The sequence below is a fragment of the Crinia signifera genome, chromosome 12 (genome assembly GCF_055691185.1).
Source record: "Crinia signifera chromosome 12, ASM5569118v1, whole genome shotgun sequence".
Classification (NCBI taxonomy): Eukaryota; Metazoa; Chordata; class Amphibia; order Anura; family Myobatrachidae; genus Crinia; species Crinia signifera.
The window spans coordinates 68,061,849-68,195,923 of record NC_139228.1 but is presented as its reverse complement, the minus strand read 5'-3'; the positions used below and the strand labels follow the sequence as shown (position 1 = coordinate 68,195,923).

General features: G+C 47.2%; 1 protein-coding gene across 4 annotated transcripts; it reads left to right on the top strand.

Moving 5' to 3' along the window:
• Positions 1 to 22,276: 22,276 nt before the first annotated feature.
• Positions 22,277 to 96,071, top strand: SAMD4A (sterile alpha motif domain containing 4A). 4 transcript variants are annotated; one of them, XM_083167083.1, is made up of 13 exons: positions 22,277 to 22,788; positions 24,165 to 24,690; positions 56,825 to 57,346; positions 68,545 to 68,805; positions 74,651 to 74,760; positions 75,721 to 75,807; positions 76,182 to 76,470; positions 78,810 to 78,895; positions 79,800 to 79,918; positions 89,270 to 89,501; positions 91,675 to 91,801; positions 92,445 to 92,528; positions 94,211 to 96,071. In XM_083167083.1, exons 2-13 carry the CDS (start codon positions 24,495 to 24,497, stop codon positions 94,237 to 94,239), a joined length of 2,142 nt encoding a protein of 713 aa, XP_083023209.1. In that variant the 5' UTR covers positions 22,277 to 22,788; positions 24,165 to 24,494; the 3' UTR covers positions 94,240 to 96,071. The 4 variants fall into 4 exon arrangements, with proteins under 4 accessions (XP_083023209.1, XP_083023208.1, XP_083023211.1 ...); XM_083167082.1 differs by lacking the exon at positions 22,277 to 22,788 and adding an exon at positions 22,789 to 22,927; XM_083167084.1 differs by lacking the exon at positions 22,277 to 22,788 and adding an exon at positions 23,718 to 23,867.
• The last annotated feature ends 38,004 nt before the right edge of the window (positions 96,072 to 134,075 follow it).

Genomic DNA, 134,075 nt, shown 5'->3' with positions numbered 1-134,075 from the left:
GCATCGCACGCAAAATTGCATGCATTCACATACGATTTTACGTGCAATGCGATTTAGTACAACACGCCAGTGTGCATGTCTATGTGACGCAATGGTATTTAGCACACCCGCACTATCCACGTCACCCCGAAGCGTGGCAAGCGCAGTGAGCCCCGCGAGGGGATGCAGAACGCATCCTTCCGACCTTTACATACCCCCACTATCCACGTCAGTGTGGAGTTGATTTTATAAAGTGTGGTGAGCGCAGTGAGCCCCACGAGGGGACACGAATCACATGTAAAGTAATGCGCGTCCGCTCGCCACGCTTGTAAGATCAACTCCACGCCGACGTGGATAGTGGGGGTATGAAAAGGTCCGGAGGACGCATTCCGCCGACGCTCGCCACACTTCGGAGTGACGTGGATAGTAGGGGTGTTTTAGGAACACATTCGCGTAGCAGCAGGGTCCCTTAGGCGGATGGGAAGTCAGCGGCGGAGTCCCTGCGGCGGTTGGGAACTAATAGCGGCACTACTAGTTCACATCCGCTGCAGGGACTCCGCCGCTGACTTCCCACCCGCCTCAGGGACCCCACTGTAAGTTGGGATCCTGGCTGTTGAGCAGTTTAACAGCCCTCGTAGTGTAATCGCATTGCACGCATCGCACGGCACGAAAACGATGCGATTTCACTACGCCTGCGTACATAAGCTAATTGGGCGCCCTGCAAATACACAAGTACCGAGAAATCATTTGGTGGTCTCTCACCATCGAATGAGTTCTCTTCCCTTCACTAATAAAAGTCAGTCTAGACCAACTTTTATTTTGGCCGGAGATGGGCAAATTCGGGGCGGGCACTGACGTCTCTAGAAAGTGGGAGGGGTGCATATAAATATTCCTGATATGCCAGCTGCTATATGCCACCCCAACCTACACGGTATGCCAGCAGCAGAGCACCAGTTGGCGGTACAGGGGTACCCGATGATGCGGTTTGTGCTGAATCGCGCTAATGTAGCCACGCCGCCAGGCTATACAATGTTTTCTCTGCACTGCATAGCGGGGACCTCCAGGTAACTGCGCAATAACATCAGGCACAAGTCACCTGGCATCAGGGAACGGCACCGACGGCCGCAACAAACGATCGCTCCAGGAGAACGGAGGATCGCAGGGTGAGATAGGGACAGGAGCACTGGAACTCCTCATCACTATAAATCTTTCCCCAAAAGGATGTACACATTTATACCAACCGTTAATCTTTTTTACAGGTACCACTCTTAGTAATATCCTTAACATTTAATCAATATATCATTAACATCATTTAGCGCTCTTTTTACGGGATGCGGTCATTTGGTCTACAGCATGATGGTCGACAGTCATTAGGTCGACATGGGAAAAGGTTGACATGGGTCTAGGTCGACATGGTTCTTGGTCGAAAGGTCATTAGTTTGACAGGTCGGTAGTTCGACAGGTCATTAATTCGACAGTGTCTAGGTCTACAGTGAAAAGGTCGACATGGGTTTTTTTGTGCCGACAGGCGCTATTTCATGCCCTACCATCCAATAGGGCGTGGTGGGAGAATAACATAGTGTGCCGAGCGTTGCGAGGCACCGTGCCCGACGCATCGCGACCGCAGCAAGCGATGCGAGGGGATGCGGTGCACTTTAAACTGCGTCCATGTTGACTGTGTTGACATTCAGATAAAAAAAACAGTGAAAACCTCCATGTAGACCTTTATACTGTCGACCTAGACATTGTCGAACTAATGATCTGTCGAACTAACGACCTGTCGAACTAATGACCTTTCGGCCTAGAACCATGTTGACCTTTTCCCATGTCAACCTAGACCACTGACGACCTTTTTTCCATGTCGACCTAATGGTGTCAACCTAATGACTGTCGACCATCATGCTGTAGACCAAATGATCCCAACCCCTTTTTACATATTTCTAACAAGCATTGGGTTGACAGTCAAAAGGTCCCCATGATTTTTTCACGTTTTTTGTGTCGGCACACTTTTATATTCTCCCACCACGCCCTAGTGGATGGAAGGGCATGAAATACTGCCTGTCGGCACGTCGGCTCAAACCAAAAGTGAAAAACTCACATCAACCTTTTGACTGTCGACCTTAGCAGCGTCCACCTATTTCAGGTGTCCCGCAAGAAAACTGTAATTAATGTATGGGGGAGCAGGAAATTTTTGGGCAGTGGGTGCAAAATTCTATTTATGCCACTGTGTGTGTGTGTGTGTTGTGTTTAGTTACATTGCATTCTCAGAAGGGTCACACTGTACTTTAGACTCGGCGGTCTCCTAAAAGGCGGAGAGATGGCGCCATGGCTGATTGCTCAGGTCAAGCAAATATTTCTTTCTATAGGTCGGGATACTCTGCAATAACACAGATCTATCCTCGCTCTGCAATCTATGGCCTGTGGAAATGTCTGCTCAACAACACACATGAGTGGAACAGGTTGATGTTCGGAATGCGAACTCGTTCCAAGTGCTGGCTGTTCCACTGACGTCACAGGTCCTGACCGATGCGAACAGCAACCGAGTAGCCAGCTGCCTGCTTTCCGGCCCAGTCCCGGGATCCCCTGAGTCACATCTCTATATTGTGCCTCTAATCTCCTGCATGAGCCATTCGTTTACTGGAAAAGCCGATCGCGGAACATTTCTCCTGCTCACATGATAATAGCGATAATAAGGACATGGCCCGGGCATGGTGCTATAAATACGTCCCGAGATCCTAACTTAGGCACAATCTGGCAGTGCATGCTGGGACTTATGGTTCCACAGGCGGCCTCTCTGTGCACTGAGTCGAGGTCGCTGTGCGTCCAGGGCGTTTTCCTTCATTCCTTCGCTTGGAAAGACTCACAAAGAGTAAAATGAATTTCAGCTGCACTCTGTGATATCATATTTCTACACAGAAACACTGGGAATGTTTATAGAAGAAATTCTAGTGTGTGCGGAGCTAAGAGGGCTGCTCGGGGCCTCATTTTTCCAGGGGTCTCCCTAAAAATAATGGTTTGGCCATTAGGTGCGATGTTTACAGCTCATATTTCACTGTACGGGGTTTGACACTTGGAAGCTCGCTGCGGAAAGAGACCTGGGGCCTGATTCGGCATCGCTCGTTGTTGAGCGGATTCGGTCAGTGGACCGATGGTGCGGCCCGGGTCTGCGCATGCGTTTCAGTGAAAGTACGCATGTGCAGACCAGCTGTGCGAGCGTTTGGGTAGGGGAGGGAGGGCGTCATCAGGCGTCATTTACTAAGACGTGAATTAGACCTCACATGTGCTGTTGCTATGGGCAACCAATCAGATCCTGTCTACTAATTTTCTGGTTTTATGGGCGTCCCCATGAAAACGCTAGGCGTTCCCCAGGGAACGCAGGCGTGGCATTCCCTGCTCGGGGCGGGTGGCAGACGTCACATGACTTCAGCGCCCATCCCATCTTTGGCCAGGACGTTCGTAATTAAAAGTCAGCCAAGACTGACTTTTATTTGCAAACATGGAAAAAATCATTCGATGGTCTGCGACCATTTTCTGCATCCACCTAGGCCCTGAGACAGACCTGATCGAAGGACAAATTTGTTCTCAAAATGCAAGACCATGCTGCACTGCAGGTGGGGCAAATGTAACAGGTGCAGAGTTAGATTTGGGGGAGTGATTTTGTTTCTGTGCAGGGTTAATACTGGCTGCTTTATTCTCACACTGCAATTTAGATTTGAGTTTGAACACACCCCCCCCCCCCACCCAAATCTTACTCTCTCTGTACATGTTACATCTGCCTCACCTGCAACGCAGCATGGTTTTTACCATTTTGAGAACAAGTGATCGGGTCTGAATTAGGCCCATAGTGCATGTTGACCTTTTGGTGTCAACATATTGACTGTAAATCTAGACGCTGTCAACCTTTTGATTCACACCCACAAGCCTGTGCTCAGGGGGTATATAAAAGGATATAGTGATGTATTTATCAAGGATAGGCACACACTAACAGGTTAATGTCAACTGGAAATCTTCCACGCATTCACTAAACATCATCAGTTATAATGGTAGGGATTTGGACTGCCTAGAAGCAAACAAGAGTTTCCACCAACCTCCTGTCCAGGGATAGTAGAAGAACCGGTTCATCAATGGGACCTGGGTTTCCCATGGATATTCCCTGGTGAGAAACGTGAATGAAGAGGGTGTGTTCCGCTAATTAACTTTCCTAGAAAGTGTCTGACAGGTAAATAAGACAAGTGTTCCTTGTACATGCGCCACGTGTGGGACAGAGAAGCAGACTCACTCTAGGACAGATATAACACAGGGGGATTCAGACTTACTCTAGACTTACTTTTCAGATGAACGCTGTCTGAAAAATTGGGGGCGGGCGCTGGCGTCATTCACCCGCCACGAGCTGGCAGAGGGCACGGCTGCATTCTGACAGACCAGCCCAGTGTTTCTATGGGCGCACCCACCGTTTTTGTGGGCCCCGTCAGAATGCCCCGTTGCCTGTCAATCAGGCAGCGAGCTCCCCGGCGAATGAAAAATTCTCCGTAGTTGCTCGCTGCAAAGTCCCACTGACGGGGATGCGGGCGAATTCGGACCTGGGTGAACAGGTCTGAGAAATGCGTTTTCTAAAAAGACGATACTGCGTGCAAATGCAAAGGTGCGAGATCACAGCTCTGTCCCGGGGGGAGTAAATATAGTAATATAAAAGGGTAAACCCCCTGGAACACAGCAGGAACAATTCTTTCTTGGGTTTATGTATTTATTCTTTATTTATATTATATTTAGTTTTTTTAATGTATTTATATTATACTAGCTGTACCCGGCCACGCGTTGCTGTGGGTATACAATATTTTTTGTTGTTCCACTGTCTGCAGATATAGAGATTGTCTGGTTTGCAGACTCTAGAACACGGCAACATATACCGTATTTGCCGGCGTATTAGACGACCGGCCGTATAAGACGACCCCCCAACAATAGGAGGGCCCCAGGAGTGCCCAGCTAAATGCAATAAGGGCCAGGAGGGAATGAAATGCCCACGGGCCGAGAGGGCCCAACTATCATGCCCACAGGCCGGAGGGGCCTGATCTGTACCCACGGGCCTAGTGCCCGATCACCCGGTGGTCTAGGGAGGGGTAGGTGGCCTGGGGCCACCTACCTGCTGTTGGGAGAGGCCGCAGGGGGGAGCTTCGTCAGCTCTTCTGCTTTCCACCCCTGCTGGCCTCTCCGGATCCGTCCGCCATCTTTCTTCTGCCGCTGACCTGTCCTGGCCAGCGGCGGCGCTGCTTCTCCTCTTCGCCGCCCCGGCGTCTTCTGGCCTCTTCAGCGACCGCAGCGGCTTCCGGCGTCCTCTTGCTCCTCAGCCGCGGCGCCAGAATCAAAGCACCACTCTGTTCGCCGCCACTTCCATCCCCGTTGCACCTGTACTGTGGGTGCGTGGATCATACAGCTGATCCCCACTCCCGCCTCCATTAACCCTGCGCAGACCCGGCGTATAAGGCGTATCCGGCGTATAAGATGACCCCCCCCCCCCACTTGGAGGCATTTTTTTCAGGGGTAAAAAGTAATCTTATACGCCGGCAAATACGGTAATTGTCCATGGGCGGGATGTGCTAAACTGAAAATGCATTAAAAACCCCTCATTTTCATATGCAGGAAAACCCGCACACCAGGTTTTCACTGCGGGAGGTATCACCAGTAAAAGCTGGCGATATCCCATAGAAGCCTATGGGCTTCTTACTGTGACCCCTGCCCCTCACAGACCGGTATCCGGACTATTTGTCTACAACAATAAGATAGACAGCCATTAGGTCGACACCATTAGTTCGACATGCCATTAGGTCGACATGCCAAAAGGTTGACATGCCATTAGGTCGACACTGCCATTAGGTCGACAGTGTCTAGGTTGACAATCAAAAGGTTGACATGGTGTTTTCACTGTTTTTTGAGCTGACATGTGCCGACAGGCGGTATTTCATGCCCTACCATCCAATAGGGTGCGGTGTGAGAATAAAATGTCCCGAGCGAAGCGAGCGATGCGAGGGGCTGCGGTTCACTTCAAACTGTGTCGATATTTGGGTCAAAAAACAGTGAAAAACCCTATGTCGACCTTTTGACTGTCGACCTAATGGCATGTCGACCTTTTGCCATGTCGACCTTTTAGCATGTCGACCTATTGGGTTGTCGAACTAATGGTGTCGACCTAATGGCTGTCTATCTTATTGTTGTAGATAAATGGTCCCGCTTCCTCACGGACCACCACCGCCCCGCGACGACCCCTCCTCACTTTTGTCCGGGCAGCACAATGCTGTGCTGGCCAGACCACTGGCCTTGTCCTCCCTAGCCCCTACATCCCCTTCCGGGTGCAGGGAGGAGGAGCCATAGCCGACAGCCAGCAGGCAGGTAACAGCCACCGCACATCGCCGGCCACAACGCAAAGGACAGCTCTCATTGCGATTATTATATGTACGTGCATATGCGATAACTATGTGTGCGGTAGCCGGCGACGTGCTTGTTGCACATTTGCAGCTGTGAAATGAACGCGTTGTACATTTTCTAGATGTACTGCTAAGCGAACAGGTGGAAAAAATGAGAGAATTCTGCCTGATACTGTGCAATTTCATCATTTATATAGGGTTATGTATATAAAAAAACATGCACGTATACCAGGGGTGGGGAACCTTTTTTGTGCCAAGGGCCATTTGTATGGGGAAAAAATCCTTCGGGGGCCATATGAAAAAATTTCTCTTATAAATTGACCTGCTGCAGCCATCCCACGCTCCTGCGGCTGCCGCTGAATAGGACTGACAGTCTCCGGCTGCTGTTGATTAAGAGAAATCTTGTGAGAACTACCGATGTCTTGCGAGAATTAGGCGGGCCACTCAGTGGGCGTGGCCACTCGGACCAGCTACGGGGGCCGCATATGGCCCCCGGGCCTGAGGTTCCCCACCCCTGACGTATACGAATGGAAATTTCAAAGCAATCGGAGAAGAATTTACGGAGATGAAAGATTTTGAACAAACGGACATTTAAATATTTATTTATTCTTTATTTATTTATATTCTTTTTTAAATTCTTTTTATGTATTTATTTGTTTATATTATATTTATTCTTTATTAACTTATATTTATTTTGTATGTATTTATTTATATATTTTTTTATTTTAATTATATTTATTTATTCTTCATTTATGTATTTATTTATACTATATTTATTCGTAATTGATGTATTTATTTATATTATATTTATTCGTAATTGATGTATTTATTTATATTATATTTATTCTTAATTTATGTATTTATTTACGAAATTTATAAAATATGCCATTTAACGGTAAAGGTGTGTACACACGGTCAGATGTGCCTTAACCCCTTCCCGACATTTGACGTACATTTACGTCATGGCCGGGAGGTACTTCCCGACACATGGCATAAATGTACGTCATGAGTTTAAACTGTCACTGCGTCTCGAGACGCAGTGACAGAGGGACGATGTCTGCTGTCCCTGACAGCAGACATGTCCCTGCATGCCCAGGGGGGGCTGCGATGTCACCCCCCCGTCGGCGATCGCTGTGATTGGCTGTTCAGTGTGAACAGCCATTCACAGCGTTTTCCTGTGTTACCAGCGAATCGGACGCTCGGTAACACAGGTGTCAATCACCGCCGGGCGTCAGGGGGCATGAGGGGGTCATCGGTGACGATGACACCTCACCCCACCCTCACCCCACCTGCCCCCAAGGCTGTGATTGGTCCGTGGGACCCACGGACCAATCACAGCCAAGGCGCGACATTTAAACTGACGGTGACTGCGCTGCAGACGCCATTCCGGTCTGGAATAGCGTGCAGAACGGTCACCGTGCCTGCCTGCCGTGAATACCGACCTGATCCTTGCTAATACTTACCTGATCCTTGCAAATACCTTACCTGATCACCTTATCACTGCTTGTAGCGTGCTGGACGCTTCCTGGATCTGACTTCCTGAGACTTCCTGCTGCTGCTGCAGTGTGATAGAGAGATAGAGAGATAGAGAGAGATAGAGAGATAGTGACAGAGAGAGCTATATTTTGTGTCTGCTACCCCCCCTTTTTGGGGGTGCAGGGGTTTTCTATATATATATAACTGTCAGTGCTGCTGCTGCAGTGTCATACAGTGATAGATAGTGATAGATAGTGAGAGGTAGAGAGATAGAGAGATTTGTGTCTGCTACCCCCCCTTTTTGGGGGTGCAGGGGTTTTATTTTATATATATAACTGTCAGTGCTGCTGCTGCAGTGTCATAGAGTGATAGATAGTGATAGATAGTGAGAGATAGAGAGATAGAGAGAGATAGTGACAGAGAGTGATAGAGAGTGTATATTTTGTGTCTGCTACCCCCCCTTTTTGGGGGTGCAGTTTTTTTTTATACATATAACTGTCAGTGCTGCTGCTGCAGTGTCCTAGAGTGATAGATAGTGAGAGATAGTGAGAGATAGAGAGATAGAGAGAGATAGTGACAGAGAGTGATAGAGAGTGTATATTTTGTGTCTGCTACCCCCCCTTTTGTGCTGATCAGTATATCTGTGCTGATCAGCAACTTTTTGGGGGCGCAGAGGTTTTTTTTTTTATATATATACCTGTCAGTTGCTGCCAGTTGCACTGTCAGTTGCACCAAAGGTTGTGCACCTGCTGTCCCTCACTGGTAATCAGTGTCGCATCACTGATCACCTTTTTTTTTTTTTGTGAGTGCTGTGGGGTCTTTTTTTAATTTTTTTTTTACACACACTGATTTTGTGGGTGTCCTGTGGCCACTGTGCGCCGATCAGTGACGTACATCACTGATCAGCTTTTTCGGCACAGGGTTGATCAATTTTTTTTTTTTTTTTGATCAGATTCCTGTTGCCTTTGAGCGCTGTTCAGTGACAGACGTTACTGACCAACATCTGTGCTCAATTTTTGGCGCAGGACCTTTTTTTTTTTTTTTTAACCCCTTCAATTTTTTATTTTTAACCCCTTCATTTTTTTTTTTTTTATTGGTATAAAGTATTTTTTTTTTTCTGCACCACATACACACTACATACCCCCCGGATTGAAATAAAGTTTGTACCCCCCCCTACACTATACACGTGTTGAAACATTTCACTACCAGTAACACAAAAATAAAAATGGCATCCCAAATGTCCTCCCAAATGTCCTCCCAAATGTCCTCCCAGTCATCCAGGAGAATGTATTCAGTGGAGGAGGCATATGCCATGCTTGCCTCTGACTCTGACACAGGCAGTGATGCAAGCGGGGAATTTGAAGGATTCGTCTTAAGCTCCTCTTCCTCCTCTGGTGATGAGGGACCCCCTCAAAGACGCCCCCGTAGATCAGCTGAGATTCCCCCCCCAATAATTGATCTAGTATGGACCCCACCACCAGACAATTTTGAGCCCCAGGTTCCTGAGTTTTTGGCCATGCCAGGAATCCAATTTGATTCCACAGGTCTCAGAGAAATTGACTTTTTCAAATTATTTTTCTCTGACGATTTTATAAATTTAATGGTGGACCAAACTAATTTATATGCCCAGCAGTTTATTGCTCAAAACCCCACGTCATCATTTGCTAGGTGGACCCCTGTAGATGCAGTAGAGATGATGACGTTTTGGGGTCTGGTGTTTCATATGGGCATAGTAAAAAAGCCAGAAATTAGGCAATATTGGAGTACAGATGTTCTGTACAGTACTCCATTTTACCGTATGGCCATGCCCCGGACTCGATTTGAGACAATTCTTAAATTTATACATTACACCGATAATGCACAGTGCCCACCCAGAGATGATCCCACCTTTGACCGGCTATTCAAAGTCAGGCCGGTCATTGATCATTTCAGTGCCAAATTTGAAGAGGTGTACATCCCTGAAAAATTTATTTGTATCGACGAGTCCCTTATACATTTTAAAGGAAGGGTTAAATTCCGCCAGTACCTTCCCAGTAAGAGGGCAAGGTATGGCATAAAAATGTATAAACTGTGTGAAAGCACCTCAGGGTACACCCACAGGTTTAGGGTTTATGAAGGGAAGGATTCAAGAATTCAACCGCCAGAATGCCCCCCCTCCCTCGTAGGTGTTAGTGGGAAAATTGTCTGGGATTTAGTGCACCCCTTCCTGGATAAAGGTTATCACCTCTATGTGGATAACTTTTACACTAGCATCCCCCTGTTTAAGGCCCTTGGTTCAAGAGGTACAGCAGCTTGCGGTACTGTGCGCAAGAACCAAAGAGGCCTCCCAAAAACGCACATTGCCCAAGTAATGAGAAGGGGTGAAAGCAGGGGAATATGCAACGAAAATATGTTGTTGGTCAAATATAAGGACAAGAGGGATGTCCTTATACTGACAACAATTCACGGAGACAGTACCACCTCCGTCCCTGTACGAGGTACCAGTACCCACACCTCCAAACCTAATTGTATCCTGGATTACAATAGGTACATGGGCGGAGTGGATCTTTCAGATCAGGTACTGAAGCCGTACAGTGCCCTGCGGAAAACAAAAATCTGGTACAAGAAGGTGGCCGTGTATATCATCCAGATGGCACTGTATAACGCTTACGTGCTATTCCGTTCTACCGGCCAGAGGGGGACATTTATGCACTTTCAAGAGGAAGTCATAAAGGGCCTAATATTTGGGAACCAGCAGGCAGAGGGCCCCAGTACTTCTAGTACTGGCCCCCGTATTGTACCAGGGCAGCATTTTCCTGATGAAATCCCCTCCACTGGAAAAAAGGGCAGGACACAAAAAAGGTGCAAAGTTTGCTATAAAAAGGGAATAAGAAAGCAAACTATTTTCCAGTGTGACACTTGCCCCGACAAACCCGGCCTATGTATAAAGGAGTGTTTTAAAATATACCACACATCTATGGAATATTAGGTTCATAATTTCACCGTGCTTCGGGGGTCTTGCTAATGCCACATAGCACCCACCATTCATTCCACCAGAATCTGAGCCGCAAAATCCAAAAATCACTCCTTCCCTTCTGAGTCCTGCCATGCACCCAACTGGTATTTTTTGGTCACATGTGAGGCATTGCCGTACTCGGGAGAAATTGGGGCACAGATTTTGGGGTGCTTTGTCTCCTTCATTCCTTGTGAAAATGAAAAATTTTGAGCCAGAACTGCATTTTTGTGTAAAAAAATGTAATTTTTCATGTTCACTGCCCAGTTTTATCAAAATTGGTGAAACCCCTGGGGGTTTGAAATGTACACTATACCCCTAGATGAATTCCCTGAGGGGTGTAGTTTGCAAAATGGGGTCACTTGTGGGGGGGTTCCACTGTATTGGTGCTTTGGGGGTCTTGCTAATGCGACATAGCACCCACCATCATTCCACCAGAATTTGTGCTGCAAAATCCAAATATCACTCCTTCCCTTCTGAGTCCTGCCACTTTTTGGTCACACATGAGGCATTGCCGTACTCGGGAGAAATTGGGGCACAGATTTTGGGGTGCTTTGTCTCCTTCATTCCTTCTGAAAATGAAAAATTTTGAGCCAGAACTGCATTTTTGTGTAAAAAAATGTAATTTTTCATTTTCACTGCCCACTTGTATCAAAATTGGTGAAACCCCTGGGGGTTTGAAATGTACACTATACCCCTAGATGAATTCCCTGAGGGGTGTAGTTTGCAAAATGGGGTGACTTGTGGGGGGGTTCCACTGTATTGGTGCAACATAGCACCCACCATTCATTCCACCAGAATCTGTGCTGCAAAATCCAAAAATCACTCCTTCCCTTCTGAGTCCTGCCATGCACCCAACTGGTATTTTTTGGTCACATGTGAGGCATTGCCGTACTCGGGAGAAATTGGGGCACAGATTTTGGGGTGCTTTTTCTCCTTCATACCTTCTGAAAATGAAAAATTTTGAGCCAGAACTGCATTTTTGTGTAAAAAATGTAATTTTTCATGTTCACTGCCCACTTGTATCAAAATTGGTGAAACCCCTGGGGGTTTGAAATGTACACTATACCCCTAGATGAATTCCCTGAGGGGTGTAGTTTGCAAAATGGGGTCACTTGTGGGGGGGTTCCACTGTATTGGTGCTTGGGGGGTCTTGCTAATGCGACATAGCACCCACCAAAATTCCACCAGAATCTGAGCTGCAAAATCCAAAAATCACTCCTTCCCTTTTGAGTCCTGCCATGCACCCAACTGGTATTTTTTGGTCACATGTGAGGCATTGCCGTACTCGGGAGAAATTGGGGCACAGATTTTGGGGTGCTTTTTCTCCTTCATACCTTCTGAAAATGAAAAATTTTGAGCCAGAACTGCATTTTTGTGTAAAAAATGTAATTTTTCATGTTCACTGCCCACTTGTATCAAAATTGGTGAAACCCCTGGGGGTTTTAAATGTACACTATACCCCTAGATGAATTCCCTGAGGGGTGTAGTTTGCAAAATGGGGTGACTTGTGGGGGGGTTCCACTGTATTGGTGCTTGGGGGGTCTTGCTAATGCGACATAGCACCCACCAAAATTCCACCAGAATCTGAGCTGCAAAATCCAAAAATCACTCCTTCCCTTCTGAGTCCTGCCATGCACCCAAATGGTATTTTTTGGTCACATGTGAGGCATTGCCGTACTCGGGAGAAATTGGGGCACAGATTTTGGGGTGCTTTGTCTCCTTCATACCTTCTGAAAATGAAAAATTTTGAGCCAGAACTGCATTTTTGTGTAAAAAAATGTAATTTTTCATTTTCACTGCCCACTTGTATCAAAATTGGTGAAACCCCTAGGGGTTTGAAATGTACACTATACCCCTAGATGAATTCCCTGAGGGGTGTACTTTGCAAAATGGGGTGACTTGTGGGGGGGTTCCACTGTATTGGTGCAACATAGCACCCACCATTCATTCCACCAAAATCTGTGCTGCAAAATCCAAAAATCACTCCTTCCGTTCTGAGTCCTGCCATGCACCCAACTGGTATTTTTTGGTCACATGTGAGGCATTTCCGTACTCGGGAGAAATTGGGGCACAGATTTTGGGGTGCTTTTTCTCCTTCATACCTTCTGAAAATGAAAAATTTTGAGCCAGAACTGCATTTTTGTGTAAAAAAATGTAATTTTTCATTTTCACTGCCCACTTGTATCAAAATTGGTGAAACCCCTGGGGGTTTGAAATGTACACTATACCCCTAGATGAATTCCCTGAGGGGTGTAGTTTTCAAAATGGGGTGACTTGTGGGGGGGTTCCACTGTATTGGTGCTTGGGGGGTCTTGCTAATGCGACATAGCACCCACCAAAATTCCACCAGAATCTGAGCCGCAAAATCCAAAAATCACTCCTTCCGTTCTGAGTCCTGCCATGCACCCAACTGGTATTTTTTGGTCACATGTGAGGCATTTCCGTACTCGGGAGAAATTGGGGCACATATTTTGGGGTGCGTTTTCTCCTTCATACCTTCTGAAAATGAAAAATTTTGAGCCAGAACGGCATTTTTGTGTAAAAAAATGTAATTTTTCATTTTCACTGCCCACTTGTATCAAAATTGGTGAAACCCCTGGGGGTTTGAAATGTACACTATACCCCTAGATGAATTCCCTGAGGGGTGTACTTTGCAAAATGGGGTGACTTGTGGGGGGGTTCCACTGTATTGGTGCAACATAGCACCCACCATTCATTCCACCAGAATCTGTGCTGCAAAATCCAAAAATCACTCCTTCCCTTCTGAGTCCTGCCATGCACCCAACTGGTATTTTTTGGTCACATGTGAGGCATTGCCGTACTCGGGAGAAATTGGGGCACAGATTTTGGGGTGCTTTTTCTCCTTCATACCTTCTGAAAATGAAAAATTTTGAGCCAGAACTGCATTTTTGTGTAAATAAATGTAATTTTTCATTTTCACTGCCCACTTGTATCAAAATTGGTGAAACCCCTGGGGGTTTGAAATGTACACTATACCCCTAGATGAATTCCCTGAGGGGTGTAGTTTTCAAAATGGGGTGACTTGTGGGGGGGTTCCACTGTATTGGTGCTTTGGGGGTCTTGCTAATGCGACATAGCACCCACCAAAATTCCACCAGAATCTGAGCTGCAAAATCCAAAAATCACTCCTTCCCTTCTGAGTCCTGCCATGCACCCAACTGGTATTTTTTGGTCACATGTGAGGCATTGCCGTACTCGGGAGAAATTGGGGCACAGATTTTGGGGTGCTTTGTCTCCTTCATACCTTCTGAAAATGACAAATTTGGAGCCAGAACTGTATTTTTGTGTAAAAAAAATAATTTTTCATTTTCACTGCCCAGTTGTACCACAATTGGTGAAACCCCTGGGGGTTTGAAATGTACACTATACCCCTAGATGAATTCCCTGAGGGGTGTAGTTTGCAAAATGGGGTCACTTGTGGGGGGGTTCCTAACTTTTAGCATCTTATGGTGCCTAGAAACCTACATGGTGCCTAAAAAATAATCTCATAAAAAGGAGGCTCCAAAATCAAGTAGGTGCTCCTTCTATTATGAAGCCTGTGGTTTGGTCACCGTGCACACTAGGGCCACATATAGGATATTTATGAAAACAAAAGAATTGGGGGAATCAATTTTCAGTCACATTTCTCTAGTAAAATGTACTGTGTTCCTTAGAAAAATGTATTAAAATTGCAAATCTGCAAAAAAAAAGAAATTTTGAAATTTCACCTACACTTTGTTTTAATTCCTGTGAAACACCTAAAGGGTTAACAAACTTCCAAAATGCTGTTTTGAATACTGTGAGGGGTGCAGTTTTTGAAATGGCATCATTTATGGGGGTGTCTCACATACAAGTCCCTCAAAGTCACATCAGAACTGAACTGGTCCCTAAAAAAATCAGTGTTTGAAATTTTCTTGAAAATTTGAGAATTTGCTATTCATATTGTAAGCCTCCTAGTGTCCCAAAAAATTAAAAGGAAGTTGAAATAATGATGTCAACATAAAGTAGACATATGGTCTATGTTAGTTATTCACTATTTTGAGTGGTAAGATTATTTGTCTCACAAGCAGAAAATTTAACATTTTGCAAATCGCTAAATTTTCCATTTTTTCACGATATTTTGGTATTTTTCACAAAAAAACACAGACTGTATCGACCCAAATTTACCACTAATTTGAAGTACAATGTGTCACGAAAAAACAATCTCAAAATCACTGGGATAAGTAAAAGCAAAAAAAAGTTATCCCCACTTAAGTGAGACATGTCAGATTTGAAAAAAAGGGCTCTGTCAGGAACGCAAAAACTGGCTCTGTCAGGAAGGGGTTAAGATGCGATCCACGATCAGATCAGATCGGATCGCAAGGCACATCCGATTTGCATACAAGTCTGACTATATAGTGCAGATCTGCACTATATAGTCAAGGCAGCCAAGACTTTCTGGCTTGCAATACGTGAACGCGCATCGGGATCGGATCGGGATCGCAAGGGTTAAAACCCTTGCGATCTGCATCCGATTCCGAACCGATGTTGACTATATCGTCAACATCGGAAAGGAAATCGGACCGTGTGTACACACTATAAGTGACAAAACAGGCATTATTTATTCATGTAGAAAAAATAAAAATAAAATACAGGTGCACAGGTCCCGGGAGCAGACTCACAGATTTAAACAGATTTAATTTGGCAAATCTTTGTAAAATTGCAACTGCTGGCACCGGGCAAGGCCACCCTGCTCGCCCGGTCCCTCGCCAAGATGTGCCCACAAAATCGATAAAGTACAAACGCTTTGCTACACAGCGTTCACATGTTGCCCCCTATATCTCAGATCACAGTGGCTGCGTGTGAAGTCATGCACCTACTGAGGCCCTCTCCCCTGAATGGTCCAGACACTCCTGTAATGTCCTCCCACTTCAACCAAATGGGCAGTGCCCCCCCCCCCCCCCCGACACTGAATACTGATAAAGTGGAGAGAGATAAAGTAGCAGACAACGAGCTTCCAACTGTCATTTTTTGAAACAAGCCTGTAACAATATCTGGGCACCACAAGGCCAAGAATTAATTTCTCCACTGACTGTTCCCAGCTTCTTTCAATTTTGGGATATAGGACCTGTCTTTCGTTCTATTTCTATCCACGCTCCCCTCGCTACGCTTCCAGTTCACACGGTCGCCTTCTATATTTAGACATGAATCCACCACAACCTTCATGCTGCCATTTCGCCCCCTATCCTGCACCTAAATGTGGCACAATCTCGTCTCGTGCTAACAGATTCACAGCCTGGTCTTCCTGAGCGCCTGGAAACAGACGCAAGTCCCTTCTGATGTCACCGATGGTCTGGGAGATATACAGTAAGGACTAAGAATAAAAATCCCCTCCAGTTACATAATGACAGCTTTCCAGTATCACCAGACCATCCTCTAGGTCACCTAGGCTGCCATCTCCGGCATCGCAATGTGTTCCCTAGAGCCATGAGCCCAATTGGTCTATTTACTAAAGCATGGTACACGCTGAACGATGTATCGGATCCTTATTAAACATCAGAGCAATCTATGATGTCGCCAGAGATATTGCCCAGCAGGCCGTGCAGCATGGCCAACCGGGCACCGTCGCTAGTGATCGCGGGCACCTGTAAATAAGGCTTACGTAGTAGATGAACCGGCCGACATATGGTATTGGCTGGGAACGATATATCGCACCAGTATGTACCCAGCATTAACCTTGGAGAGCGATAATGCAGAGAGAGGTAATGTACCAACCAATCAGCTCCTAGCTGTCATTTTTCAAACACAGCCTGTAACGTGACAGTTAGGGGCTGATTGCCTGGTATTTTATCCCCCCCCCCAATCTGTTACAATGGGCCTTATTCTGATTCGGTCGGTGCAACGTTCGTACGGTCCGTTTCACCGTATGTTTCCCGTAAGCGGACGGTGAGCGTAAGTCTGATCACAAAACATCCGCATACGGACGGTCACAGACACCGACAAAGGGGAGTGGCGTACACTTGAGCGTACGCCACCGGACACGGACGGATCCCCTCTTAGCCACCGATAACTGGCGTACAACAGAACGTACGCCACCGTATACGGACGGGTATCGTCCGTTTCCCCACCGACATCTTGCGTATATCTGAGCGTACGCCACATTGCACGGACGGGTCTCGCTTTTTTTTTATGGAAAACTCAGCGTGTGTCACCGATCGTGAGAGTGAGCGTACGTCCGTGCACGGTGGCATACCCTTCACATATATAGCACTGAAAATCTTGACTTTCAAATATAATTAAGACAATTAATTAATTATTCTAATTGTTATTCAATAATTGTTTGATATTAACTCAATTGTCTACCTTAATAAACACCCTAATAAAACAACATTTTAACCCTCATTACATTTATATTTGTTATGTTCTAATGTGGCATTTTAATCACTATCTATGTGTCCCCACATTGCTGTTACTTTTTAAAAAAGTTATGTTTGTGTTACAGTGAAAAAGTTGACACATGTCGACTTCTGTAAATTGAGTGTCCTGCTTTTTAAAGTGTACAAAAACACTTTCTGAATGGGTGTAGATGGTTATAAACTAACTACCTTGCCATATATAAGCAGGTCTTAGAATGAATCTTACCTAAAATTAAACCAACTTTTACATGTAGAGAAGTGTAGAAAGTTATGCTTCCAATGTGTTTGAGGGCTGTGGGGTAGATTTATTACTAGGCGATCAGGGGAATCTGCGCTATCCCCGTGTGTTATAGCATGGGATAGCGCTTCCCCTGATCTATCACACCCGCCGAGCGTTTACTCTAACGCCGGCGGTGTGGGGCAGGAGGCATAGCGCAGGGGCGATATTTTGCACTGCGCCCCTGCCTCCTGCCAGATTTATGAACTATCGACTTCGCCAGCTGCAGGCGGCGATGCCCTATACCTAACAGCAGGGACAGCGCTGTCCCTGCTGCTGGCGCTGAGCTGCGCTGGGATCTCGCGAGACTAGCGAGAACCTGCGCATGCGCAGTGAGCCGGCCAGGGGGGGGGGGGGGGGGAAGGCGACGGCGTATCAGTATTAACTGATGCGCTGTCTCCAGGAGGGACATCGCCGGAGGGGGGAGTTAGCGCTCCCCGACTCCGGCGGCAAGATCTTAATAGATCTTGTCGGTGTCCCCTCCTGCTTCGCCTCGCTAATGAGGCGAAGCAGGAACTGTTATAACAGCGCGATAGGCGCTGCTATAATAAATCGGTACTTATGTAGTATCTGGGCTGCCGATTTTGTGATTGTATGCCTTAAGGCCCCCATACACTAGGGCGACTTGTCCTTAGGACAAGTCGCCCCCGACTTCCCCCTGAGCTTCCCCGGCTGCTCCCCGGGGGAGCTTGATTAGATTGGCACTTGATGTGCCATTTTTTACATGTGATAAATCGTCTCGATTTATCACATGTAAAAAACCCGTGGAGCAGGGGGGGGGGGCTACAGAGGTGGGAGCAGGGGGGCTGGGGACGCTGAGGGGGACACGTCTGTGTCCCCCGCTGCTGGGGACACGTCTGTGTCCCCCGCTGCTGGGGCCAGCGTCTGTGTGCCCCGCTGCTGAGGACGCTGCGGGGGACAGCGTCTGTGTGCACCGCTGCGGGGGACAGCGTCTGTGTCCCCCGCTGCTGGGGACGCTGCGGGGGACAGCGTCTGTGTGCCCCGCTGCTGGGGACGCTGTGGGGGACAGCGTCTGTGTCCCCCGCTGCTGGGGACGCTGCGGGGGACACAGGCGGCATAGAGCCGGGCAGGGGGAGCCGGCGGGAGCTGTCAGTGCTAGAAAAAAAAAAGCCTATACAATGAATGGGCAGCCTGTGATTGGCTGAGCGCTCTCTCAGCCAATTGCTGACTGGCTGAGAGAGCGCTCAGCCAATCACAGGCCGCCCATGCATTGTATGGGCTTTTTTTTTTTATTCATCACTGACAGCTCCCGCCGGCTCCCCCTGCCCGGCTCTATGCCGCCTGTGTCCCCCGCAGCGTCCCCAGCCCCCCCTGCTCCCTCTACCGCCTCGCTGCCCCACTAGGTCCCAAGTCGGGTGGTCGGACGTGCAGCAGGTCCGACCACCCGACGCAGATCCGATGCGCACGGGACCGCGCATCGGATCTGAGGGGACATCAAAACTAGCCGATTTTGGTCCGATTTCGGCCAGATCCGACTGATCTGGCTGAAATCTGACCAAAATCGGCTAGTGTATGGGGGCCTTTACCTTAAGGCATACAATCAGATGCGATGCGATGCGATTCGATGCGATTTTGCATAGGATTCAATGTTAAGAAGGTCCTGTTCATTTCCCCACTATCCAAGTGGGCATAGAGTTGATTTTATATAGCGTGGCGAGCGCAGCGAGCCACCGAGCCCGAAGCGTGGCGAGCGAAGCGAGCCCCGCGAGGGGATGCATTTTTCTTAAAAAGTATTCTGTTTCCCCTCGCGGGGCTCGATACGCTCGTCACGCTTCGGGCTCGGTGGCTCGCTACGATCGCCACACGTTTATATCCAACTCCATGCCCACTTGGATAGTGGGGAAAGGAAAAGGACTCCTTTTTCCCATTGAATTCTATGTTAAAATGGACTCAGACCATTTTAACATTGAATCCTATGGAAAAATCTTGACCATCGCATCGCATACGATTTGGTCGCATGCGATGCGATCCGATTTCTAAATCGGACGCCCAGATACTACATAAGTACCAATAAATCTACCCCTGTGTGTGGCTTGCAGGTAGTGAAATAATGGTTTTCACTTTATAGCCTGCAGCATTGCTTATTACATTTAGGTGTAGTAATCAGCGTTAATTAGCAGAACCAGGCGTCCGCTCTCATGCGGTATCTCTAGGGGTGGTCTGGAGGTATCTTTGGCGTCCGCCTGTTTTTGGCCCAAAATGCACGGTGCGTTCGCCAATCGAGCGGTTGTAGCACCGTACATTTTTGGTACACACCCCCGTGTACGCCCATGTTTACGCCCCGTTTCCCTCATTATTCCGGCCGCTCCCCTAAAAACTCCCCCATGCCGCCCACAATGTCCGTACTCTTGCGGACAGGTTTTTTCACACGGAGAGACCCGTCCGTGAGCGGTGTGAGGTCGCCGCACCTGCGCATTGCGAAAGCTACGCATGCGCAGATGAAAAAAAAAACCCGATCTGCCCGATTACGGTCCCACCGTAGTTAGCAGAATAAGGCCCAATATACTCATCACTACAAAGCCTCTCAGCCCCTTCTTCATGCTCGGTAACATGCCCTTTGCCAGCGGTTACATGCTTGTTGCCAGAGATAACATCCCAGTTGCCAGGGGTTACTTGCTCGTTGTTCAGGGGTTTCATAGTCACAGTGACAGATGGTTTAGTAGGACCACGTGGTGCACCCTCACACTGTTTCCTGCATGGGGTGCACCCTCCTGCAACCTGAACCTCACTGCATACTGGCTATTCAACCTATTCATCACAGAAAGACAATAAATAGGTTGACACCAAAAAAGTCAACACGAACAAAGTCGACATTCATACTTTACCAGCCAAATGGACTCCGATTGGGAACGGAAATGCGCAGGTAGTGGGTAGGTAGTGGGCAGTGCATGTGCCTGAATTGGGGAGCCACCCACCTTGTGCCAAGCTTTTCCATGTCAACTTTTTTGTGCGTCAACTTTGTGGGACAACCCATTGCCTGTGAGCTATGCCACACCAAAGCTAAGAAAGACATCTCTTTCTGTAATAGTGTATGTAGGATTTTTTAAACATGTACAGTGAGGCTCCCTGGGAAGCTGAGGTTGCAGGAGGGTGCGCTGCACCTAGGATACAGGCAGGGAAGAATGAATGTCTGTATACAGTGTGGCTCCTAGGGCAGCTCAGTTTGCAGTAGGGTGCGCTGCATGCAGCATACAGGCATGGAGGGAGGGATGGGGCATGCAGCCTGGATGCAGCGAGGCTCAGGTTGCAGAAGGGTGCACCGCATGCAGGATACAGGCAGGGAGGGATGATTGGGATGTGCAGCCTGTATGCAGTGAGGCTCAGGTTGCAGGCGGGTGCACCACATGTGGAATACAGGTGCAGAGGGATGGATGGGGCGTGCTGCCTGGATGCAGAGACGCATAGGTTGCAGGAGGGTGCACCGAATGCAGGGTCAGTTGCAGCAGGGTGCTACGCATACTGAAAATAGGTGGGGAGGGATGAATAGGATGTGCAGCCTAGATGCAGTGAGGCTCAGGTTGCATGAAGGTGCACTGCATGCAGGATACAGGTGGGGTGTGCAGCCTGGATGCAGTGAAGCAGGAGGGTGCACCACATGCAGGTTGAGCTTTCAGGAGGGTGCACAGCATGCATGATACAGGCTGGGAGGGAGGGATGGGACATGCAGACTGGATGCAGTGAGGCCTGGGTTGCAGGAGGGTGCACTGCATGCAGGATACAGGGAGGAGGGATGGGGTGTGCAGCCTGGATGAGGTGAGGCTCAGGTTGCAGGAGGGTGCACCGCATGCAGGATACAGGCAGGGAGGAAGTAGGAATGGATAGGGTGTGCAGCTTGGATGCAGTGAGACTCAGGTTGCAGGAGGGTACACCACATGCAGGATACAGGCAAGGGAGGGATGGATAGGGCATGCAGCCTGGATGCGGTGAGGCTCATGTTACAGGATGGTGCACCGCATGCAAGATACATTCGGGAATGGATCGGGCGTGCAGCATGGATGCAGTGAGGTTCAGGTTGCTGGAGGGTGCACCGCATGCAGGATACATTCAGGAATGGATGGGGCGTGCAGCCTGGATGCAGTAAGGCTCAGGTTGCAGGAGGGTGCATAGCATACAGGATACATTCAGGGATGGATGGGGCGTGCAGCCTGGATGCAGTGAGGCTCAGTTTGCAGGAGGGTGCACGGCATGCAGGATACAGCAGGCAGGGATGGATGGGGCGTGCAGCCTGGATGCAGTGAGGCTCAGTTTGCAGGAGGGTGCACGGCATGCAGGATACAGCAGGCAGGGATGGATGGGGCGTGCAGCCTGGATACAGTGAGGCTCAGGTTGCAGGAGGGTGCACCGCATGCAGGTCAGGATATATTCGGGGATGGATGGGGTGTGCAGCCTGGATGCAGTGAGCCTCAGGTTGCAGAAGGGTGCACAGCATGCAGGATACATTCAGGGATGGATGGGGCGTGCAGCCTGGATGCAGTGAGGCTCAGGTTGCAGGAGGGTGCACCGCATGCAGGTCAGGATACATTCGGGGATGGACGGGGTGTGCAGCCTGGATGCAGTGAGGCTCAGGTTGCAGGAGGGTGCACCGCATGCAGGATACAGGGACTAAGTAAAAACCGGACCCGGATAAGACACCGGAACGCCGGACCAGACATCAAACTCTGCATTCCGGAGCTTATAGTGTCTGGTCCGAGGGGTGTCCCATGCGGGGGGTGTCTTGTCCGGGGGGATGCCTGTGATTGCTCACACCAGGGACATGGGGAAGGGGAGATTACAGCCTCCCCGTGTGGTCTGGACCGTTCCAGTTTTTATTACACCCCCGGACCATGCGGTGAGGCTGTATTCTCCCCCCTCTCCTCTCCCAGGTGACAGGTGCGAGAGCAGCCTCATCAGATGGAGCACCCCCGGACAGGACACCCCCGGACCGGATACTACATGCTCCGGAAAGCAGAGTTTGATGTCCAGTCCGGCATTCCGGTGTCTTATCCGATTCCGGATTTTACCCATACCCCAGGATACAGCAGGCAGGGAGGAGGAGGACCATCCCCGCACACCCCACCCTGCGTCCTCTCTCTGCGGTCCCCCCTCCCACAGAGCCGGCCAGGCCGCAGCAGCAGCAGCAGCGGGGAGAAGAGGAATGCGGCCGCTCCTCCCCAGTGATCCCTTCTCTATTTCGGTGCCTCTCCGCCTCCTCCCCCCAGTGCCGAGCCCATGACGTAATGCTGCATGGTAATTATTAGCATGTGGGAAGCCCGGGCTCCTCCAGCCGCCCAGTCTGTGCAGATGCTGCAAGGCAACATGGCAGAGCCCAGGGAGCTGCTGGGGGCTCAGCGCCTGTAGGGGGCCCGGGGCCATGCACTGGGCGCAGGTAGGTGATGCCAGCAGCACTCAGGGATAGTGGCTCTGTCTGCAGGGGGGGCTGCCCATAGGCTGGGTGTATGGGTATGTCTATCTATCTATCTATCTATCTATCACCTCCTGTATGTATCTATCTATTGTCTATGTGTGTCCTATGTATCTGTATATCATCTGTGCATCTGTATATCATCTGTGCATCTATCTGTCAGTCATCTGTGTGTATGTAATATAAGTGTAAATTGTGTGGTGTGTGTGTGTGTGTGTATGTATGTATGTATGTATGTATATATATATATATATATATATATATATATATATATATATATATATATATATATATATATGTATGTATGTGTATATATATGTATGTATGTATGTATGTATGTATGTATATATATATATATATATATATATATATATATATATATATATATATATATATACACCGCTGTGTGGATATTACACTACAACTGAGTTGCACATTATCCCTCCCCCCCCCCCCCAGCCTGATCTGTTGCGCTGGTGCTTACTGACACCTTTGCTTACTGATGGCTGTTAATCCATCACGGCTGCCCTGATGCTGGAAACCCAACTTTTCACCCCCCCCCCCCCTTTTTGCCGTCACCTATAGCCATTGTACCCAGGAATGTTTTTTTTTCTGTGTTAATACACAGCGCTACTGACCATAGCTCATCACCCCATGGGGATCTGCTTATTAAGCCAGCGGTGCATTGGCACAAGTAGGCATGACTGTTGAATGTCGACGCATAGTCTTGAATAAAAAAAAAACAACAACAAAATACTAAGCGCGGGTTGCGGATAGAGGGGGGAATCTGCGGGAGCCGTCTGTCATTACAGAGATTTGGGCTGGTTTATTTATACTGTGCGCTCTGTCGCTTCTCTATCAGAATCGAGTTGATGCGGATGTCGGCAGTTTTGCTGCTGCTCGGGTGAGTTAAATCTGATTTATTCACTGCACCAAATGGCCCTAGAATGTGCAGAAGTTATCCTCCCGTGTCCTAGCTGAGCCCTCTGTCCGCTTGTCCCCTTCCGTCAGCACCCCACTCTCTGAAACCTGCCGTCATCATCTGTAGCTGCCGGATAGCCTAGAGCGACTTTTTTTTGTTTTTGTTTGTTTTAAACTTTCCAAAAATCCCAGTTAGGAACTAGCAAGCGCCCCGTGTAGCCGGGGTTGTGTAGCGTTGAGTCACAGAGTATGTGTCATAATCACGGTCTTATTTTCACAGTTGTGAGCATTGGTCTGGAATGCGGGTGTGCAGGGGTCACAGAGAGAACCCAAAGGGGGCGGCCGACCTGGAGGAGACGCGGCAGGGACACCAGTGAATCCTGGCGGAGAGTATGATCGAGACAGAAAGTCCAGCTAAAGAATAACCCACGCCACTGCAGTCACCACTCGGCAGAGCCCAGCCGCTGTGTCCCCCCCTCCCCTGTCGGCGAAGAAGGGAAGAAGACGACGCAAACAACAGGGAAACAAAAGCAGAATCTCCTGACTCTCGGCCTCTTCCATCTTCAAACTTTTCTTTATTTCCTGCGGATCCGGCAAATCTCCTATAATCATGATGTTTCGGGATCAAGTAGGAATGCTTTCTGGGTGGTTCAAAGGCTGGAACGAGTGCGAGCAAACTGTTGCTCTGCTGTCTCTCCTGAAACGGGTGAGCCGGACCCAAGCCCGATTCCTGCAGATATGTTTGGAGCATTCCTTGGTAGATTGTACAGAACTGCACATACTTGAAGGCGAAGCCAACAATCCGGGTGAGTTTTGGTTCCCCATGTTTTTTTTATTGTTGTATAAATCCCACCCGGCGCCCGCAGAACGGGTTGCCGCTGTAGAGGTGCCCTGTATCCTGGCATTAATAAGACTGGCAAATGAGACCCCAAATATCGGCCTGATTCAGTGTGGATCGCAATCAGTTAGATTATCGAAGACTGCACACGTGCAGCGCGTTACATGGGCGTTCCCATGGGGTTACGGGCAGGAGGAGGTGTGCTGAAGGCGAGCGGCTGACGTCCCATGGAACAGCTACCCACCCTGTCTTCGTCCCACTGCCCGCAAATATAGGTCTGTCTCCATATATGCGAAGACAGGAGAAAACATTCAAATGATTTCGCCTGCAGCGGGCACATGCGAGGGGTATGTGTCTTTGTAATACATCCCCTCGCATGGGCGGGCTCTCTGGGACTCTGCGAGCTTTGTAGCTTGCTGACTCCACCAGAATCAGGGCCTATATCCGGACACACAGCAGTCGCAGTTTGACAGGAAGCTGACATTTAGGGGTGGCAACATGGCGTCTTCTGGGTGTGTTTGTGAAAACGCGGGCGCATTTCGGGTGGGTCTCTGGCGTCAGCGATAACCACTTCCAGTCTGGTTCTTGGCAGATGAGTGAAGCCTTATGCTGGGTATACACTGGCCGATTCCCGCGACCGCTGAGATAGCTAACTACATCGGCGGTGCTGCGGGAGAACGATATCGTGCGCACAAACTGACCGATATCGGTTACTGACCCCCGCTGCGTACATACAGTCGCTGATTAAGCTGCAAGTACAGATGACATAGGAGCACGCTTCGTTAAGGTAAATAAGCGTACACACTTACCGATGTTTGCGATGTATCGTGAATATTGTCAACGCTACATCCCCCCCGCTTTAAACTTACTCCGATGTAAAGTGGATGGTTCGAGATTTGCGAATGGATCGCTATTAGCAACGTAGTCGCAATTTTGCAAGCGGCGGCTATGCGTTCTGTCTGGGCGGCGACTTTCTGATCGCTCTAATTAGCGATCCATCCTGAATTAGACCCTAAATAATGAGCTGGTAACCTGAAGCTTTCAATCATCGGGTGACTGAGGTGGGCTTTCCGTGAAATGAGTTTATTTCGATTCTGTATATATCATGAATGCTCTTCTGTGATGATTGCGTCGTTCTACCTCTTGTACCCTCAGATCTAGAGCATCTTCCTAATGGTATTGTTCTGTGCTGCGCAGTTCTCCATTGGAACTAAGCTAGCTTGAATGATTGACTTCCTCTCTCGCGGTCTTGCAGTTGCCTCTACAATAAGTGAGTCCGATCACGTAGAGTCTGTATTTTCCAGGCTTTTTGGCAAGATGGCTAGTGTCATGTTTGTGTTGTTGTTGCAGCAGCGAGTATGTGTGTATTATTGCGCTGGTTTTTGTGCTTTGCATTAACGTGGTAGCCGAGGGATCTGCAGAGCATCTCCATTATACATTGGCGACGGTGTTCTTGTGTTTTTTTCATGTGTTGCGTTCTAGAATCCCTGGCGGTCCTATGACCCTTTTATTTTTGGAAAGCGCTGGGGATTTTCAGCGCCGTCACCTATGCCCCAGACACACCTTATTTAAAACACAATAGATGGTCTCGGAAGGAGTTGATCACTTGTGTTCCATGGTAGGTAGGATTCCTTAGGCCTGACTGCAGCACGATACACAACAGAGCCCCCAGTGTTTGCGCTGGGTGGAGAATGAACGGACGTGGTCCAGCTGTTCTGTATTAGAACCTGAATGGATTGGCAGCTGCTCTCCCTGCCAGTCTGTAAGGCTGGCAGCGCCAGTCTGGGTGGATAAATCCAGCCAGCAAAAAATGTAGACTCGACTGCAGAGTTTTACCAGAACGTCTGCGGAGCTGATAGTCAGACTTCGTGACTTCTGCTGTGCCAAAATCACGTGGCTCTGCTGTGTCTATCGACGCGCAGATTTAAAGTCCCGCCCACGGCTGTGGGTATCTAGAACCGTGGTGGTCAGCAGTGTGGTAGTTAACGTGTCCTACTATTGGCTGAGGTGATGGTGCGCTATTGTTTTGACAGAATTAATTTATTACCTTGTCCTCTATTAAATGCAGTTGACGGGTCCCTGGGTCATAAGGTGCGAGTACTGGGCGGGCAGCTGACATCCTTTGATGTCAGCTGCCCGCCCCCCGGCACCTGCGTCATCGGAGCTTTACCATAAAAATGCCCAGCGTTTTTATGGGAATGCCCATGAATCGTTGGGCATTCTCATGAGCGCATCTTCCGGACAGCCGCCCCGCGGCCCCCGCCTGCACTGTTGTGTGCGAGTGCCTGGCGAACCACCTATTTGCCGTGGCCACTCGCGCGCACACAGCATATGCACATGCGCAAAAGAAAAACATCGGGCGACCGCGCGGGGGACTGATCAGCCCAGTATAACCTCGTTTTGCTTGGGATAATATGGCAGCTTAAAGTGTCTGCTTGCCTTAGCTGTGTCTCGCTATTTGTTTAGCGCAGTGGTTCCCAACCTGGGGTACTAGTACCCCTGGGGGTACTCTGCAGAGCAGTTGGGGGTACTTGAAAATAATATTGGTAATGGCGGAAGATGCAAAAAAGTATTTTTATGGCAGAAGAAGACCCATTGCCATGGAGAAGAACCATGTTGTCATTTATGGTTCTGTCTTCAGCATCTCATTGTGCTTTTGCCTGACCAGCAATCCACTGGGAGCTACCCATGCTGCCCTCAGACATCAGCGATCATCTGCCCTGCACTGACACGGGTGGAGGAAGCAGCGGCATTAATCCTACAGGTGTAAGTGGGAACCCTGGAGATAATACACAACCAGCGGCCAGACACGGAAGGGCACGATTCCTGTCCGCTACTCCTTAATATAAGGACATGCATAAGGATACGCATACCGCTCACTTCCACTCCACTCATAAGTACTGTCTATATTTTAAATTGAGAGCAGGGGGTACTCATCACTGAAAAGCCTAATCAAGGGGTACGGGAGAGAAAAAAGGTTGGGAACCACTGGTTTAGCGCATCCAGTGCAAAATATGATTAGAACTTGCGTCTTGTTACAATTATTTATTTACAATTGTAAACAACAGTGATTAAGCAAACTGGGCAGATCTAAACCGACATGGAGGTAGGAGGGCCCTGCTCGCAAGCTTACAATCTATAGTTTTATTTTCATATTTATGAAATGTCTCCATTGGAGGGGTGTAAGCAGAAATACATATAGCTGTCTGTAGTGGAATACTGTAGTGTTTGCAGTTGAGAAATACTGAATAACATGTTTTTGTCTGAATTGCATCAGTTTATTTGCCGTGTACCCGAGTGATACAGACCAGATGCTCCACTGCTGGTGTTTCCCTGTGTGGCGGTCGCCTGTCCGTCACTATTCGCTGTGTTTCTTGGCATTGGATTCTGGCTATTGGGCCACAACGTGAATGGTTGTATCATGTACCGACATTCTGTTTTGTGCAGTTATTAAAGGGAAAGGAGACGTATCTAAGCTGGTACTTGTTGAACCCCGTATCGCCTTTATTTTCTTGCACGCAGGTGACGACCTAATGCTCTTATTTAAACTCCAATGTGGATTTTTATTCAGCTGTAGTTCAGGGAAAGTTACATTAGAATACATTTATCTGGAAGGTCGACATGAGGTTTTTTTTTTGCCGAATGTCAACGTAAGTCGACATGGACACTGTATCAGTGTACCGCTGCACTCGCCATACTTAGGGAACACTTTTCGGTTCTCCCTCCACACTCCAGTGGACGTAGGGAATACAATACCGCCTGGTTTTGAAGGGGAAAAAATCGGGAAAACCTCATGTCGAACTCTTGACCGTCGACCTTCCCATTGTCACCTAATGCTTGTGTCGACCTTCATACCTAGCGACCGTATCCTGCCTGCAAAGCTGCTGGTTCCATGCTCCTGTACGGTAAATGGTGGTACTCCCTGTTTATGACCATAATCTTTTCTTCTATTCCATATTAGATCTCTCACACCCCTACAGCTCCTGTGACTTCTAGGTATCTCAAACCTTTTACATTTATTTACAGTCTCTTATATAGCAGCAGATTCTGTTGCGCTTTACAATTGGAAACTGATAAAACAAACTGTGTAGTTACAAACTGACATAGAGGAAGGAGGGCCCTGCTCGCACGCTTACACTGTATTACAAGAAACTCTTTCTTCTTATGCTGCCCATACATATGTGAGATATTGCATGCAATCCTTCGATTTCGACTGCATCTGGCCGAGAAATCGAATGACTGTATGCATTTTTAGGGGACATTTGACGCGATGCGCGGGCACGCCGGTCGAATGTCGGGTCTCAAGATCTTATGTGCTGCACATAATATCTATCGAATCGCAGGAGCGATCGCATGTGGTCTTTAACCACATGCGATGCTCGAATGCGGTCCGCAGGTGGGGGGCGGAGGGAACGCTTTTTCATCGGGATAGGGAGAGGGAGCAGGAGGGACTGCTGGTGGCGTGGGAGACGGTGGGCAGAGGGCGGCGTTATGTAGCGCAAGAAGCGCTAGTGCTGCGGCGGGGGTCTGTCAGCGGTGGTGGCAGAAGTGTTTAAAACACTGAAAAGCCCTCTGATTGGCTGAGATATCTCAGCCAATCAGAGGGCTGCCCAGTGTTTAAACAATTCTGCCGCCACCACTGACTGTCCCCCGCCGCAGCGCCAGAGCTTTGTGCGCTACATAACGTCGCCCTCTGCCCACCCGCTTCCAGCACCCGATGTGCCATCTCAAGATGGCATGTGACATCGGGTGCTGCAAAGGGGGCACCACAAGATGTGATCGGGTTTGATGGACATCGCACTGCAATGTTGCATCAAATCGCACATATGTATGGGCAGCATAAGTGTATTCCAGTGAGTAATGTAACAAAGTCTCCATGTGATGTAAAGTTTGTGGACACTACAGTTTCTCCCCCCCCCCCCCCCCCCCCAAAAAAAAAACAAAACCCCATGACTATTTAAATCCCCCATATCCTGATACTTGAAGCATTGGGTACCACGCTCAGTGGGAATGGGTACTGTCATCCAGGGTGACTCCTATCCTATATGGAAAGGAATTCTGAAACCTGGAGCATAGATGAAGTCTTACCATTACTTAGCAATTAGTAATGACCTTACAGTACCTCCTTAACGAGTTTATGTAAGCAACAGCCGGTAAATGAACTCCACTAATTGTCAGAACCATTGTATCTAAACTGTAGTTCGGTTGACCGCACACTAGTATATAAGGTTGTATACATCGTGCGTCGCGCCCACTTCCTACCTGCACGCTTGGTTTTCTACTGGTTATTCTCCTTGGTGGGTACTTGCACCAGTCTAAACGCTGTGTAATTAATCTGTGCAGAACTGGGTTTATTTAACGTTACACACTTGAGAACTTTCATCTACAGCTACTCAATCACAAGCGGAAAAATGCGTACATCGTCTGTACTTGGGCAGATATTGTTCTGCAGCATGCCCAGGTGAAACGCCTCATTTCCGCTCTGCTGACAGGTGTACGTTTGGCACTGATTTAGCCCAACTTGCCAGCACCAATGGCTGGATTTATATACTGTCTATTTTTTTTATTGACTGTTTTTCTTTTAAATTGTCTACTGTCATGTCTGCTTTTGTTCCACTGGCTGTAGTATGCAAATGAGCGAGGACACAGGAAGCGGCTTACTTGCGGGCTGATTGCTCATTGATGAGAATCCCGCCAGTCTCATTAGTAGGAACTTGATTGAGGTCACTGAGTCCTCCTTGTCGGTATAGGCTGTTCTGTGAAGTCACACAGTCCTTTTACGTGTATACTGCTGGCTTCTTTTGCCTGATGTATGGAAACAGATTGCATCGGTGTAACACATGTGTGTAAAGGGGGGGGGGGGGGGCAGGAACCCCTAGGAAGTGGCATATGAGATAACAGGACCGTGCTGGAGGCTATTTTTCATAAGCAGCAAATGTTCCCCAACAAGTGTACTCCAGACGATAAGTGTTATTGGCCCTTATTCTGGTTCACTCGCTAAGGCAAAGTCCTTCTCAAATGGGCAGAAACATGCTGCACTGCAGGTGAGGCAGATGTAATGTGTGCAGAGAGAGTTAGATTTGGGTGAGTTATTTTGTTTCTGTGCAGGGAAAATACTGACTGCTTTATTTTTACACTCCAATATAGATCTCACTTTGAAGTAAAGCCCCACCCAAATCTAACTCTCTCTGCACAAGTAACATCTGCCCCACCTTCAGTGCACATGGTTTTGTCCGTTTGAGAAGGAATTTGCCTTTGCGAGTGAAACAGAATAAGGGCCTTTGTGTGGTACATATATAGGTCTTGTGTGATTTTATAGGTGTTTATATACACGTTTGTAAAATACTGGGGGAAACACTTGTTACTCCCATCTGCGGGTTGAAAACATTAATATCTCCCCTCAACATTCATGCTCCACATCATTGCGACCATTTCCCATCACCCAACATACATGTTAATACTAGTTAAAGCCCATCAAAATGACAGCTTCTGCAATGTCCTTTCACTTTGAGCTGTAACACTTTTTACTTTCACTTTGAGCTGTGGCAGTTTTTAGCCCACAAACCCTCCACCCCACCCCCAGTCCCTATCTGCTCCTACCTCCAATCTCTGTCTTCACAGCTCCCTCTCTCCACGCTGCGGAATATGTGCTCGCTTTATAAATAACTGGTAATAAATAAATATCCAGCGAGTTTGAAACCGATCAGTGTCCCTGCAATAATTACATTCATGTTCTGTTATGCCATCTTTTAGCACGTCTTCACTAATCGCACATCTCTAAATAAATTCTTATCCAATGGAAGGGGTGTCCAAATGTGTTATTTTTACCTTTTTAAAATAAGGACTTTGGGCCTAGTTCACTCTTTCTGACAAAATCCTTCTTAGATGGACAAAACCATGTGCACTGCAGGTGGGGCAGATGTTACTTATGCAGAGAGAATTAGATTTGGGTGGGGTTTTACTGCAAAGTGAGATCTATATTGCAGTGTAAATATAAAGCAGTCAGTATTTACCCTGCACAGAAACAAAATAACTCCCTGATATCTAATTCTCTCTGCACATGTTACATCTGCCCCCCTGCAGTGCACATGCTTTTGTCCATCTAAGAAGGATTTTGTCAGAGTGAACTAGAATAAGGCCCTTTATTACAGTTCTCACCGAGTTTGCAAACAAAAAGCTGCGATTTAACTGAATCCCGAGTTCACTTGTTGCAGATTTTGAATTAAATAATAAAAAAAAAAAGTTGCAGCCATCTGTCTCGCCTGCGTTAAGTATCAGGGTGATGTAGTCTTTTCCCATCATCCTGCGTTTTGAAGCGGTTGATCACTTCCCTTCGGCGGCCCCAATCACTACACCGTAGTGCGGTGCGGCTCTGATTGCGGTGACTTTGGGGGAAATTCTATTTCACATGGGATGTTGCTACGGACAACCAATCAGATACTATCTAGACCTATAGAAAACCCATCTGTGCAAATCTACAAGAGAATTGTGAATTTATCGCTGTTCACTATCCACCTGCAAATCCATATGTAGTTCCTTCACCGTCGAATGATTTTCCCAGTCTGTTCAAATAGGAGTTCGTCCGACCCTTGGAAATTTGCTGATCAGCTACCAACTGTGAATCAGGCCCAAAGTACAGACACAAATACGCAAAACAAGAAAACAGCGGCTTACAGTACAGGTCTGGTTTGCATATCCGTGCTGAAATACAGCCCATACTGTGCTAGAAGCACCACAGCCGAGAGCGGCACCCCAGGGAGGGAAGAGGAACTGCATGGGTTATGAAAGATTTATGATTGCGGGGACCGATACCCCATACCTGCTCCTTTCTAATATCTGATGCGTGGACAGATGTTCCCAGCCAACTGTCTGCTTGGGAGGAAAAGGTTCTAAGTTACTGTCCCAAAAATGAAAGTAACAGATGTTGACAGGAGTTTAAAAAAAATAAAACAATAACACAGATTGCCTGACAGACTACACCACCGCCTGGAACACGGTGGCCACATCCTTCCTGACTAAGAGCGGGGACACCAAAGAAGGTTGACGCGTTTTAAGATGGTTGTTCGCCTCTTCTTCAGGGTACAATTACAAGCAGGCTTTATATTCCTGGAGAGAGCCGTGACCTCACTGGTCCCCTGATAGATTGCAGAGGGGGAAGGAGACAGGGCAAATATACTAAAGCTTCAAAAAATGAAGAGGGGATATTGCCCGTAGAAACCAATCACATTCTGTATCAATTCTCTGTGGCGTCCTAGACAGACCAAATCTAATTGGTTGCTAAGGGCAACATCCCCTCTTTTCATTTTTAGACGCTTTAGTAAATTTACCCACATAGTTACATAATAAGGACCGCACATAAGAAACCATTCTTCAGGTAACTCGACAAATGTAAGGGGAGGATTCTTAATTCAGCTCTTGGAGTGCCTGTCTATGGATTGGGGTCCTGAGGGCTGCTTCTGGGAACCGCGGGTTTGTGCGTTTCCTGCAGCCAATGGGAACTGTGTTTAGAATCCTCCCCTTCTATTTATCAAGCTATCTGATGCATGGTTTTGTTTCTCGTTGGTGTCGTTATTTTGTACTTGGTACTTTCTTACCTCAGCAAGTCAGCAGAGTACTGGCACCCCCGCTACCCAGCATCTCTACGCTGAGCATGTTGTCACACCAGTAGTGGCGCACAGAGGGCCTGGTTCAGAGAGCGACGCAGTTTGTACAGCGGCTGCGCCCGCGGCCGGCTACGTAGATATGCAACCAATAGGAGGCTTCTTGTGTAAGCAGATGCCACACATAATCCACTGCTGCATCCTAGAGTGCAACAAGGGATCACTTGTGGGAGGATGGGCCCTCTGAGTTGTCTTCAAGTAACCAGAATGGCCATGCTGTTCATACTGCTGGGGAAGGCGTAGACCTTGGCCGGAACAAAATGGTGGTAAAACCGTTCAAACCCCTAAATGTTCCCTGAAGATTAGTCTCTTAGTCACACTGAAACATTAGACTGCAACACAATTGCTGTATTAGTGAAGACCCGGAGTGCTTTCATCAGGGAATTGGTAATTGTGTGTGTTTGTTTGTTTGTATGTATGTGTGTATATATGTGTGTGTGTGTGTGTGTGTGTGTTCTGCCAGTTTCCGAACTCTCTGCTCTGAATACAATCCTCAGTATTGTTCTTGGTGTGAACAATGCACAGTACTACTTCTCTGGTTTACTGGATGGAAGTCTCGTTCTCTCCTCTGAATGCTGCATGAGATCTATAGAGAAGGCGTAATGAGCATCACATGGAAGATTACCGGTCGCGTCTGTCAGTGCGTCCTATAAATCACTAGCACCCTATCGGTGACCCGTGTCGACGCACCGTTCCCGGCAGGCGCCCGCCCCAGGGCATAGTATCCGTTTAGTGGTTGGAGCGATGCTAGGAGTGAGCTTGGGATTATTTTCCATCACGAATCTGCACATTGGATATAATAAATGCTTTTGGGCTTGAAGACGGCGAGCGTTCCAGAGGATACATACTTGTCTGGCGTGTCACCTGTGGGTATGTCCATAAATAGCAGCTGTTGCAGCTCTCTGTGGGAGATACGGGGTGTCCAATTTTAGCACAGGACTCGCTATAAACAGTCTCCATTGAAATGAAAGAATGAGGAGTAGCAGATGCGAAGGCGGTGAATGTGGTGGCGGCGGATGTGGCTGATCGGGGCTGGGCTGCTCTGCGGCGTTACATCTGCTTCTGTCGGCTAGGAAACTGCAGAACTGAATTACACTTCTATTGTAATGCATGTATTGAGGTAGTCTCTCATTGGTGCTGACGCAGGGACCGCTACAGATTGAGCACGGAAAAATAGCATATATAAAATGTCTAGTGTCCGCGTGTCTCCGAAACACCGCCATCTGTTGGCTGCAAGTGAAACTGCATATTTCATGCACAAACACAGAGGCAATCACATGGTAGCAGACTAGCTTACGAAGCATTGCTTTTAGTGGACTTACTGGTATATAATATATGTGTACAGAGGGGCTTCTGCAGGTCCGCAAGGTGCACGTTAATGTAAACATGCTTTATGGGGAACTGCGTACATTGGGATAATGCCGCCCCCCCCCCCCAGCCTCTCCAGGCCGACGTGAGGGTCCGATACGCACAGGAGCACAGTTGTGTGCATCCGCTTCCTGAGTGGGCATATTGTAGATCATGGCGGGTTATGGTTTGGGCACTGGCTTGATTCTCCCTCTGTATCCCCCCATAGCATAGTCCAAGCAATTAAGGAAAAAAAGGTGAAAAACTCATGTCAACCATTTCTTGTGTTGACGTTTGCCATGTCGACCCTTTATATGTCAATCATATGGTGCCGACCTATTGGCTGTCAACCTGGACTCTGTGTAATAAGGGCAGTTATTAGCTATGGCTTGTCCATGCATGAGTTTGCATACCTAGATGAGTCAAATACTATTTCTACATGATCAATAACTAGTTAAAAGCCTGTCAAAATGACGGCTTCTGCAATGTACTTTCACTTTGAGCTGTTACCGTTTTTAGCCCAAAAATTCTTCACCCCAGTCCCTATATGTTCCTACCTCCAATCTGTCTTCATAGCTCCTTCTCTCCATATCCAGCAAGTTTGAAACAGACCAGTGTCCCTGTAAAAATTGCTTTCACTTTCTGTTATGACCTCTTTTAGCACACAAAGGAGTAATTTGGTCCATTGAGAGGCCTCTAGAGGTCGCTGGTGGTACTTAACCTCATACAGCTTTTTTCTAGACCCTTGGTATCCTAAATTGTGTACTTGTGTTGCTGGTGCCAATGTATGTTGTGTGGGGATGTTGCAGCTGGGTGTTGCACGGTGAGGTCACCTGGATACCGCGACCGCTGGGCTGAATGTCACCAGCTGGGCGCGATGCTACATTGTGACATTCCATGTGACTGATCACTGTTTTTAAATGAACTCCTGGCGCTTTGGATAATCTCATGTATTGATTGTAGTCTGGGCAGCTGGAGTTGCTGCGATGGGATACATACGGATGACCAGTGGTCGGAATGCCGGCGTTTAGAACACCAACGCAGGCTCCCCGAAGGAGTGACTCCAGACGGTGGTCAGGTAAGTATACTTGCATATCCTCCCCTCCATCCTGGCAGTCGGGTTTCTGGTGGTCGGGTGTCTGACGTCTATACGGTGAATACGATAGCCTGGTGCGCCAGTCTGGTTCAGAGCACCAACCTTTCTGGATTTGTCTGAAGACCTCTGCGTAGGGCTTTCTACTGTCACGGATCAGTTATCCCATTGGTCCACATTTCTTTGTCTGCAGAACTTTGGTTGTGTTCACCGATCCAGGACATTGGCCGAGACATAGGGCAAAAAGCCCATTGTCCCCGTAATATGTGGCCACACTCTTGTCTAGGCTAATAACTGGCAGTGGCCCATTTTGAAAACTTTTTTTGGTTTTGGAAAATTTGGGCTTCCCCTACCCACCATGTAGTCTAGATACTGATACCCCGGCAATACTGCTTTTTGCAAATCTATTTGCAAACCTTCTGCTACTGTGCTGGCATTGAAAGGCCAACTAGGTGTTCGGGGTCCAAAGCAAGAAATTCAGTATCAAGAATTGTCCCCCCCGCACCCACCACCACTCTACCCCAAAACCACTTTTTGGTGCAGTCACTCTACTAGTGTCAACAAACCTGTGGCGTGTCTGCCCTTCAAGGGCTGGCACAACTCCTTTTGTTGGCACCCTAGGCAAAACGTTAGCTTACTGTTATCTCTAGATGGCCTCCACTACCAGCTTTTTACATTACGTTCAACAAGGACACCTCGCAGACTCCTCCTTAATTTTGGGATAGTCCAGGACACCTCCCCTCCAGATTTCGGAGCCAATAGACAGCTTCCTAGATTCGACCTTTGTTTGCCTGTGCCACGACTGATCTTTTTTAACCTTTTTTTTATTTCGACCTCCGCACCAGAATTCCTTAAGCCGCTTAAATACTGGCCCTAGGCAGCTGCCTCCAGGGCTGGCAACAGAAATCTTAGGGCCCGGTACACTGATATATCTGGGGGCCCAATACCCCGTCCCCTTGTGTAGAATATTTTAGTACACTTCATACTGAACGTGTTTTTTGTTTTGTTACAAAAGAAACAATTCATATTCACTAATACCAGAGGGGGTTCCAGGAAAGTACCCTTACGGATTTCAGGCGGGTGCCTTTATAAACCATTGCTAGTTACTGCACTGCCACAGCCATGCTTACAGCCCCTGAGACCCTCACAAGCTTGGGGCCCGGTACAGGTGTCCCCTTTGACCCCCCCTGTCGCCTGCCCTGGCTGCCTCTGCTGCCCAATCAGCCTGGTGTTCCCTTATTTCCTTGACGCTTTCATATCCGCCATAGCCCAACATCATCGTCGTGAATAGGAGAAGTCAACTTTTTTCTTTATACCGTAAACATGTGTTCATTGGTTGTATTTGTTTTCTGCTTGTTGTCTATTTTGGACCTTTCCCGACCTATTGCGGCAGCTGATGATTTCATTGTGTGATCCCTTAGCTAGGGAGGAAGTGCAGGAATAAAGGACGCTATTGTTTCATTTATTCATGCTTCTAGCAGACAACTGTTCCTTAGATTAGCTTCCTGAATAAGAGCAGCTATCGGAGAAAGGGGAACAAAAACTTGACATTGAAAAGTGGAGAAGAAGAAGAAGAGAATTTCCCAGCAGCTCGTCTTTGTCTCGGCGGAGCCGCGCGCAGGTCCGTGCTGTCAGCGGGCTCATTCATAAAGCAAACAAGGGAATAATCTGTAGTTTGTTTTAGTAAAGCGCAGTTCCTACATCCTAGAGGAAATGATTCACTGGCTCGGCCCAGCCGGGAGCTCCGCCGCTCCCCAGCACATAAACACAGGCTCTGTGGCACTGGAACCGCCGTCATACCAATGAGATCAGATCCTTTCATGCCGCACTGGCCGTGACTGGCGGTGCAAGTCGCTGAGGCCTTCCTATTATTATTACTACGTGATAGAGGCCCCTTCAACGGGAAACAAGACATGATATCTCCTTTATTTTGTCATTAAAATAAAGAAAGTAAATACAGAAATCGTTAAGGATGTCCACTACTTTGATCTAAAAATATTATGACAGCTGAGCGGACGTTTGGCCGAGACTACTTTTGTTTTTGTTTTGGGAATTACTAATGACTTCAAATAAAAAATATTGATAGATATGGCCGGGGAACAAAGGGTGAAGTGATAAGAGGTTAGGTTTAGGCATTAAGGGGGTACTTGGGGTTAGGCTGCAGGGAGGGGAGTTTGGCACTTAGAAGGGGGTGTTATGGTTAGGTGGCACAGTGGGGGGGGGGATTAGGCAATGGCTGGGAGGGTTAGGGTCAGGCTGTGTGTGTGTGTGTGTGTGTGTGTGTGTGGGGGGGGGGGTACAGAGTTCATTTATTTACAGAGCCATTGGCAGAATCCCCTGTGTCGGGATGCTGGGGGTCAGTCTTTTGACAGCCGGCACAGCCACCAGCGGGATATCGTACTTATCTATAATGTATTCTGAACGTTGTCTGAGTAAGGACGATACGATGTTTATCCAGCTGACATCGGCAGCAAGGGGTCCCGGCATTGGTAAGTGCATACCATGCTGCGTTCAGCTCGCTGGAGCGTGCATTGTCTGCAATCTAGGGGTGGCCAAACCGGTCCCCAGGATCCACCAACAGTCCATGTTTTCCAGGCCACCTGTGGATCTGTAGAATGTGTCCGTTAGGAATGAATGCAGCACGTGTATGAAAATGCGACAGTTGGTAATGACTGAACCTGTGCACCAGGTTAGGTGGCCTTGGAAATCGAAACTGACGGCAGATCTTGAGGACTGGTTTGGCCAGCCCTGTTCTGCTGTATCATGGGTGGGTATCAATGAGGGATGCAGTCAAAATCCTGAATGGGTCAAAATACCGACATGAGCAAAATCCCGACAAGGTCAAAATCCCGACAAGGTCAAAATCCCGACATTTAAAATCCCGACAGGGTCAAAATCCCGACATATAGAATGTACAGGTGAAACAGTCTACATGACTTTCTGTCAACAGGTGCGAGGTCGACATGGGTTTTTTCACTGTTTTTTGAGCCGACATGTGCCGACAGGCAGTATTTCATGCCCTACCATCCACTAGGGGGTGGTGTGTGCCGAAGCATTGCGAGCGATGCGAGGGGCTGCGGTTGACTTCCAACTGTGTCCATGTCGACTGTGTCGACATTCAGGTAAAAAAAAACAGTGAAAAAACCCATGTCGACCTCGCACCTGTCGACGGAAAGTCATGTCGACTGTTTCACCTGTACATTCTATATGTCGGGATTTTGACTTTGTCAGGATTTTGTTAATGTCGGGATTATGACCGTCGGGATTTCATACCGAATCCATCAATGACACCGCCAAGCTCAGGCTCCAACGCTGGAACTTAGAATTGCATCTCCTGGGCGCAAACCAATGTTACTTGGGAATACCTGCTTCTGGGTTGGTGCCTTCACACTGCCACAACACCACCTTAAATGGTCTTGTACAGTGGCGGCTCCAGAGGTGGGGCTGCAGCGCCCTCCAAAATTCATTTAATGGAGCCACACCCCCTTCTACCCCAAACATAACCAGCCAGGGCTCACTGGCAGTGCATGTGTCTCCCTTATTTCAGTTTTAAACTGTGCTGCAGCCCCACCTCTAAATCCCCCACTGGTGTCATCTAATCCCCGCTACTATGGTCCAGTGCAGGCAGAGGGCTTGAGATTTGAAATACTGTGTGGGATGCAGCCAGCAAATGACTGCACCTGTGCACTAGCTACGTCTGTAAAACCTGAATGGTCAGTAGCTCTTGAGAACAGGTTTGGCCAGCCCTATACTAGACGATGTGCCCCAATATGTCTGTCCAATCTGCCTAATGGACATGCTGTTGACCAGTGTGTACCCGGTTTCAGAAGCCCTTACTTTATCTCTCTCAAAGGCCCCTTAGCTCTAAAATATCACCCAAATCCTCTCCTAGCTGCTGTGTTTAAAAAATAAATAAAATTGAATGCTCTGGTTGGTTGATACTTTGAGGCTTGTCGTTTTAGATCGAGACAAAGTACCAACCAGCCCCTAACTGTCAATTTGCTAAATGGTCTGTCACATGGCAATTGGGGGCTGATTGGCTGATCTCTGTAAATAGACCTCTACGCCAGTCTCCTGAGCTGGCCCTTGATCTACAATATATGTATAAATGTCTCATTTTGTGCACCATCGCTGTGGGCTGGAATTATTAAGCCTCTGCTTCGGTGCGCTGGCGACTCTCTTGAGGTATTTGACCCCAAACTTTAAAAGTGTAGTAATAGTAAATGCGAAACCAGGGGTTTAATGTTCCTGTCCTCTTATATTTCAGGATGAGATTCCGCCGCTTACAAAAAAGCCTCCTCACAAAATCTAGGTTTATCATTGGCAGCACTGTGGCACAGTGGTCAGCTCTGCCCTCTCGTAGCATCTTGTTAGTGTGATTTCATGTCATTTAAATACCCAAGATGTTACGGACATATTTTGTTAATGATTTTATTATTTGGCTGTAAGCTCCCATTTTTTTCTTTAGATCCGTTGTTCTAAAGGTGTCGGCAACAACCCTTCTTTGTGCCTCTGTGATGTCGCTAGTCTTAAACACATTTCCAGCTTCCCTTCTCACCATTGCCGACACAGCCCACAGAACAGCCGGCTCCTGCTCGTCTTCTAATCCGGGGCCAGAATGCAGAGTTGCTGGACCTTTGTTTTTCAAAATGGTGCTTTCACACGCCGTAGTGGATGGTAGAGCATAGAATACTGTCTGTCAGCTAAAAAAAAAAACGTGAAAAACTCATGTCGACCTATTTCAGATGTTGACCTAAGCCCTGTCTTCATTGGTTGACGCAATGCATGTCAACCTAAATTGGATCGAACTAGTGATCATATCCTCACTTGATCTAGCGCTCCGTGCCTGATTATGGGCCTCCGGAAGCTGCGGCCTCCTCTGGTCCCCGAGTTGTGCAGGTGAAATCAGGTTTCTGTACTGCTGCGTTGCAGGTAGCAGACGAGGTCAGAATCACGCGGCCGTTGACCTGCGCTCAGTGCTGTGTACTGTAACACGTTGAACTCTGTCGTCTGTGTTACTTTCAGCAGCAGTATACGCAGATTCCCGTTCCTCTGGGCGACACAGGATTCCCGCGTCCTCCGTACTAACGTTACTGATCATAAACTGGAAATGTTATGGGTTATCCGGAGGTCACCTACCTCTGACGTACGTATTGTATGGCGCGCCAACCTCTGTCCCAGTATATACCCCTGTTCTCCGTCATAACAAAACCATGTGTGAATGAATTATTGTGTATTTTGTTTTCACTAAACTCAATGTTGCGTCAAGGGGGAAAAACATTAAATGTTTGTACCAATGTAATATTTTGTATTGGTTTGCAAGAAAATCCACTATGACGGCAGCATGCAGCGCTGGGGTACAGATAGCGGGATGCGGTCATTTGGTCTACAGCATGATGGTGGACAGTCATTAGGTCGACACCATTAGGTCGACATGGGTCTAGGTCAACATAGGAAAAGGTCAACATGGTTCTAGGCCGTGCCCGATGCATAGCGAGCGATGCGAGGGGATGCGGTGCACTTTAAACTGTCGACTGTGTTGACATTCAGGTAAAAAACTGTGAAAACCCCCATGTCGACCTTTTCACTGTCAACCTAGACATTGTCGAACTAATGACCTTTCGACCTTTTCCCATGTCGACCTTTTCCCATGTCGACCTTTTACAAAGTCGACCACCATGCTGTAGACTAAATGATCCCAAGCCCAGATAGCACCCCAGCCATGCATGGCCTGTACCTCCTAGTGTGTGTGTGTGTCTCTTGTTTTCTGTTTCCTTCCTAGTACTTCAAAGTGCCCTTACACTAGGGCAGTGATCGAGAACCTCGGCACTCCAGCTGTTGTTAAACTACACTTCCCAGCATGCCCTGCAACAGTTTTGCTATTTGCCAATGCTAAAATTGTTGCATGGCGTGCTGGGATGTGTAGTTCAACAACAGCGGGAGTGCCGAGGTTCTCCAGCCCTGCACTAGGGCAACTTCTCAGTAACTCGCGATCCCCCGTGAACCGCCCCCGGGTGGCAGGACTGCGTACGATACACAATATGCAGACATTGTGCATACAATGTATCCTACACGAGCCAGGCCTGCTGTAGGATTAGCGATGCAATTGTACATGAGATCTTCAGGCTTCGATCCGATGCTCACAGGACCGCAGAGCATCAGACCTGATGTCAACCACATGCGATTTGGACACTCTTCATCTGATTTATCACCAGAATTGTGCTAGTGTATGGGCACCTGAATTGTATGTAGCTAAAGATTTAAGATATCGCTCTATATATTGGTGGTTGACCTAGACATGGTCTATAATCCATACCAAAAGGTCAATGGAATGCTGTTGGTAGGTCGACACATAAAAAGGGTCAACACAAGCAATAGGTCAACATGGGAAAAGACAACAGGAGTTTTTTTTTTTTTTTCAAGAAAAGGACATGGTTAGATTATAATAGTGAGGCATCATGCCCGAAACATGGGGAACAAACGAGGCACACTGATACGGTGTCCATGTTGACTTATGTCGACATAGGCAACACAAAAAAAACTCATGTCAACCTATTGCGTTTGTCAACCATCTGACCACGCGACCTAAGCTGTCGGCCTTTTTCATGTGTTAACCTATGACCTGTCACCCATGTTAACACCTGTGCACTTTGACCCCCAATTAGAGTACTGCATCCAATCGCGTACCAGGGGGGCCAGGGGAAGGGTGTCAATAAAGAAGGGATTTAGAGGAAACAACCCATCTTAAAGTCCTCGTTGAGGCCAAACGGGGCCATGCAATTGAGTCTAAAAATCCTCTTTGCAAGAGTAGTTTGTCCCTATCTCCACCTCTCCTGGGTGGGGGTACGTGGTCAATGATGGCACACTTCAGTTGGGTGATGTTGTGAGTTTTAGAGAGGAAATGTCTCGCCACAGGAAGATTCTTCAATTCATTGTAGGCATCCGATGTTGAGAAGCTCTTTTTAATGGAGGAGCGATGTTGACTAAGCCTTTCTTTGAGCATTCTTGTCGTTTTTCCGACGTATAGCAGATTGCAGGGGCATTTCAGAGCATATATGACATACCTGCTGTTGCAGTCAAGGCGGTGTTTAATAGAATAGGAAACCTGGTCTTGGGGGTTGACAAATTTAGGGCCCGTGATCAGGAACTGGCAATTAGAACAACCAGTACATTTGAAGGTCCCCTTCTTTTTGCTGAGCCAGTGTATCCTGCTGGCTGGTGCAGGTTCAGGGGCTGTTTTGACCAGGAGGTCCCTGAGGTTAGGGCCCCTTCTATAAGCAAACCTAGGTGGCTGAGAAAGTTCCTTGCTCAATGTGGGGTCGCTGGAAATAAGGTGCCAGTGTTCTTTCACCTTTTTGCGGATATGTTCTGATGCAACCGTGAAGGTACTACAAAAGTTCATCTTGGGCATGGTAGAGTCAATAGTTGTTTTGATGCTGAGTAGATTTTGTCTATCAAGTTCTTCCACCCGGCGTGTTGCCTCCATAACCTCTTGTTGATTATACCCTCTTTCAAGAAATCTGTCGCCCATAGCTTTGAGGGCTGACTTGTTCTTCTCGGGGTCGGAGGTAATGCGTTTTACTCGAAGAAGTTGAGAGTACGGGAGTCCTCTCTTGAGTGGTGCAGGGTGGAAGCTGTTAGCATGTAACAGCGTATTTTTGTCCGATGCCTTGGAATAGATAGATGTTTCGATCAGAGAGCCATTCAGTGTGATTGTCACATCAAGAAAGTTAATGAATTTGTCACTGAAGTTCATTGTGAATTTAATTGTGCTTGGAAGCAAATTGAGGTAATTGATGAATTCAAGGAGTCTCTGTTCCCCACCGGTCCAAAGGATAAATAAATCGTCGATATATCGAACAAAAAGCAAAATGTGGTCGTTGAACGATTCATTGCCCGTGATGTGAAGGGATTCATACACCGACATGACGATATGTTCTGTTCCCCTGATGATAACTGGCTAAAGCCCAGTTGAAACGGCTGTCGGGACAGCCATTGTTGCTATTTACTTGCACATGGAATAAACTTCTTTTTTTCTTCACCCGAAATTCGCCTGAGTGCTGGTCTTCATCCTTCTGCGGGGGGGGGGGGGGGGGGGTAAGTGTACTGCATTTCTTCAATACAGACCTGGCACCGGCAAGTACGTCTTTTCGTGGAGTGCCGTCCTGCATACCCACCATTCTATATATATATATATATATATAGCTCTGTGTAGACCGGCACTCCTGGAACGATGAGATTCAAACGCCGGGTGCCTTCATGCGGGGTATGATACAGAGGTAGAAGTTGCGGCACTCTCGGACTTAAATCAATAAACACACTTACTGAGTAAGTGTGTTTATTGATTTAAGTCCGAGAGTGCCGCAACTTCTACCTCTATCTATATATATATATATATATATATATATATATATATATATATATATATATATATATATATATATATATATATATATATATATATATATATATATATATATATATATATATATATATATATATATATATATATATATATAGCGGGTACTTTGATCGGCACTCCAGTAGCAGCAGAGAATTGACCGTGGTTCTCACCTTGAAAATGGATTAAACTCCGAAACGTCGGTTCACCTTGCTGTCTGACTCTCTCTTTACAAACCCGCCGAGTGCCACTTGCCCACCTTGCTAGCTATATATATATATATATATATATATATATATAAATTATAATATAAAAAAGCATGCTGACATTTGTATGCGTCGACCATTGCCACGTCAACATTGTGCATGTCGACCATGTAGTGACGGTTGATCACCCGAATCCTTGGTTAGCAAGTCCTCCTATAGTTTTCCAAGGGCACACCAGGATGGATGAAAGGAAATATTCATCAGGAGACAGAGCGGCTTTGTGTCCGGCGTCTGGCGATATTCTGGAAGGAACGCTTTACTCAGCAAGAAGAACACGAAAATAAACACACCCTTCCTTGACAGGAGACTTCGGGCTCCGTAAGTCCAATGTAGACGCGTGTCAGCAGGCTTTGTGTATGTGCGCGTCACAGTCTTGATTTAAGGAGCGTCCCGTTAGTTTTATTTTTATATTGGGTTGAGTGGTTTTATTATGATGCAGATATTGCTGGTCGCACTGCTGTGACATTTGCCGTTTAACGTTATATTTCTTCTGCCGCGTCTGAGATTCAAAGCGTTTTTCCGTTAGATGCGTACAATGGGCATGGCCGTGAATTCACCGCAGCCAGTGATCCATTAAGTGGTCGCCCTGCTCCAATGAAATCCTTCGTAACAGGCTCACCATCGTATGAATTTTACATATGTCATAAGTCATCACAGGTGCCGCGTAGCCTGAGACTTACTCAGCGCTGCGATGAAAAACGGGCACATCCGGGCTGAGGCTGACATCACACGGGTTGGGCTCATTTGGTCGACAGTCATTAGGTCGACATGGGAAAATGTGGACATGGTTCTAGGTCGGAAAGTCATTAGTTCGACAATGTTTATGGCGACAGTCAAAAGGTCGACATGTGGGTTTTTCACTGTTTTTTTTTTTTTTTACCTGAATATCTACACAGTCGACATGGACACATGTGGAGATGACGCAGCCCTGGCCCAGAACCTGTGTCATGGGTCTGACAGACATTGGCTTCTATGGACTGTTATTTATGTGATTGGTAGGTAGCACTTCCGTTTGGAAGTCCATGCCTGTAACCAAGATGGCGGATTATACTGGGAGGGGGACTGCAGCTCACTGGTTTTAAGTCACCCCAAACCTGGCACTTAATATGTTTGAAAAGCCCAATGCCTGCTGGAGAAATGATGTTATATGTTATTCCCCCCTGTGGAAACTGTCCTCCGCTGCCAGCATGGCTCCACTGGTTACGGATGTTTTTCTGTGTGAGGAACCAAGAACATTCTTCTGGCGGCTGAAGGAGAGTGGATGGCAGGGTCCTCTTCCTCTGAGAAAGCGGTCGCTGTGCCAGGTAACATACAGATGTAGCCTGCGCGCTCACCGAATAAAGGACCTTATTCTGGTCCACACACAACGCAAAATTTGAGTTGCATTTGGACTAAACGCTACCCGCCATTCTCCATCAAATGATTTCTCCAGCGCTCGCAGACCGGAGACCCCTCTATGGTGTCTCTGATCTGTGGGCGGGAAGCAGACGGGCAACTGACATTAGCTCCCCCCCCCTGCACCAGCATCCCCGATTTTGCATGGGTACGCCCATCATTTTTATGTAAACGCTTAAGAAACACTGGGTATTCCCATGGGCTCTGCCCCCCGCCACTGACACCTGCCTGCACTGCTAGGTGCGAGCGGGACGGCAAACAAACATGTAGTTTGCCTTGCCCGGTCGCACCCTGCATCTGCACGTGTGCAGAAATGCATCTGCGCAAACACAAAACATCGGTTACCTGTGCCAACGCACGGGGGACCGAAGCAATTAGAATAACCCCCAAAGTTTGTTGCATAAACAGTAACTAGAAGTTCAGTCATTTATGGTCTGACCATACCCGCAAAGCTGGTTGACCCAATGTATGTTGACCCCTATGACCCATACCCAGCTGCGCCCCTTTATAAAATTGTGACAGAGAAGATGGCCTAACCCCCACACTCCGGCGCCTAACCCTAACCTTTCCCCCCTGCAGCCTAACCCTAAGTCTTATGTTCAAGATGCCTTCCGAATTTCTGGCGCTGGTGTTCTGACAGCAGTCGGGAAGCTGGCATACTGGACGTGGCATCCTGACCGCATGCCCCTGCAATTTTTATTTTTTATTTTTTTTTAGTTGACAATGGGGAAATCTTTAAACACTAGAAATAAATGTGTTGCCAGAACATAACCTTTTGTGCGGAGTTCAAACCGAGAACAAACACCAGCATTAAGTGAGAGGAACGTAGGAACCGGAAGTATCAGGAACGGGTCAGTGATTACAGAAAGGGACAGGGGAAGCGAATGTAAACTACTGAGAGAACGGGAAATCAGGATAATAAGTTATACTGTGTTTATACCAGTGTCCTCCCCTCACGGCTGCTTGTTCACGCCCTGGAATATACGAAGTTAATGACATCTTTCTGCTACTCTGAGACCATGTGGAAATAAGCCAATCCTGCTAGGAAGGATCTACGTCTGGGAAATGCTGCTTACATAGCAGATCTTTTCCCAACCTGCTTTTTTTTTTTTCTTGTATTTGGACATTGACTATGGGCCTGCGAATGGCTCCCCATGTAATGATTTCCCAGTGTGTGCAGGCTGTGTGTAGCCCAGGACTTGCTCTGCGGCTGTGATAGAAACAGGCTGATCGGGGGCGGAGCTGACATCACATGACTTCCCCCTCAAACGCCTAGGCGGGTATTTGTTTTCCCTGACACTCACAGAAAACAGACGGTTACCGCCCAGTCACTGTGGGCCAGGGACCCAAGCCACGCAGCCAAGATGGCTTCCACTGGGGAAACTTATGTGCTACAGTGCTGTCAGGCTTTGTTGTAAGGTGTAAGAGGTTCCAGGTGTGATGTAGGAGCCTGATGCCAGTGAGTTGCCCACCCTTTATGCAGGAGTCAGCAACAGGAGGTTGCTGACGGTGACCAGAGAAACCCTGTGTAGTAGTAGTCGTAGTAGTAGTAGTAGTGCACCTGCTGGGTGACCTGGAAAACGTGCACTGTTGGGGGATCCTGAGGACCGAGGTTTTAAACCATAAGATATATACATTTTCAACTACAACAAATTTGACATCTGTTTCATGAGTTCAGGTAATTGTTGTTTGATGCTCAGGTAGTACAGGTAGGTTTGCCTCTTATAGGGGTATTCAGTTAGCCCCCTTTTATTCACCTAAGCCAGGAAAGGAACCTTGTTGAACTATACATCCCAGCATGCCCTGCGACAGTTTTGCTTTTTGGCCATGCTAAAACTGTTGAAGGGCATGCTGGGATGCGTAGTTCAACAACAGTCCTTTTTTCACCCCTGACTTTGTTCGTCCCCTTTGGGGGCAAAAAGGCATGGGGGTGTTTTTAGTGACCTCATTTGGCTGTGTGTGAATGGTCTGCATTCTCCTAGCTCGCTCAGCCACATGGCTGCCATCTTGTCACACTGATATATGGTCTGGACTGTTGATTAAATTGATCCAACAAAATGACACCAGGTTGTTGGCACCGGGTTTGTCTGTATTGTACTCTTATGCCTTCTGTGCGCAGGTTAGCAGGTAGCGTGCAGTTCTTTGGCTTGTAACATACCTTCCGGTGTTTTGTGCAGGTCAGAATATTGTTGTCCCTTATTTGTGCATATTTTAAATGTTTGCAGATTTGCAGGATGTCTCCTTTGATATATGGGTCCTTGTCTGATGGGGGCACCTATGTTCATCCTTCCACTAGAAGCCTTGGGTTACCATAGCAACACAACATCTACTGGACTTGTCGTGGGGGGGGAGGGGGCGTTGCTAAGCAATGGGAATGGTCCACACCAGAGTCTAGATATAGATCTGGAGTTATGGAAGCCTGCTATTCATTCATTATGGTTAACGACCTATACAGCGGACTTCAAGAGAAGCTTCCTTGGGATTCCAGACTATAGCAGAGGAAGTGCACTGTAGGAAAGAGATGTTGCGGAATTATAAGTGACCGCTAAATTGCATGCTGGGATAGGTAGTTCCAAAACCTCTCCAGTCACCACAGCGATCTTGACTATTTGATTTCTCCAGCCTTGGGATCTGTCCCGGCACCTCCTATGTGACACGTGTGCAGATAGGACTCCGGGTCCTAGACCTGGAAATTCTGTCATCTCATAGGACAACTCTTACCGCAAGAGCTAAATTCTCATGCATGTGTCGGAGAATGGTGGCTGCATTGCAAGCAAATTGCGATGATAGCCGCATCCTACCCAGTATCTTAAAGCTCAAGCCCCCTGCCTGCTACCAAGTGCAGCACTGGACCATAGTAGGGGATTAGATGACACCAGTGGCGGATCCAGAGGTGGGGCTGCAGCACAGACCAAAATCCAAATACGGGAGCCGCACCCACACTGTCAGTGATGTTTGGGATGGCAGGGGGTGCGGCTGAATTTTGGACGACCTTGCAGCCTCACCTCTGGTACGACACCATTTAAGGTGGTGGTGTGGCAGCGTGACCACACCTACACATAAGCAGGTTTTTCCAAGTGGCGTTGGTTCGTGCCCAGGAGATGCAGTGCCAGGGTTGGAGTCTGAGCTTGCCGGTGGCATTGAGTTACCTACACGCGATACAGTAAGACAGGGGTGACCTAACTGTCCTCGAAATCTAGCAGCAGGTTTTCTAGCTGGTGCACAGGTGCGGGCATTACCAAGTGTCACATTTTAAAACCTGTGCTGCATTCACCCCTGTTTGGCCAACCCTCCCGTAGGAGGACTCCATAACAGTTGGAATCCCTACACCTAAGTGGTTCATATTACGAAGATTTTTATGTTTGTTTTGTGCATTTGGAAAATTTAGGTAGTTGCCCCCAAGACCACACGGTTTAAAAATGTGCAAAATCAACAAATGGGTGCACTTGACACGGCCTGTCCCAAAACGCTGACCTACTCAATCCATTTCTGTTTTGTCTCATTTATAAGTGGAATTGTGATCTACAATTGAAAGAATGTGGCTGACCGGCGTCATCTGGTATTGTGCGAGGCTGTACGGAAACTCTGCATTCTTATGTCCTGCTTATGTGGTCTGCCAGCACATTCTTACCCTGTGAGATACTAGCGGCAGTGATGTGTCCGCCTCTGGAGGATACGCGCTGGAAAAGACAGAAGTTAGCACTGGATCTCCGCCTGTTTCTTCCACGGGTGCTGTTATCAGCGGAAAATGTTGCTCTCGCATTCAATTGTTCTGATTGGGGGGGGGGGGGGGGGGGTTAAAAAAAAATGCAGTTGTGGGGTTTTCCTAATGGAAAACCTATTTTTATAACATGACGACTAAGTGCCCTGGTTCTCCGTTAGCAGGAAACCCGGATTAAAGGAACTGGTGGGAGGTGAATCGCTCTATAAACTGCGGAGCGTGACCTAAAGGCATCCCTCTAACTGGCTGTTACAAACTCCACCCACTGCGCTTGCCACAACCATTCAGCTCCTTCACCGGTGGTGGGAACTGCTTACATCAGGCATGTTCAAACTGTGGCCCTCCAGCTGTTGTGAAACTACACATCCCAGCATGCCTTGCCATAGTTTTAGCATTCCCTAATAGCAAAACTGTGGCAAGGCATGATGGAACTTGTAGTTTCTGGAGGGCCATAGTTTGGACATGCCTGTCTTACATTCACCTAAACTCCATCCAAAAATTTGCTTCTACAAAGAGAGGGTGTGTAGTAAGTGGTGTGAGATCCTGGCGGCTGTGCACAGGGCCGCCGACAGGGGGGTGCAGTGTGGAACAGCTGTCCTGGGCCCCAGCCTCTGGAAGGGCCCGGGCAGCTCATTTTCCCCACTGCAACCCTCTGCTGCGCTGCGCTCGGGACTCAGCAGGTCCCAAAGCACAGGATTCTTCAATGCAGGACGCCGGCGGGCAATTAAAATGCGGCACCAGCTTTTGAGCCAATCAGAGTGGCTGCCAGTACACGAGCTCTGATTGGCTCACCAGCCGGTGCTGCATTTTAATTGGCCGCAGGCATCCTACACTGAAGAAGCCTGTGCTTCAGAACCTGATGAGTCGGGCGGTAAGTGAAGGGAGTGGTGGGGGAGATGAGGGGGGAGAGGCCCGGACTGGAAATCAGTCCTGGGCCCCAAAATTCCTAGTGGCGCCCTGGCTGTGTGACCTGTCCTGGCTACTGACACAGCACAGGGGGCAGATCTGGTAAACAGTCATTAGGTTGACACAGAAAACGTCGACACAAGCATTAGGTCAACAATGGGTAGGTTGATAGTCAAAAGGTTATTCGGGTTTTTCACTTGTTTTTTTGAGCCAATGATCTGACAGGCGGTATTTCGTGCCCTGCCATACACTTGGGAGTAGATGGAGAATATAATAGTGTGCCAAGTGTAGCGAGGCGCTGTACCTGTAGCATTGCGAGCGCAGCGCTACACTTGTCCATGTTGATTATGTTTACATTCGGGACAAAAAAGTGGAAAAACCCATGGCAACCTTTTGACTGTCGCCCTTCCATCCATGTCAACCTTATGCATGTCGACCAATTTCAGGTGTCAACCTAAGCCATTTTGACCTTCAGTGGTTAACCCAATGCATGTCAATCTAAAGTTGGTCGACCCAAACTGGGGAGACTTGTCCTGGCTACTGACACAGCGTGGAGGGGGGGTAGATCTGTCCTGTCCGTTGACACAGTGTAGGGGGGGGGGGCGCGCAGGGGACCTGTCCTGGCTACTAACACAGTGCAGGGGGGGGGGGTGCCTATCCTGACCACTGGCTGTATAGTGGGGGGGGGGGGAGTTCCTGTCCTGTCCTGGCTGCTGACACAGTGTGGGGGGGGGGGGGGTAGTTTGGGGTGTGTGTGTGGGGGGGTAGTTTGGGGTGTGTGTGTGTGCCTATCGGCCGCTGGCTGTACAGTGGGGGGGGGGGGGTCCTGTCCTGGCTGCTGGCACCTGTTTCCTTTGTGCCCCAAGTGAAGCAGACTGCACAGAACGTTAAGCATTGGTGTCACGTGTTGATCCTGTCTTGGTGGCCTGGAGAGTAGCATGTTTCTGTAATTGGGGGAAGTGTGGCTGCGCCTCCTGCAGCACATGATGGGGTTACCAAAAATATCTTCAGTGCGGGATGAGCTCCAAGAAATGGGCAGAGAGGAATGTGGGATTCTCCTGGGGTCAGACACGAAGAACGCTCAGTGTTACTCTACAGTGGGTATATTCAGGCTCACCTGTGAGCACTGCCCGGGGGTACATAGGGGCACTGCAGGGGGTACATAGGGGCACTGCCCGGGGGCACATATCGGCACTTTAAACACAACCGTTAAAATCAAATTAGACCAGTAACCCTATCTGGGGACACTTATACATGTCAAGAGTCCCCAGCACTTATTAGTATTCATTTCAGCTCCTTTAGGTGTGTGTGTGTGTGTGTGTGTGGTGTGTAATAAATATATATTCATCTGGTCAATTTTGTGAATGTTGACAGTCACCGCGTCGATAACGTTTTGCGGTGATTCTAGCCATAACCCTAAACGCAGCCATACCCTAATATTTGGTGTCTACATTGTGAATGTCTACATGCTGGAGGTAGACATTTATTTAACTCTCCCGATCAGCTGCGCAGTGTCCCTCTGGGGACTGAGAGTTTGCATGTGCAGCCGACACAACGTGCCCTCCCAGGTCCTGACATTGTCACAGCGTCCAGATGGCTCTCAGACAAGGTCAATATGTTGACACCAAACCAAAAGGTCAATATGCACCAGGTTGACACAGACAAAAGGGATGGGTTGGCATGATTGACGCATGAAAAGGTCGACATGCATTTTTCACAATTGTTATTTATTTTGGACTTTTTATTTTCATGCTGTACTGTCCACAGGGCTGCGATCGGGAATGGTATAGTGGCCAAAAGCATGGGGGGGGGGGTCCGCATCCGAGGTGTCACATTGATTTAAAACATTTCCTGAAAAACTCAGGTTGACCTTTTCATGTGTCCACCTTTTTATCTGTGTCGACTTATTGACTGTCTACCTAGACATTGTCTTTTAGATAATTCACAGCCCGTAGGCACAGAATACGCATCTATACAATGGACGATATCGGGAGAAAGGGCTGATGATTGAATACATATGTAACCACCATAAAAGTACCCATGCACTTTATTCGCAAGATTTCGACCCATCGGGCCGATAAACCGCGTGAAAAGTGCCATATTGGAAGTGTTTTACCTCGGTCCTGTGCTCATCGGATCCGGGGGTTGCCATGAATGGCGTCATTGCATACGATGTACTGTATGCGATCCGCGAGCACGGCAGCTCTGCGGCGAGTAGATGGCCGAAGTCACACGTGTCTGCCTGCTCGGGGGCGGGCTGCCCAAAGCACAGGAAGCCAGCACCCGCCCTGAATTCGGCTGCATGTGAGGGGGATGTGTAATCGTACACATCCCTTCGCATGCAAACTCGGCAGGGGGGTGGCGTTTACCTGTAGGCTAGGCTGCAGCAAGGTCTGAATCGGCCCGTTAGTGTTCTCCCAAAACCTTTATGTTCTTGCAATTCCTACATAACAAACATCTGACTTAGAATCGTGCCTTGTTCATAGTGACTCACTGAGGTTTCCTCTGAGTGTCACTGAGTTTTGTCTGCTTTCCTCTGTTTTTGTTGTCGTCTGTGAATGTTTTTTTTCCACCGTGCGCTCACCAGAATAACACCGAAATGCTGGAAGCTGCGTGTTTTATTGTACCCGTCGCTGGGTTGGAGTTGGCCGCTGCAGAGGCGAGCTCCATCCTCCTGAAAGACTCCTCTATTTAGGTCTCCGCTGCGAGACAGCAGCCAAATAAAATGAAATCTAATTTAGCCGCGTCTATTGCAGTTTGTGGAGTCAGTCTCTCGCTAAACTGAGCGGGCAGTCATATGGCAGAGAGACTGATACCCGGGTCACGGGAACGCACGTGGAAGATTGTATTTTTGGATGACGGATCCGCCCATTGAAAACGACAGAAACACAGAGTTCTGTCTTGCGAACAAGAGGAGGTTGCAGTTTTAACCCCTTCCCACCGCTCTCATATTTTTGGGTGTGGTATATTGGTTGCCCATAGCAACCAATTAGATCTATTATCTTCTAGAAGGTGTTGAGTAAAGAATTTGAAGTTGGTTGCTATGGGCAACAGAACCTCTTCAATAGAGCTTGGATCTTAGTAAATTTACCTCATAATGGGGGTTATTCTAGTTCATTCTTTCTGACAAAATCCTTCTTAGATGGACAAAACCATGTGCACTGCGGGTGGGGCAGATGTAACTTGTGCAGAGAGAATTAGATTTGGGTGGGGTTTTTCTTCAAAGTGAGATCTATATTGCAGTGTAAAAATAAAGCAGTCAGTATTTTCCCTGCACAGAAACAAAATAACTCACCCAAATCTAATTCTATCTGCACATGTTACATCTGCCCCCCTGCAGTGCACATGGTTTTGTCCATCTAAGAAAGATTTTGTCAGAAAGAATGAACTAGAATAAACCCCAATGTCTAGGTCTGGGGTAGCCAACCCTAGTCCTCGAGAGCTACCAACAGTGCATGTTTTGCAGGTCTCCTCACAGAATCACAAGTGAGCTAATTAGCGCCATCTGTGTATCTTTTAAAATGTGTCCGTGATTAATGAGTGCAGCAGCTAGGTTGTCTGGAAAATGTGCACTGTTGGTAGATCTCGAGGGCTAGGGTTCGCTACCACTGGTCTAGGTCAACAGTAGCCTAGGAACAGGGGCGCGGAGAAGGCTGGGTGGGTAATAATTACCCAGTCCTGTGTGAGGGGGCTGGAGTCGGCTGCTGAGAGGGATTAAAGCCCCCCTTTTTGTACTGTATGCCGCCATACATACATAGTAGCTTGTTTTATTACACTGCTTTCAGCTAGGACACACCGGGATTTCGCTCTAGTGGCGCGGCCGCTGCGAATTCGCTCAGCAGCGATCAGGCCCCTGGCGTAGCGCCATTATTTCTGGGGTGCGTTTTATCGTCTTGCCGTTCAGGGTCGGACAAAATTCTGTTTGTTCTGTGCCTTGTGGCTTCGCAGATTGGTCTGTACGCAGTCTTATTGATTACTTTACCATCTGTCTCCAGTTTTCTGGAGCCGACGTTGTAGCGGTTGGCGTGACATCTTGTATCCGTTTGATACATCAATATTTATCTCTAGAAGCGTCTGTTGTGATTCGATTCGCACATTTGGTGATTTCTCCAGGAAGCTCGCTGTGTGATCTGTAATCATTGTGGCAGGAAGTGGGGTGTACATGGCTTCTAAGGGGTCAATGTACTAAGATGGGGTTCTAGAGGAGGCTTCAGAGGGTATACAGTCAGTGGATGGACAGTGATCAGGTCGACACAAGCTTATGGTCGAAATAGGCAAGGTCAACATGAGTTTTTCATTATTATTTTTTCAAAATTATGTTTTATTTTTATTTTTTTGTACTTTGCTATCCGAGTGAGCATAGAGTGGGAATATAATAGTGTGCCTGAAGCATGGAGAGGGAAGCGGGACATGTATACAGTGTCCATGTCGACATACGTTTTACATAGACATACAGTTGCTCAACTGTATGCTCAAAATTTATGTCCCATGGTAGCACACCCTTACAGGTTGACTCAAGTGAATCCCACACGAAATAACCTATACAAGGGTCCACCTGAATGAAAACGATACTATATTTCCCTGTGCGACTGGTACAAACCCTTGCTCGTTTTACATAGACACCTAAAGATTATGAAAAACTAATTTTAACCGTTTGACTGTCGACCTTGCCTATATTGACCTTTTGGCAGTGTTGACCTATGTTGACCCTTTTTTCGGTGTCTACCTAATCACTCTTGACCTAGGCATTATCTATCATCTATACTGTAACCGCTCCAGAGGCGGTGCTGCAGCACAGTTCATAATCTATTCCTAACTAACTCAATGACAGTGGGTGGGCCTCCTCTATTTGAATTTTGGACAGGGCCGCAGTACTGTCTATGGAGCCACCATGAATGTTTCCCATAGCAACCAATCAGATTCTACTTATTGATTTAGCACCTTCTAGAAGATAATAGATAGAATCTGATTGGTTGCTATGGGCAACATCCCATATTCAATAGAACTCCAATATTTGTGAATCTACCCCTCAAGGTCCATGCACACTGAGCGATTTTTCACCCTTTTTAGCAGTTTAAAAAAAATAAACACATAAGCGCTCACCACTCATCACTGCCCCATACACACTGGGCAGCTTTCAAACTGAAAGTCACCCAGTGTGTATGGGCATTAAGCAATATGCCTGAGAGCAGAGATACGTATGTCCGATTTTCAATGTATAATTTCTCCATAGTAAAGGCGATTACACACTGGAGCAATGGGGAGTCGACATCCCAGTCCACTCAAAACGGCATGCCGGTCTGATCCATCATACCAGGCGGCATATTGACCAGTATGTACCCGGCTTTAGGGTATGACCGTGTCATGCCATTTAAAACACATACCGTGTAATAATGGAAACCGCATTTTAAAGAGAATTGCATTATGACCGTTGACGATCTTGGTGCATCCCGGGCACTTGGATTGTGAGATTTGACACTTTAAAGAGCCCGTTGATAAGTGAACCCTAGTTATGTGTACTGTGGGGGTGGGGTCCTCTATAGTCGGATGGTCAATAGTGATGCTGACGTTACAAGATGGATCGATTTGGGCCTTGTTATTATAACGCCCTTGATCTAATAATGATGCAGCTGTTAGCTGGTGTCACAATGTTGCTGTTAATTATAAGTTGATTACGGGTGTGGTGTACCATGCTGAAGTTCAGAATGTGGGTAAGAGAATGTCGACATGAGTGTTGACACTTTTCATTCACAATGGACAACCCCAATCATAAAGTTATGTTGACCGGTTTAAAAAATGTTGACCGTAAGGGTGTTGACTGTACTGCTTTATGCTAGGCGCTGAACTCTGTATAATATCATAAATGTCGGCATTCTGAATGGGGACCTAATAGCTCCATAATTCATCTACTACTGCAGAAGAGGGGAAGGGGGGGGATGGACCATTGAGTCGTCAGTAATTAGAGCGACCCAAAAAGGTTGACATGGGGAAAGGGTCGACACAAGCAAACTATTTGACTTGAAAATTGTCGACGCATGACACCGTCGGCATTAGGTTTTTTAATGGCAATTTACAGATTTCAGCCCATGGACCCCCCCAATTCCTGTAACGGTTACACACAAAAAAAACGTAAAAAATTCATGGCGACCTTTTCATGTTTCAACCTATTGACTGTCGACCCCATGACCCATACCCGTCCCATGCAATGCTGTATTTCTGATATGCGCTATTGTGGCGAGTTTAAATGAGACATCCCTCTGACTTCCTTTTCCATTCTAACCGCGACATTGTACTCTTGCCATTTCTCTTCCAGCAATCATTAACCAGTGGCAGCAGGAATCCAAGGACATGGTCATCTCTCAGCTTTTAACCCACCTGCCTTTACTAAAGCCCGGCAACATGGATGCCAAGATGGAGTACATGAAGCTGCTGCCGAAGCTGTTGGCCCATTCCATAGAACACAACCAGCACATAGAGGAGAGCCGGCAGCTGCTGTCGTACGCCTTGATCCATCCAGCCACGTCACTGGACGACAGGAGCGCGCTGGCAATGTGGCTGAACCACCTTGAGGACCGCACTTCGGGTAATTTTAGTACCCAGGTGGGGCGGTGTCGCTCGGACTCGTTGGATTATGGGCAGATGCATTACTACCACCAAAGACAGAACTCGGACGACAAGCTCAATGGCTGGCCGAACTCGCGGGACTCCGGGATCTGCGTCAGCTCCTCCAACTGGCAGGACAAGAATATGGGTTGCGAGAACGGGCATTTGCCCCTCTACTCCTCTTCCTCCGTCCCCACAACCATCAACGCTATTGGAACCAACACAAGCACAAGTAAGTGACCCGGGGCTGCTTTATGGGTAAAGGTCATAGAAAAACCCTATTGTGCTATACCTGTGTCTAGTGTCCTTCCTTAGGGGTCCAGCTACTGCTGCGTTATAAACGTTAAGGTATTGGTGACCAGGGCCAGCCCCCATTTTGCTTGCACCCTTAAAATTTGGGGCGACCCCCAACTATGAATACATGTATTTATACTTACTAATCATTTTTGTTGTTTAAAGTCCCATGTTCTAGCCCCATCTGACTACAATGTACCTGTTACCTGTACAAAATGTCTGGGTATACGGAGATCTGGAACCACCTAGAATTTCAATCCTTTTATTTTACATGGTTTTCCATTTCTGCAGAAATGGGGGTGACGCCCGCTCTTTGGTTAGGGGGGAGAAGCCCCTCCATAACATTTCACAGCATGCAGTAGGGTAGATGAGTGTGGACTTCCCATGTGGTGGCAGAGACTGGCAGGGGTGTGCAGCTCTGTATTAAGGTGATTATGGGGAGCCATAGGTAGTAGGGGATATGCGGCTCTGTATTGGGGTGATTATGGAGAGCCATAGGTGGCAGGGGTGTGAGGCTCTGTATTGGGGTTATTATGGGGAGCCATAGGTGGCAGGGAGTGTGTGGTTCTGTATTGGGGTAATTATGGGAGCCAAAGGTGGCAGGAGGTATGCAGCTCTGTATTGGGGTGATTATGGGGAGCCATAGGTGGCAGCAAGGGTGTGCAGCTCTGTATTGGGGTGATTGTGGGCAGCCATAGGGGGTATGAAGATCTGTATTAAGGTGATTGGGGGTGTGGTTCTGTATTGGGGTGATTATAGGGAAGCCATAGATGGCAGGGGGAGTGCGGTTCTTAATAAGGGGGGGTGCGGTTTTGTATTGGGGTGATTATGGGGAAGCCATAGGTGGCAGGGGTGTGCGGCTCTGTATTGGGTTGATTATAGGGAAGCCATAGATGTCAGGGGATGTATTGGGGGAGTGCGGTTCTGTATTGGGGCATGCAGCTCTGTATAGGAGATCACTTTAAAGAGCTATAGCGTCACTGTATTGGGGTGATTATGGGGAGCCATAGGTGGCTGGGGGCGTGCGGCTCTTCATGGGGGTGATTATGGTGAAGCCATAGGTGATGGGGTGTACGGCTCTGTATTGGGGTGATTATAGGGAAGCCATAGATGTCAGGGGATGTGCAGTTCTGTATTGGGGCGTGCAGCTCTGTATAGGAGATCACTGTATAGAGCTATAGCGTCACTGTATTGGGGTGATTATGGGGAGCCATAGGTGACGGGGGTGTGTTCGATACTGTATTTAGGGGATTTCAGTTTTGTATTCAGGGTTTTTCGGTTCTGTATTGGGGTTTTTGGTTCTGTATGGGAGGCCTGTGGTTCTGTATTGGGGGCGTGCGGTTCTGTATTGGGGTGATTATGGAGGAGCCATAGGTGGCAGGGGGTGTGCGGCTCTGTATGGGGGTGATTATGGGGAGCCATAGGTGGCGGGCGTGTGCGGTTCTGTTTTGGGGCGTACATGGCTCTGTATTGGGGGCATGCGTGGCTCTGTATAGCGGGTGTGCAGTTCTGTATTTGGGTGATTATGGGGAAGCCATAGGTGGCAGGGGGCGTGCGGTTCTGTATTGGGGGCGTGCGGTTCTGTATTGGGGGCATGCGGTTCTGTATTGGGGGCGTGCAGCTCTGTGTAGGAGCACACTGTATAGAGCCATAGCGTCACTGTATTGGGGTGATTATGGGGAGCCATAGGTGGCGGGGGCGTGTGCGGTTCTGTATTGGGCCCGTGTGTGGTTCTATATTGAGGTGTGCATGGCTCTGTATTGGGGGCATGCATGGCTCTGTAAAGGGGGTGTGCAGTTATGTATTGGGGTGATTATGGGGAAGCCATAGGTGGCAGGGGCATTGCGGTTATGTGTTGGGGGCGTGCAGCTCTGTGTAGGAGCACACTGTATAGAGCCATAGCGTCACTGTATTGGGGTGATTATGGGGAGCCATAGATGGTGGGGGCGTGTGCGGTTTTGTATTGGGGCATGCGTGGCTCTGTATAGGGGGTGTGCAGTTCTGTATTGGAGTGATTATGTTCTGTATTGGAGTGATTATGTTTTGTATAGGAGCACACTGTATGGAGCCATGAGCTGCATGAACCACTCACTCACCCAGACGTGGCGACATTCTCCGCTGCTTGCCCATCTCCATGTGTATTACTTTACAGCTCATTCTCCTTGGGCAGAGATGAAGAGACGTCTCTGACAGTGATAGCGGTGGGTGCTGCACTCAGGACAACCGTGGAGCGCGTCACTTACACACAGTCATTGTCTCTGCTGAAGTAATATTAATGAGACTCTGGCCTGTTTTCTCCATAGGAAGAAATATCTCATGAATATGCACAGTAGGTTAGTGCCCAGTAATGTCACTGGTTCCTAGGACAGTGTGATGCTACTGCAACTTCCAGCATTTATAGATCCATGAGACCACAGCAATGTCCATGAGACCACAGCAATACCCCTATACTTGCCATGTTCCTGCCACCATGATTCCCCTATATCTGCCATGAGCCCACAGAAATGCCCCTATACCTGCCATATCCCTACCACCGTGAGCCCACAGCAATGCCCCTATACCTGCCGTATCCCTGCCTGAGACCACAGCAATGCCTCTATACCCACTGTATACCTGCCACCATTATGCCCCTATACCCGCCGTATCCCTGCCACCATGACACAATAGCAATGCCCCTATACCCTCTACATCCCTGCAACCATGAGACCAAGGCAAAGCTTCTATACCCACCCTATTCCTGCCAACATGATGCCCCTATACTTGCCGTATCCCTACCACCATGAGACCACAGCAATGCCCCTATAACAGCCGTATCGCTACCACCATGAGACCACAGCAATGCCCCTATACCCGCCGTATCCCTGCCACCGTGAGACCACAGCAATTCCCCTATACCCGCTGTTTCCCTCTGGCCTGTAGATGAGAGCCACCACCATGTCGGCTGACTCTGGCAGAATGAGATGACACCACCTTTATTTACTGCAGCTCATAATCCAAAGTGTGTGATCAGTAGGATCCAACCTCAGTCACTGGCAAAGAGGTGCTGCAGCAGCCACACCCGCCAGCCAGATGTAAGCGGCCAACAGTGTGTATGTCGACCATTTGTCACTGTCACTGACCTTTTGCAAGTCAGCCTTTTCTTGTCGGCTTATCTAGGCACTGGACCTTCTAATCCGGTACCCTTATGGGCATGGGACCCGTAGAGGGCACAGTAACCCTGTATTGTAGGTAGAACTTGTTGAGGGGGGGACACAGTACACAGTATTTGTGTACTGTGTCCCCTTGCATTGCTCGCTGCTCACGAAGTAAGAACAAGTCGGTTTAAAAAAAAAAAATCAAGAATTTTTTTTTTCTTCTCTAGTATTGGCATGTCAACCTTTTGCTTGTGTTGACCTTATTGACGGACGACCAATAGTGGTCGACCTATGGACTGTGGAACTAGACACTGTCGACCAATCAAGAGAGCGGATATTTAACCGGAACAATCGATGTTTATCTTTAATTTCTTTATTTGTACAAATGTAGCCACAGATGTCTGGTACGGTTACAGAACAGGGTGGCGCTACACTATAGCCTGCGGATGGCATTAATGCCGCAGCCATCTATTACAGCGATGTGTAATACTAGCCGACGATGGAATGGGCGTTGGGATAATGCTACGAGAATGTTCTATATAACAGGTATTGAAAAGCTTGGCCGTTCCGATGAGCTTCAGCGCGAGGATTTGGGAATGATTGATGCTGTTTTTGCTCTGGCATTAAAGACCCGCTTCCAAATTCAGTGAACTGTACAGAGATGAAAATAAAAGATAGAGCGGTATCGTAAATAACGGTTTCCATTAAGCGCCAGCGCGGGTCCCGCGCATCCGCCAGCGAATGTAAACTGCTACGCCTTGGCTATGTGTCGGAATACATATTTCATAGGCAGATTTAATTAAGAAGCTGGGAACCACATTTATTGCACATCGATGACTATATTGGATTGTGCAATTGATTTTGTAAACCCTGCCCGGTTGGTTTGTGCGTGTCTTGTTCTCTGACGACGCTGGCATTTGTAAGCGCTCTTTGTATTATCCAGTGCGGCGTTAAAGTGTTTATGGCTAATGGTGTCCTGCAAACAGATCCATAACACTACCCCCTTTACATCTCCACTTTCAGACGACTGTATTGTATTGGCTTGTAAACTGGATACACACTATAACATTGTCTTTCCAATCTAACTGTAGTGTTCATTCTAGCACCCACCATAGTTGAAAACCCATGCATTTCCTGTTCCCTGCCTGGGGTGTCGCTGTCTGTTGTAGTGCTTCTTCTAACACAGGTCTGGTTTGCATATCAGTGCTGATATACAGGCCACACTGTGCTAGAAGCACTGCAGCAGACAGCGACACCCCAGGCAGGGAAGGAGCAGGTAGGCAGGAGCTGATTGGCTGGTTGTTTATCACTCTCCATTTGGTACTTATATGTTAGTTGGGCGCCCACTATAGTTACTACGCTCATACCGCCACTATCCATGTCGGCATGGAGTTGATTTTATATAGTGTGGCGAGCCACTGTGCCCAAAGCGTGGCGAGCGGACGTGGAAAACTAAGCAAATAGCTTAGTGGGCGCCCACCTAACATACAAGTACCCTCCATTTTACCACTTTTGAAGCTTAGTGCATCTGGCCCATGGACACATTCATGTGAGCCCCATCGCCATGCTTCACATTCAGCTCCTAACTCTCATTTTTCTAACATTGCAGCTTCAAGCTGATTGGCTGGCATCTTATCTCTGTCCACTGTATCTCTCTCCCAGGCTTCGTACATAGACCCCTGATGCATAGACCTGTACATATGGTACCCGGTCAGTTGCATATTGAGTGGTATTGGTAGTAGGTCAGTAGTCTTTATTATTTAAGATAACTTTTACTGACACAATTGGTATTGCAGCAAGGTTTTTATTTTTGGCAGAGGCCAAATAAGGACCCTGTGTCTCCGGGATCCCCTTCACTGAACGTATGGAGGATGCAGAATGGGAATCGCTATAAGGCTGTCAGGCTGAACCCAGCAGTTCCCATGACAACTAGGATGCTTGGCACTGGGTTATATTTATACGTGTGGTAAGAGAGCAGCTATGAGGGGTCTCTGTGCCCCTGGACTTTTGTGTTCCACAAAAATGGTTCTGCAGACTTGCTGGTGCAGTTGGTGCGGCTTTGGCTCTCGTGGGTTTATACGTCCTTCCATAGAGTGATGCGGTAACCTGGTTTGCTGGGTTTGTTAGGGTATTAAGAGTCACAGATTGCAGGCTGCGCTGGGACACGAAAGGGAGCAGGTTCATTCACGAATTGAGACTCTGCTGGCCTCCGCGGTGTTATGGTTTTATATTCAGCATTTTAAATGCATTTATGGTAAATTTAAATCACTACTTATTGCCGATATTTATAATAGGTTTCATTCTAGCACCCTGCATCTTTCAAAACCGTGTGCAGTTCCTCTTCTCTGCCTGGGGTGTCGCTCTCTGCTATGGTGCTTCTTGTACAGTGTGGTCTGTATTTCAGCACTGATACAGACCAGACATGTGCTAGAATGCACTGTATATAACGTAAGCACAAATGCAAGTTGTTCACTTTTTATAAATCGTTTTGAGATTTATCCAGAAGCTCTCAAATGCTCCACGGCCCTATGTGTATCTAATAATGAGGCAGATGTATTATAGCGGCGCTTCGCGCGCCGCTATAATACGTTGTGCTTCGCCTCATTAACGAGGCAAAGCAGGAAGGAACGTCGACAAGATGTATTAACCTCTTGTCTGCCGAAGTGGGGAAGCGCAAACTACCCCCTCCGGCAATGTCCCCTCCTGGAGACATCGAATCAGTCCATGCTGTCTCTGCCTGCCCGGTCAGCTATTACCGCGAGATCTCGAGCGCAGCCTGGAGCCAGCAGCAGGGACAGCGCTGTCCCTGCAGTGGGGATAGAACAACGCTAGTCCTGAGCTGCCGAAGCGGCTGGGGCGATTTAAACGCTGTTAATACATCACCCCGGCCGCTAATTGCTGGGGTATTACAGGGGACAGTGTGTTAGTAATATATTTCAAAAAACTTAATCCCCCCGCTTACTTAGCAATCAAGTGCAGCATATGTACTTCACACTAGTTGATACATCTACCTCAATGTGTGTGTATACAGGATATGTATATTACTTCTTCAGGGATAACTGTATTGTCCACTATTATTCTATGTAGAATTGATGACGTTCAGGCCAGTGTGGTTGGCTTAGCATTACTACCTCACAGCGATGAGGTCTTCGATTCACACCACTTTATCTGTGTGGGGTTTTTATGTCCTCCCTGTTTTTGTGTGGGGTTTTCTTCCACACTCTAAATCGTACTAGTAGGTTAATGGTCTTTCGGCAATAAACCCCTACTTATTGTACCCGTGGTATGAATTCTAGGGGGTGATTCTGGTACATTTGCAAAGTACATTTATTTATTTATTTATAGTTGGTTTGCTAATGGACAAAACCATGCTGCACTGCAGGTGAAGCAGATGTAACACGTGCAGAGAGAATTAGATTTGGGTGAGGTGTGTACTTCAAACTGATATCCATATTGCAGTATAAAAATAAAGCAGCCAGTATTGAGACCGCACAGAAACAAAATAACTCACCCAAATCTAACGCTCTCTGCACATGTTACATCTGCCCCACCTGCAGTGCAGCATGGTTTTGTCCATTAGCAAACCGAATGTGCTTTGCGAGTGAACCAGAATCGGGCTCTCCAGTGTAAGGTCCAGTGTGGCGAACTGCCAAATACTTCCCGTAAAGTGCGGCAGAATGTGTGCGCTATATAAAGACCTACCGATAACCTGATGATGGTTGTGTTGGTGACACGGCGATTCCTGTCGCAGTCTACGGCAGCAGGTATCACCTGGCAGGGAAGAATTGGGCATCCATTAACGGAAGCCCGGGCCGCAAGCGGCTGCTACTCTCTGACTTTCTCTGTATGATTAGGAGAAGTCTATTAAAGTGTCACTCTTCGTTATTGTAAAGAGCCCCTGAGAGACCACAGTAAATCCTGCCGGGGAAATTCTGGATCCCGACTTGTATTATTCATGGAGCAGACAGCCGCCGCTCTCGCTGTGCTGAGCCGCCGTACCCGCTAGAGCTGAGAGCTTGGTAATTACATCTCCTGCATTTCTCTGGCCTCATTGTGTACAGAACGTTACAAATACCTCCCAACGCACACGTGACCTGACGCACATCCAAGCCTTGCCATAGGACATCCCGAAAAATGCACGTGACCGATCCAAGCGACCTGTGATGTTCCTGTAATAGGGATTTGGACCACTATGTACTAAGGGCCAGATTCTCCAAGCTTCAAAAGTGATAAAATGGAGAGTGATAAACAGCCAGCCAATCAGCTCCTGTCTGTCATGTCACAGGCTGTGTTTGAAAACTGTCAGGCAGGAGCTGATTGGCTGGTTGTTTATCACTCTCCATTTTATGACTTTTGAATCTTAGCGCATCTGGCCCCAAGCCTTGGAGAGAGGGAGAGTTGACGGGTTTAAAGTACCAATCGGCTAACAACTATCATTTTTCTGATACAGCCTTGTATATGGCAGTTAGGGGCTGATTGACTTAAGGTGCCCATACACTAGTAAGATTTATCTTCAGATCTGGCTGGTTGGAACAAAAACATGGTTATGGATGAATGACAGTTTGACAGTTTTCCAGCATTTCCAAGCAAATGGTCAACTGTCATTTGCTCTCATCCATAACCATGTTTTTGTTCCAACCAGCCAGATCTGAAGATAAATCTGCGTGTGTATGGCCACCTTTACACTTTCTCTCTCCAAGGCCCCCTGGTATACTGTCACTAGGTCGACCACTGAAGGTTGACAGGCCTTAAGGTGCCCATACACGGTACAATTATTGCATGCAATTTGGACTAGATTCCATCGCATATGTTTTGCAATGCAATTCTATGCAATCTAGTCCAAATTGCATACAATAATTGTACCGTGTATGGGCACCTTTAGTTCTACACAGCTAAAATGTCGTCATGGCTTTAGGTCGACAGGGTCATTAGGTCCACACAAGCATTAGGTTGGCATGGGGAAGGTCGATAGTCAAAAGGTCGACATGGGGTTTCAAATTTTTTTTTTTTTAAGCTGACGTGCCGACAGGCGGTATTTCATGCCCTACCATCCACTAGGGCGTGAGAGGAGAATAGAGTGCCCGAAGAATGGCGGGCGCACATGGTGCATCGAAACGGTATCCATGTCGACCTAGTCAACATTTGGGACAAAAAAAAAATCCAGTTAAACCCATGTTGACCTTTTGACTGTTGACCTTCCCCATGTCGACCTAATGTTTGTGTTGACCTAAAGCCACGTCGACCTCTTCACTATGTCGACCTAATATTGGTCGACCCACTGACCCATACCCGGCCCCCTTAATGCTGTAGAGCAGAGGTTCCCAAAGTTTTTGAATCCCGGCTAAATGATTCTTATTGAGAAAGTCAGAAACAAATCTAACGTTCTATAAATCTCATCCTTGGCGTCAGCTATGTGGACAGGATTCATTTCAGTGTGTTCACAATTTGACTATTATAATGGACAAAATAAAATTGGTCATGGACCCCCAACCCAGGGCACCCCTACAAGCACCCACACAGTTTGGGAACCACTGCCGTAAAGAATGAAGAACATTTTATTTATTACCAGTTATTTATATAGCGCACACATATTCCTCAGCGCTGTACAGAGAATATATTAACAGTCACATCAGTCCCTGCCCCAGTGGAGCTTACAATCTATGTTCCCTACCACATGTACACGCACACACAGACACAGACATTCTAGGGTTAATTGTGTTGGGAGCCAATTAGCCTACCAGTATATTTTTGGATTGCGGAGTAAACCCATCGAGTACTGGGAGAATATACAAACTCCGCACAGTTAGGGCCACGGTGGGGATTGAACCCATGACCTCAGCGCTGTGAGGCAGTAATGCTAACCATTACACCATCCGTACTGCCCCGTATATATAACACATAGTGGGGATAGAACCCATGACCTCAGTGATGTGAGGCAGTAATGTAACCATTACACCGTCCGTACTGCCCTGTATATATAACACATGGTGGGGATAGAACCCATGACCTCAGTGCTGTGAGGCTGTAATATAACCCATTACACCATCTGTACTGCCCCGTATATATAACACATGGTGGGGATAGAACCCGTGACCTCAGCGCTGTGAGGCTGTAATATAACCATTACACCATCTGTACTGCCCCGTATATATAACACATGGTGGGGATAGAACCCGTGACCTCAGCGCTGTGAGGCTGTAATATAACCATTACACTGTCCGTACATGAACTTTATTAGGAGCGAGGACTCAAACCCTTTTGTTTGTTGCTTCATGGTGATGTGCCGGGTAGGGTGGCTTGGACTGCAATCCCTAGGTTCTAAACAATGCTGAGGCTTGTAGTTCCTCACACACCACATTAATAATAAGAGAACCAAGTGCTTTTAAAATAATCTGGAGAATTATATTAAGCTTTTAACAGCGTAAAATCTAATTGCGTAGCAGAATTTGGTCCCAAAAAATATCCCCCCCCCCCCATCCCGAGGTTACCCCATCTGGTGGGTCCCTAACATTACTAAGGTTCCGTAGACACAGTATGTTCTCTGCCAATACCGGTGGCCGCTGGTTTCCGGCATCTGCAACATTGTAGGTACTAGAATTAGTGATACTATAATAACCATTTAATATCGCGTCACAGGGTCGGACCGGCACTTTTACTTCAAATCTTGGTCACCCATTATACAGAGAGTTGGTCGGATCGGGTTATAAGCTTTGGTGCTTTCACACCTGGGTAGATGAGTCGGCAACCTGGCAATTACCCGGGTCTGAGGTGTGGTGTAAAAGGATGCCTCAAGCAGCCAGGTTACACAAACCTAGGGGGCCCTGCATCCCAAACGGGTATGATTCATTGGGTCGACCAATAAAAGTCAACATGGATGGAAAGTGGACAGAAGCATTAGGCCGACAATGACTAGATCGACAGTCAAAAGGTCGACATGGGTTTTTTACCTTTTTTTTACCTGAATGTCGACATGGTCACCTGTGCACTGTGTGGCTGAGTGCGGTCATCATGCTTCAGGCACTATTCTATTCTCCCTCCACACCCTAGTGAATGGTTTGGCATGAAATACTACTTGTCGACATATGTCGGCTCAAAAAAATAATTGAAGATCCCCCATGTCGATCTTTTGAATGTTAACGTTCCACCCATGTCAACTGTAAGCATGTCAACCTATTTCAGGTGTCAACCTTCAGTGTATGTCGACCTAACAATATATACCCCCAAACTCATCCCTAAAACTGACATTTTATAACTTTCCTTGGGACAGATTGCCTTGCGAAATATGAAGCCTCTTAATGCTGGATGTCCTGCTCAAGGGTGTTTTTATTTTTGCATGGGTTCCTAGCATTTGCAGATTGCATATTGGGAACGGCAGTAACCAGAGGACAAGGAGGGCGCTTGTTAAAGTTTGGAGAGAAAGTTGAAAGAAATTAGTGTCAACCAATCCGCTTCGATTTTTGAAACCCAGCCTGTAATGTGGCAGTTAGGAGTTGATAAACATGCTTTCCGTGAATTGGGAGGTAACTGGTCGGCAGGGAAGCGAGCGGGTAATTCATCTTCCATGCATGATTGTAAAAAATGCTAAATAGTTGTTTGCATGACCTTAGCTGATAGCTGTTGGCCCAAATGGATCACGTGTGGCGTCATCCTACCAGATGGGATCTGAACAAGCCAATCAGGTGATCCGTTGATGTGGAAATCCGGGTATAGCCGCGATCTCTAGTCCACAGATTGAGACATCCCAATCTGATTGGTCTGGGCAATGTTCCGTCCTTTGTACAGCTGTGTCCACCTGTCTGGCCAAGCTGCTTAAAGACCTCACTGTCCAGTTAGCTCACCAAAAAGCTCAGATGGTTCCTCTGTCCCCAGCAGCCTTAGCTTCGTGCCGTAATATGTAATCTATAAAAAAAAATTATAGACTCGATTTATTTTTACACCTTTCTCAGGGCTTCATAAAAAAAAATAACCTTAAATTCTGCTTTTTTATTTATTTATGTTTCAGTTCTCTCAGGCCAGACCCACCACAGCCCTTTGAAACGATCTGTGTCCCTTACCCCGCCCATGAATGTGCCAAACCAGCCACTAGGACACGGGTGGATGTCTCATGAAGACTTAAGAGCCAGAGGATCTCAGGGTGTTCCACCCGACCACGCCCCCCTATCTCCACAAAGCAGTGTAGCCTCGTCAGGAAGTGGTGGGAGCGAGCACTTAGAAGATGCGTCTGCACGTAACACATTCCAAGATGAAGGTAGCGGGATGAAAGGTGAGCAAAATGCGGCCCATGGGGAAGAGTTTTCGGGTTACGTTTTGTTGGCCAACGTGGGAAGGCTGTGGTAGCATGTGTGGGGGCACGTTTCGTACATGGCGTATGTTATACTGTACATCTACGTGACTCTGTAGGCGGTAGAACATCTACAGGATTTAGGTCAACACCAAATGGTTGACCGGTACAAGAGGTCAAAAGATAAAAGGTTGACGGGGTCAAAAGCTCAACATGACTGTGATCAACGCACGACTGGTCAATACAAGCTTTTATAGTTTTGGGTTGAAGTTTTGAGTGGTAATATGTAACCACAATTCTCACGGCCAAGCTTCCAGCAAGGTGGCTCACTTAGATCGCCACAGGTTGCTAGCCCCAATCCTAGTCCACGTGAATCAAGTAAATGTTGGAAGAACGTGGAGAAAAAATGTGTTGGCCATGGTCACGTCAACTTTTTGAATCTGTAGACCTTTTGTACCGGTCGGCTTATTAACTGTCTACCTAGACACAGATCTATCACCTCGAAGCCATCTGAAACGCATGCGTCAATTGTAGGGAGAATAATTAATGTGATTTTGGCATCCTGTGACATCACGACTGATGGGACACGGGGGGGAGGAGGCAGCAAGTGCATACTCACTTCCTGATACCGGCAGCAACAGAGCAATGGCGCAGGATACGCTGCGTTCCGGAGCATGGCCCTCACTAGCGATGTCCTCTGTCGCTCGGCATGTACAGACCATGGAGGATGATCGCGCTTACGCACTGTATGATTTGAACAGTTTGACATTCCGAAGCGCTGGAATTGGTCAAACTGTTAAAAATATCATCTAGTTCATGGGTCTTCAAACTGTGGCCCTCCAGATGTTGTGGAACTACAAATCCCAGCATGCCTTGCCACAGTTTTAACACTCCCTTATAGCAAAACTGTGGCAAGGCATGCTGGGATTTGTAGTTTCACAACATCTGAAGGGCCACAGTTTGAAGATCCATGATCTAGTTTGTACCCAGCTTATGACATTACAGTTTGTGTGACTTGAATATGCCGTTTTTTATTTTTTTATTATTCCTATGCATTTGGATTTTAAAAAAACGGTAGTAACCAGTATATTGACCTGTTATTTGTATCATCGACTGCTATACTTTCATTTCTTTCTTTTCCAAAATATGTAAGCCCTCAAGCCAACTTCCAGGGACTTTGTACTATATTCACCCCTCACTGACATTTGTCTTTTTTATTCTCTTTTAATTTGTCATTATGATTTCCAAAAACAGTTGGGTATATCCAGGGGCGAATTTAGGGGTCAGGCCGCCCCTAGGCACAACATTTTTTGACGCCCCCCCCCCCCCTTTTAACATATTCATTATTAAGATATATATATATATATTTATACACCTCATACGTCTGCAGAAGTGCCCAAGAGAGCAGTTACCTGGGAGGTATCCTAGAAGAGGCCAAGTTATTTTTTTCCACAAACACAGGGGGTATCTCTCGGACTGCAGCAGTAAGTAAGGGGGGGTTGACTGCGCCCGGGAGCCAGAACGTCATGGACGCCACCGCTCACCAGCACCAGGGTCCTTCGCTTTAGAGAGTCGCCTGCCAAGGCGCGGCGGTCATTTCCTTCTCATCCTCTTCCTCTGGGATCATGGAGGACGCATCCCTGGCCTCGCCGCCAGGCTTTGAGGGACTGGACTGGGAGTCCGGGCGCTGCAGGGGCCATGTGCAAGATCGGGGCCGGCTCTGCGGCTCAAAGTCCGGGTCTATGTCCACGTCCTGCTCCGGGGAGGCGAGGGGTGCAGTGGCTGCCATTCTGTGTGAGCTGCTCCCCCCCAGGTAGGGAGGGAGGTGAGCACTGGGGAGACTGGGGCGAGCTGTTGCGGCAGGTAGGAGGCTACTCAGTGAGTGGAGCAGCACAGCATCACCGGGCCGGCAGCAGCTATGCAGGCGCACGGGGGCTTATTACAACAATGTCAGCCTGTTGTGCCGCCCTTAATTGGTGCCGCCCTGAGGCCCGTGCCTCACGGGCCAAGGCACAAATCCGGCCCTGGGTATATCAGGCTTAGGGGTTCATTCAGATCAGATCCCACAGCTGCGACTTTGCAGTGCCAGCTTTTATCGATAGGCTGCCCATGGGTACGTATCATAACGCGAGGCCGTCCTGTGATTAAAATCCTGCTACTTTTATGACCGCTGGTCGTACACAAGTAGACTGACAGGAAGCTGGCCTTTGTGGGTGGTAACCGTCTGTTTTTCTGGGAGTGTCAGGGAAAACGCAGGCGCGACCAGGCGTTTGAGGAGGAGACATGTGATCTTAAAAAAGTCTTTGGATATAAGCAAATAGTTTAATACCTTATTTTTGGACAGGAGCCGATAGTCGCAGGAGGGCAAAAATGTGTTGTTTTTTTGGGAGGTAAAAGTAAGAAGCAAAAATGCGAAGCGACTGCTGCTGAAGCCTGTAAGGCTTAGCAGATGTGGTTGGTGCAGCGGTATTATGAGGATAGAATTTGGTATTTGATATTTTTAAGTGTTTGTTGCTTCGTTGCTTTTCACTGCTGATCCTCGGATGCATGTCGCTGTAAGCTCAGAGATCCCTAAGCTGGTTTATTGTGGTGCTGGACGTCCGTAAGATGCGGACAAGTAAAATGCTTAGAAAGTAAATCCGGTTTAGTGACATTCTTGTAATTCATACTGTAACATTCAGTGACCGGTGATTCGGTGTCCTGGGGTGTGTGGGGGTTACTGTCTGTTTTTTTTACCCTTAATTTACACAAAAACATAGAAGATCAGCACTTTATTTTTTATTTTCTAGATTTCGGTTTTAAAAGGTTCGGTACTCTTTACCTAGAACGGCGTCCAAGATTTGGATCTTGGGCATCGCAAGGTAAAAAATCGCATCGGTCACATCGCATGCGACCAAAAAATCGCATGCGATGCGACCGACGCGATTACCGCGATTTTACAAAGGGAACAATGTTAAATGGCCCAATTGACCCGATTTTACATAGGGAACAATGTTAAATGGCCCACAGAGCCCAAATAGCCACCCTCAAGTGTGAAATGGCCCCCCCAATTGTTAAAGCCACCCCACGATCAACGTCAACCAGAAGCGTGGCGAGCGGCGGCGGTACGCGTCCTCCGACCTTTTCATACCCCCACTATCCACGTCGGCGTGGAGTTGACAATAGAAAGTGTGGCGAGCCACCGAGCCCGAAGCGTGGCGAGCGTCACAGGTATCCGCGTCCCCTCGCGGGCTCCACAGGTATCCGCGTCCCCTCGCAGGGCTCGCCACGCTTCGGGCTCGGTGGCTCGCCACACTTTCTATTCTCAACTCCACGCCGACGTGGATAGTGGGGGTATGAAAAGGTCGGAGGACGGGTACCGCCGCCCCTCGCGGGCTCGCTGCGCTCGCCACGCTTCGGGTTGACGTTGATGGTGAGGTGGCGTTAACAATTGGGGGGGCCATTTCACACTTGAGGGTGGCTATTTGGGCTCTGTGGGCCATTTAACATTGTTCCCTATGTAAAATCGGGTCAATTGGGCCATTTAACATTGTTCCCTATGTAAAATCGCGGTAATCGCGTCGGTCGCATCGCCCGCGATGGGCGCCGTTCTAGGTAAAGAGTACAAAAGGTTCCTCTCTTATTGTTTGCGATGTGAAATGAACCGGATTAAACCGTGAGCCAGAGTTTCGTATTCGTTTTTTTTTTTTTTTAAACCGTTCAAACATAATATGTGGTCTTCCTTACTGATTTGGGCCCAAAACGCAGAGAATTATTACGATTACCAGTTATTTATATAGCGCACACATAATGCACAGCGGTTTAGAGAGAATATTTGAACACTCAAATATAACCTACCGGTATATTTTTGGAATATGGGAGGAAACCGGAGTACCCGGAGGAAACCCACGGAAGCATGGGGAGAAACTCTGCACAGTTAGTTTATGGATTATATAGATTTCAGCACTGTTGCCTTTAAAGTTGGGTGCACTCAGACTGGGGGTCTGCAGAGGACGCTGAGCCGACGTCTGTGCAGTTTAGCGTTATTTGTTGTGTGCATGCCCAAAAAGTATGAACATCCGCGTGTTACGGTGTACACATTTGCGTACAACATCAATATGACATGAGCGGCATCTGCAATCCATGGGTGGATCAGGGTGGAGCCTGGGTAATGTCCTGAAGCGAGCGCAGGAGGAGGAGCCATGGTGCGTTGATGGTGGGGAGATCAGATTCCCCAGCGCAGCTGAGCATTGCTCAGATATGCAAAGTTGGCATAACAGGGTTTGCTCAGTCCATCGTAGAAGAGGAATGCTTACTGAGATACAGACCAAAGTGTGCTAGAAGCCGCAGCGCAGTTAGCGACACACCAGACAGGAAAGAGGCTGGAGAATCCATGAGAAGTGGCACGTGGATTGTGCGCACCTCTGAATCGAGCCCTAGATGAGGCGCACTGCTCCCAGACAACCTGCGGGATCATTGGTCAGCCTGTATTAGGTGTATGTCAAGATTAGCGCCACTTCAGTCTGATTTTTAAGTTTTTTTAATGTTATTTATGATTTTGACCCGGATTTAAGGGAACTGGCTCCTGCATCTGGTTCTACAATCAGTGTACTCCTCCAAAGCCCAAAATATCACCCCCCCTAATAGACCCCTGCAGTGCAGCAAAACTCCCTAGCCCGCCGTCTTCTCCCCTGGTCTATTTCAGTCATCAGAAACGGTGACATCTGAAATTGCTGGTTATACATGATAACCATGTATACTGGTATTATATTAAAAAATGTACGAGGACCCCTGTTCTCATCGCTTCTGTTGTATATATCTATTGCCCCTGATGCACTGTAGGACCACATTGAGTGTGTCCTATAGGCACAAAATGCAGAGTCGTGTGTGTGTGTGTGTGTGTGTGTATAGATCCAGTTGTTGTTTTTTCCTTAAACCTCTTTACGCCGGCGGAGGAATACGCACTTATATTTGTATATACACAACTGATCGCTGGTGTGCGAATTCGCAAGCCTATATATAGAATATTGGAGGACTGAGCATGCGCAAGGGCAAGCAACAACAAAATGTATGCAGTGTGACTGACAGGAAGCCGGCATTTGGGGGGGTTAAGCGGCTGTTTCCTGGTAGTGCCAGAAAAACCACTGGCGTGTCGAGGTGTTATCGGGGTGGGTGATGTCCTCTCCAGCCCCAATCAGCCTGTCTCTGTCACGGAATTGTGGAAAGGTCTGAGTTACGCACCCATGCACAGACCGGGGAAATCATTCAATAGTGAGGGAATGTATTTGCAGATGACCGACAATAAGGGACCCATTGCAGGGGGTGGGATGTCGCTCTGTCTGGGCAGGGATCTGCAAATTTGTACTGCAGCGCTCAGTTTTGAATTGGGCCCGTAGACCAGTGGATTGCTGGATCACTGGCCTATGTCTTTTTTGTCCTTTTTTTTTTTTTAGTGTTTCTTTTTTTTTTCCCCTTTTTTTATATATATTTTGTTTCTTTTTTTTTTTTTTTCTCTCTGGTTTTGAACAATAAATGCCCGATTTAACCCCATCTCTACATCATGCAAAAGGACCAAATTCCTACCCCCGCTCCCCTGTAGATGTGCACCACCTGACTACATTTTACTCTAAATACTGTAGATCGTTGCCCACACACCCTAAATAAATTTTACGCATACAAATGTTTACTGTGTACAGCAAATAAGTTGAATCAGGACTCCTGTGGTGTATGTAGGAATATTTGGGTTTATGAGAACTCCGAGAATAAATATGTACTGCATATGTAAGTGCACCACCAAAGGTTCCTCAGCTGCAGACTGACGGGAATGCTGCGTCACTTGTCGTTACAGATGTCCCTGCGTGGCTGAAGAGTCTCCGCCTGCACAAGTACGCCGCCCTGTTCTCTCAGATGACCTACGATGAGATGATGTCACTAAACGAGTGTCAGCTGGAGGCACAGGTAAGAATTTCTGCAGGGTCTGGTCCCCATCAGCGCTCTGTAGGAACACGTTCTCCCTCCACCAGTGCTCTGTATGAACACGTCGTCGTCCCCCCTGTCAGTGCTCTGTAGGAACACGTCCCCCCTCGTCAGCGCTCTGTAGGAACACATTCCCCCTCTATCAGCGCTCTGTAGGAACGTGCCCCCCCCCCCCATCAGTGCTCTGTAGCAACACCTCTCCCCTCCATTAGTGCTCTGTAGTAAGTCCTCCCCCCCTCCATCAGTGCTCTGTAGTAACTCCTCCCCCCTCTATTAGCACTCTGTAGCAACAGGGTTCCCCCTCCATCAGTGTTCTGTAGGAACACGTTCCCCCTCCATCAATGCTCTAATAACACGTTCCCCCTCCATCAGTGCTCTGTAGCCACACGTCCCCGTCCCCCCATCAGTGCTCTGTAGCAACACGTCCCCGTCCCCCCATCAGTTCTCTGTAGCAACACGTCCCCGTCCCCCCATCAGTTCTCTGTAGCAACACGTCCCCGTCCCCCCCCATCAGTGCTCTGTAGCAACACGTCCCCCCCTCCCCCCATCAGTGCTCTGTAGCAACATGTTCCCCCTCCATCAGTGCTCTGTAGCAACACGTCCCCGTCCCCCCATCAGTGCTCTGTAGCAACACGTCCGTCCCCCCATCAGTGCTCTGTAGCAACATGTTCCCCCTCCATCAGTGCTCTATAGCAACTCTGTAGCAACATGTCCCCCCCCCCCATCAGTGCTCTGTAGCAACACCCCCCCCCCCCCATCAGTGCTCTGTAGCAACACATTCCCCCTCCATCAGTCTGTTGCTTACCTCACTGAGTGCTCACTGTCATTGTTTCAACTCACATAATGCGTGATTTTGTTATTTTACTAAATTCTGTACTAAAATGAGCCGCGGTCTGGCATCTCTAATCTGCGCCAGTAACCATGTTTGTTTCCTTACCCTAGAATGTCACCAAAGGCGCGCGTCACAAGATCGTGATCAGCATCCAGAAACTGAAGGAAAGGCACATTCTGCTGAAGTCGCTGGAGAGGGTAAGTCGTCCTCGCTGCAGAATCCTTCACTTCCCGATGAATTTGGGGCAGGCACTGACGTCATGTGACGTCATCCGTCCGCTCCCAAGCAAGCCCAGCATTTCCAAGAGATTCTAAACATCTAAAGGGCAAGTTCAAACCAGGTTAACCCCTACACTTAGTGCAAAGGAGGAGATCTACTCAAAACAGCCCTAACCCTATGCGTTTTGTCCGACTTATGTTAGGACTTCATCAGGGGTCTGTAGTTACAATGGACACTCAGGGTTTTTTGTTTTATATTCCTATAGTTAAAACCTATAGTGTACATTGCTTTGAATTCCATCCCCCACTTGCACCAGAAGTCACGGGTGCGATGTGCATTGTGTAATCCACAGGACATCTTAGAGGGGGGCAATTTACGTGTCCCGCTGCAGGAGCTGCACCAGATGATTCTTACGCCAATCAAAGCGTACTCTTTACAAAATGCCAGTGCGGATGACCACAACCGGGAGCCCGATTCTCAGACTTCTTTAATTGGTAATGACGGACAGGGCTTGGAGAACAAAGACTCTGCCTCCGGGGGGATGCAGCAGCATCACATGGGGAACTGCGAGGGTGAGAGTGGGGGCGTCCCGCTACCTGAAGGGGATCTTCCTGGCCAGTTTACCAGAGTAATGGGTAAAGGTAAGCGTTGCTTGTATATGTGTAATTTATACAGTATGTGCGCTAAAGGAATGTCATGCAGGGTCCTGTGTCAGCATTGGTATGATGTGAAAGAGGCCTAAGGGCCTGATTCAGGGAGGGATGTACTAAGGGAAAACGGGGGTTTTACCGCATTTTCAAATGTACCTAGACCCGGCCGCCACGTTTTCGCCACCCAGGGTATCGTCACCTATGGATACCCTGTAGAAACCTATGGGTTTCTTATCGCCACCCCTCCCCGTCCCCCTCCCCCTGGCATACCTTCCACCTGGACTCGGAAGGTAAACTCCTCCTTACCCTAGCAACGCAGCTGGAGGTTCGTCAGCTGCAGGGGGGGAGGAGGAGGCATCGGGGACAGCCTGCCCCTGAGGACCGAATTTGAGAACCTGTGAACCAGGATAATACCCGTAGACGGGTCAAACCCAGAGTAGAACAGGAGCCGACTGCTCACTACGAGACCGAACGACACCGACATTTGTACGAACTGTCAGTAATGCCCTTTATTGGGACAATCCTCAGGGTATAATATAAAGTCCTGTCCAATACAGTGATAAACACAGCCAGCCTGTAAAGATCTGATTTGTGTTGTACAGTCCCGAGCTGTTACTTTAATAAACGCTAAAGATTTTTACAGTCCTGTTGTTCACAAGCAGGAGAGGATGGAACAGCCCCCTAAGCATATATAGCGGGACCGCAGCCTCTAAACCAGGGGTGACCAAACCGCCCCTCAAGATTTGCCAACAGTCCATGTTTTCCAGGTCATCTGTGGATTTGGAGAATGTTTAAGTTAGGAATGAATGCAGCACGGGTTTGAAAAAAGGATCGTTAATAATGACTGCACCTGTGCTCCAGCTAGGTGGTCTGCGAAATGTGACTGTTAGTAATGACTGCACCTGTGCTCCAGCTAGGTGGTCTGTGAAATGTGACTGTTAGTAATGACTGCACCTGTGCACCAGCTAGGTGGTCTGGGAAATGTGACAGTTAGTAATGACTGCACCTGTGCACCAGCTTAGGTGGTCTGCGAAAAATGACGGTTAGTAATGACTACACCTGTGCACCATCTAGGTGGTCATGCGAAATGTGACAGTTAGTAATGACTGCACCTGTGCACCAGCTTAGGTGGTCTGCAAAATTTGACGGTTAGTAATGACTACACCTGTGCACCAGCTAGGTGGTCTGGGAAATGTGACAGTTAGTAATGACTGCACCTGTGCACCAGCTAGGGCTCTGGAAAATGTTGCAGTTAGTAATGACTGCACGTGTGTTCCAGCTAGGGGCTCTGGGAAATGTGACCGTTAGTAATGACTACACCTGTGCACCAGCTAGGTGGTCTGGGAAATGTGACAGTTAGTAATGACTGCACCTGTGCACCAGCTAGGGCTCTGGAAAATGTTGCAGTTAGTAATGACTGCACCTGTGTTCTAGCTAGGGGCTCTGGGAAATGTGACAGTAATGACTGCACCTGTGCACCAGCTTGGGGCTTTGGGAAATGTGACAGTTAGTAATGACTGCACCTGTGCACTAGCTAGGGGCTCTAGGGAATGTGACAGTAATGACTGCACCTGTGCAACAGGTAGGGGGTCTGAGAAACTTGACCGTTCGTAATGACTACACCTGTGCACCTGGAAAACGTGGACTGTGTGTAGATCTTGAGGACCGGCTAGGCCACCCCTGCTCTAAACTGTATGAAATGAAGCATTAACGTCCACCCCTGAACAGGGCTCTGTGATGCGTGGTGCCGGCCGTGGACAGTAGACGCCATGATGTCACTCCGAGGAGCCGCCAGCACTATGAAGAAGAGCGCTACTCTCCCTAGTTAAGGCCTATGCCAATGGTCTGTTTTAAGCCCTGAGCTGATGTCTCCAAGCACAGCTGGTATCTTAGCAACCCTGCGTCCGGATAAAGATACATCTATTAGATGTAGTGATCATCCTAGCACCCTGCATCTTCCAAACCCGGTGCAATACCTCTTCCCTGCCTGGGGTTTCGCTCTCTGCTGGGATGCTTCTAGCACAGGTCTGGGCTGCATATCAGTGCTGAAATACAGACCACACTGTACTAGAAGCAGCACAGCAGAGAACGACACCCCATGCAGGGAAGAGGATCCACGTGGATTTAGGAAGGAGAAAACCGCCAGGTTACCGAACACATCCCCTCGCATGGTACCAATTAGGGCGGCGTTTCAGCGATTTTTGCTGCTTACTGAGCTGAGCAGAATCAGGCCCTAGGTACATCGAAGAAGCCATTTCGGTGGGTCCGTTTTTTATTTAATTGGGTCCAGATTGGTCCCATTTTGATGTTGTCCTTCTTTTTTCTTTCAGTTTGTACACAGCTCTTGGTCTCTAGAGCGGACGAGGAAAACATCAGCTCCTACTTACAGCTGATTGACAAATGCCTTATTCATGAAGTAGGTGGCAACCTTGTTATGTAGATGTAACCACATTCAACCTGACAGGGAAACTTGTATGATCAATGCTGTATCCGTTACTTCTCTGCATGAAATAGCCTTATAAGCAAGCACTGTAAATGCAATACGTCCCACTGAAGGTTTAATGTACAGTATGACTGCAAACCGAGCTAGATGTGATAAATGGCTCATCCGGTGTCGCAGGTCCCAGATCTGCGCAGTCCTAGGTAATGCGGCTTCACAAGAGTCCTAGTCATCCGCTTGTTGGTGTATCTCGAGGCCTATCTGATAGGGTTAATGCTGCATGCTACCAAGAACTAGACGCTGCATCATTACTGCATTTTGGACGACAGTTTCCCACTTCATAAGTACCTTCATGTTGATGTGCTGGGATATTGCAAAGACTCTGCATTAATGGCTGCCGCTGGGCGTATGCAGCCATGTACAATCCGTCCGTCCCTATTATTGCTTATCCTGCACCAATGTTTTGGGACAGGGTAGTTTAATGGGCGTAGATGTCAGATGTCAGGGGTCACCCCTGGTTTAAGCTGGCGGCTGCAGATCGCTTTAATTACTGCAGAATAATTGCATCCAGCCTATGTCCCCATGAGATGCATAGAGACCCGTCAAATGCTCTAATGTTAAGGATCATAAGGGGAAATGTCAACCTTTTCACGTATGGATAATTGTTACGTCGACCCTTTGTTTGTGTCAACCTTTTGTCAATGTCCACCTATTGTACATTTTTCACAGAGTTACTACATTAGGAGTGTCGGGAAATGTGACTTAAAGGGGGAGGAGGTTTTGGGGGTCTTTTGTCATTTTATAAGAACTGTGTCTGATTCTCCGGCAGTGTGTGATAATATAATGACAATAACATAACGGTGCGCTCTGTGGCACGCAGGCCTTCACGGAGACTCAGAAGAAGAGATTGTTGTCATGGAAACAGCAAGTACAGAAGCTGTACAGGTCTTTTCCACGGAAAACCCTTCTGGATGTTGCTGGGTACCGGCAGCAGAGAAAGTAGGTTGGAACAAGCTCTCCCCCCCCCCCCCCCCCCTTCCTGTGCTAGTTACCTTAGTGACTGCATTTCATCAGCTTCCTGGGAAACCCATCGCTGTCCCCTGGCTTTCATGTTTTTCCTTTCCTTGCAGTAAAAATGGCATGCGATGCTGCACGGGAGATATATAAGCCGGATATCAACTTTTTTTGGGGGGGGGGACAGTTGCTCACGGCTCCATCTATCTAAAATAAAGTATTTGACATGTCTTTATTTTAAAGCAAGGGTGAAGGCTTCCATCCCCCAAATGCAGCGGAATTACCGGCAAATATGCTACAAACTGCAGGCGCTAAGGGCCTTATTCTAGTTCACTCTTTCTGGCAAAATCCTTGGTACTTGTGGAGTATTACGGCTCCCACGACCTTGATCGTATGCTGATCGCACCCGATTTTGCACTGAAATGCATCAAAATGCATTGAAATATGTAGTAAACTTGTGAAATGCCCCCAAATGCCATTTCTCTATCATTCTTATGGGATACAGGGAGTCGTTCATAACGATGGGGAAAAGAGCTTATCCGAAGGAGACAGGCACATATAAAAATTTATACAGGGTGTACTGGCTCCTCCCCTCTGCTCCCCTCCCTCTAGCTTCAGTTTGAGAACTGTGCCTCAGGAGAAGCACGCATCAGGAAGAGCTCCAGAGAGTTTTTCTTCTGTTTTATTTTCTTTATTATTTTGGGGCTGCTGTTTGGACTTAACAGCAGCCCTGCGTCGTGGGAGACTAGGGGAAGGGTTCAGCTGCTGGCCACTTCAAGGTACCGAGCTGTCCCTGCCACAGGACCACCGTCCTGAGTGGGTGATGTTACCGCGGGCATTGCGCTGCAGCGCGCACACCCCTGGCACGCCGCACACCCCTAGTCCAGTCTGAAGACGTCAGTGGTGAGTATTACCCCGGGGTCCCCCGCCGTGGGGTCCCCGGGTTATTGTGCGGCAAAATGGCGGCGGTATGGCGGTGCCCTGCACAGGGACCGCGTAACCCCCTGCCTACACTGAGACAGGGTACAGTTCCTGTTTTGTCCAGGGCAGTTACCAAAGAGGATTTGGACATTCCCCAATGTCAGTCTCAGTATAAAACGCAGGTAAGCTCCGGCGCCATTACGCTGGGCGGAGCTTACCCAGAGTGAGACCAGCTCTGTGAGGGCGCCAAAACCTGCTTCCTGCTTCTTCCCTGGCTGCTGGAAACGCCATTATACTGCTCCAGACACTCCTCAGCGGTGTGGATCAGAGGGAATCTGCTTGCAGAGACAGCTTCAGGTTTTCAGCGCTTGTGTACTTGTGCACTTGCCTGCTTACACTGTAAAGTACTGTTATTGATTACTGTACTGTATTACCAGCTCTTCTAATCGGAGAGCTAAGGTTATCAGGTGTATTGGTCTCCTCCATTATCCTCTGTACACCACCCCACTGCATACTTGCCTACTTTTGAAAAGCAGTTTGAGGGAGATTTTAGATGGTAGCAAAATGAAAGCATACATCACAATAGAGGAGGCACACTTGCGCGCGCCGTAGGCGCACGCCCGAAATTAGGGGGCGTGGCTTGCCGCGGGAGGGGGTGTGGCCTATAATCGCGGTGTCAGACGAGGCGTCTATTTATCGCTGGCCAGCAACTAATGGGGGATCCTATACAGGAAATGTGCAGCATAAATATAAAATAGTATGAAAAAATATACAACAACCAAATATTAAAGCAATAGGTAAGTGCCCCTTGTTGGAATAATCAGTGAGGCAGGCATTCAGCTAGTAAATTACTGAGCATGACAGGAGGAGTGGAGCATGTATTGGGTGCCAGTCGGGGCCCGGGGGTGGTGGGAGAGAGGATCAATAAGGATCAGGCTTAGTGGGTGGGAGAGAGGTTAAAGAATCAGACAATGTTATACTTACTGCTGCTCCCGGCCTCCCGGCTCCCGCTGCCCGGCTCACTGCCACTGTTCAATGCTGCTGCCGCACCTCAGTTCCTCCTCTCCACTGCCCTCCTGCTCCTGGTGCTTCTGGCTCACTGCCACTGTTCAATGCTGTTGCCGCACCTCAGTTCCTCCTCTCCGCTGCCCTCCTGCTCCTGGTGCTTCCGGCTCCCGCTCGCACTGCTGCTGCCGCTCACTTCAGCGCTGCTACTGCTGCCCAGTGACGCACCATGGCTACCCACACAGCCCCGCGGTGGCCCACGGAACATGCCGTTTGCACATGCGCAGTAAAACATTTTGGGAGAGGGGACAAAAATGCGGGAGGAACCGAGGGATTTGCAAGGGAGCGGGAGGAGGATTGAAAAAAACGGGAGACTCCCGCTAAATGAGGGAGGGTAGGCAAGTATGCATTATACACAGCCCCCATATTACATTATACACAGCCCCCCATATTACAGTATACACAGCCCCCCCATATTACAGTATACACAGCCCCCCCATATTACATTACACAGTCCCCCCATATTACATTATACACAGTACCCCCATGTTACATTATACACAGTCCCCCCACAGCCCCCCATATTACATTATACACAGCCCCCCATATTACATTACACAGTCCCCCCATATTACATTATACACAGTACCCCCATGTTACATTATACACAGTCCCCCCACAGTCCCCCATATTACACTATACACAGCCCCCATATTACATTATACACAGCCCCCATATTACACTACACAGTCCCCCCATATTACACTACACAGTCCCCCCATATTACATTATACACAGTACCCCCATGTTACATTATACACATTATACAGTCCCCCCACAGTCCCCCATATTACATTATACACAGCCCCATATTACATTATACACAGCCCCCCCATATCACATTACACAGTCGTCGTCCCCCCCCCCCACACACACACACTACACAGAGTACCCACAGTAATTACAGCCCCCCTCCCCCAGACTAGTACACATAGCCCCACAGTGCCACATTACACACATCCCCTCACTCCCCCAGTACACAGGACAGCACTCACCTGGCTGTGTTGTCCCTTCCTGGGAGGTGCAGCAGGGAACTGGCACTGTGGTAGATGAAGCACATGGCAGCCGGTGACAGGAGCAGGAAGAGCCGAAGAGCATTGCACGGAGCTCACTCACTCTGTGAGAGGTGGGCGGGGCCAGCAGCAGGGAAGCCCTGACTGACGGCTCTCCTGCTCCTTCTGCTACACAGACTTCCCACAGCACGTCGGCCGGCTGTCATGTAGTAGCGTGCAGGCAGCGCCCGGCGCCCCCCGGGGATCCGTGCGCGCGCATGCGCAGTAAGGACTTTGCATAAGTCCCCACAAAAACCGGGAGGTGGGGGCAGGTTTGCGGGGCAGCGGGAGGCTCCTGCAAAAAGCGGGAGTCTCCCGCTGAATGCGGGAGGGTAGGCAAGTATGCCCCACTGGCTTGGTTAAGCTGTACAGATCAGATAAGGCTACACATAGTATTTATCTGGTTATTTCACACTGCATATCCACTGTGTGTGCGCGCTGTGTGAGGGGAGACTGTTTGTTTGTCACAATGGTGAGGAAACTTACATGTATGGTGTGCAGTGATAAGTTTGTGCCAGCATCTTCATCACAGGTTACTTGTGAGTCATGCATGTCCCCTCAAAGTACTGGGGTCCCCCCACAACTAACTGGGCAGCAAAGTAGCACACAGGACAGCTCACAGGAGCCAGCCTGGGCTACAGGTATAAAAACCATGCTTGAAACTGTAACTACACAGTTAACTGCTACTGCAGCACAGACCCAGAGAGTACAAAGGGAGCTGGCTGTCCTTTCTGCCAGAGTGGATGTAATTACTCCCACCCCTGGGGATACTCGTAAGAGAAAGACCCCCTCTCAAACCCCTGATTCCGGGGCTGACGATGGGGATGATGGTGATGATATGGATGATGCAGACGCAGGTGATGACGAGCCTGATGCTTCACAGTCACTACTGCGGGGCACAGAGCCATTGATTATGGCAATCAGGGAGGTGTTGGACCTTCCCTTAGCTGAATCCACAGCAGGTGATACCTTCTTTGCTACTCAGAAAAGGCAACAGGTAGTTTTCCCTGAGCAGGCTGACCTGGAAAGTACATTCAAGTCAGCGTGGAATAACCCAGAAATGAGGTTTAAAGTGGCTAAAAGGTTTAAGTCCACGTTTCCCTTCGATCCTGAGGGACGTAAGGTGTGGGAGGAGCCACCAGAGGTTGATTCTTCTGTGTCTCGCTTAGCCAAAAAGATGGTACTCCCAGTACCAGGGTCGTCTTCACTTAAAGACACCACGGACAGAAAGGTTGAAAACACTTTGAAGTCCATTTTTACTGCTAGTGGCGCGTGTCAGCGTCCTGTATTAGCTAGTTGCTATATGGCCAAGTGCATACACACGTGGGCCTCCCAGATACAGGAAGGTCTTCTGGGCGACATGACAGTTGCACAGGTGTCTGAAAAATTACACCATATTCAGGACACTGCTAAAGTTCTGTGTGAAGCGCAGAAGGAGTTAGGAGCCATTAACGGCCGTAACTCAGCCATGGCAGTGTCAGGGCGCAGATCCCTCTGGCTCCGGCAGTGGGCAGCTGACGCTGACTCCAAAAGGAGTGTAGAAAACCTCCCCTTCACAGGTGGCAGGTTATTTGGCAGTGATTTAGACGAATTAATCTCTAAAGCCACGGCGGGAAAGTCCACTTTCCTGCCATCCACTCCACAGGCGCCGAAGCGTCCTTTTCAGGCTCACTCCCAGCAGCAGTCCTTTCGGGCTAGTAAATTCCGCCCTAAAGCAAGGGGTGGTTCAAACGCTGCAAGAGGCTCCCGTGGTAAATTCAGGAAGCCTTCCGCTTCGGCCACCGCAGAGCGGCCATCTGGGGCAGCTGCAGGGAAACCCGCAGCATGACGGTGGGGCTCCACCATTAGCTCCGGCAGAGGTGGGAGCCAGACTGGCGTTCTTCGGCCAGGTTTGGGAAGCCTCGTGCCTCAATTCTTGGGTACAGGCTCTTATTACGCACGGCTACAAGCTGGAGTTTGCAGTTCAGCCACCTCAGAGGTTCTTCAAATCAGGCCTCCCAGCGTCCCCAGAGGACCAAGTGGTGTTGCAGCAAGCAATCCAAAAGCTGGTGCAGGCCAAGGTTATAACCCGGGTCCCTCCCCTAGAGAGGGGGCAGGGTTATTACTCAAACCTATTTGTAGTTCCGAAACCGGACGGGTCAGTGCGCCCAATTCTGAACTTAAAATCCCTGAATCCCTTCTTGAAAGTAACCAAATTCAAGATGGAGTCCTTGCGGGCCGTGATAGCGGCACTGGAGGAGGGGGAGTTCTTGGCGTCCCTAGATGTGAAGGACGCCTACCTTCACATCCCAATATGGCCCCCTCATCAGAAATATCTGAGGTTTGCGCTGCTAAACGAGCATTATCAGTTTCGCGCACTGCCATTCGGCTTGTCCTCAGCCCCGCGCATATTCACCAAGGTGATGGCGGAGATGATGGTGGTTTTAAGAAAAAAGGGTATCTGTGTGATACCATACTTGGACGACCTGTTAGTAAAGGCGCGGTCGCCACAGGAACTACAGACAGCTCTACAAGTTACCATACAGACCCTGTCGGGCCATGGTTGGCTCCTGAATCTGGCAAAGTCTTCTCTGATCCCTTCACAGAGACTCCAGTTCCTGGGCATGGTGATGGACACAGCTCTCATGAGAGTGTCCCTGCCACAGGACAAGGTGTTGGACATCCAGCGGCTGGTCACAGACTTGCTAAGGACCCCCCAGGTGACAGTACACCAGTGCATTGTCCTATTGGGAAAGATGGTCGCCTCTTTCGAGGCTCTCCAATTCGGGAGGTTTCGCAGCAGGATTTTCCAGCTCGATCTCCTAGGGAAGTGGTCCGGTTCACACCACCAGATGCACCGGCGCATTGCGTTGTCATCTCGGACCAGACTGTCACTACAGTGGTGGCTCCACACGCCCAACCTGCTGGCAGGGCGTCGGATTGGCATCCAGGATTGGGTCTTAGTCACCACGGATGCAAGCCTCACGGGATGGGGGGCAGTGACCATGGGTCAGTCCTTTCAGGGCAAGTGGACCCTATGGGAAACACGCCTCCATATCAACAGCCTGGAGTTACGTGCTGTGTATTACGCACTTCTGAAGGCGGGCCCTCTCCTCAGCGGTCAGGCGGCCCGTATACAATCAGACAACGCCACCACTGTGGCATTCCTGAACAGACAGGGCGGGACCAAGAGCAGGCCCTGTATGAGGGAAGCATCGAAGATCCTGTCCTGGGCAGAGAGTCATTGCCAAGCGCTCTCGGCCATTTTCATACCCGGGGTGGACAACTGGGAAGCAGACTTCCTCAGTCGCCACGAGCTCCACCCCGGGGAATGGAGTCTACACCACCAGGTATTCAATTCTCTGGTGGCTCGGTGGGGGACCCCACTGGTAGACTTGATGGCATCAAGAAACAACTGGAAAGTATCCAGGTACTTCTCGAGGGCAAGAGACCCTCAGGCAGAAGGAGTGGACGCCCTCTCCATACCGTGGACGTTCAACAGCCTGGTCTATGTCTTCCCACCGATTCCCCTAGTGGCTCGGGTGCTAAGGAAGATAAGAAGAGAAGGAACCGAGGTGATTCTGGTGGCCCCAGACTGGCCACGAAGAACGTGGTACCCGGAACTTCTAAGTCTGCAAAGGGACTCGTGGCGCCTACCTCTGCAAAGAGACCTGCTCATGCAAGGACCGTGCGTCTTCCAGGCCTTGGAACAGCTGCGTTTGACGGCCTGGAAGTTGAACGGCAGATCCTGACTCAGAAGGGGTTTCACACTTCGGTCATCAGAACTATGACAAGTGCAAGGAAACCGGTAACAGCTGCACATTACCACCACATCTGGAAAAGATATGTGGGTTGGTGCGAACAGGGAAAGTTTTCTCCATCAGAATTCAGACTTGAAAGATTTCTTAGCTTTCTTCAAGCTGGTCTGGATCTCGGCCTACGCCTAGGCTCTTTGAAGGTGCAGGTATCTGCGTTATCAGTTTTCTTCCAGAGGAAACTGGCTAATATTCCTGAAGTGCAGACATTTCTGCAAGGAGTATTGCATATACAACCTCCTTTTGTGGCCCCTACTCCACCGTGGGACTTGGATGTTGTGATGCAGTTCCTTAAATCCTCCTGGTTTGAGCCCTTGGAGGAAATTGACCTGAAATATTTAACCTGGAAGACAGTGGTCTTACTGGCCCTAGCTTCGGCTAGGAGGGTCTCGGAACTAGGGGCATTGACTTGCAAGAGTCCTTATTTGATATTCTTTGAGGACAGGGCAGAATTACGCACTAACCCGCGTTTTCTGCCCAAAGTGGTGTCTGCGTTCCATGTGAACCAGCCAATTGTGGTTCCTGCTGGTGGGCCTCATTCTGAGGTGCCGACGTCCTTGGACGTAGTAAGGATTCTCCGTGTCTACATCAGGAGAACAGCAAGGATTCGTAAAACTGAGGGACTTTTCGTCCTTTATGATGCCCAAAAGATTGGACGTCCTGCTTCCAAGCAGTCTATTGCACGATGGATATGTGCAACCATTAAACAGGCTTATGCGGTAGCAAAGCTGCCTATGCCTGTTGGGGTGAAAGCTCACTCTACTCGTTCCGTGGGGACATCCTGGGCGGCTGCCCGAGGAGTTTCGGCCTTACAATTGTGTAGAGCAGCCACATGGTCTGGCCAACACACTTTTGTCAAATTTTATAAGTTTGATGCTCTGGCCACTGAGGATACTCAGTTTGGGCAAGCGGTGCTGCGGCAATAGGTTCCGCACAATCCCGCCCGTTCTGATATCTTTGGTATATCCCCATCGTTATGAACGACTCCCTGTATCCCATAAGAATGATAGAGAAAATAGGATTTTAATACCTACCGGTAAATCCTTTTCTCGAAGTTCTTATGGGATACAGGGCACCCGCCTCTGTGCGGAGGTTTGCCTTGCTCACTTTGTGAGATATGGACCAATTCTGGGTCCTTCTGCTACCCTTCTTGTTCCTGGCGGACATAGGGTGTAGGTTACCTAGGTAACTTAATCTTATATAGTGTACCTTAAAGGTCCACGAGTGTAAATTGTCACTTAGGTGATAATTCTATGCATTGTTCCAGTTGGAACACAGTTCAAAATAGTTGTCATGTTGACATGTTCTTAGGCCCTTAGACTTCCCAGGTTATGGGGTTGCTAATGTGGTCTGTTATGTTGAATGTTGGGTGTGCTGGATGAATCTCACCACGGTAAATATACACATATTCCTCTCATATTGTTCTTCTCCTTCGGCACAGTTCACTTAACTGAAGCTAGAGGGAGGGGAGCAGAGGGGAGGAGCCAGTACACCCTGTATAAATTTTTATATGTGCCTGTCTCCTTCGGATAAGCTCTTTTCCCCATCGTTATGAACGACTCCCTGTATCCCATAAGAACTTCGAGAAAAGGATTTACCGGTAGGTATTAAAATCCTATTTTTTCATAGTGTACCACCCCCACTATCAACGTCAACCCGAAGCGTGGCGAGCGGCGGCGGTACGCGTCCTACGACCTTTTCATACCCCCACTATCCACGTCGGCGTGGAGTTGAGAATAGAAAGTGTGGCGAGCCCGAAGCGTGGCGAGCGCACGTGGATACCTTCACAGGTATCTGCGTCCCCTCGCGGGGCTCGGTGGCTCGCTGCACTCGCCACACTTTCTATTCTCAACTCCACTCCGACGTGGATACTGGGGGTATGAAAAGGTCGTAGGACGCGTACCGCTGCCCCTCGCGGGCACGCTGCGCTCGCCACGCTTCGGGTTGACGTTGATAGTGGGGGTGGTACACTATGAAAAATGGCATTTGGGGGCATTTCACAAGTTTACTACACATTTCAATTCATTTTGATGCATTTCGGTGCAAAATCGGGTGCTTTATTTTTACACTGCAATATAGATCTCACTTTGAAGTAAAACCCCACCCAAATCTAATTCTCTCTGCACAAGTAACATCTGCCCCACCTGCAGTGCACATGGTTTTGTCCATCTAAGAAGGATTTTGTCAGAAAGAGTGAACTAAAATAAGGCCCCAAGCCTCCAGTAAATAAACTGGGGTGGATAGCACCCTCGTATTTAATTGGATCGACCCTTCTGTCTGACCCACAGTACTCACATAATTGGATATCATCAAGGCCACACCCCACAAATAATTAAGGCTATCCGTGGATATGTTGGCCACGTGGGCGTTCCTCTGGGAATGCAGATGGGTCATTGCCTGCTCGGGCGGGTGGCTAACGTCACTAAATGTTTTTTTTTAATTATCTCTTTTTTTCCCATGTTTGAGGCAAAATTTCTTAAACTTGTGAATGTCGCAATTAACAGGACCAGCATCGATGTCTTCACTGGCAGCCGAGGCTTCGGACAGTCGAACTCCTTGCCCACAGCTGGTTCTGTAGGCTCAGGAATGGCTAGAAGGAACCCGCGTCAGTTCCAGATCCCATCCAGAAACCTTCCCAGCTCGCGGCTCGGTTTGCTGGGTCCCAGCGGCCTCCTGGGAGCAACGCAGAGAACATCATCTTCCAGTAATCCTGCAATGCTGAAGCAAGGGAGACAGGTTGGTGCAGAGGTTCCCGCTTCATTAGTGCCGTTTTAGTTTAAAAAATGGGCCCCGCACCCCAATAGCTAAGGCGGCCATATTGCAGGTTGCTTTGCTAATTAATTTATGATTAAGTTATGATTTGCTAAGCACGTCACATGACCTGTGATATACTGAGCAGAGGTGCTTTGGAACATTCATAGCCTAAAATCCCAGGCTCCTCCTATTATCATGTGACCACTCAACTGCTTCCTAACTGACTGGCTCCAAAGAGACTTTTCTGTTATATTTCTTATCCATGCAAATAAATTTTAACGCTGAACTGTGCAACTTTATTGTTCATAATGGAGGGAGGATTATTACGCTTATCAACACTCCTTTTTATTGGTCAGCTTAATAGAGCGTTTTTGGGTTAAGTTTGCTGTGCTGATTACGAATAGGCCATTGGTTTTGCCAGATTGGCTCTAATTTACTAGATTCACAGACCAGGCCAACGCTCACTGAGAACGGGTGTGGTTTACTAGGTCGGTAGTCATTGCGTCGACAGTGAAAATGTCGCCACATTCCGGTAGATTCCCATATGCGTGTGTTATGGTTTAGTTCCTCAAAAACAAACACTTACATTTTTGTATTCAGAAGCCCCCCAAATACCCAAAAGTCGTTCAAATATCCCAGGCTGTGTAAGTCTTTTTATCGTTATTTATAACCAGTCTGCTTTGGTTCAAAATATGTTTAGGTGGTTATTTTGCTGTTTATGAAGTGCGACTGGAAAACCGTACATCACTGCGGGTAAAATCAGCGCAGTCAGTTCTTCCCGTATACTCTCTATTTTTTTTTCCCCTCATGTCTGGATCCTTTTAAAGAAATGTAGAAAAAAAAAATCAGTGAGAAGTAACTGCAGGCATTTCCTGTGTTCCCTGCTCGCCAAGAGGTACCGAAGGGGATGACAGAAGCTTTTCAGTATTGAACCAAAAAAAAAAAAGGCCAGGTGCAGATTCTCCTGGAAAACGCCACTAACGCCGAAACATACGAACGGTTATTATGGTTTTCTTTGTAAGACTAAACACCCATTTGCAGGCTAGGGGGAACCTCCGACATCTTTCAATCGTAAGATATGGTACGTGGACGCATATATAAAGTGACTCTCAGGTCACTTGTATATGTGTGCACATTCGGGAGGAACTGGGTGGGCAGCTAACATCCGGCAATGTCAGCTGCCCTCCCCCGGTTCCCACATCACCTGGCAATTTCCATGGGAACGCCCATGAAATATGCTGGGTATTCAATAGGCAAGTACCCCTGCCCCACCTCCTGCAATGTCCGCCCTGGCCCCACTCACCCTGCGTCTGCACATGCGCGGAAGATGCACACCATCGGACCCCTTGCAAACGTAGGGATCCAAACAAACGGACCTGCATAAGATCCATAGATTTATTGCAAATGTCCGAAAATCGCAGATCACAATTTTCGGACACCTGCACACGCAACAATCCACGTGCGTAAACACTTAATCTGCAATCAAAGGTGTAGTTCCTAAAGGGGGCGGCGGCATTGCAAGCACATTGTGGGGGCGAGCGGAACGGCCTTGCCTTGTGCTGGTGATTCAGACCTGATCGCAGAAAAATGTGTTCTCATAATGGACAAAACCATGCTGTACTGCAGGGGGGCAGATGTAACATGTGCAGAGAGTGTTCAAGTGGGGATTCATTTTTTTGTTTCTGTGCAGGGTAAATGTAAATACTGGCTGCTTTTATTCATACACTGCAATTTAGATTTAATTTTGAACACACCCCACCCAAATCTAACGCTTTCTGCACGTTACATCTGCCCCACCTGCAGCGCAGCATGTTTTTTCCGATTTTGGGAACAAATTTATCCTGCAATCAGGCCCTTTGTCTTAACAGGGCAGCATGTCCTGACTGCAGTCTTCCAGAGTGACTGTTCTAAGAAAATTCTAATAGCAAAGCTCTAAAATGTTAATGATATTGTATATAATAAACTCAAGTGCTGATACAAGAAATGCACAAATGAGGGGAAGAGAGAGCCGGTGTAAGAGGGGGACAGAGCAGAGCAGAAATAGAGGTGGGAGACTGCTGACGAGTGTGTGTATATTTCTGTATATACACGTGCCCTTCCTAAGTGGCGTGCAAAATAATGGGCGCCAGTAGTGACTCTTTATTTTCCATTTCAGAGTATGTGGTTTGCCAACCCAGGAGGAAGTAACAGCATGCCGAGTCGAACCCACAGCTCCGTGCAGAGGACGCGCTCTCTGCCAGTCCACACCTCCCCGCAGACGATGCTCCTGTTTCAGCAGCCAGGTAAGCATGCGCCCACTTCTGTGCTTGAATTGAGCGCGCTAAAAATATTACCTACACGGGCTGTATGGGCCTCGCAAGGTGATTGACAGGAAGTAGGCACCTAGGGGGTGGTAACCAACCAATTCAGAGTGCCTAGACTAAATGCTTGGAGTGTCAGGGAGAACACAGGTGCGCCCAGGCCATTTTAGGGCAGGGAGTGTGACTCCGAAAACTAGATACGCCTATATTCATCGCAGCCGCCGAATAAGTCTCTGGCTACGTGGCGCCTGCGATGACTGGTGCCCGGTGAGCCTGTTACGATGGGTTTTGGACATATACACATGTGCACATCTATTTGCACAGCGCTCAAATTCATTTGCAAGGGGTGATTTTACTGTAGGGGGGGGGCGGCAAATTTGCGGCCGTCGCTATCATTAAATCACTGTAGAAAATGAAGAATAAAAGGGCGAGAATATTGCAGCAGCTGAATATGTTTTTACGGCATGACCCTGAAAACGCCGTCATGCAATCATCTTGTTGATTCGTCATCCGCTCCCGTTATTCCGAGCTCTGTAGAACAGTCCCAGGATAAACCAGTAGATCGTGTTCCGGATTAGATAACATATTCCGCATAACAGACTATTCTTTTTCTCGTTCCCTTCAGATTTCCAGGTGCCAGCGACGGAGCCAGATATCAATAACCGTCTGGAATCTTTGTGTCGGAGTATGACGGAGCACGCTCTGGGTGGTAAGCGTTTCAAATATAGCACAGCTAAAAATACCCAGGAGGAGCAGCGCCTGAGATTGGAAAGTTTGCTAGGACAGATACATGCACATAATGTCTATTTTCCCGCTGGCTTTGTAAATCCATCCAATGAAATCCGCGCTCGGCACAGGGAGAGTCTGGTCCTGCAGGAAAGGTTGGGTTTGGGCAGTGCATGGATAGAATGTGGCTCTGCAGCTGCCAAAGTCAGTTTGCGGTTGGGCTGAGGTATGTGAGGAGACGGGGACGGGGGGAACGGGGTGTAGTAGCAAAACATCAAGTCTGTACTTTGTGTGATTCTGTGGAGCTGCAGGAGGGAACCTCGGCGGATTTACTGCTGTGGAGTGGTCAAGCTAAATAGGATGCCGCCAGGTCTTATTTATATTGCTGCCTATTTTCGTGCGTTTACGGATACTCTGAATTTCCAGGTTGATTTTAATTACACGCGGAATGTTGATTTGTCATGCGCTGTACATCGTGGCAGAACTTGGCTGTCCTGCGGAATATAATACCAGGGAGCATTAAAGTTCTATTTATACAATAAGTGCGCACAAGTTCACTAATGAGCAATGCCTCGTTACTCAGCAGGATTTATTACAATTATTATCCTTTATAATTACGGCGCCACACGGGATCCACAGCGCCCGCTGTCAGTCCTGCTAAACTCTTACTATAAATGTGTACTTTGTGATGTCCGCTACACACCTCCGTTAGATAGTGACATCCGAAATCTGTTTCGCTAAAGGGGTGTCCACATCCAATCACTTTATTAATGGACCAGTATACTGGGAATTGCTTTATGGAAGGCTACGCACACACAATCCTTCAGGTGGGCCTGCAGGGGCTACTGGGTCTGGTGGGCCTGCAGGGGTGACTGGGTCTGGTGGGCCTGCAGGGGTGACGGGGTCTGGTGGGCCTGCAGGGGTGACTGGGTCTAGTGGGCCTGCAGGGGTGACGGGGTCTGGTGGGCCTGCAGGGGTGACGGGGTCTGGTGGGCCTGCAAGGTTGATGGGGTCCTGTGGGCTGCAGGAATGACGGGGTCCAGTGAGCTGCAGGGGATGGCGAGGTCAGGTGGGCTGCAGGGGATGGCGAGGTCAGGTGGACTGCAGGGGTGACGGGGTCTGGTAGGCTGCAGGGGTGACGGGGTCCAGTGGGCTGCAGGGGATGGCGAGGTCAGGTGGGCTGCAGGGGATGGCGAGGTCAGGTGGGCTGCAGGGGTGACGGGGTCTGGTAGGCTGCAGGGGTGACGGGGTCCAGTGGGCTGCAGTGTTTGTTGGGGTCAGGTGGGCTGCAGGGGTGACGGGGTCTGGTAGGCTGCAGGGGTGATGGAATCAGGTGCACTGCAGGGGTGACGGGGTCAGGTGTGCTGCGGGGGTGATGGGTCAGGTGCCACATAACCTTTCCGGTGTTTTCTAGCACTGTTCCAAAAATGAATTGAATGTCTGGTTGTTGTGATCAGTTTATGTGAATGCAATTGTGTAGCCTGTAGCGGCAGCCGCGTTTCTGTCATTGTGTAGTTGCGGTGGGTGTCGCCTGTTGCATCATTCCGCATTTCATTAAGCCCCTCTGTATAGATTCATATCTATAATTTGCATGCCAGCGATATCTCATCTGCCTTGGGCTTGCGTATTACTGTTCCACTTACGTGGTGTCCTTTTCTTCTGCAGACGGCGTAGACAAAACCTCTACGATCTAGAAGCAAAACGGAACGGTACTTTGTGGCAGCGCTGGACGTATCGCACGGAACTGCTGGTCCAGTGTCAGAAACCGCCGACTCTCTCTCCCCTGGACGCGCCAAACACACTTTTGCCTTTTTTTGTTTCCCATTATCGTACAGCGGAGAGTAGGAAGGGCAGAAACGTAGAAGCTGAGCTTGCAAACAAAAAAAAAACGTTATTTTGATATTTGAGGACGCAGAAAGAGAACTTTATTTTTTTTTTCAGTGATGGGTTTCCTGAATGAAAAGCACTTTGTTCTGAGTGGGAAACGCTCGATATGTGATGATAAAAATAATGTAGCTGCCAGCAGAGAAATACAATGCATGTCAGACCCGTTAATGGGGAAAGTACATGTGACCAAACATCGGAGGGGGGTGTTGGGGGGGGGAAGGGGGGGGGGGGCTGGGGTCATTGCTCTGTGTTGCCTATTTGAACCACGTTGGCTGTTTTTTGTAGTTTTACTATTACTTTTTCCCCATAGTAGAAAGAACGATCACATGTTTACATAAAACAAAATCTATATATTAAGGGTACATAAATACTTCAGGTAAGCATTCTGTATCTTAAATGTTTTAGAGGTCTTTTGGAGGGGGGGGGGGGGTTGTGTGTTTTTTTGTAGCCATTTTGGATAAACAGCAGCCGGTTTGTATGGCGTAACGGGCAAGATGTTCTTTCGGGAACGTGAGGTCCGTGATCCCTAAATCGGGTGTCACGCTGTGTCTGTCACAGCTGAAGCGTTAATAGTGTTATTGCTAAAAAAAAAAAAAAAAAAAGTGTAAGGGAAGTCATAGAATGTAAGTAGCAAGTGAAGGGAGAACCCGCGGAGAATGGGCCTGATTCAGGTTTGTAAGAAAAGCAAGCAACTGGACGGAACCGTGCTGCGCTGCAGGGGGCAGATGTAACATGTGCAGAGAGACATTTAAGTGGTGGCTGATCCCTGGACTCTTCCCTCGGAGAGGAAACGGCCAGCGATTGGACCTGAATGACTGTCAAAGTTCATGTTTTGCTTTCCTTACAAACGTGTATCAGGCTCGATAGGAGCCAAAAATGGAACATGAAAACAGCTGATGTTGCAGAGATATCCCAGAGGCAGAACTGTGGGGTGTGTGTATGGTGATATGGTTGCCATGGTGCCCAGAGCGGAACGTAGAACTGTCCTGAGCAGACAATGGGTCCCGTTGGCCAAACTTATATATGGGGCTCGGCACAGCACCGCCTCTGGGCTTCCCTGCTTATAGCTCTGTAGGGAAGGCATCAGGTGAAAGTTACAAGTGTGCAGGATTATTAGGGTGTAGGCATCTGTAATATTGGATTTTGTTTTCCCATAGGAGCGGTAGCAAGATATAAAGGTGCTACTGGAGTGTTTTTAGTGCTGCTTGTATTAGATTTGATCACCAAGAGCAACCGTGATGTGTCTGCCTTACAGTGTGTACCGGTGGGGTAGAGTATACTGCTGTGATCTTACAACAAATATCCCCAGCTAATCGGAAAAGTTTAAAGCATGAATTGTTCTTTGGTCCATGTACAGCGTTGACTGCATTGAACGCCACTGTAGGTGAACTAGAAAAGCCAAAATAGTTATCTGATATTTATCTTCTTCACATACATGTGTTCCAATTCCACTTTCTCAGTGATGTCACTGGCTACTAGTGACCAGCTAGGCTATACTCTCTGTGATGTAACAAAAAAAGAAATAATTTCACCACTGGTGCTGTAATCTTGATGCAGCAAAAGACTCAGATAATGGTCACCGGACCATCCAAATATACAATAGAAAGACAAACTCAGTCCATATGCGCTTAAAGAAAATGTTCCAAACCAATGTTCTCCACCCTTTCTTTCCACATCAATAGCTCGAGTATATGAAAAGAAGAGAACACACAATTGTAATATAATGACAATACTGAAGTTCTCCTCCAAACGTGCGGGGGAATATTTTAGAAAATGGTGCTCCCAGAGTTCCCAGCTGATCCAAGGGTCATCAAAAATGGGTCACCACACTCTTGTGAGTATAAGCAAATGCTTACATGTATGCTTACATGAATATACTTAGGACAACTCATATAAAGGTATCTTTATAGGGTATGGAGTCTCACAGACATCTTCCAGATAAAAAAAGGTTTTATTCCAATAAAACACGGTGTAGGCCACAATCTTTAACAGCAGAAATCACCACACTAGTTGGAACCCGGGTAACATGTGAGTAATACTGTACTGTATCGAAAGCAATCCTGCACCATTGAACTATAAAATAGACACTGGTTGCGACGCGTTTCGGCACACTGCGGTGCCTTTATCAAGTAATGTGTCAGTAGCAGGTCCTTCTGATGGATAAATTCAGTGGGGGACTGTCTCCACAGTTCCCTCCACGTGCAAACAGAAATGACAGCAGGATACAGTACAGTATTACTCACATGTTACCCGGGTTCCAACTAGTGTGGTGATTTCTGCTGTTAAAGATGTGGGGTGTGTGTATGGTGATATGGTTGCCATGGTGTCTGTGAGACTCCATACCCTATAAAGATACCTTTATATGAGTTGTCCTAAGTATATTCATGTAAGCATACATGTAAGCATTTGCTTATACTCACAAGAGTGTGGTGACCCATTTTTGATGACCCTTGGATCAGCTGGGAACTCTGGGAGCACCATTTTCTAAAATATTCCCCCGCACGTTTGGAGGAGAACTTCAGTATTGTCATTATATTACAATTGTGTGTTCTCTTCTTCTTTTCATATACTCGAGCCATTGATGTGGAAAGAAAGGGTGGAGAACATTGGTTTGGAACATTTTCTTTAAGCGCATATGGACTGAGTTTATACTCTCTGTGATGTCACTGGCTACTAGTGACCAGATTGGCTATACTGCCCGTGATGTCGCTCCTAGTGACTAGAAAAGCTGATGTCACTGGTTCCTACGAACTGTATAGGTCAGGGATGGGGAACCTTCAGCCCTCCAGCTGTTTTTGAACTATACATCCCAGCATGGCCAAATAGCAAAAATGTAGCAGGGCATGCTGGGATGTGTACTTGCACAACAGCTGGAGGGACGAAGGTTCCCCATCCCTGGTATAGGTAGTACTCTCTGTGATGTCACTGGCTCCTAGTGAATGGATAGGCTGCCTTCTCAGTGATGTCAGTGGTTAAGGCCCCACCCACTAGTGTGATTTGGGCCCTTTTCATCTGATTTTGAGGCATCAGGCCAAGGAATCGGATTAAAAGGGCCCAAATCGCATGTTTTTAACCTACAATTCCATGGCCCTGTACACATTGGATCAGAGCCGGAGATAGTCCCTCCTGCACCAAAGATCCATTGGATCCTGCATCGGGGAATGGGATAGCATGCCATATACAGCATGCGATCCTGCTACCCTTGACCTTCCCAGGCGACTTAAGGTGGATCGGCAGCTACTTCTCCCATCACAGAAGTAACAGTAGTGGTTGGGGGCCTTTACTGCATTCTCAGTGATGTCACTGGCTCCTAGTAACCGGATAGTCTGCATTCTCTGTGATGTCACTTATTCCTATTGATTGGACAGGCTGCATTCTCAATTATGTCACTGGTCCTAGGCTGCCTTCTCAGTGATGTCACTGGTTCCTAGTGACCGGATAGGCTGCATTCCCCTGGCTTGGTTCCGCCCTCTTGAAGGCTGTGTGATTCACTGGTAAACTTTGGTAAATATAACCAGGCTCCCTCTTAACTTGGTGGTCATAAAATTTATTAAGACTATTGCTTTATAATGCGTTTTGTCCTAGCAGTTTCGTCAGGTGCCTTAATCCCTGATATGTTACATTTTTTAAGCCTTACTATGTGCCAGCCGCTACTATAATCTGCCACTCCTCCGTGTTACCGATGGGCTGAAGATGCTGCAGATAGGCGGTTACTATGAGTTGCAGCACGTGATTGAGCAGCACATGTCGTTTTTGACATTTGCTGCCTGTGCTGCTATGAATGAGGATGCAGCCTTCTGATCCACTTGGATCAAAGGGCATCATTGAGACGTAAGGCGCCACTTACCTCCTGCATCAATGATGTCCCTGCTATCTCCTAGTGCAGGGGTTTTATCTCTAATCCTCCCAGAAGATCATGTTTTCAGGATTTCTTTAATCATGCACAGCAGAGAATCCATTTTGCTTGGTTAATAATTATCTTGCCGGTTTCCGCGGGCAGAAACCTTGAAAACATGACATGTTGGGGGCACTGGTACTGGTGTTTGGAAACCACTTCCATACTGAATTGATGGGCTAAATATTGGGTTTTGTTTACGGTGTGCTTGCAACGGGTACAGTTTAAGTAACCAAGTCTGCACCCATTTAAGGTATATGTGCCTTGCAGCGAAGGATTATGGGCCGTATCACAACAGGAAAATATAATTGTTATTTATTGTCTCCCTGCTCATAACAGCAGAGGTAACCCGATCATATCTATAGTTACTTAGGTTTCATAATTAGCTATGGCTGGTAACCATAATCTATCTTTGTATTAACTACCGTATAGTTTTGTTTGTAATATAAAACCTATGATAAGTCATTTTGTAGATAGGTTTGTGTTTTGTTTTTTTATTTGGTCTAGTCAGTGTTAAAAAATAAATATATATATATATATATATATATATATATATATATATATATATATATATATATATATATATATTCACAAACATCTGTTTTCGGATCGCAGAAAAATGGCGGAATCCTTTACTTCCCACACGCCCTGTATTGATTGCAGGTTTACAAAGAAACAGAAGAAAGCTTAGTTATTTATAAAATCTGTAGATGTTTTAGAAGCTGTAAAATTCTATTTAATGCTTCCTGGCTGTTCTTCGTTCCCTCTAATAGAACAATTTTGTGTTCCTTTACTTACTAAACAGTCTACAACTCTGAGTGAGTTCTATTTTGGTATCCTCTTAATTTTTTTTTTTTAAGTTTAAAAAGGAGAAGGGAAGGGAAACAATGGTTTCATTCATCTCTGCTAGTTTTTTTTTTTTTTTTAGATACTTTGCAGGAAAAGTTTTTTGCCTTATATCTGGTGCTTTTTATCCATAGTGTTTTCTTAAAAAAATATATATATATATATATAAAAAAAATGATATATACAGATATATATATAAAAAAAATCAGTGTTCTCAGATGTACCAAAAATAAGATGTTGCTGCTTATGTTGTCTTCTGCTTGGCGTTTAAACTTGTGTGTGTTAATTTTTGTAAAGGATCTTTAGGCAAACACACCGTTTTCAATGCGTTCATGTCTACACAAGTGCTATGTGGTATACACATACAGTATTGTTATAGTATTATACAAGACAGCGGCTTGGGATTGTATTATCTGCAGGAATGAAAATCGCTGCCCCCTTGTGGCCTTTTAAAGTAATGGTGGCATTTTTTGTTAAACAGAAGCTCCTCCCACTGCGCAGTTTGTGTGTGTTTTTCTTTTACTCTAACTGGTTTCTGGATATGTTGTTGAACAATATATCTTCTGTCGAACCAGGTTGCCAAGGAATTGAAGTGGTATTGGTGCCCACTTAGGTGATATGTACTGTCCGGTATCCCGTTCATTAGCCTCCATTTTACATAGGTGACTTTTCAGTTGGTTTGGTGATGTCACCGGTTTCCAGCGCTGTGGGACGCATCACTGAGGGGATCCTGAAGCATCCGTGTGAGTGTGACACAGTAATCAAAAGTCACTTATGCTGGGAGTTACCAGGTGCGTCTTGCCGGGGATACAAATTAAACTATGGTTGTTCCCATGTTTCGCCTTATGAGCAGGGTGTTGGAAATATTTCAATGTTTAAGTAAAGGGACACTGAGGTCAACCAACAATGGTCGACACAATAGATAGTTCAATATGGCTAAGGTCGAGAGGTTGACACTTTTGTCCAAAATTTCGATGCTAGTGGACATGGACACCATATCGGGGTACCGCGTTCCCTCGAATGGCTCGCTGCGCTCACCATGCTTCGGGCACGGGGCCTCGCTACGCTCAGCACACTATTCTATTCTCCCTCCACGCCCTAGTGGATGGTAGGGCATGAAATACCGCCTGTCGGCTCCAAAAACATGAATGTTACATACTATAAAAACTAGAGTGTGATTGGTTGCTGGCTTGGTGTACCACCTGACACGATTATGCTGGCTGAGATCCTCCGTTCGAAATAATAAGGGGTATTTCTCCATTGTTATTTATCAAAAATGCATCAATATTGTGAATATTTGAAAATTTATAAAAAAAACAGGACCGTCCTGTAAAAAAAAAAAGGGGGGGGGGGTGTAAGGTCACATGACCTACTCTTACTCCCCGCTCTGGTGTTCTGACTAGTAATGCCACAGTGCGGTGCCCCATTACTGCTAACTACATATCCCAGTATGCACTGCCAAGATACTAGTAGGGCATAATAAAATAGTCAGGGCATGCTGAGACTCCTAGTTCACTGTGGTGCTCCAGCATTATCCATGGCCGTGAAGGCGCACCTGACAACCCCCTGTACTGAAGGGCCTTTTACCTGAATGCATAACTTCAAAATGGCCGACTAAGAAGTGGAAGCCATTTTGTGTCCTGAACTCTGACCATCTCTCAGTTTATGACTAAAGTGTGATGAGTGTGGATGAGGTACGACTCCCTGGTGAATTAATCAGCTCTATTCATGTGTTAATAAGGGGTATATTTACCAAGGTGCAGGTTTATAGAAGTAAAGGTGTCACCCATAGTAATCTCATCTCAATCAGATTCTAGCTAGTATCTTCCAAAAATTGCTAGATCAATGAAGTACAGATTTGCGCGTCCGTCTAATTCGCTCCCACAGCTCATAGAAACTCACTGAGCGGCGATATCGCAGCGTGGTGATTTTGCGCCGCAGGAACGAGCAGTGGCGATCCGGCAACAACGAGAATCTGGTTACTATGGGCAACAACTCAACTTCTGTAAACCTCCACCTTATTCACTGTACTCGTAAGCGTAGTAGAAGTAACACCCAGAGCTAGTTTTAAGCGATGATGGGATTCAGATCAGTTCATGTTATAAAATGAAAGCTGGAATTTGATTGGTTTGTCGTAGAGCCAATCCACTTGTCCATTTCGAAAGGTTTGGTAACTCTCTTAAAGTAGGTTATGGAAGGCATTGATCGGGAGCCTCCATATTTGCCACAAATGCATGCAGTTAGCGTGGCACCGGCTTACAGTGCCCCGATACCGCCGCTTGCCACCTCTAGTCTAACGTGGCGGGTAATGAAAGCATTTTCGGTTAGGATACTCCAAGTTGCGGTGAACCCCTTTCGACTTTTTCTTTGAATGTGCCTGACAAAGCATAAATCATGCAAAAAGTATAACTTTGCACACAGCTGTAGTAACACTAAAGTTAATTTTATATTCATTAGAGATCGCAAAGTGAATTTTTTTTTATTTTTTTTTGTATTTGTTTACTTTGCCCTTCGGTTGCCGGAGAGACCTTGTTGCGCAGAGACGCAAAGCGGCCCCTCCGGCAGCCTGCGGGATAACGTATGCCTATATTCCTCTGGGAGGAATAAAGAGAAAAATATGATTGTTAATAGTATTGAATGAAATCCTTCCTCCCGTATTAATATAAATTGTGTGTATTTATGTATACCCCAAACCTCCTTATAATAAAAAGCAAAAAGCAAAAAAATGATAAAAAAAATATATATATTTTTTCCCTGCATGCTAGAGCCAGGCGTATCTCTGTAAACGCATGCCAGTCCTGTGTTTTGTTTTTTTTGTGTGTATTTTTTTTTTTCCTTCTAGAAAATTAGTGCACAAAGAAATATTTTTGGCTAGTCGATGTTGCGATGCAATGCATATTTTTTAAACGTTTTTTTTTTTTTGTCTTTTATGAAATCCGCACGTTTGTTACATGTATTTAAGCCTACAAGTTATAAAAAAAAAAAAAAGAGAGACTCCTTATGTTTTATGCTGTTTGCTAGTGTACAGTTTTCAGATGTTGTGAACGGTGAGACGCCTATGTTATTACAACTTGCTACAATGTATTTATTACTCATATTCTCCCACGTTATTACAGATCATTGCTATATTTCATATCGCCATTCTATTGGAAGTGAAGGGAGATGATTAATACAAGATTTTGTAACACTGTTGTGTGTTTGGGTTTTTTCTTCCAATTTCAGACTTCTTAATGATCAGTCTCCTAATGCGATGATGGGCAACAGGTGACCTCCCCCCCCCCCCCCCCCCCCCCGCGTGCGCCTATCTTCTATGTTGTCAGATGTTTTGTTATAGCATATACCAGCGGTTCCCAAACTTTTTTTTCTCTCCTGTACCCCTTGATTAGACGTTTCATTTAGGCGTACCTCCTCCTCCTCCTCCTCTCAATTTGAAATATCCACAGTACTTACGAGTGGAGTGGAAGTGAGCGGTATGCGTGTCCTTGTATTAAGGAGGAGCAGTGCGCGGTCAGGAATCACCCCCCCCCCCACTGTGTACTGTTTCTGGGGTTCCCGCTAACGGCTGTAGGATTAGTGTCGCTGCTTCCTCCTCCCGTGTCAGCACGGAGCAGATGATCGCTGATGTCAGAGGGCAGCATGGGTTTATCTCCATGGCAACGGGAGACTTCTTCCACTTCGTCCTCCATGACCAATATTACTTTCAAGTATCCCCAACCAGTCTGCAGATTACCCCAAGGGGTATACGTACCCCAGATTTGGAACCGCTGGTGTATACCATTTTGGTTAACCCTTTGCGTGCCAACGTTGCTGTGAGAGATACTCAAAATATCTGTTAAAAACGCCGGCGCTGCCCACAGCGACTGTTTATTTTTCTGGGTGTAATATTTAACTAAACCTCAGTGAATTGACTCGGCCGTATATCTATGCATTTATACTAAAAGAACAGTTGCTGTGAGCGGCGCTGCCATTATTAGCGGATGTTTGGAGGATCTCTCACAGCACAACAGATTGGTGGCTCCTTCGCTGATTCAATGATTTCACTTCCTACTGAAACTAGGGGCAACGTGAAGCCCCCACAACTTTAGTACTGCTCTATGCCTCATACATGCAAATATATGAAGAACATCCATTAACAAATCAGGAGCTGACACTGGTTCTACAGAAATCTTAGGTATTAATATCAACAATACAATCCCAAGGTCAGTGTATAATAAACAACATTCAGAAACATGGTTTATCCAGACCTGATCGCAGGCCATTATCGATACACTGCGCGTGCGTACAGCCTTTTTATTTACCACTGGCCGTACACAATGTGATTGACAGGAATCTGGTGTTTGTAGGTGGTTACCGGACATTTTGTGGGAGTGTCAGGGAAAATGCCGGCGTGATCGTGTGTTTTCAGGGAGATGTGTGACATCAGCTCCGCCCCTGATCAGGCTGATTCTATCGCAGCCGCAGAGTAAGTCCTGGGCTACGCACACACTGGGAATCCTTATACGGTGAGCAGCTGTTATCTGGGTGTGCAAGGAAAATGCAGGTGTGTGAGGGGGGAGTCATGTGATGCCAGCTCCGCCCCCAATCAGCCTGTTTCTATCGCAGCCGCTGAGTAAGTCCTGGGCTATGCACACACTGGGAAATCATCCCATGGTGCGCGTCTCCTGTATGGATTTGCAGCCAATCGCCGATCCAGCTAATTTTTGCAAGGATTTTACTCTGGCTGGGCGGCGTACACCGGATCGCAGTACATTGCAATTTAGCAGCACAGCGATCAGGTCTGAATATTCCCCATTGTATAGGGAATTGATCATAGTATTAATAGTCCTTAGACTGACCCCAAAAGACCGACATGCATTAGGAAAAAAGGTCTAAGCAAGATGTCAACATGTATCGACACCAGTTTTTCATGTTTTTTGTGTGTCAATTTGTAGATTTCAGTACGTGGACCCCCAGTTAGGGTACGGTGTCCCCTAGTATGGCTTCCTTCACTCGCCACTAATGTTACCATTCCCAGTCGTAGCCTACATGAATATTAAAGTATAAAAAAGTCCAAAAAATTAAATAAATCATTAAAAACGCGTGGCGATTGACCTACCTTCTGGTATATTAAACAAAAAAAGTCTTAAATTATGTTTTAATGTCTACAACTCAATTCCAAATCGGCAGGAATCTGTGAGAATGCTGAATATACCCAGGGATCCATCATTAGCTCCAAATGTTCTCTGCTACAGTTACACACTTCTGTATTCATGTATTTCCCCCTAAGTTTTGCACGTACTTGTTGTAGTTGGAAAAATAGAAGTGATGATCAAGGAAAAATGAAACGCATTGGGTGCTAAAAGGACATCATAGAATTAGAAAAAGTCCAAAGGCGATCAACAAAGCTTATTAGGGGAATGGAGAATTTAAGCTACGGGGAGAGATTAAGCAATTTGGGACTATTTACATTAGAAAAGAGATGTTTAAGGGGGGACATGCTCAACATGTACAAGTATATCAAGGGCCAATATAAGGAACTGTCACACACCCTCTTTTCTACTAGAAAGGAATCTAGGACGCGAGGGCATGAGTATAGATTAGAAGAAAAAAGATTTCATTCAGCTAGTAGAAAGAATTTCTTTACGGTCAGAACAGTCAAACTCTGGAACTCTCTTCCCAGAGAGGTGGTAACGGCTGGCTCATTAAATGCGTTCAAGGCAAAGTTGGACAAACATTTACTGGAGAAAAACATCCATGGGTACAAATAAGAAATATAATTTGTCTGTAAAATACCAGAACCTACCAAATCAGCAATGGATATCTATACCAGGTTGAACCAGATGGACGCAAGTCTTTTTTCAGCCTTACCTACTATGTAAATAAAAGTGCCTTGTAAGGTGGTCTAGAGGGGTTGATACTTTGGGGGTAAATTTACTAAGGTGGGAATTTTATTTTAAAGATCACAAATCAAAACACACATCCTTTCATGAGGAGGCCTCTAAAATAGGCTACACGCACACACAAGCATAATAATGATACACTATAGACCTAGAATTCCTTATTAACCTGTTTGATCTGACTACGCCCAGCACTTGTATGACACCATTGCTGGGCCATGCGGAGGAATGTGCTCGCCGTGGCTCCACCACGCAGTGGGAGGAATTTTTTTTATTGTCTGAATAAATGTTTCCGTAGCCTAAGCTTCAACCAATAGCCACAAAGAGAAATGCAGCGAGATGAGTCACGGAGAAGAATGTGTCCAGTTACGAGGCCGCACTCCCTGATTACTCCACACTTGATCCGTCGCCAACCCTCTGGGTTTGTGGCTTGTGCGGAAAATACTGAACTTCCGCTGAGGGCTTTGTGCTTGTAAGAAGCAACGCATTCCTGTGGGGGGGCTCAGAGCGTCTCCGCAAGATAAATTGGGGCCGTTTCCTTGCACATAAATAGACATTATTACAGCGGCTCATCCTGCTACAGTAACAACGCAGAAATCCCCAAAAATGTGCAATCCCAAAAAAATAGGGTATGGGTCATTGAGTCGACCCAATTTAGGTCGACATGCATTGGGTTGACCACTAAATGCTGACAGGCCCTAGGTCGACACCTGAAATAGGTTGACAAAGGTAAGGTCGGAAGGTTGACACAAGAATTAGGTCGGCAATGGAAAGGTCGATAGTCAAAAGGTCAACATGAGTTTTTCAAATTTTTGTTCCAAATGTTGACACAGGCGACATGAAAAACTCATGTCAAAATTCCCATCGTCGACCTAATGCTTGCGAGGACCTTTCAACCCTGTCGACCTATTTCAGGTGTTGACCTAAGGCGTGTTGACCTTTAATGGTCGACCTAGTGACCATATACCTAAAAATAAGCCTAAATTGTGTCCTTTAACCCCTTCCTGACAGAGCCAGTTTTTGCGTTCCTGACAGAGCCCTTTTTTTCAAATCTGACATGTCTCACTTAAGTGGGGATAACTTTTTTTTGCTTTTACTTATCCCAGTGGTTTTGAGATTGTTTTTTCGTGACACATTGTACTTCAAATTAGTGGTAAATTTGGGTCGATACAGTCTGTGTTTTTTTGTGAAAAATACCAAAATGTCGTGAAAAAATGGAAAATTTAGCGATTTGCAAAATGTTAAATTTTCTGCTTGTGAGACAAATAATCTTACCACTCAAAATAGTGAATAACTAACATAGACCATATGTCTACTTTATGTTGACATCATTATTTCAACTTCCTTTTAATTTTTTGGGACACTAGGAGGCTTACAATATGAATAGCAAATTCTCAAATTTTCAAGAAAATTTCAAACACTGATTTTTTTAGGGACCAGTTCAGTTCTGATGTGACTTTGAGGGACTTGTATGTGAGACACCCCCATAAATGATGCCATTTCAAAAACTGCACCCCTCACAGTATTCAAAACAGCATTTTGGAAGTTTGTTAACCCTTTAGGTGTTTCACAGGAATTAAAACAAAGTGTAGGTGAAATTTCAAAATTTCTTTTTTTTTGCAGATTTGCAATTTTAATACATTTTTATAAGGAACACAGTACATTTTACTAGAGAAATGTGACTAAAAATTGATTCCCCCAATTCTTTTGTTTTCATAAATATCCTATATGTGGCCCTAGTGTGCACGGTGACCAAACCACAGGCTTCATAATAGAAGGAGCACCTACTTGATTTTGGAGCCTCCTTTTTATGAGATTATTTTTTAGGCACCATGTAGGTTTCAAGGCACCATAAGATGCTAAAAGTTAGGAACCCCCCCACAAGTGACCCCATTTTGCAAACTACACCCCTCAGGGAATTCATCTAGGGGTATAGTGTACATTTCAAACCCCCAGGGGTTTCACCAATTGTGGTACAACTGGGCAGTGAAAATGAAAAATTATTTTTTTTACACAAAAATGCAGTTCTGGCTCCAAATTTGTCATTTTCAGAAGGTATGAAGGAGACAAAGCACCCCAAAATCTGTGCCCCAATTTCTCCCGAGTACGGCAATGCCTCACATGTGACCAAAAAATACCAGTTGGGTGCATGGCAGGACTCAGAAGGGAAGGAGTGATTTTTGGATTTTGCAGCACAGATTCTGGTGGAATGAATGGTGGGTGCTATGTTGCACCAATACAGTGGAACCCCCCCACAAGTCACCCCATTTTGCAAAGTACACCCCTCAGGGAATTCATCTAGGGGTATAGTGTACATTTCAAACCCCCAGGGGTTTCACCAATTTTGATACAAGTGGGCAGTGGAAATGAAAAATTACATTTTTTTACACAAAAATGCAGTTCTGGCTCAAAATTTTTCATTTTCAGAAGGTATGAAGGAGAAAAAGCACCCCAAAATATGTGCCCCAATTTCTCCCGAGTACGGAAATGCCTCACATGTGACCAAAAAATACCAGTTGGGTGCATGGCAGGACTCAGAACGGAAGGAGTGATTTTTGGATTTTGCGGCTCAGATTCTGGTGGAATTTTGGTGGGTGCTATGTCGCATTAGCAAGACCCCCCAAGCACCAATACAGTGGAACCCCCCCACAAGTCACCCCATTTTGAAAACTACACCCCTCAGGGAATTCATCTAGGGGTATAGTGTACATTTCAAACCCCCAGGGGTTTCACCAATTTTGATACAAGTGGGCAGTGAAAATGAAAAATTACATTTTTTACACAAAAATGCAGTTCTGGCTCGAAATTTTTCATTTCCAGAAGGTATGAAGGAGAAAAAGCACCCCAAAATCTGTGCCCCAATTTCTCCCGAGTACGGCAATGCCTCACATGTGACCAAAAAATACCAGTTGGGTGCATGGCAGGACTCAGAACGGAAGGAGTGATTTTTGGATTTTGCAGCTCAGATTCTGGTGGAATTTTGGTGGGTGCTATGTCGCATTAGCAAGACCCCCCAAGCACCAATACAGTGGAACCCCCCCACAAGTCACCCCATTTTGCAAACTACACCCCTCAGGGAATTCATCTAGGGGTATAGTGTACATTTCAAACCCCCAGGGGTTTCACCAATTTTGATACAAGTGGGCAGTGAAAATGAAAAATTACATTTTTTTACACAAAAATGCAGTTCTGGCTCGAAATTTTTCATTTTCAGAAGGTATGAAGGAGAAAAAGCACCCCAAAATCTGTGCCCCAATTTCTCCCGAGTACGGCAATGCCTCACATGTGACCAAAAAATACCAGTTGGGTGCATGGCAGGACTCAGAACGGAAGGAGTGATTTTTGGATTTTGCAGCACAGATTTTGGTGGAATGAATGGTGGGTGCTATGTTGCACCAATACAGTGGAACCCCCCCACAAGTCACCCCATTTTGCAAAGTACACCCCTCAGGGAATTCATCTAGGGGTATAGTGTACATTTCAAACCCCCAGGGGTTTCACCAATTTTGATACAAGTGGGCAGTGAAAATGAAAAATTACATTTTTTTACACAAAAATGCAGTTCTGGCTCAAAATTTTTCATTTTCAGAAGGTATGAAGGAGACAAAGCACCCCAAAATCTGTGCCCCAATTTCTCCCGAGTACGGCAATGCCTCACATGTGACCAAAAAATACCAGTTGGGTGCATGGCAGGACTCAGAAGGGAAGGAGTGATTTTTGGATTTTGCAGCTCAGATTCTGGTGGAATTTTGGTGGGTGCTATGTTGCATTAGCAAGACCCCCCAAGCACCAATACAGTGGAACCCCCCCACAAGTGACCCCATTTTGCAAACTACACCCCTCAGGGAATTCATCTAGGGGTATAGTGTACATTTCAAACCCCCAGGGGTTTCACCAATTTTGATACAAGTGGGCAGTGAACATGAAAAATTACATTTTTTACACAAAAATGCAGTTCTGGCTCAAAATTTTTCATTTTCACAAGGAATGAAGGAGACAAAGCACCCCAAAATCTGTGCCCCAATTTCTCCCGAGTACGGCAATGCCTCACATGTGACCAAAAAATACCAGTTGGGTGCATGGCAGGACTCAAAAGGGAAGGAGTGATTTTTGGATTTTGCAGCTCAGATTCTGGTGGAATTTTGGTGGGTGCTATGTCGCATTAGCAAGACCCCCCAAGCACCAATACAGTGGAACCCCCCCACAAGTGACCCCATTTTGCAAACTACACCCCTCAGGGAATTCATCTAGGGGTATAGTGTACATTTCAAACCCCCAGGGGTTTCACCAATTTTGATACAAGTGGGCAGTGAAAAAGAAAAATTACATTTTTTACACAAAAATGCAGTTCTGGCTCAAAATTTTTCATTTTCAGAAGGTATGAAGGAGAAAAAGCACCCCAAAATCTGTGCCCCAATTTCTCCCGAGTACGGCAATGCCTCACATGTGACCAAAAAATACCAGTTGGGTGCATGGCAGGACTCAGAAGGGAAGGAGTGATTTTTGGATTTTGCAGCACAGATTCTGGTGGAATGAATGGTGGGTGCTATGTTGCACCAATACAGTGGTATCCCCCCACAAGTCACCCCATTTTGCAAACTACACCCCTCAGGGAATTCATCTAGGGGTATAGTGTACATTTCAAACCCCCAGGGGTTTCACCAATTTTGATACAAGTGGGCAGTGAAAATGAAAAATTACATTTTTTTACACAAAAATGCAGTTCTGGCTCAAAATTTTTCATTTTCAGAAGGAATGAAGGAGACAAAGCACCCCAAAATCTGTGCCCCAATTTCTCCCGAGTACGGCAATGCCTCATGTGTGACCAAAAAGTGGCAGGACTCAGAAGGGAAGGAGTGATATTTGGATTTTGCAGCACAAATTCTGGTGGAATGATGGTGGGTGCTATGTCGCATTAGCAAGACCCCCCCAAGCACCAATACAGTGGTACCCCCCCACAAGTCACCCCATTTTGCAAACTACACCCCTCAGGGAATTCATCTAGGGGTATAGTGTACATTTCAAACCCCCAGGGGTTTCACCAATTTTGATACAAGTGGGCAGTGAACATGAAAAATTACATTTTTTTACACAAAAATGCAGTTCTGGCTCAAAATTTTTCATTTTCACAAGGAATGAAGGAGACAAAGCACCCCAAAATCTGTGCCCCAATTTCTCCCGAGTACGGCAATGCCTCACATGTGACCAAAAAATACCAGTTGGGTGCATGGCAGGACTCAGAAGGGAAGGAGTGATTTTTGGATTTTGCGGCTCAGATTCTGGTGGAATGAATGGTGGGTGCTATGTGGCATTAGCAAGACCCCCGAAGCACGGTGAAATTATGAACCTAATATTCCATAGATGTGTGGTATATTTTAAAACACTCCTTTATACATAGGCCGGGTTTGTCGGGGCAAGTGTCACACTGGAAAATAGTTTGCTTTCTTATTCCCTTTTTATAGCAAACTTTGCACCTTTTTTGTGTCCTGCCCTTTTTTCCAGTGGAGGGGATTTCATCAGGAAAATGCTGCCCTGGTACAATACGGGGGCCAGTACTAGAAGTACTGGGGCCCTCTGCCTGCTGGTTCCCAAATATTAGGCCCTTTATGACTTCCTCTTGAAAGTGCATAAATGTCCCCCTCTGGCCGGTAGAACGGAATAGCACGTAAGCGTTATACAGTGCCATCTGGATGATATACACGGCCACCTTCTTGTACCAGATTTTTGTTTTCCGCAGGGCACTGTACGGCTTCAGTACCTGATCTGAAAGATCCACTCCGCCCATGTACCTATTGTAATCCAGGATACAATTAGGTTTTGAGGTGTGGGTACTGGTACCTCGTACAGGGACGGAGGTGGTACTGTCTCCGTGAATTGTTGTCAGTATAAGGACATCCCTCTTGTCCTTATATTTGACCAACAACATATTTTCGTTGCATATTCCCCTGCTTTCACCCCTTCTCATTACTTGGGCAATGTGCGTTTTTGGGAGGCCTCTTTGGTTCTTGCGCACAGTACCGCAAGCTGCTGTACCTCTTGAACCAAGGGCCTTAAACAGGGGGATGCTGGTGTAAAAGTTATCCACATAGAGGTGATAACCTTTATCCAGGAAGGGGTGCACTAAATCCCAGACAATTTTCCCACTAACACCTACGAGGGAGGGGGGGCATTCTGGCGGTTCAATTCTTGAATCCTTCCCTTCATAAACCCTAAACCTGTGAGTGTACCCTGAGGTGCTTTCACACAGTTTATACATTTTTATGCCATACCTTGCCCTCTTACTGGGAAGGTACTGGCGGAATTTAACCCTTCCTTTAAAATGTATAAGGGACTCGTCGATACAAATAAATTTTTCAGGGATGTACACCTCTTCAAATTTGGCACTGAAATGATCAATGACCGGCCTGACTTTGAATAGCCGGTCAAAGGTGGGATCATCTCTGGGTGGGCACTGTGCATTATCGGTGTAATGTATAAATTTAAGAATTGTCTCAAATCGAGCCCGGGGCATGGCCATACGGTAAAATGGAGTACTGTACAGAACATCTGTACTCCAATATTGCCTAATTTCTGGCTTTTTTACTATGCCCATATGAAACACCAGACCCCAAAACGTCATCATCTCTACTGCATCTACAGGGGTCCACCTAGCAAATGATGACGTGGGGTTTTGAGCAATAAACTGCTGGGCATATAAATTAGTTTGGTCCACCATTAAATTTATAAAATCATCAGAGAAAAATAATTTGAAAAAGTCAATTTCTCTGAGACCTGTGGAATCAAATTGGATTCCTGGCATGGCCAAAAACTCAGGAACCTGGGGCTCAAAATTGTCTGGTGGTGGGGTCCATACGAGATCAATTGTTGGGGGGGGGGTCTCAGCTGCTCTACGGGGGCGTCTTTGAGGGGGTCCCTCATCACCAGAGGAGGAAGAGGAGCTTAAGGCGAATCCTTCAAATTCCCCGCTTGCATCACTGGCTGTGTCAGAGTCAGAAGCAAGCATGGCATATGCCTCCTCCGCTGAATACATTCTCCTGGATGACTGGGAGGACATTTGGGAGGACATTTGGGAGGACATTTGGGATGCCATTTTTATTTTTGTGTTACTGGTAGTGAAATGTTTCAACACGTGTATAGTGTAGGGGGGGGTACAAACTTTATTTCAATCCGGGGGGTATGTAGTGTGTAGTGTGTATGTGGTGCAGAAAAAAAAAAAATACTTTATACCAATAAAAAAAAAAAAAAATGAAGGGGTTAAAAATAAAAAATTTAAGGGGTTAAAAAAAAAAAAAGGTCCTGCGCCAAAAATTGAGCACAGATGTTGGTCAGTAACGTCTGTCACTGAACAGCGCTCAAAGGCAACAGGAATTTGATCAAAAAAAAAAATATAGATCAACCCTGTGCCGAAAAAGATGATCAGTGATGTACGTCACTGATCAGCGCACAGCGGCCACAGGACACCCACAAAATCACAGTGTGTGTAAAAAAAAAATTAAAAAAAGACCCCACAGCACTCACAAAAAAAAAAAAAGGTGATCAGTGATGCGACACTGATTACCAGTGAGGTGCAGCAGGTGCACAACCTTTGGTGCAACTGACAGGTATATATCAAAAAAAAAAAACCTCTGTACCCCCAAAAAAGTTGCTGATCACCTCAGATATAGTGATCAGCACAAAAGGCGGGGGCAGCAGACACAAAATTTAGCACTCTCTATCACTCTCAGTCACTATCTCTCTCTATCTCTCTATCTCTCACTATCTATCACTCTATGACACTGCAGCAGCAGCACTGACAGGTATATCTATATATAAAAAAAAACCTGCGCCCCCAAAAAGTTGCTGATCAGTTAATTTATACTGATCAGCACAAAAGGAGGGGGCAGCAGTCAGTTATATCAAAAATATATAGCACAATCTGTCACTATCTCTCTCTATCTCTCTCTCTCTATCTCTCTCTATCTCTCTATAACTATCACACTGCAGCAGCACAAAATATAGCACTCTGTCACTAGGCCTCTCTATCTATCTCTCTCTCTCTATCTCTCTCTATCTATAACTATATCACACTGCAGCAGCACAAAATATAGCACTCTCTGACACTATCTCTCTCTCTATCTCTCTCTCTCTATCTCTCTCTATCTCTCTATAACTATCACACTGCAGCAGCACAAAATATAGCACTCTGTCACTAGGCCTCTCTATCTATCTCTCTCTCTCTATCTCTCTCTCTCTATCTATAACTATATCACACTGCAGCAGCACAAAATATAGCACTCTCTGACACTATCTCTCTCTCTATCTCTCTCTATCTCTCTCTATCTCTCTCTATCTCTCTCTATCTCTCTCTATCTCTCTATCTATCTCTCTCTCTATCTAGCTAGTACACTGCAGCAGCACAATTTCACAGGAAGGCACAAGTAGCAACAGGATCCAGGAAGCAGTGATGAAGCAGCGATCAGGTAAGTATGGAGCAAGTATGGAGCAAGGTTCTGGTCAGTATGGCGGCAGGGGGGTACGGTGACCGCACTGCACGCTATTCCAGACCGGAATGGCGTCTGCAGTGCAGTCACCGTTAGTTTAAATCCCCCTCCTTGGCTGTGATTGGTCCGTCGGTCCGACGAACCAATCACGGCCTTTGGGGGCGGGCGGGGTGAGGTGGGGTGACACCAGTGTCACCCTTACACCCCGCGGTGATTGGTGCTGTACTTTACAGCACCAATCACCTCTGATCCCGTGTCACCGGCGAACGTTATTCGCCGGTGACACAGGAAAACGCTGTAATTGGCTGTTCACACTGAACAGCCAATCACAGCGATCGCTGACGGGGGGGCGGCATCGCAGCCCCCCCTGGGCATGCACGGACATGTCTGCTGTCAGGGACAGCAGACATGTTGAAACTGTCACCGCGTCTATAGACGCGGTGACAGTTTAAATCCATGACGTACATTTACGCCATGTGTCGGGAAGTGCTTCCCGACCATGACGTAAATGTACGTCAAATGTCGGGAAGGGGTTAATAATAAAATGCCATTTTTCCTCCACACTGCCGTCTGCATCATGTCAGTCTGTTGGAAATTACATAGAGGCCGATCTAGGAGAGAGAGGACTGGTCTGTTGGAGATTACATCGAAGTGATCTGACGCATCGAGAACCACGGAGTGTGGCAATAAGACGACGGCTGTAGGAACGGCGCAATAATTACCAAGTGGCGACAGATGTAACCGTTCCCATATCCCCTGCACAGCACATACATAGAACTGTGTGGAAGGCATAGGGGATGGACCCATCGTGTGAACTGGTCCATGCATGTATACTGTCCTGCCCGCTGATAGGCACACACAGGGGTATGGCTCATTAGGTTGACAAACAAAATGTTGACACAAAAGTTTGATATGCTTTAGGTTGGCATGGTTAAAATGTCAAAATGGAAAAAAGTTTTTGGGTGTCTATGTCGCCATGGACACCGGGTAAGTGTACCGCATCCCCAAGCTCCGCTCGCCATGTTTTTGGGAACAAGCATTAGGTCGACAGTCAAAAAGTCAACATGAGTTATTTTGAGCCGACAGGCGGTATTTCATGCTCTACCATCCACTACAGCATGGTGGGAGGATAAAATAGTTTGCCGAACCCAGCATGGCGGTGGGACGCGGTACACTTTGACAGTGCCTGTGTCGCCTATGTCGACATTCAGAACAAAAATGTGAAAAATTCAAACTGGTTAAAGCTGAACTTATGATCAGATACTAGGGTGCAGAACTGCAGTGAAGTAAAATGCTTGGCCAATACCTGTGGCACCTGAGGACAGACCCCCCCCCCCCCCCCCCATAACACCAAGCTCTGACTACCTGCCCATCCACTGCCCACAGGGCAGCTATGTTGTGTGTTGCCACCCAAAATGCCCATTTCCCATCTGTCCGCATTCGCTATCTGCACCAATATACAGAGATGCATCTGATGACTCCCTACCACTATGTCCATTACTGGCTGTCATCTCCAATCACCTATGTACCTCTCCCTGCCCTCTAAAGCTAACCCTTTAAATTGGGTTTGCAGCCCGAATTATTTCCCAGCTCAACCACAAGATGGCACTGTTGTAGCAGCTATGTACTTTGTTTACAGACAGATTTAAGAATCCTCCCTCATGCAGTATACAGTACAATGCTTCATATCCTGCTCAGTGAACATTTGGGTCATATATGAGGGCCACTTGTTTTGTTTTGTATTCTTTTTTCTTTTCTTAAAAGACCCGCAGTACTTGGGGCTAGTTTTGTACCCTTCACTTTGCCATAAGTTGCCTGTTGTTGTTTTTGACTGATTCTAATGCATGTTTGGTCGTTTTTTACCTTTCATTTATATAACTCAATTTGCACTTAGATTGTTTACAAACGAGATCTCGGACCCCGAACAGTATGTTACCACGAGCAACAGCATAAATCACAGATCCGCAACGTCGGTCACACTACCGCATCAGATGGACCATGATTGACAGTCTGATGCCATTTAGGGGCGAGGACGGCCTCCATTACAGGTTTGGGACGAGGCCAGAATCTGCGTCAGAGGATGTAGATTTCCTGGACACTAGGACGGAGTAGCCGCAGACTGCTTGCCTAACGCCATGGGTCACCCAAATGGCCAGTGGTGTCAGAGATGACCCAACGCTGCAGTAGGTGTGATTTCGGGACTAAGTAAAAACCAGACCCGGACCAGACCCAGGAACGCCGGACCAGACATCAAACTCTGCGTTCCGGAGTTTGTAGTGTCCAGTTTTGGGTTGTCCCGTCCGGGAGGTGCCTTGTCCAGGAGGATGCCGGTGATAGCTTTCACCAGGGACATGGGGAAGGGGAGATTACAGCCTCCTGGTGTGGTCCGGACCGTTCCGGTTTATCCCATACAGGGAGACTTTATTCTCCCCTTCCTCCTCTCCCTGGTGACAGCTGTCACAGGCAGCCCCCCGGACAGGACACCCACGGACAGAAAACGACAAGCTCCGGTATGAAGAGTTTGCTGTCCGGTCCGGCGTTCCGGGGTCTTGTCCGGGTCCAGTTTTTACCCATAACCTGTGACTGCTGCATTACCATATTAGTGCTATAGCTGCTGCTCCTGTCTAAGCGGCCAATACAGCTACAGCAACCACTAATGAATCAGGCCCACAACCAGTATCTTGCCTAGCCTAGGGCCGGAAGAGTTCTCATTCAGTCTTCCCGTAATGTGAGTACATCTGTCTGTCTTTATTTGCTCATGCCTGCAAGTGCACCATCAATGGCTGCGACTACTGAAATGTTTGCAAGCAACGACGGCAGTCCTGGAAACATACCCCATGGTCTCTACATTGAGGTGCAATAGGTACACCTTAAATCTCCTCATTGTCACCATTTCCACGGGACAGACGTCTTACGGGCCAGGAAAGGGGCAGAATTATCTCTAGGTCCGGCAGGGTCTGAGTGAATGGGCCGGAGCTGGTCCTGTTTGGACATTTGTCAATGTTGGGTTTATTGCAGAGACAACCCCCTTGTAAAGAGCGCACAGTACTGTTACCAGATAATAACAGCCGTCTCCAGTATTCTATCCCTAGCAGGAAACCTTCAGCCCCCAATCTGCTGAGCAGATACATTTCCCAAACAGAGATAGCTATAGGGGCATGGGTCATTGGGTTGACCGAATTTAGGTCGACATGCATCGGTTCGACCACTGAAGCTCGACACCTGAAATATGTCAACAGAGCTAAGGTAGGGTTGGAAGGTCGACAGTGGCAAGGTAGATAGTCAAAAGGTCGCCAAGGGGGGGGGGGGGGGGTTTGTCCCAAAAATGTTGGATAAATTGTGAAAAACTCATGTTGACCTTTTGACTGTTACCTTGCCATTGTCGACCTTATGCTTGTGTCTACCTTCCAACCCTGCCATGTCGAACTTTAGTGGATGACCCAATGCATATAGATCTAAAATGTGTCGACCTAACGACCGTATACCCTAAATTTGATGTCATCAAATTTCTGAACGGCAGTGACACGAATGGCCGCTAGATGGCGCAGTGGGAGCATGTTGTTATCATTACAGGAATGGCCGCTAGATGGCGCCCTAGGAGCAGCCGATAGAATTACACACACAGCTGATTATGATTAGTTCGTTGCTATTTGGAGTACAGATGGCTGCCATAGGGTACAAATCCTAAATCCCCTCTCCATTCATTCCTGGAAAACAGTGAGTACTAAGTAGTTACTTTGTGTTAATGCTTTGGCATTAGCAACTTTACTTTCTGAAGCTGTAACATGTATGTGTTCAACTATATAATGAAGTACTGTGTATATAAGTTATCACATGGGGTAGTTTATTATATGGATTTGTTTTTTGTTGTTACAATCAGATGAAAACGCTGCCTGGTGCACACTAAACCATTATTGCCAGGTCAGAAACCCAATTGTACATTGCTAAATGCTATATAACCTGGTGCAGACATTTCTGTATTTGTCACGCTTCAGTAAAATGTGTTTCCTCGTTGCAGCATGTGATGGTGCGTACACACGGAGCAATATGATCGCTGGCAATATATTGCTCAGTGTCCTGTTTTCATCAGCAACCAGAGATGGTTGCTGATGAAAATGACACCCTGCCGGGAGAAGAGGCAGGGGAAGCCGCTGGTCGCAGGACCAAGCTCCTCCGACCAGTGACCATTAGGGGACTGAATACGGGAGTGCGCACCCGGAGATTTATCGCTGGTTCACACTCCAATCGCTGGCAATATGGTCGCTATTGGCAGCGATATATCCTGAAATTGCTCCCGTGTGTACACAGCTGGCCTAGAACTATACTTACCATGCTGTCCCTTTAAACCGGGACACTCCTGAATTACACAGCTTCTGTGGCTGGCTGATCTCAGGCCTGCAGTTCAGCCACAGAACTTGTGTGGTTCATGAGTGTCACTGTACAGCTCTGCGAGTATATGTTCCCTGTGTGGTAACTGTACTGTCTCTGCTTATATTGTTACCTACCTGGCTGCTGCAAGGACCAGTGGCTCTGCTGATGGCTGCCTAGGTGTTGTGCTGCTCAGCGGAAAAAAAAAATCTATATATCTATATCTCTGTGCCTCCCATTGTGGTGGATATATACCAGATGTATGATCGCAATGATGCGCTCTCCAGTGGTGACTGGTTTAGTTGGCGGTGAACAGCTTGTCCCCCATTACTTAAATCTCATTCTGATTCCAATTGCTATTTTATAGACACATTAATGTGTTTGAAAAACTGTTTTCCTGGGACAGAGCACGGTATATGAAAGTTGGGTCAACAACTGAAGGATGATGCAGCTTAGGTTGACACCTCAAATACTGTAGGTTGACAGTGAAAAGGTGGACAGGTGGTATTTCATGCCCTACCATCCACTATGGCCTGGTGGGAGAATACTGTGTGCTGAGTGTACATTCGGTACAAAAATAAGTGAAAAACCCATGTCAACCTTTTGACTGTCGACCTTAATGTTTTTGTCAACCTAAGCTGTGTCGACCCATACCCCAGGGCACATAATGCCAGTGTTTACCAGCAATACTGTAGGTCTGTAAATGACGTTGTTCAGACATATTGCCTCAGCAGAAAAGGAGGGGAATCTTTGTGACCAGTTATAGGCGTTAAACAATATGTTTATAATGTGAAGAAGCAAATTGAAAAACAGCAGCCTTTTAAAGATATCCGATTACCTGCTTCTCTTCGTGCGTGTATATCGTCAAACATGAAAAAAATAAATACTTGTGTAGTGTCCCTGTCAGCGTAGTTTCCCTGTCAGCGTAGTGTCCCTATCAGCGTCATGCTCCCACAGTCAGCGTCCCGGTCAGTATCAGCGTTGTGTTCTCACAGCCAGTACGTTCGAGGCTAACTGGAGCTTGCGCTTAGTGTAGTCGGTCAGCGTTGTGTCACTGCTTATTACATTGACATGACAGTTATGAATGTGTTCCTGAAACGCCCCCACTATCCACGCCAGCCCGAAGCGTGGCGAGGGGACGCGGTACGCATCCTCCAGACCTGTTCATACCCCCACTATCCACATCGATGTGGAGTTGATATTATAAAGCGTGGCGAGCGCACCAAGCCACCAAGCCTGAAGCATGGCGAGCGCATGCGTAAAACGAGCCTGAACTTGATGTGTATTCCACATCCCCTCGTGGATAGTGGGGTTATGAACAGGTCAGGAGGATGCGTACTGCATCTGCCAGCGCAGGGGATCTGGCGGTTACCGGCACTGTGTGAGAGGCGCTTGCGAGGGACAGAGCTGCAGCTCGTGGGGACAGTACGGTGACTACGCTGCCTGACGGGGACACTACGCTGACTACGCAGGGCTGCCGTTGGGCTACGCTGACAGCATAGCGTAAGGTGGCGCCGTGATAATACACAAGTACCAAATAAATATATATATATATATGTGTGTGTATGTGTGTGTGTGTGTGTGTGTATGTAACTTTATGCTTTGAGGTGGATAAAGAATGGACTTTAGAGGGATTCAATGGAGGAGATTGCGATTTCCCGCACTCAGGATATGATTGATGTTTCTGCTCCGGTAAAGGGATCATTTTCGGCTATGGGTCATGGGGTCGACTGTATAAAGTTAACATACATTAGATTGATCACTAAGATTGACATCCGTGTACCGCATCCCCGCGCATGGCACACTATTCTATTCTCCCTCCACACCCTAGTGAGAGGTAGGTTATGAAATACCACCGCCGGCACAAGTCCGCTAAAAAAAACCCGCGAAAAACTCATGTTGACCTTTTGACTTACGACCTTCCTATTGTCAACTTAATGCTTGTGTCGACCTTCCAATCCTGTCCACCTTAATCATGTCGTCGACATATGTCTTCTTCATAGATAGATATAGAGGTGTGTGTGTGTGTGTGTGTGTGTGTGTGTGTGCAATAGTATAGTAGGGTGTTTCTGAGTCAGCGGCTCCCCACTGGCGGAGGTCACGACACAGGAAAACAGGAGGCTGGGTAGGGATAGGGGTGTGTGGGCATAAGGGGGACTAAAGAGGAGGGTGGGAGATACTGTGCAGCTTCTGCCAGTGGGTGAGGGTCCAGCGTGGCAGCACAGGACGGTGCCCCTGAGTCAGTGTCTCCTCCTACTGGGTGGGAGTTAGGGTGCGTGAGAGCAGGAGGCTGGGCTATAAGGCATGATAGGGGTATGTGGGCAACACAGGGTGAGCGGGTCCACACTGGCGGAAGTTACGGGGCAGGAGAACAGGAGGCAGGGCAGTGATAGGGGTGTGTGGGCATGAGCGGTAGTAAAGGTTTTTGGCTGTTGCAGAGTAGGGATGGCTATTGGTGCAGACGCCATCGATGGTTGGCATTGATGGTGATTTTGGTTGTGGGGGTCCGTGAAACGCGGGAGGGGGCACGGGGGTGCCGTGAATCAAGGGAGGGGGGCGTGAATTGTGGGAGGGGGGGTCGCGGGGGTCCGTCAATCACGGGGGGCGCAAATCGCTGGAGGGGTCCGCGAATCGCGGGAGGGGGGGGCACGGGAGGGGCCCGCGAATCACAGGGTGTGTCACCTGGTGGCTGTGGAGTAATGGTGGGCGTGTACTGTAGCCCTGACTGGGTGGGGGTAGGTGATGTCAAGGGGGTGGTGGTGTGTATCACACTGGTCTTTTCCCTAGGGGGGCAGGTTTGTGTAGAACACTGGCGGGAAAGTTACACACACAGGGATTAGTGACAGATCTGGCTAAATATATGAGATCCGACCTTTTCATACCCCCGCTATCCACGTCGGTCTGGAGTTAATTTTAGATAGTGTAGCGAGCCTGAAGCGTGGCGAGCGGACGCGGATTACTTCACATGTAATCCGCGGGGCTCGCCACTCTTCGGGCTGGGTGGCTCGCTACATTCAACACACTATCTAAAATCAACTCCACACCAACTTGAATAGTGGGGGTATGAAAAGGTCGGAGGACGAGTACAGCCGCCCCTCGCGGGCTCGCTGCGCTCTCCACGCTTCGGGTGGCGTTAACAATGGGGGTGCATTTAACATAGTAATCACCCATCAGGGTGCTTGTACAATTTAATATCGCATCGCATGCCATTTCTAATGGCATGCGATGCGATATTTTATCGAATAGTGCGGGTCTGTGGGCCCGGAAATCGGGTCCCATCGCATACCTTAATTAGTGGTATGCGTTGCGATGGGCGCCCTGATAATACACAAGTACCAAAAAAAAAACATTTCTCAGAGTAAGAATCTACACATTCCAAACATAAGACATTTTCCGGAACAATTACATGAAAGAGAATGTCAGTTTTCTTCTTAAATACTTTGTAAGTCCAAAGTGCAGAGTCCACAGTGGCTATTGCATCAGCTGTGTAGCACAAACCAATGGGCGATATCATACCTCCCATCTTTGGAGGAGTCCGAGGAGGGACGCAGCTGCCGCGCGCCGTAGGCGCGCTGGAAAATTCGGGGGTGTGGCCTATACTCGCGGCTCTCCCGCGAGGCCACGCCCCCATTTTGCCACTATGGGGGCATGACCCAGAGGCTCTGTGAGCCTCTAGCCATGCCCACAGCCCCCTGGCTACGGGATTAGACGCTGTGCGCATGCGCACAGCGTTTATTCCCCGCTGCTTAAAAGCCGACAGGGGGGACTCCCAAACAGCCCCCCCTCACCGCGGGACACTGCCGACCGCGGGAGGGACAGCAGGACAGGCCCTGATAATTGGGACTGTCCCGCTGTAATCGGGACTGTTGGGAGGTATGCGATATATATATATATATCTGAGGAAGTCCTTTGTGACGAAACATGTCGGGCAGCTTCTGAAATCCTGTTCTCTGCACTAAGTTAAGCTATTCCATCATTTCTACTTTTTATCCTTATCACACATCGTACCCATAACCTGCTGTAAATTGCACTTTATTGTACGTGCATATTTTTAGCAATATCATTGTATTATATATTTTTTTTACATTTAATAGTCGCTCAGTGTGTGTTTTTATACTTCCATCCTCGTGCATATATATTTTATTCATCCTCATTTACTACCTATTTTTTACCTGTATCTATGTAAAAATAAATTTTGTTTATAATTCATAACTTATTCTTAGTGTATTACTATAGTCGCTGGGTCCTAACCTTCTTTTACAATAACTATTTCTTTAGAGACGGTACACCACTGTCTCCACAGGACCTGTGCAGACACCCCACATATATAGGGGGAGTAATCTGTCAAGAATTACTAATAATCTCCCACTCTCTCCTGTCTCACTGTACACTTGGCGCTGACCTCCCTTGTCTTTTCTGTATGTGTGTGTGTGTGTGTGTGTGTGTGTGTGTGTGTGTGTGTATATACATACATACATACATACATACATACATACATACATACACCATGTGGACGATTCGCTGAACATCAGTACACTCCCTGCACTGGACAGCAGTGAGTGACCGCGCAACTGGGCGGGCGAATGTGACATCGGGCTGCGCTGTTTGATCAGTCCAGAGAGATTTATCTTCCAATAAATTGATCTGCATGAATATCTATAGGTGTGTGCCCCGCCGCTCACCATAAAACAATCCATTAATCTGCCCAGTCTAACTGGTTGGAATGTAACTCTGGTAATGTATGGGATCAAATGCCAATCCCCCACTTGCTCCCAAATGCTGTAAAATGGCCAAAAACCATTGTTCACATAACTATGTTAAATCAAACCGATGTAACCGATTTGTCTGATTTGACCATCGTCTGTTTTCCAGCGTTTGGGAGCAAATGGTGGATTGTGATTGGCTCCCATAGATTACCATTTTTTTTTCCCCAACCAACCAAATTGCATAGATAAACCTTTAGAAATAATACCCAGTTCAAGCGTCCATGTTTCCAGGATATCCATGCATGCGCAAGATGGCTAAATCAAACTGATTGAGGGACTAACTAAGTCAACTGGGCTGAAGAAAGGCTATCTTTTTTTTTTTTTTTTTCAAAATATATTTTATTGAATAAACAAAAACCTTACATCAAACAGTGGATGATGATATATAGAATATTAATGAGGGTCCAAAACCATTTTCCAAATTTTCTAAACAAAAAAAAAAACCTGCTATAGAATAGATGAAATAGTTATCTCCTATCTGAATAAAATAGGAATGGGAGGTGCTTTCTACAGCTCCTAAGGAGCAAGAAGGAGACTATGGGTGAGATTTAATAGGATGAGAGATTCAGAAAGTGAGAGATTTGGGAAGAAATCTCCTGTTTTTTTTTAAAGCGGCAATCATTTACACTTCAAAATCAAACTGGTTTTGCAGTGTAAATGATTGCCGCTTTAAAAAAACTGGAGATTTCTTCCCAAATCTCTCACTTTCTGAATCTCTCATCCTATTAAATCTCACCCTTTATCTCTAAGCAATACACTCAACATAGGTATATAACCACTACAGTGTTAAAATGAGAGTAAAAACATGACAATAAATGGAAACAAAAAAAAGAGAAGTAACTTGGTCAAATGCAGACTGATGCTGCTTTCAGACCGCATCTCTGGCTTTGACCCTGTATTTGGAAACGTTTCCAAAAACGGGTCTGCCAGATAAAACCCCTTTCACACCGCAGCACTTAAACGGTATATTACCGTTTAAGTGCCGATTTTTTGACACTGGCAGACCCGTTTTTGGAAACTTTCCAAATACAGGGTCAAAGCCAGTGCAGCCTTCAGCCCTCCTCTCCGTGCAGCTCCCCCCTCCTCCCCCCCCCCTTGCGCGTGTCGACGCCCCCCGCACATGTCGACGCCCCCCGCGCATGTCGACGCCCCGCGTGTGTCGACGCCCCCCCCCCCGTGTCGACTTACCCCGTGCCGGTACCTCCGTTGTGGATCCCGGCACTGCAGCTCAGTATGCTCGGAAAGCACTTATGAAAAAAGTGTCTTCCAGAAAATGGCTGCCCCATAGGAAACCCTGTTTAAAAAAACTGTCTTTCGTATGGGGGCAGCCATTTTCTGAAAGACACTTTTTTCATAAGTGCTTTCCGAGCATACTGAGCTGCAGTGCCGGGAACCACAACGGAGATACCGGCACGGGGTAAGTCGACACGGGGGGGGGGGGCTCCAGTGCTGTGAATACTTAATGAGCGCTCATTAAGTATTCACTGTGCTGAATTTAGGACCCAGCTCATTGGCTGGGTCCTAAATACCGTTTCAGAACCGATTTTGAGCCTAAAATACCGGTTCTGAAACGGGTAGGACCCTGCATTTTAACCGGTTAGAAAAAAACGGTTTTTTCTGACCGGTTAAGTGGTCCTGCACCTTTCAGACCGCACACATTACCGTTTTAAAACGGTAAAAAAACGGCAATATACCGTTTTTAAAGTGCTGTCTGAAAGGGGCAAAAGTGACTCACAGAACCAAATACTTGCCCAACAACTGACCTGGGCCGCCGGCCCATCCACGGACAGATCCAGCCAATCAGCAGGAAATAGGGAAGACAGGGAGTATGGAGTGGGTAGGAGAAATGGGGGAGAGCGACAAAGTGGAGGGTAGATGTAGAATGTTATTTAGAGACCTAATCATATAGTAATAGGAGGAGTGTTTTGTAGAAGTTGAAGGGAGTACCACGATGTACTTTGGAATCAGCACCGAATCGCCAGTTTAGTACAAGGGGGTAGGGTTTGGATAAATTTATCCCAGCAATTAAATAACTTTGGAGTCAATAGTTCTTTGTGGAGTGAGGATTCTAACCAGTCCATGGTGAATAAAAGGATTCGGTATGAAATCCCGACTGGGTCATAATACCGACATTTAAAATCCCGACAAGGACAAAATCCCGACATTTAAAATCCCGACAGGGTCAAAATACCGACATATAGAATGTACAGGTGAAACAGTCAACTTGACTTTCCGTCGACAGGTCGCAGGGTCGACATGGGGTTTTTTCACTGTTTTTTTACTCGAATGTCGACACAGTTGACATGGACACAGTTGGAAGTGAACCGCAGCCCCTAGCTTCACTCGCTATGCTTCGGGCACGGTGCCTCGCTGCGCTCGGCACACTATTTTATTCTCACACCACGCCCTAGTGGATGGTAGGGCATGAAATACCGCCTGTCGGCACGTCGGGTCAAAAAAACAGTGAAAAAACCCATGTCGACCTTGCGACCTGTCGACGGAAAGTCATGTTGACTGTTTCACCTGTACATTCTATATGTCGGGATTATGACCCTGTCTGGATTTTGACTGCATCCGAATAAAAAGATAAAATCCATTCCATGGTGAATAAAAAGAGGAGTGGTGAGGTCACCATGTCTAAAGAAGGAGCTGAGGCCTGTATCCATTGTTGTAGGATGTCTTACCTCCTGCCAAAATAAGTATAATAAGCTTTTTATCATATTTAGAGATATTGGGCTGATCTGCAATGTAACCAAATAGTGCCCAGGAGTCAGTACATTGAAATGATAACCACAGAGTGGATGTAGCATAAGTGTGTAGTGTTTTCCAGAAGGCGTGTATGTGTGGACACTGCCAAAGACCGTGAAAGAGGTCGGCTACTGGTACATGACATTTAGGGCAGTCAGATCTCTCCGCCGTGCCCATCTAATAACAGCGTTTAGGTGAGAAATAGGCTCTGTGAAATATTTTATGAAGCGTTTTCTGATCGGAACTAGCTGGGATGAGTTTGAGGTTAATTAAAAAGGAATTCAAAATGGCTTCAGAGTCAAGCGAGGGGAAGTGGGAGGTCCATTTAGTGAGCGCTGGGAGGTCAGTGTCAGTCTAATTCTGGGCGAATACGAATATATATAGTGGAAATAAGAGTGTGTTTTGGTACGGATTACCGAATCTAGAGGGTTCGTAATATCCTGGGGTCGTAATTTGGTCAGAATTGATTGCAAATAGTGGGTAGCTTGAAGATAAGGGAAGGCGTGACTAGGAGGGAGATTGAAGCGTTGCATAGCTTCATCAAATGTGAGTGGGACATTAGATGTGTTGAGTAAGTGTCATATACATAGGATTCCAGAAGACCGCCACGCTGTAAAAGGTGACCCGGCTTTACCATTCTGGAACTCCAGGTTTCCCACCAAGGGGAGGGATAGGGAATGGAAATGTTGCAAATAAAGGTATTTTCTTGCACGTCTCCAAGCGCATATAGTAGAGGATTATCAAATTGGGGCAGTTTTAATTGAGATGGAAGTGCATGCAAAAGGAAACGAAGAGAAAGAGGGGCACACAGCTGTGAATCTAGGGCAGCGTCAGTGAAAACAGCAGAGTTATTTACCCAGTCCACCGCTGATCCTGGGCTTTTTAGAATTCCAAATAAATTTGATGAGCATGGAGTGAAGTGAGCAGATATCTGGCTTAGAAAGCAAAATGGGAGTCATTTGCAATATATAGAGTCATTTCGGGAAGCTGACCATTTTAAATCAATTACATCGGCCTAGATTCTGCCACAGATTAAGTTCAGTTTTGATATTAAGGATAACTGGAATGACATTGTACGCATATATGTTATGGCAGTGGTGGGCAACAGGCGGCCCGCGGGCCAGATGCGGCCCTCGAGACACTTATGTCTGGCCCGCTGCACAGACCTTTATTACTATGACAAGCGGCCCAACTAGCATCAGCGGCCGCTTGTCATTTAACCAGCAAATTTTTCTTTGCAGGGATAAACAGACCTGTTCACCCGCCGTTGTGAATGCACGACGTCGAAATCGCCTGGGAGCATGGGAGGGGACGTGGTGACGCGGCAGCCACCTCCCCTCCATTGGTTGGTGCGGCCGCTGCATCACCGCGTACCCTCCCACAGCCCAGTAATGCTGTGCAGGCAGGCGCAAGCAGCTAGCTACGGAGATATACAACTAGTTCTAATCTCTCCTGGCTTTCCCCTTCAGGCACCACACGCCCCGGAAAATATAATAGTACTTAAAAGTACTATTAAGTGCAGTGGATACTTTATCATATACAGTCACAAGCGGAGACTGGACATTATCTAACTGGCATACATTGTTGTCCCTCTTGGCAAGAGTTTATCGCATTTTAAAAATTAGAGCTCTACAAGCCCAACAAAAAGCTTCTTCAATTAGTAGCAATTATGTTTTATTAATTATTTTTACACAATATAGGTGGCCACCGATTATTGAATGTGTATGTATATTTTACTGTGGAAATAAATTTATACGAATTTAATACTTTTTAATAAATATATTTGTTTACAAGCAAGTGTTCGGTGGTAATTCAGACCTACATACACCTGTATTATATAAGCGCAGTCTTTCTTTTACAAAATTAACTGGGAATATAGGTGTGGTAGCACTTATAGTGTATCCAACACCTTAATTAGGTGTGAGTTCACAGTCACACTATTTGCCTGCTGCTATATCGATTGAAATTTGTTTGAATAAAACTATATGGAAATGTAAAATAATATTTTTTATTAGTGCCTATCACAAGGGGTTTACCCAAAAAGGATTTAATGGTGTCAAGGACTTCTTCCTCTGTAACAGGGCGGTCCAACATCTCCCTTTCCTCTTGCGTTAATCTAGGCAACTTAGATGCCGCGAGGAATGCCTCACTTTCAATAGCATCGGAAGGCTCCTTAGAGTAGAGGGAGCTATAAAAGTTAAAAAATTCACTACAAATAGCATTAGGGTCGGTGAGAAGGGTGCCGGAATGGTCAATAGCCTTAAACCATGTGCGACCGTGTCGTGGGCCTTTGATTGAGTGTGCTAGGAAATTCCCAGATTTGTTGCCCAACCTGTCTAACTTGTTACGATAATAGTCGTGTTGTGACTGAGCCTGTTCGGTTAAGAGGGGATCACAAACCTGTTTTGCTGAGAGATATTCCTCTTTGTGAGTAGGGATATCATTTCTTTTGTAGGTATTATATATAGGCTAGGGTGAGTGTGGCGCTAAGGGTTTTAAGTTGGGTAGTAATTTTTTTTCCTTTTGGAGAGTACGTATGACATGATGTGGCCCCTAAGGACTGCTTTTGAGGCGCTCCAATACAGGGGACAAGCTGCCAGCCTGAGCTGAGTTATCAGTGGTATAGATAAAGCAAGCCTGTTTGAGGTGTAAGAGGAAATCTTCAGAGTGACAAAGATAGGCAGGGAACCGCCAACATTTGGTAAATGATTGGGGTATAGTCAGCTGCATAGTCAATAGTATAGGTGCATGGTCAGATATAATGATATTGTAAATGGAGGTATGAGTGACCTTGGAGAGGAGGTGATCTGAAAGAAAAAGATAATCTATCCTGGATTGTGGATGTGAAAAGAAAGAGAAGTCTTTCTGTAAAGGTGCCCACACACTAGAACGATTTTTTTGTCAGATTTCCGATAAATCGGCCGATATATCATCCAATGTTTACCGATAATCGGACAAAAATCGGCCGATTTCAGTCCGATGCGCACTCCCGTGGATCTTTTGCGAAATCTTCTGATCTTACATGCTGCATGAAAGATCAACAGATCCATAGGGATCTTAAGAAAGATGTGTGCTTGCCTGAAATCTTTTGTCCAGGACAGACAAAAGATTTCAAGGCTAATTTATGCGCACATCTTAAGATCGCAGATCTTTCTAGTGTGTGGGCACCTTAAGGGGTGGAATATATGCCAGGGATCAGTAAGATTTAGGGGACGTTTGAGATCTATTAACACCCCTGGATCTGTCCATGGATGGATCCACAACTGTGTTAAGGTCTCCCCCCAAAATAAGATTGGTATATGCCCAAGACAGCACCTTCTGCAGAAGCATGGCAAAAAAAAAGAAGAGTCAGGATTGGTCGGTGCATAAACATTTAACATAGTATATGTAACATTATCTATAAGCACATCAATGAGAATGGATCTAAAAATCGTCTAATGATTGAATATTAAAGGTTTCTCTTAAATAAAATGGCTACTCCCCTGGTCTTATTACTAAAGGAAGCGGAGACACACTCTCCCACTCATGGAGCGTTAAGTGATGGGAGAGAACCCTCAACCCAATGCGTTTTTTGCAGGAAAACAAGCCTTATTATATGAAATGGATTTGCTGTATTGATATGTTTGGGACAATATATGTGCAAGGCTTTTTGTACCTTGCCGCTTTTTATGAACTTTATTATATATGTTATATATGTTTTTTATATGAAATGCATTTTTATATTGTATATTTTATGTCAAGCCCGCTTGTAAAAATCTGCTCACGATTGATCTGGGTAGGGGCACTAGTTATATAGTAAAATCATGCTATTGTTGTCCCCAGTCCCTTTACGAGTGCCGACAGTTCTCAGCCTGTCAGTACACTTGTTATTTTGTGTACTGCATCTTCTCCGTCTCCCGCACGTAACATCTATGGGGGAGGTCCTCCGTCTTGCTTGTCTTGAGTGACAGGCAGGACCAAATAAAGACTGGATGGGCGCGCGTCGTGGCCACGCCCTCTGACGAAGTCCCAGTGACGAAACGCGTCAGGGCGTGGCTTACGACGCGTCCTTCCAGCTGATCGTACTCCGGCCTCCCAGGGTTCGCTACGAGTGACGTCCTCTGTCAGCCGTCCAAGCAAGCCAGCTTGGCGGCGTCATCTGTGGATTGATCCGGCCGTTCCCCCCGAGGATACCGTGAGCAGCTTTGCCGTGGCTTTTTATTGCATGCCGTGTGGTAACCAGTCCACAGTGCTATTTTATATGGTACTAGTCTTATGACTTATTACATCCAGGAGACTATACTGTTTCGATTAAACTTTATCTCGTTTAATGCACCATGAGGCGCACCTTCTCTATTCTTTTCTAGATCTCTCTCCCCCCTCTGTGGATTCCAGAGTCTGTCTCAGAGAAAGGTTGCTGCACCACGTTGTTTAGTGGTTGGTGTCTGAACTCTTGGTCTAAGACCATCAGTGGACTTTTTTACTGGTCTAAGCTGGATTGTGTATGAGCGCGTGATTTTATACTCTTTGTACACATATATATATATATATATATATATATATATATTTGACATGACATCTGTATATAAATGGTCTGCTCCATGTTTAGAAGGGTGCGCTCATGCGGTGCGCCTGGTGATTGCTGCTGTAGAGTGCACCAACGTATTTGGCCCGGTCTTTCTGCTTCCTGCCCCAGAAGCCAGGTTGATATTTCTGACACATTAAATCTAGCGGCTACATCACAGAGATCCTGGGACTTTTGCAGCTCATTGGTCTTTGCATTTTGGCGCCCTCATCCCCTTGTGTTTGGGTATGGGTCATAGGGTTGACTGTAGAAAGGTGGACATACATTAGGTCTACCACTACAGGGCTCAACACATGAAGGGGGTAGACAGGTTCGGAAAGGTTGACACAAGCCTTAGGTCAACAATGGGAAGGTCACAAATTTCGATATAAGTCTATATCAGGGTTGCCGACTTTTATAGTCTCCTCTCCGGGGGAGAACCCCAGAGAGGAGACGGTCAGCATCACTTCTGGGGGCGGAGCCTGATGGAGACATCATCAGTCCCTGCCCCCAGTAATGCAAAGCCCACAATATGCGGGTCTCTGAAGACTGGGTGGGGCTAATATGCGATTTGCATATTTAGCCCCACCCCTTCCAACGAAAAGCTGCGAATCGCTGCAATTTAAAGCTTCTGCCACCAGGGACATGAGGGGGGACACAGCCGGAATCCAAGAGGGTTGCCCACCTTTCCAGGGGACCGGGAGGGGGACCCGATTTTCAGGATCCTCCATTCCCGGAGGGTTGGCAACCCTGGTCTAAATGGATGCTGTATCCGTGTACCACTGACCCTCACGTGGCTCGCTGCACTTGGCACACTATTGTAGTCTCCCTCCATGCCCTAGTGGATGATAGGTTATAAAATACCGTCTGTCGTCACAAGTCGACTAAAAAACCTAAAACCTAGCACAGAATATCTATAGAAATTGCTGCGTAGGTGCCTGCACACAATGTGCTCTGGTGAGAGGCAGATGACCTCTAAACCTTAACCTGCGATCCTACCTCCCCAGCTCCTTCCTTCTTTTCTGTCAGACTTGTTTATTATACCCTGTAACCATAGTAACCTACCCTTCCAGAACGTGCAGGAGACTCCTGATTCTGCAAGTAGTCCCCCAGACCTCTGGAATTGTAGCCTGCAAATGCTCCAGTCCTCCTGGGCAAATCCTGGCACCAGGAAGCCACCAATGTAGATGTGTCTTTAACCTCTGAAGTTTCAAGTGTGCCCGTTCTGTACCCGGCTTACACAAGAGCACCCCAGCTAGCTCCGCCCATCCAGGTGCCAGCAGCTGTGAGTTTCAGAACCAAACAAATCTGTGCAGGTGCCCGCTGCGTAGTCCAGTGTGATTGGGCGATGCGTTCCTGGATTTGGAGGTTAAGGGGATTGTGATTTATAAGGATGGCTGACACCTATATCACCCAGGTGTTCCTCCACATTCACATATCAGCCTGCACTGAGAGAGATGCATGCATCCACGTGTCACTGTAACCTACAATGACTGGGAGTTGTGTTATCGCATATCAGCTGATTGTGTTATCTGTAGGTTATAGTCTGCTGCAACCTTTCCCCCTAATTCCTGCAGCTGTGTGTGTGTCTGGGTGTGTCTGACGCCAGGAGAGGTGCACGGACGCTGTGGGTTATAAAGAGGCCTGCTCAGGGATTCCCAGGTGATACATTGTTAGAAGTAAGGTCTCTTCTATTCAGGGGGGGGGCACCCGGGCACGTGCCCCCCCCCCCCCCCCCCGTCATTACATTTTGTAGCTGAGGACCAGGGCTTTCCATCGAGCCAAGCCCCGTGTCTCTAGCCCCCCCGGGAACCAGAGATATCACCTGGCAAAGCTGTAACGTTTTTTTCCCCATAGGATAATATGGGACCCGTCAATTCCGACCCCCACTCTGTTCCGGCAGCTGCCAGTTCCCTCCCTGACATCACAGCAGCTTATGGTTGATATCATTCAATTCCAAATCGCTGGGCCTTCAATATGATACCAGGCTGGTGTATATCGGTCAATCGGTTCCAGAGATATTGTGGGTAAACCAATAATTTTTATTTTTGAAATGTAATTTCATGGCTGTTCATGTTCTTTGAGGGCAGATTACTCTGGAACCAAACGTTCCAGTTTCACTGGACCAAAATCATTCAAAGCCCACTCAAAAGTTCTTCAATATGATACTTGTCTCATGTAAATGGGTCAGTTGGTTCCGAAGATATAGCCGGTTAAATGAGATAACCGTTTAAAGGGGGGGAGGGGTGGTTTTCTCTCCCCCTCACACCAGAAAATGCAGGGACTAGGCTGGTGTAAAAGGGGTCAACCTGGGAATGCATTTTCTGATGTGAAAGGGGTATTATTTCAAATAGCCGGGACTTGCAGTGCTCTGAATACAGCCAGGCTCTGCCACTGTCAGTGGCTATTACTTCTGCCTGGTGGCGGCTGTCCCCCATTTACCCTGAGCATGTATTCCCCCTTGGCAATGAGCATGTAATCCCACATGGCAATGAGCATATAGATAAGCAGCACTTGGCTCAATCCGTGTGGCATTATGTGAATTTTGTCTCAGTCCATGTGGCATTATGTGAATTTTGTCTCAATCCGTGTGGCATTATGTGAATTTTGGCACAATCCGTGTGGCATTATTTGAATTTTGGCACAATCCATGTGGCATTATGTGAATTTTGGCACAATCCGTGTGGCATTATTTGAATTTTGGCACAATCCATGTGGCATTGTGTGAATTTTGGCTCAATCCATTTGGCATTATGTGAATTTTGGCTCAATCCATGTGGCATTATGTGAATTTTGGCTCATTCCATTTGACATCATGTGTAAGGGGCAAGTATAATGGGAAACAAAGAAAACACAGGGGGTACACTGCGCTAAATATCAACAATTCTCAAGAAATAACAAGTGCCAATTGGATGAAAGAAATGTGAAATATTTATTAAAAAACCATAATAAGTCAAAGATCCCTTTCTTCCCCAAAAAAGGGGGGATGGGGGGGGCATTTAAAAAGAAGAGGAATAAATGGTGTAGTCCAGTTCATACGGTACCGTATTCAGTAGAAGCCATACATCGATGTATGGCTTCTACTGAATACGGTACCGTAAGAACTGGACTACACCATTTATTCCTCTTCTTTTTAAATACCCCCTCCCCCCTTTTTGGGGGAAGAAAGGGATCTTTGACTTTTTATGTTTTTTTAATAAATATTTCACATTTCTTTCATCCAATTGGCACTACATTATTATTTCTTTAGAATTGTTGATATTTAGCGCAGTGTACCTCTGTGTTTTCTTTGTATCCTAACGGGGGCTGACTACCCCCTTTTCCACACTGCAGCTTGGCAGAGCACCTCTTATCCATTCCGTCCCCTACACCAGTGGTTAACTTTTTACCCACTACCCTCCAAACGCAAGTATAATGGGGTCTAGTATTTTGTTGTATAATGTGTAGAAGTTGTATATGGTGTTGTACACTACACTCAAGGACACGCCCCCTGTTGAGTGGCCACACCCCCTTTTCCGGAGCGCGCCTTCGGCGCGCGCACAACTACATCCTTCACTTTTGTCACCATGGTGGGCCTGCGTACTTTAAATGCCAGGGCCTATTTTTAATCCCATTCCCACCCTCTCTCTGCCGCTCTCTTAGCATGTACACTGGCACCACTAACCCCTGCCCCTCCCCCACCTAAACCCTCTTTTATCATGGTGCCCCCCCTGTCATTCTATCCTGGATCCGCCCCTGCTTCTATTGTATACCCATACATGTCTGAGATGAGCCCCCTGGCATTCGCTTCCTTATCATTTTTAGCAATCCCAGGATTGGCCTCCTGACGGCAGGCAGATGCATTGGGGACACACACTGTACAGCCCTCTCCAACAGCCAGGAGCTGATGGGCCACTACTTTATCTCTCTCCAATGCTGAGTACATCATTACAATGTATACAATGTGTACACTTAACACTTGTTGGTAGTAACTGTGCTTTATTAATTGTGCCGAACATAAGAATTATTATACAGTACAGTAGGGATCCTCTTATACACACAGTGGGATCATTCTGCGTCACCGGTTCCTGTACACATTTATATCACGTTGATAAATGACATTTTCTTATTTATCCCCTTAA

Coding starts and splice junctions, on each gene's coding strand:
- SAMD4A (XM_083167083.1), top strand. CDS start 24,495: ATGATGTTTCGGGATCAAGTAGGAATGCTTTCTGGGTGGTTCAAAGGC. Junction 68,806..74,650: donor TGAAGGTAGCGGGATGAAAG/GTGAGCAAAATG, acceptor TTGTCGTTACAG/ATGTCCCTGCGTGGCTGAAG. Junction 76,471..78,809: donor TACCAGAGTAATGGGTAAAG/GTAAGCGTTGCT, acceptor TTTTTCTTTCAG/TTTGTACACAGCTCTTGGTC.